We start from the raw sequence: 142839 nt of genomic DNA on the forward strand, positions 1-142839 counted from the left end.
CATGTTGGCTGATAACACGATAACAGTTCCTGTTTTGCTGATAACACGATAACATATTTTGTTTGGCCGAAAACATGATAACAGTTTATGTTTGGCTGATAACACGAAAACAGTTCCTGTTTGGCGTGATAACACGATAGCATATTTTGTTTGGCTGATAACATGATTACAATTTATGTTTGGCTGATAACACGATTACATTCTATGTTTGGCTATAACACGATTACATTCTATGTTTGGCTGATTACACGATAACATTTTTGTTTTGGCTGATTACACGATGATTCAGTCTATGTTTGGCTGATTAACGATTGCATTCTATGTTTGGCTCATAACAAGATTACGGTTTATGTTTGGCTGATAACATGATTACATGATACAGTTATCTTTGGCTGATAACTTACAGTCAATGTTTGGCTGATAACACGATTACAGTCAATGTTTGGTTGATAACACGATTACAGTCCATGTTTGGTGATAAGACGATTACAGTCCATGTTTGTCTGATACACGATTACAGTCTATGTTTGACTGATTAAAAGATATAGTCTATGTTTTGCTCATAACACGATTACAGTTTATGTTTGGCTGATAACATGATAACATGAGTTACAATTTATGTTGGCTGATAACACGATTACAGTCCATGTTTGGCTGATAAACGATTCATTCTATATTTGGTTGATAACACGATTACAGTCCTGTTTGGCTGATAACCGAACAGTCTATGTTTGACTGATTAAACAGATTACAGTCTAATGTTTGCTGCATAACACGATTACAGTCATGTTGGCGATAACAATAACAGATTACAATTATGTTTGGCTGATAACACGATTACAGGTCACATGTTGGCTGATTAAACGATTACATTCTATATTGGTTGATAACACGATTACAGTCCAGTTGGGCTGATAACACGATTACAGTCACGTTTGCTGATAACATGATTACGTCTAGTTTGCTGATAACACGATACAGTCACGTTTGGCTGATAACCCGATTACCGTCAATGTTTGCTGATAAACTGATTACAGTCTATGTTTCGCTGATAACAGAAATATACAGTCTATTGTTGATTGATTAACGATTAAATTCTATATTGCGTGATAACACGATTACAGTCCATGTTGGCTAATAAGACGATTACAGTCCAGTTTTGGCTGATAACACGATTACAGTCTATGTTTGACTGATTAAACGATTACAGTTCTTTTGGTTGATAACACGATTTACAGTCTATGTTGGCTGATAAGACGATTAAGTCCATGTTTGGCTGATAACACGATTACAGTTCACGTTTGGCTGATAACACGATTACAGTTCACGTTTGGTGATACCACGATACAGGTCACGTTTGGCTGATAACACGTTAATAGTTCATTTTGGCTGATAACACGATTACAGTTCACGTTTGGCTGATAACACTATTACAGTTTCACTTTGGGCTGATAACACGATTACAGTTCCCGTTTGTGATAACACGATTACAGTTCACGTTGGCTGATATCACGATAACAGTTCATGTTTGGCTGATAACACGATAACAGTTCCTGTTTGCTGATAAACGATTAAGTTCAGTTGGCTGATAACACGATTACAGTTCATTTTGGTGATAACACGATTACAGTTCACGTTTGCTGATAACACGATTACAGTTCCGTTTGGCTGATATCACGATTACAGTTCACGTTTGCTGATAACACTGATATAGTTCGTTTGGCTGATAACACGATTACAGTTCACGTTTGGCTGATAACACATTACAGTTCACGTTTGCGTCTGATAACACGATTACAGTTCCGTTTGGCTGATAACACGATTAAGTTCACGTTGGCTATATCACGATTACAGTTATGTTTGCTGATAACACGTTACAGTTCCGTTTGGCTGATAACACGATTACAGTTCCCGTTTGGCTGATAACACGATTACAGTTCCCGTTTGGCTGATAAAACTATTGTACAGTTCACGTTTGGCTGATACACGATTACAGTTCCCGTTTGGCTGATAACACGGGATTAAAGATTCCGTTCCCGTTTTGGCTGATACACGATTACAGTGTCACGTTGGCTGACAACACTATTACAGTTCCGTTTGGCTATAAACACGATTACAATTCCGTTGGTGAAACACATTACAGTTCACGTTTGGCGATAACACTATTACAGTTCCCGTTTGCTGATAACACGATTACAGTTCCCGTTTGGCTGATAACACTATACAGTTCCCGTTTGGCTGATAACACGATTACAGTTCCCGTTTGGCTGATACCGATACAGTTCATGTTGGCTGATAACACGATACAGTTCACGTTTGGAGATAACACGATTACAGTTCAGTTTGGCTGTAACACTATTACAGTTCATGTTTGGGATATCACGATACAGTTCCCGTTGGATGATAACACTATTACAGTTCCCGTTTGGCTGATAACACGATTACAGTACCCGTTTGGCTGATATTACGATTAAAGTTCACATTTGGCTGATATCACGATTACAGTTCATGTTTGGCTGCTAACACGATTACAGTTCATGTTTGGCTGATAACACGATTGCAGTTCATGTTTGGCTGATAACACGATTACAGTTCATGTTTGGCTGATATCACGATTACAGTTTCCGTTTGGATGATAACACTATTACAGTTCCCGTTTGGCTGATAGCACGATTACAGTACCCGTTTGGCTGATATTACGATTAAAGTTCACATTTGGTTGATATCACGATTACAGTTCCCGTTTGGCTGATAACACGATTACAGATCCCGTTTGGCTGATAACACTATTACAGTTCACGTTTGGCTGATATCACGATTACAGTTCTTGTTTGGCTGATATCACGATTACAGTTCACATTTGGCTGATAACACGATTACAGTTCATGTTTGGCTGATAACACGATTACAGTTCACGTTTGGCTGATAAAAACTATTACAGTTCCCGTTTGGCTGATAACACGATTACAATTCCCGTTTGGCTGATAACCATATACAGTTCACGTTTGGCTGATAACACTATTACAGTTCCCGTTTGGTGATAACACGATTACAGTTCCCGTTTGGCTGATAACACGATTACAGTTCCCGTTTGGCTGATATCACGATTACAGTTCACATTTGGCTGATAACACTATTACAGTTCCCGTTTGATTGATAACACGATTACAGTTCACGTTTGGCTGATAACACGATTACAGTTCCCGTTTGACTGATATCACGATTACAGTTCACGTTTGGCTGATAACACTATTACAGTTCCCGTATGGCTGATAACACGATTACAGTTCCCGTTTGGCTGATAACACGATTACAGTCATGTTGGCTGATAACACGATCACAGTTCACGTTTGGCAGATAACACGATTACAGTTCATGTTTGTCTGATAACACGATTACAGTTCACATTTGGCTGATAACACGATCATAGTTCACGTTTGGCTAATAACACTATTAAAGTTCCCGTTTGATTGATAACATGATTACAGTTCCCGTTTGGCTGATAACACGACTACAGTTCCCGTTTGGCTGATATCACGATTACAGTTCACATTTGGCTGATAACACTATTACAGTTCCCGTATGGCTGATAACACGATTATAGTTCCCGTTTGGCTGATAACACGATTACAGTTCATGTTTGGCTGATAACACGATCACAGTTCACGTTTGGCAGATAACACGATTACAGTTCATGTTTGGCTGATAACACGATTACAGTTTACATTTGGCTGATAACACGATCACAGTTCACGTTTGGCTGATAACACGGTTATAGTTCATGTTTGGCTGATAACACGATTACAGTTCACGTTTGGCTGTAAACACTATTACAGTTCATGTTTGGCTGATAACACGATCACAGTTCACGTTTGGTTATACACGATTACAGTTCACGTTGGCTGATATCACGATTACAGTTCATGTTTGGCTGGTAACACGATTACAGTTCACGTTGGCTTATAACACGATTACATTCATGTTTGGCTGATAACACGATTACAGTTCCCGTTTGGCTGATATCACGATTACAGTTCCCGTTTGGCTGATAACACGATTACAGTTCATGTTTGGCTGATATCACGATTACAGTTCACGTTTGGCTGATAACACTATTACAGTTCACGTTTGGCTGATAACACTATTACAGTTCCCGTTTGGCTGATAACACGATTATAGTTCCCGTTTGGCTGATAACACGATTACAGTTCCCGTTTGGCTGATATCACGATTACAGTTCATTTGGCTGATAACATTATTACAGTTCCCGTATGGCTGATAAGACTATTACAGTTCCCGTATGGCTGATAACACGATTACAGTTCCCGTTTGGCTGATAACACGATTACAGTTCATGTTTGGCTGATAACACGATCACAGTTCACGTTTGGCAGATAGCACGATTACAGTTCATGTTTGGCTGATAACACGATTACAGTTCATGTTTTGCTGATAACACGATTACAGTTCATGTTTGGCTGATAACACGATTACAGTTCCCGTTTGGCTGATAACACTATTACAGTTCCCGTTTGGCTGATAACACGATTACAGTTCATGTTTGGCTGATAACACGATTACAGTTCATGTTTGGCTGATAACACGATTACAGTTCACGTTTGGCTAATAACACGATTACAGTTCATGTTTGGCTGATAACACGATTACAGTTCATGTTTGGCTGATATCACGATTACAGTTCACGTTTGGCTGATAACACTATTACAGTTCCCGTTTGGCTGATATCACGATTACAGTTCATGTTTGGCAGATAACACGATTACAGTTCATGTTGGCTGATAACACGATTACAGTTCATGTTTGGCTGATAACACGATTATAGTTCCCGTTTGGCTGATAACACGATTACAGTTCCCGATTGGCTGATATCACGATTACAGTTCACATTTGGCTGATAACACTATTACAGTTCCCGTTTGATTGATAACACGATTACAGTTCCCGTTTGGCTGATAACACGATTACAGTTCCCGTTTGGCTGATAACACGATTATAGTTCCCGTTTGGCTGATAACACTATTACAGTTCCCGTTTGGCTGATAACACGATTACAGTTCAGGTTTGGCAATAACACGATCACGTTCACGTTTGGCAGAAAACACGATTACAGTTCAGTTTGGCTGATAACCACGATTACAGTTCATGTTTGGCTGATAACACGATTACAGTTCCCGTTTGGCTGATACACTATTACAGTTCCCGTTTGGCTGATAACACGATTACAGTTCCTGTTTGGCTGATAACACGATTACAGTTCATGTTTGGCTGATATCACGATTACAGTTCGCGTTTGGCTGATAACACGATTACAGTTCATGTTTGGCTGATATCACGACTACAGTTCCCGTTTGGCTGATATCACGATTACAGTTCACGTTTGGTGATAACACTATTACAGTTCCGTTGGCTGAATCCGATACATTATGTTGGCTGATAACACGATTACAGTTCACGTTTGGCTGATATCACGATTACAGTTCACGTTGGCTGATAGACTATTACGTTCCCGTTTGGCTGAAACACGATTACAATTCCCGTTTGGCGTTATAACACTATTACAGTTCACGTTTGGCTGATAACACTATTACAGGTCCCGTTTGGCTGATAACACGATTACAGTTCCGTTTGGCTGATAATACGATTACAGTTCCCGTTTGGCTGATAACACGATTACATTTCACGTTTGGTGATAACACTATTACAGTTCATGTTGGCTGATAACACGATTACAGTTCACGTTTGGCTGATAAACCATTACAGTTCACGTTTGGTGATATAACGATTACAGTTCACGTTGGCTGATAACACGATTACAGTCCCGTTTGCTGATACACGATTAAGTTCACGTTGGCTGATAACATGATTACAGTTCCCATTGGACTGATACACTATTACAATTCACGTTTGGCTGATAAACGATTACAGTCACGTTTGGCTGATAACACGATTACAGCATGTTTGGACTGATAACACGATTACAGTTCCGTTTGGTGATAACGATTACTGTTCATGTTGGCTGATAACACTATCACAGTTCCGTTTGGCTGATAACACGATTACAGTTCATGTTTGGCTGATAACACTATTACAGTTCCCGTTGGCTGAAACACGATTACATTTCACATTTGGCTGATAACACGATCATAGTTCACGTTTGGCTATAAACACCTATACAGTTCCGTTTAGCTGATAACACGATTAAGTTCCCGTTTGGTTGATAATACGATTACAGTTCCCGTTGGCTGATATCACGATTACAGTTTACGTTTGCTGATAACACGATTACGTTCATGTTGGCTGTAACACGATTACAGTTCATGTTGGCTGATAACACGATTACAGTTCATGTTTGGCATATCACGATTACAGTTCCCGTTTGGCTGATAACACGATAACAGTTCATGTTTGGATGATAACACTATTTCAGTTCCCGTTTGATTGATAACACGATTACAGTTCCCGTTTGGCTGATATCACGATTACAGTTCCCGTTTGGCTGATAACACGATTACAGTTCCCGTTGGCTGATAACACTATTACATCTCCCGTTTGGCTGATATCACGATTACAGTTAGCGTTTGGCTGATAAACCGATTACATCCTGTTTGGCTGATATCACGATTACAGTTCCGTTTGGCTGATATCACGATTACAGTTCACATTTGGCTAATAACACTATTACAGTTTCCGTTGGCTGATACACGATTACAATCATATTTGGCTGATAACACGTTACAGTTCCCGTTTGGATATCACGATTACAGTTACGTTTGCTGATAAACGATTACAGTTCCCGTTTGGCTGATAACACGATTACAAATTCCGTTTGGCTGATAACACGATTACAGTCCCGTTTGGCGATAACACTTACAGTTCCGTTTGGCTGATATCACGATTACAGTTCACGTTTGGCTTGATAACGATTACAGTTCCGTTTGGCTGATAACACGATTACAGTTCCCGTTTGGCTGATAACACGATTACAGTTCCCGTTTGCTGATATCACGATACGTCCCGTTTGGCTGATATAACCGATTACTTCCCGTTTGGCTGATAACACTATTAAGTTCACGTTTGGCTGATATCACGATTACAGTTCCCGTTTGGCTATAACACGATTACAGTTCCGTTGGCTGATAACACGATTACAGTTCCGTTTGGCTGATACACGATTACAGTTCACGTTTGGCTGATAACACGATTACAGTTCCCGTTTGGCTGATATCACGATTACAGTTCCCGTTTGGCTGATAACACGATTACAGTTCAGTTTGGCTGATAACACGATTACAGTTCCCGTTTGGATCTCACGATTACAGTTCACGTTTGGCTGATAACACGATTACAGTTCCGTTTGGCTGATAACACGATTACAGTTCACGTTTGGCTGATAACACTATTACAGTTCCCGTTTGGCTGATAACACGATTACAGTTCCCGTTTGGCTGATAACACTATTACAGTTCCCGTATGGCTGAAACACGATTACAGTTCCGTTGGCTGATAACACGATTACAGTTTGTTTGGCTGATAACACGATCACAGTTCACGTTTGGCAGATAACCGATTCGTTCAGTTTGGCTGATAACACTATTACAGTTCAGTTTTGGCTGATATCACGATTACAGTTCCCGTTGGATGATAACACGTATTACAGTTCCCGTTTGGCTGATAACACGATTACAGTTCCCGTTTGCGATATTACGATAGTTACATTTCGATATCGATTACAGTCATGTTGGCTGTAAACACGATTACAGTTCATGTTTGGCTGATAACACGATCAGTTCATGTTTGGCGATAACACGATTACAGTTCATGTTTGGCTGATATCAAGATTACAGTTTCCGTTTGGATGATAACACTATTACAGTTCCCGTTTGGCTGATACACGATTACAGTTCCCGTTTGGCTGATATACGATTTAAAGTTCACATTTGGTGATATCACGATTACAGTTCCGTTTGGCTGATAACACGATTACAGATCCCGTTTGGCTGATAACACTATTACAGTTCACGTTTGGCTGATATCACGATTACAGTTCCGTTTGGCTGATAATCACGATTAAGTTCACGTTTGGCTGATAACACGATTACAGTTCAGTTTGGCTGATAACACGATTACAGTTCACGTTGGCTGATAACACTATTACAGTTCCGTTTGGCTGATAACAAGATTACAATTCTCCGTTTGGCTGATAACACTCATACAGTTCACGTTTGGCTGATAACACTATTACAGTTCCGTTTGGCTGATAACACGATACAGTTCCGTTTGGCTGATAACACGATTACAGTTCCCGTTTGGCTGATATCACGATTACAGTTACTTGGCTGATAACACTATTACAGTTCCCGTTTGTGATAACACGATACAGTTCACGTTTGGCTGATAACACGATTACAGTTCCCGTTTGCTGATATCAACGATTACAGTTCACGTTTGGCTGATAACACTATTACAGTTCCGTTGGCTGATAACACGATTACAGTTCCCGTTGGCTGATAACACGATACACAGTTATGTTTGCTGATAACACGATACAGTTCACGTTGGCGATAACACGATAGTATTTTGTCTGATAACACGATTACAGTTCCTTTGGCTGATAACACGATACTAGTTCCCGTTTGGCTAATAACACTATTAACAGTTCCGTTTTGATTGATAACAGATTACAGTTCCGTTTGGCTGATAACACGATACAGTTCCCGTTTGGCTGATATCACGATTACAGTTCACATTTGGCGATAACATTACGTTCCGTATGGTATAACACGATTAAGTTCCCGTTTGGCTGATAACACGATTACATCCGGTCATGGTGGCTGATAACACGATACAGTTCCGTTTGGCGATAACACGATACAGTTCATGTTGGCTGATACACGATACAGTTACTTTGGCTGATAACACGATACAGTTCACGTTTGGCTGACAAAAACACGGGTATAGTTCATGTTTGCGCTGATAAACACGATTACAGTTCACGTTTTGCTGATAACACTATTACAGTTCAGTTTGGCTGATAACACAACAGTTCACGTTTGGTTATAACACGATTACAGTTCACGTTTGGCTGATATCACGATTACAGTATGTTTGGCTGGTAACACGATTACAGTTCACGTTTGGCTTATAAACACGTTACAGTTCATTGTTGGCTGATAACACGATTACAGTTCACGTTTGCTGATACACGATTACAGTTCCCGTTTGGCTGATAACACGATTACAGTTCATGTTTGGCTGATACACGATTACAGTTTACGTTGGCTGATAACACTATACAGTTCACGTTTGGCTGATAACACTATTACAGTTCCCGTTTGGCTGATAACACGATACAGTTCCCGTTTGGCTGATAACACGATACAGTTCCCGTTTGGCTGATATCACGATTACAGTTCACATTTGGCTGATAAACATATTCAGTTCCGTTGGCTGATAAACTATTACAGTTCCGTTTGGTGATAACACGATTACAGTTTCCCGTTTGGCTGATAACACGATTACAGTTCAGTTTGGCTGATATCACGATACAGTTCACGTTTGGCAGATACACGATACAGTTCATGTTGGTGATAACACGATACAGTTCATGTTTTGCTGATAACACGATTACAGTGTCATGTTTGGCTGATTACACGATACAGTTCCCGTTTGGCTGATAACACTATACAGTTCCCGTTTGGCTGATAACACGATTACAGTTCATGTTGACTATAACACGATTACAGTTCGTTTGGCTGATAACACGATTCAGTTCACCATTTGGCTATAACACGATTACAGTTCATGTTGGCTGATAACACGATACAGTTCATTTGGCTGATAACACGATTACAGTTCACGTTTGGCTGATAACACATTACAGTTCCCGTTGGCTGATACACGATTACAGTTCATGTTTGGCGAAACACGATTACAGTTCACGTTTGGCTGATAACACGATTACAGTTCATGTTTGGCTGATAACACGATTAAGTTCCGTTTGGCTGATAACACGATTACAGTTCCGTTTGGCTGATATCACGATTACAGTTCCTTGGCTGATAAACACGATTACAGTTCCGTTTGTTGATAACACGATTACATTCCCGTTTGGCTGATAACACGATTACAGTTCCGTTTGGCTGATAACACGATTATAGTTCCCGTTTGGCTGATAACACATTACAGTTCCGTTTGGCTGATAACACGATTACAGTTCAGGTTTGCTGCATAACACGATCACATTCACGTTTGGCAGAAAAACACGGATTACAGTTCATGTTTGGCTGATAACACGATTACAGTTCCCGTTTGGCTGATAACACTATTACAGTTCCCGTTTGGCTGATAACACGATTACAGTTCCTGTTTGGCTGATAACACGATTACAGTTCATGTTTGGCTGATATCACGATTACAGTTCGCGTTTGGCTGATAACACGATTACAGTTCATGTTTGGCTGATATCACGACTACAGTTCCCGTTTGGCTGATATCACGATTACAGTTCACGTTTGGCTAATAACACTATTACAGTTCCCGTTTGGCTGATATCACGATTACAATTCATGTTTGGCTGATAACACGATTACAGTTCACGTTTGGCTGATATCACGATTACAGTTCACGTTTGGCTGATAAGACTATTACAGTTCCCGTTTGGCTGAAAACACGATTACAATTCCCGTTTGGCTTATAACACTATTACAGTTCACGTTTGGCTGATAACACTATTACAGGTCCCGTTTGGCTGATAACACGATTACAGTTCCCGTTTGGCTGATAATACGATTACAGTTCCCGTTTGGCTGATAACACGATTACATTTCACGTTTGGTTGATAACACTATTACAGTTCATGTTTGGCTGATAACACGATTACAGTTCACGTTTGGCTGATAACACCATTACAGTTCACGTTTGGCTGATATCACGATTACAGTTCACGTTTGGCTGATAACACGATTACAGTTCCCGTTTGTCTGATAACACGATTACAGTTCACGTTTGGCTGATAACATGATTACAGTTCCCATTTGGCTGATAACACTATTACAATTCACGTTTGGCTGATAAAACGATTACAGTTCACGTTTGGCTGATAACACGATTACAGTTCATGTTTGACTGATAACACGATTACAGTTCCCGTTTGGCTGATAACACGATTACTGTTCATGTTCGGCTGATAACACTATCACAGTTCCCGTTTGGCTGATAACACGATTACAGTTCATGTTTGGCTGATAACACTATTACAGTTCCCGTTTGGCTGATAACACGATTACATTTCACATTTGGCTGATAACACGATCATAGTTCACGTTTGGCTAATAACACTATTACAGTTCCCGTTTAGCTGATAACACGATTACAGTTCCCGTTTGGTTGATAATACGATTACAGTTCCCGTGTGGCTGATATCACGATTACAGTTTACGTTTGCCTGATAACACGATTACAGTTCATGTTTGGCTGATAACACGATTACAGTTCATGTTTGGCTGATAACACGATTACAGTTCATGTTTGGCTGATATCACGATTACAGTTCCCGTTTGGCTGATAACACGATAACAGTTCATGTTTGGATGATAACACTATTTCAGTTCCCGTTTGATTGATAACACGATTACAGTTCCCGCTTGGCTGATAACACTATTACTGTTCACATTTGGCTGATATCACGATTACAGTTCCCGTTTGGCTGATAACACGATTACAGATCCCGTTTGGCTGATAACACTATTACATCTCCCGTTTGGCTGATATCACGATTACAGTTCGCGTTTGGCTGATAACACGATTACAGTTCCTGTTTGGCTGATATCACGATTACAGTTCCCGTTTGGCTGATATCACGATTACAGTTCACATTTGGCTAATAACACTATTACAGTTTCCGTTTGGCTGATAACACGATTACAATTCATATTTGGCTGATAACACGGTTACAGTTCCCGTTTGGCTGATATCACGATTACAGTTTACGTTTGGCTGATAACACTATTACAGTTCCCGTTTGGCTGATAACACGATTACAATTCCCGTTTGGCTGATAACACGATTACAGTTCCCGTTTGGCTGATAACACGATTACAGTTCCCGTTTGGCTGATATCACGATTACAGTTCACGTTTGGCTGATAACACGATTACAGTTCCCGTTTGGCTGATAACACGATTACAGTTCCCGTTTGGCTGATATCACGATTACAGTTCCCGTTTGGCTGATAACACGATTACAATTCCCGTTTGGCTGATAACACTATTATAGTTCACGTTTGGCTGATATCACGATTACAGTTCCCGTTTGGCTGATAACACGATTACAGTTCCCGTTTGGCTGATAACACGATTACAGTTCACGTTTGGCTGATATCACGATTACAGTTCACGTTTGGCTGATAACACGATTACAGTTCCCGTTTGGCTGATATCACGATTACAGTTCCCGTTTGGCTGATAACACGATTACAGTTCCCGTTTGGCTGATAACACGATTACAGTTCCCGTTTGGCTGATATCACGATTACAGTTCACGTTTGGCTGATAACACGATTACAGTTCCCGTTTGGCTGATAACACGATTACAGTTCCCGTTTGGCTGATATCACGATTACAGTTCCCGTTTGGCTGATAACACGATTACAATTCCCGTTTGGCTGATAACACTATTACAGTTCATGTTTGGCTGATAACACTATTACAGTTCCCGTTTGGCTGATAACACGATTACAGTTCCCGTTTGGCTGATAACACGATTACAGTTCCCGTTTGGCTGATATCACGATTACAGTTCATATTTGGCCGATAACACTATTACAGTTCCCGTTTGATTGATAACACGATTACAGTTCCCGTTTGGCTGATAACACGATTACAGTTCCCGTTTGGCTGATATCACGATTACAGTTCACATTTGGCTGATAACACTATTACAGTTCCCGTATGGCTGATAACACGATTACAGTTCCCGTTTGGCTGATAACACGATTACAGTTCCCGTTTGGCTGATAACACTATTACAGTTCACGTTTGGCTGATATCATGATTACAGTTCACGTTTGGCTGATAACACGATAACAGTTCCCGTTTGGCTGATATCACGATTACAGTTCACATTTGGCTGATAACACTATTACAGTTCCCGTTTTGCTGATAACATGATTACAGTTCCCGTTTGGCTGATAACATGATTACAGTTCATGTTTGGCTGATAACACTATTACAGTTCATGTTTGGCTGATAACACGGTGATAGTTCACGTTTGGCTGATAACACGATTACAGTTCACGTTTGGCTGATAACACGATTACAGCTCCCGTTTGGCTGATAACACGATCACAGTTCACGTTTGGCTGATAACACGATTACAGTTCACATTTGGCTGATAACACGATTACAGTTCATGTTTGGCTGATAACACGATTACAGTTCACGTTTGGCTTATAACACTATTACAGTTCCTGTTTGGCTGATATCACGATTACAGTTCCCGTTTGGCTGATAACACGATCACAGTTCACGTTTGGCTGATAACACGATCACAGTTCACGTTTGGCTGATAACACGATTACAGTTCACGTTTGGCTGATAACACGATCACAGTTCATGTTTGGCTGATAACACGATTACAGTTCACGTTTGGCTGATAACACGATTACAGTTCACGTTTGGCTGATAACACGATTACAGCTCCCGTTTGGCTGATAACACGATCACAGTTCACGTTTGGCTGATAACACGATTACAGTTCACGTTTGGCTGATAACACGATTACAGTTCATGTTTGGCTGATAACACTATTACAGTTCACGTTTGGCTGATAACACTATTACAGTTCCTGTTTGGCTGATATCACGATTACAGTTCCTGTTTGGCTGATAACACGATTACAGTTCCCGTTTGGCTGATAACACGATTACAGTTCACGTTTGGCTGATAACACGATTACAGTTCATGTTTGGCTGATTACACGATTACAGTTCACGTTTGGCTGATATAATACGATTACAGTTCCTGTTTGGCTGATAACACGATTACAGTTCATGGTTGGCTGATAACACGATTACAGTTCATGTTTATCTGCTAACACGATTGCAGTTCACGTTTGGCTTCTAAGACGATAACACTTCATGTTTGGCTAATAACACAATTACAGTTCATGTTTAGCTGATAACGCAACTACAGTTCACGTTAATCGCTAACGTGATTACAGTTCATGTTTGGATGCTTCACGATTACAAATTATGTTTGCCTGCTGACATAAGTATTCATGTTTGTAGTTTTGTGGGTTGTAGTTTTGTGGGTTGTAGTTTTCATTATATAACCAACGGACTATTGTATGTACAATAGGCTTTCGAAAGGAAAGATATGCTACATTCGTTTTGTTTTTTTCTCGATTCAGATAAAAACAAAGAAAGACGAATAAAGTCAACAATAAAGCCCAACTAATGACAGGAGAGTGTTTCAATAAACTCGGAGATCTCAACACACTATTGCCAGCTGCAAAAGACTCGACCTGTGTGGCATGTAGCACCGGTGCAATAGACTCGATCTGTGTGGCATGTAGTACCGGTGCAATAGACTCGATCTGTGTGGCATGTAGTACCGCTGCAATAGACTTGACCTGTGTGGCATGTAGTACCGGTGCAATAGACTAGACCTGAGTGTCAAGTAGCATCGGTGCAATAGACTCGATCTGAGTGTCAAGTCGTTACGGTGCAATAGATTCGATCTATGTGGCATGTAGTACCGGTGCAAAAGACTCGATCTGAGTGTCATGTAGTACCGGTGCAATAGCTCGACCTGTGTGGCATGTAGTACCGGTGCAATAGAATCGAACTGTGTGGCATGTAATACTGGTGCCATAGACTCGACCTGTGTGGCATGTAGTACCGGTGCAATAGACTCGACCTGTGTGGCATGTAGTACCGGTGCAATAGACTCGACCTGAGTGTCATGTAGTCACGGTGCAATAGCCTCGATCTGAATTTCATGTAGTACCGGTGCAAAAGACTCGATCTGAGTGTCATGTAGTAACGGTGCAATAGACTCAACCTGTATGACATGTAGTACCGATGCAATAGACTCGATCGGGGTGTCATGTAGTAATGTTGCAAAAGACTCGATCTGAGTGTCATGTAGTACCGGTGCAATAGACTCGACCTGTATGACATGTAGTACCGATGCAATAGACTCGATCGGGGTGTCATGTAGTACCGGTGCAAAAGACTCGATCTGAGTGTCATGTATTACCGGTGCATTAGACTCGACCTGTATGACATGTAGTACCGATGCAATAGACTCGATCGGGGTGTCATGTAGTAACGTTGCAAAATACTCGATCTGAGTGTCATGTAGTACCGGTGCAATAAACTCGATCTGTGTGTCATGTAGTACCGCTGCAATAGACTCGACCTGTGTGGCATGTAGTACCGGTGCAATAGACTAGACCTGAGTGTCAAGTAGCATCGGTGCAATAGACTCGATCTGAGTGTCAAGTCGTTACGGTGCAATAGATTCGATCTATGTGGCATGTAGTACCGGTGCAATAGACTCGACCTGTGTGGCATGTAGTACCGGTGCAATAGACTCGACCGGTGTGGCATGTAGTAACGGTGCAATAGACTCGACCTGTGTGGCATGTATTTCCGGTGCAATACACTCGACCTATGTGGCATGTAGTACCGGTGCAATAGACTCGACCTGAGTGTCATGTAGTACCGGTGCAATAGCCTCGATCTGTGTGGCATGTAGTACCGCTGCAATAGACTCGACCTGTGTGGCATGTAGTACCGGTGCAATAGACTAGACCTGAGTGTCAAGTAGCATCGGTGCAATAGACTCGATCTGAGTGTCAAGTCGTTCAGGTGCAATAGATTCGATCTATGTGGCATGTAGTACCGGTGCAATAGACTCGACCTGTGTGGCATGTAGTACCGGTGCAATAGACTCGACCGGTGTGGCATGTAGTAACGGTGCAATAGACTCGACCTGTGTGGCATGTATTTCCGGTGCAATACACTCGACCTATGTGGCATGTAGTACCGGTGCAATAGACTCGATCTGAGTGTCATGTAGTACCGGTGCAATAGACTCGACCTGTGTGACATGTAGTACCGGTGCAATAGAATATACCTGAGTGTCAAGTAGTGACGGTGCAATATATTCGACCGGTATGGCATGTACTACCGGTGCAGAAGACACGACCTAAGTGTCAAGCAATAACGGTGCAATAGACTCGACCTGTGTGGCATGTAGTTCTGGTGCAAAAGACTCGACCTGTGTGACATGTAGTACCGGTGCAATAGACTCGACATGAGTGTCAAGTAGTGACGGTGCAATAGACTCGACCTGTATGACATGTAGTACCGATGCAATAGACTCGACCTGAGTGTCAAGTAGTAACGGTGCAATAGACTCGACCTGTATGGCATGTACTACCGGTGCAGAAGACTCGACCTTAGTGTCAAGTAATAACGGTGCAATAGACTCGACCTGTGTGGCATGTAGTTCCGGTGCAATGGACTCGACCTGTGTGACATGGAGTACCGGTGCAATAGATTCGACATGAGTGTCAAGTAGTGACGGTGCAATAGACTCGACCTGTGTGGCTCGTAATACCGGTACAATATACTCGACCAGTTTGGCATGTAGTATCGGTGCAAAAGACTCGACCTTAGTGGCATATAGTAACGGTGCAATAGACTCGACCTGTGTGTCATGTAGTACCGGTTCAATAGACTCGATCTGAGTGTCATGTAGTAACGGTGCAATAGACTCGATCGGGGTGTCATGTAGTACAGGTGCAATAGACTCGATCTGTGGTTCATGTAGTACCGGTGCAATAGACTCGATCGGTGTGGCATGTAGTAACGGTGCAATAGATTCGACCTGTGGTTCATGCAGTACCGGTGAAATAGACTCGACCTGTGTGGCATGTAGTAACGGTGCAATAGACTCGATCTGTGTGGCATGTAGTACCGGTGCAATAGACTCGATCTGTGTGGCATGTAGTACCGCTGCAATAGACTCGACCTGTGTGGCATGTAGTACCGGTGCAATAGACTAGACCTGAGTGTCAAGTAGCATCGGTGCAATAGACTCGATCTGAGTGTCAAGTCGTTACGGTGCAATAGATTCGATCTATGTGGCATGTAGTACCGGTGTAAAAGACTCGATCTGAGTGTCATGTAGTACCGGTGCAATAGCTCGACCTGTGTGGCATGTAGTGCCGGTGCAATAGAATCGAACTGTGTGGCATGTAATACCGGTGCAATAGACTCGACCTGTGTGGCATGTAGTACCGGTGCAATAGACTCGACCTGTGTGGCATGTAGTACCGGTGCAATAGACTCGACCTGAGTGTCATGTAGTCACGGTGCAATAGCCTCAATCTGAATTTCATGTAGTACCGGTGCAAAAGACTCGATCTGAGTGTCATGTAGTAACGGTGCAATAGACTCGACCTGTATGACATGTAGTACCGATGCAATAGACTCGATCGGGGTGTCATGTAGTAATGTTGCAAAAGACTCGATCTGAGTGTCATGTAGTACCGGTGCAATAGACTCGACCTGTATGACATGTAGTACCGATGCAATAGACTCGATCGGGGTGTCATGTAGTACCGGTGCAAAAGACTCGATCTGAGTGTCATGTAGTACCGGTGCATTAGACTCGACCTGTATGACATGTAGTACCGATGCAATAGACTCGAGCGGGATGTCATGTAGTAACCTTGCAAAAGACTCGATCTGAGTGTCATGTAGTACCGCTGCAATAGACTCGACCTGTGTGGCATATAGTACCGGTGCAATAGACTAGACCTGAGTGTCAAGTAGCATCGGTGCAATAGACTCGATCTGAGTGTCAAGTCGTTACGGTGCAATAGATTCGATCTATGTGGCATGTAGTACCGGTGCAATAGACTCGACCTGTGTGGCATGTAGTACCGGTGCAATAGACTCGACCTGTGTGGCATGTATTTCCGGTGCAATACACTCGACCTATGTGGCATGTAGTACCGGTGCAATAGACTCGACCTGAGTGTCATGTAGTACCGGTGCAATAGACTCGACCTGTGTGACATGTAGTACCGGTGCAATAGAATATACCTGAGTGTCAAGTAGTGACGGTGCAATATATTCGACCTGTATGGCATGTACTACCGGTGCAGAAGACTCGACTTAAGTGTCAAGCAATAACGGTGCAATAGACTCGACCTGTGTGGCATGTAGTTCCGGTGCAAAAGACTCGACCTGTGTGACATGTAGTACCCGTGCAATAGACTCGACATGAGTGTCAAGTAGTGACGGTGCAATAGACTCGACCTGTATGACATGTATTACCGATGCAATAGACTAGACCTGAGTGTCAAGTAGTAACGGTGCAATAGACTCGACCTGTATGGCATGTACTACCGGTGCAGAAGACTCGACCTTAGTGTCAAGTAATAACGGTGCAATAGACTCGACCTGTGTGGCATGTAGTTCCGGTGCAATGGACTCGACCTGTGTGACATGGAGTACCGGTGCAATAGATTCGACTTGAGTGTCAAGTAGTGACGGTGCAATAGACTCGACCTGTGTGGCTCGTAATACCGGTGCAATATACTCGACCAGTTTGGCATGTAGTATCGGTGCAAAAGACTCGACCTTAGTGGCATATAGTAACGGTGCAATAGACTCGACCTGTGTGGCATGTAGTACCGGTGCAATAGACTCGACCTGTGTGGCATATAGTAACGTTGCAATAGACTCGACCTAGGTGGCATATAGTAACGGTGCAATAGACTCGACCTGAGTGGCATATAGTAACGGTGCAATAGACTCGACCTGTGGTTCATGCAGTACCGGTGCAATAGACTCGACCTGTGTGGCATGTAGTACCGGGGCAATAGACTCGACCTGTGTGGCATGTAGTAACGGTGCAATAGCCTCGACCTATGTGGCATGTAGTACCGGTGCAATAGACTCGATCTGTGGTTCATGTAGTACTGGTGCAATAGACTCGAAATGTGTGGCATGTAGTAACGGTGCAATAGCCTCGATCTGAGTGGCATGTAGTACAGGTGCAATACACTCGACCTGTGTGGCATGTAGTACCGATGCAATAGATTAGACCTGTGTGGCCTGGATTTCCGGTGCTATAGACTCGACCTGTGTTTCATGTAGTCCTGGTGCTATAGACTCGACCAGAGTGTCATGTAATACCGGTGCAATAGAATCGACATGTGTGGCATGTAGTACCGGTGCAATAGACTCGACCTGTGTGGCATGTAGTAATGGTGCAATAGACTCGACCTGTTTGGCATGTAGCACCGGTGCAATAGACTCGATCTGAGTGTCATGTAGTACCGGTGCAATAGACTCGACCTAAGTGGCATGTAGTACTGGTGTAATATACTCGATCTGAGTGTCATGTTATACCGGTGCAATAGAATCGACATATGTGGCATGTAGTACCGGTGCAATAGACTCGACTTGTGTGGCATGTTGTACCGGGACAATAGACTCGACCTGAGTGGCATATAGTACCGGTACAATAGACTCGACCTGATGGCATATAGTACCGGTGAAAAAAAACTCAATCTGAATGGCAAGTAGTAACGGTGCAATACACTCGACCTGTGTGGCATGTAGTACCGGTGAAAAAAAGACTTAATCTGAGTGGCAAGTAGTAACGGTGCAATACACTCGACCTGTGTGGCATGTAGAACCGGTACAATAGACTCGACCTGTGTGGCTCGTAATACCGGTGCAAAATACTCGACCAGTTTGGCTTGTAGAATCGGTGCAAAAGACTCGACTTGAGTGGCATATAGTACCGGTGCAATAGACTCGATCTGTTTGGCATGTAGTACCGTTACAATAGACTCGACCTGAGTGGCAAGTAGTAACGGTGCAATACACTCGACCTGTGTGGCTCGTAATACCGGTGCAATATACTCGACCAGTGTGGCATGTAGTATCGGTGCAATAGACTCGACCTGAGAGGCATATAGTACCGGTGCAATAGACTCGACCTGTTTGGCATGTAGTATCAGTGCAAAAGACTCGATCTGAGTGGCATATAGTAACGGTGCAATAGACTCGACCTGTGTGGCATGTAGTGCCGGTACAATAGACTCGACCTGTGTGGCTCGTAATACCGTGCAATATACTCGACCAGTGTGGCATGTAGTATCGGTGCAATAGACTCGATCTGAGCGTCAAGTAGTACCGGTGCAATAGACTCGATCTGAATGTCATGTAGTACCGGTGCAAAAGAATCGATCTAAGCGTCATGGAGTACCGGTGCAATAGACTCGACCTGAGTTGCATGTAGTGCCGGTAAAAAAGACTCGATCTGAGTGTCATGTAGTAACGGTGCAATATACTCGACCAGTGTGGCATGTAGTACCGGTGCAATAGACCCGACCTGTTTGGCATGTAGTAACGGTGCAATAGACTCGACCTGTGTGGCATGTAGTACCGGTGCAAAAGACTCGATCTGAGTGTCAAGTAGTACCGGTGCAATAGACTCGATCTGTTTGGCATGAAGTACCGTTACAATAGACTCGACCTGAGTGGCAAGTAGTAACGGTGCAATACACTCGACCTGTGTGGCTCGTAATACCGGTGCAATATACTCGACCAGTGTGGCATGTAGTATCGGTGCAATAGACTCGACCTGAGAGGCATATAGTACCGGTGCAATAGACTCGACCTGTTTGGCATGTAGTATCAGTGCAAAAGACTCGATCTGAGTGGCATATAGTAACGGTGCAATAGACTCGACCTGTGTGGCATGTAGTGCCGGTACAATAGACTCGACCTGTGTGGCTCGTAATACCGTGCAATATACTCGACCAGTGTGGCATGTAGTACCGGTGCAAAAGACTCGATCTGAGTGTCATGTAGTAACGGTGCAATAAACTCGACCTGTATGACATGTAGTACCGATGCAATAGACTCGATCGGGGTGTCATGTAGTAACGTTGCAAAAGACTCGATCTGAGTGTCATGTAGTACCGGTGCATTAGACTCTACCTGTGTGGCATGTAGTATCAGTGCAAAAGACTCGATCTGAGTGGCATATAGTAACGGTGCAATAGACTCGACCTGTGTGTCATGTAGTGCCGGTACAATAGACTCGACCTGTGTGGCTCGTAATACCGTGCAATATGCTCGACCAGTGTGGCATGTAGTATCGGTGCAATAGACTCGACCTGTTTGGCATGTAGTAACGGTGCAATAGACTCGATCTGAGTACCATGTAGTACCGGTGCAATAGACTCGATCTGAGTGGTATGTAGTAACGTTGCAAACGACTCGATCTGAGTGCCATGTAGTACCGGTGCAATAGACTCGATCTTTGTCTTATGTAGTACCGGTGCAATAGACTCGATCTGAGTGTCATGTAGTAACGGTGCAATAGACTCGATCTGAGTGTCATGTAGTAACGGTGCAATAGCCTCGATCTGAGTGTCATGTAGTAACGGTGCAATAGACTCGATCTAAGTGTCATGTAGTAACGGTGCAATAGCCTCGATCTGAGTGTCATGTAGTAACGGTGCAATAGCCTCGATCTGAGTGTCATGTATTACCAGTGCAATAGACTCGATCTGAGTGTCATGTAGTAACGGTGCAATAGCCTCGATCTGAGTGTCATGTACTACCGGTGCAATAGACTCGATCTGAGTGTCATGTAGTAACGGTGCAATAGCCTCGATCTGAGTGTCATGTAGTAACGGTACAATAGCCTCGACCTGAATGTCATGTAGTAACGGTGCAATAGCCTCGATCTGAGTGGCATGTAGTAACGTGGCAAACGACTCGATCTGAGTGCCATGTAGTACCGGTGCAATAGACTCGATCTTTGTGTCATGTAGTACCGGTGCAATAGACTCGATCTGAGTGTCATGTAGGAACGTTGCAAACGACTCGACTTGAGTTGCATGTAGTAACGGTGCAATAGACTCGACCTGTGTGGCATGTATTACCGGTGCAATAGCCTCGACCTGTATGGCATGTAGTAACGGTGCAATAGACTCGATCTGAGTGTCATGTAGTAACGGTGCAAAAGACTCTATCTGAGGGTTATGTAGTTACTGTCCCAAAGACTCTATCTCAGGGTCATGTAGTTACTGTCCCAAAGACTTTATCTGAGGGTCATGTAGTTACTGTCGCACAGAAATAAATTATTTGTTCCAATTAAAGTGAAATTACGAGCTCGGGTTTTGGCAACATATAGTAAAATGTATGAACATGAACAAACTTACAACACCTACTTTCAAGTGTGTCAATATGAATGCCCACCTCCACCCACATGCTCGTCACACAACTCAATTAGACCGTGTCACTGTCGGTGCTAGAGGTGTGTGTCGATCATGTGACCGTGTCACTACCGGTGCTAGAGGTGTGTGTCGATCATGTGACCGTGTCACTGTCGGTGCTAGAGGTGTGTGTCGTGCATGTGACCGTGTCACTACCGGTGCTAGAGGTGTGTGTCGTGCATGTGACCGTGTCACTGTCGGTGCTAGAGGTGTGTGTCGTGCATGTGACCGTGTCACTGTCGGTGCTAGAGGTGTGTGTCGAGCATGTGACCGTGTCACTACCGGTGCTAGAGGTGTGTGTCGATCATGTGACCGTGTCACTACCGGTGCTAGAGGTGTGTGTCGATCATGTGACCGTGTCACTGTCGGTGCTAGAGGTGTGTGTCGTGCATGTGACCGTGTGATCATGTGACCGTGTCACTGTCGGTGCTAGAGGTGTGTGTCGAGCATGTAACCGTGTCACTGCCGGTGCCAGATGTGTGTGTCGAGCATGTAACCGTGTCACTGCTGGTGCCAGAGGTGTGTGTCGAGCATGTAACCGCGTCACTGCCGGTGCCAGAGGTGTGTGTCGAGCATGTAACCGCGTTAATGCCGGTGCCAGAGGTGTGTGTCGAGCATGTAACCGTGTCACTGCCGGTGCCAGAGGTGTGTGTCGAGCATGTTACCGTGTCACTGCCGGTGCCAAAGGTGTGTGTCGAGCATGTGTGTGATTCATGTATAAGATTTCAAAGGACCGCACTTTCGGAAATATCTGTCAAAATGTTCCAATAAAGAACAAAGAAGCAGGTTTTGGCTGTAGCATTTCTACAGACATGTGCCTAGAAGCAAACACTGAACACGTTTGGAACAATCTTAAATGGAAATACCACATACGAATTCTATTACGCCTTCAAAGTCTTTCTCTGAAATCTCATTCAAGTAAATTCAAAGCTAAATGGGCGAAAATCTGTGTAAAAGGAGACTGAACGCCGAGTCTGAATGAAACAGATGCCCCGTTCGCACATTTATTTAACCGAATGTATGTTTACCAACAAATATATCAATATATTATCAATGCTGGCCACTGTTTGCCTACCAAAGCCTTACGGAACGTTAGCTACAACCTCAGCTAGTGGTCCAGTAAAGGTTTGTATGGGGAAACGCCAATCACTTTGTTGAAAACTGTATGTCAAGGCTAAGGTACCGCCAAAATCAAAGAGCTAAAATCAATTTCAATAAGAAGTATTTGATATAATCATACCATGGTACGTTGATTTTGCGGGTTTGTTTAAGAACATGATAATACTGCGAAGTTTAAAGAAGGTCCCGAGACCTTAAGCTTTCAATGAAGTTGGACAAACACAGTCGCGAGTCTCACACAATGGGTTGCATTGTCCAATCACGTGTCAATATTTACTGAAGACAAAGCGAACATATGCCTGAGTCGGTACCTTATTAACAACATTATCAAATCATTGGAACCGTTATATGCGCTGTTTCCTGTAAATTAGTCAGTTAAACGATAATGAATTAAATAAGCATCGTTTTGGGGAAACTGAATAAGTCAGCATAGCTAACAATGGTGCGCAAGATAATGTTAGAAGCTGTCAAATAGTCTTTGTAAACTGTGCCAATGTTTCGCACATAATTAAAACACTGTAAATGTGGTTGAACCTGTTTCTGAAAAGTTATTTCATTGAAAACATAAACAACGCGTTGTAAAGTTGTACATTGAAATATATATATATATATATATATATATATATATATATATATATATATATATATATATATATATATATATATATATATATATATATATATATATATATATATTTCAATGTACAACTTTTTATCATGCTGGGGATAAACTTCAGCCGAGTTCAGCCTCACATAAACCTCCTTAATGTGGAGATGTTCCTTCTTATGGGACCAGATTCCATTGTGCAACTCCGCGTTATCAAATTGTGTTATGCGTCTGTTTGTGACATTGAGGCAGTCTTTACACTCTTGGAGAAACTTATTCATTTTATCCAGACACCTTTTATGCACCAGTCAATTGTAACCACGGCCCCCAAAGTCCGGGGGTATACCGGGGATAGCCGGGGAAATGGGCCGTGTTTTTACCTTTCATGTGGCCTCGCAGTGCCGGGTGAATGCGGTGGTTTTGTCTTCGCGCAAAATTTAGCGGGGAATGGGCCTAACATAGGGTCCCTTGGGTGCGGGGGCATTTTGCGGGGATTTTACCAACAGTTTGTCCCCGCAGGGCAGGGATTTTACCCGGGGTTGGCTGGACCGAAAGTCAAAGTCCCCGCTATTCCTCGGACCTGGGGGGCCGTGGTTACAATTGACTGGTGCATTACATTCCAATGAAATATTAAAACCTAGAGGTGTTTACCCGAAATGGGCCTCAACTTTGCAACCTTATGTGGAAACAGATTTGTTGACTTGAAAATGTTATCTTACGTCAACTCATTTTATACGCGCAAAGCGGATATCCGTTATTTATCTACTGTTATGCTTTGCAATAACTACATTCGATGAAGTATGACCATATGATTGACTATTGATGAAGTATGACGATGGTGATAACGCAACAGTACGATGGGGAAACACGATAGTATAGTGTTATCATAGCGTTTTCAACATCGTACTGTTGCGTTTTCATCAGCGTACTTTCGAGCACCGCGTTTCAGATCAACATATTCACAGGCGATGGCCTTCACGGAATACCGTAGAGTACCGTATGAATGCGGAGTATGCAATCATATAACAAAACCAAGCTTACCTACGACATTTTCTTGCAGCTTGTCTCTTCTGTATTGGAATTGTTGTTTTTTCGCTTTATCCACTTCCGTGTATGAAAACGAGTGTCATTAATATTCGGGATTGTTCGGTCATTTCCGAAAAATGTATATGGAAATATCGACTGATGAAGGTCAGAAAACGAAAGTGAAAAGGGGTGATGATTTTGGTCATAAATCGTCCGAAGCTTTATTTGTCAATAATATGACTGGGTGGTCTTTTAATAGTCTATTCTACTGGATTTTCTACAAATAACCGTCATATGTTCAATTATGGCCAATTCTTTACAAAATATTCCGTACTGAATTCCACAAACTTCATAGTTTCACATAAAAGTGATTTTTGTTTTCTTTGTTTTGCATGGTTCATGGACATTTTTTTATGCAATAGGTAACCGAGCTGTTAAAGTTGTTGAAATGCTAGATTGAGTGAAACAAATTTAATATTCCATACGCCAGACTTCATTAATAAAACGTACAGGTTTTTGCGGAAAGGTAAAATATCATCATCACAATTTGTTGACTCCAGATGTAATAAATGAAAACGTAAATACCGTATCTGTAGTTAGTAAGAACTGATGATGGATTGATTAGGATCGAAATTTTAATTTTTCCAAAGCGGTTTTTTTTGAAAAATAAAACCCTGAGTTAAGGTCATTCAATGCTCGGTGGTTAAATTTCATTCTTGGCTTCACTATAATAAGGTATAAACATACTTACGTATAAACAATGTATATGAACGAAGTCAAACTAAATGTTCATTTACTGATTTAAAAAAATCAAAAGGTTAAATTAAAATTAAAAAAATCAATATTACTCACTAATTGAGAAAACATAATATGTCGATCGATTTATGTATCGACGTAGTAAACAGTGAAACTATACGTATGTGTATTTATTAAATGTAGTCAACGTACTGATAAATAGTATTTGATGGTAATGGCGACAACTACCAGCCAGAGCATTCGCAAATAAAAGCGGAGTATACAATTAAGCAACGCCTCTTATGGTTCAGACGCAAGGGATCAATGAATGAAAACGACTGACATCCGAATAAACAATTCAATGAATGGAATCGGCCCGGTTCTGTTCCGCCCCATTTTGACTTGATGCCTCACGATTGGCCGGGTTGCTTAGTAGGCACGCGCCGAGGTCTCGTGCGTTGAACCATCAACACGCGCTTCGGATTTGAATTATTTCAACACGTATTACGCATTTATTGTGTTATGATTTGTAGCAAGACACAACAGACTCATTTATAAATGTAATTCCGATGGAGTATTTTAGCGCATTTCAGATTGTCCGACCTTCTGCATTACGTAAGTGTTACCTTTACCTTATCTGGAAAGATAAGTTTAAACTGAAAATGACTTTTAATGAACATCTTAAAATTGAACTCTTTGGTTATTAACAGAAATGTTTACCTTTAGTTTTATCGTGCCTTGATATTTGTGTGCATTCATTAAAATGTTGAACCTTTTACGTACTTATAAAGTAATAGGTATTTTTTTCCAGAACATTTTGCAGATTTCTACGGCGCCAAGAAAGATGAGAACAGCGCGGTACAAGACACCAGTCAACATCAAAACCCAAAAATCAATCACGGGTGTTCATCCATCGATCTTATACCAGAAGCCGGTTATGTCGGTGACACAAAGCCTGCTTACACTAGCCCCTATTCAACTCTGAGTCCCGGAGACCAAACTGAATGCACGATAAGCCCTAGGACAAATTCAAGTTGCGGCGACGCGTGCATGAGCCCCAAACACCAAGAACACGTGAGCGCCGGACGCACAAGCCCACAAAGCCCGCGGAGCTCGATCCCGGAATCGGATGATGGAAGCCCGAGGGGGAGTCAAAGGGAGGGGACGGACAGCCCGGGAGATGACGACGGTTCTACATCTCCCACTTCCTCTATGGGTACCGAGTTCACCGCCTTCCGGCCATGGACCGCGGGAGGTGAAGCCGCCATTGGCAATAGTAAGTACTGTTCTTCGACTTCTGTTAAAATGTTTTAGTCATTCTAGATTTTAAGCTGGATTTCTACTGATATAGTCAGCACTCTCGGTACTAACTAAGCGCGTACCGCGACTACAGTAACATACACCCATACCTATGTGCTATTAGTGTATAATGATTCAGTTAAGTTTGGTATTTATTTGTTCAGGTAGTATAAACTTGTTTTGCTGGGTATAAATATATGTATATATTTGCCATTGTCCGGCGTTGAATGCATGACCTGTAAGACTCAAGATTCTTGTTACGCATTTTGAATATAACATGACAGTTACAGTTTTGCAATTTAAAACAAAATATATTGTATTATCGATTTCGGGTTTGTTCGCGTCTAAACGTATATATATGATGATATTTATGTTTGCCCGCCAAATACTAAGTTTAAAATTATATGTTACGTGTGATTTGATTTAAACATAGTTTATAATTGGAAGAAACATACAAAGTATGAAAGATAATAATTAATATATCAAAATATTGGATTGGACTGGAACATGGTAAACAACTTATGAAAGTTATTTCCCGTGTGATACCAAATACGTGTGAATTGGGAATAAAGTGAAGAACTACTCTTTGTTTGTAAGAGGGTGGTTATATCCGTAATTATAGTTGAACATACACGTGCAGTTCACAGGTTGCATTCATTTTGCAAAGAAGCAATACGATTTCAGATAAAAATTAAAATTCGACAAAACTGATACATCACCAGCCTTGTACTGCCACACGAAACAGAGCTGCAAACCCATATCGCATGTAATTTGAGGACAGTTGTGGTATAATTCAATAACAATATGCATAAGTATAAAGAGGAGACATTTAATGTCGGAAGCGATTCTTTGTCTCTCAAGATATCTGTAAAAGGTCTCGTATTAGCTGGAATTAATTGAATTAATTCCGAAATCACACTGGATTGATTGTTCCATTTAATTAGTAACCGTGAGTAATTCTAAGAGCCCTTGAGACGTTCAAATATTTATTCTTACAAATCATATCAAAATCAATGATAAATGCCGGATTGGCCAGTGTTGAAGGTTCTTCTTTATGACAAAAAACTGTTTTTCACATAAAACATGAAAACATAATACCATTTCGTCCACCAAGATTTGAGCACGAATCGACCTAGGTACGAATCAATTAAATGTTGCAAATTTTATTCAAGGGCTTTATGAATAGATTTGAAAAATACGATTAATAAAATCAGTGTAAAACGTCGGACGGCACTCGATAAAGAAAAACATGCTGTACAAAGTCACCTGTTCAATCACAATGATTTGTAAAACTTCAACAAAACGGTTCCTTACAACTAATTTTAGGGGCGGCTCCATAAATTTTTGAGTAAATATAATTAAACGTCGAGGTGGGGCTTTTTTCATTTATTTCAAAACAGAAAATAAAGGTTCAGTAGTATAGTAGAATTTAATATTCTTAATTTGGAGTGTTAGGCCATACGAATTTGTTTTTGTTCTACGGATTTCGGCCGAAATAATTTGAGTGAGCAGGCTATATATGCGAAAGTCTTAATAAAATAACAACAAAAAACAGGAAACTTTTTTTTCTATTTTAATTAATATGTATACTGAAAATCCTAAACATGTACAACATTATTCACCCATCCAAGTGTAAATTAAAGGGGAAAACACATTCATATACAGGTTGTGAAATTGTCACAGATATTTTAATAACATGTTTTTACGTGCAGTGTTACTGATACACGACTAGTATGCATGTCTTAGTTACATTATAAAATCAATATTCGAATGACGCATACAGATTGTTGATTTTGATCAACGCGTGTTTATCATTGAATATTTACTACGTATATAAGAAAATAAAATTCACGTGTAAATGTATATAACGTTTATGTGTATAATGAACAGATGAAATGGGTGCGCCGTCCGCAGCCGACAGGATATCGCAATATTCCCAGTTCCTGTATCCACATCTTCTCGCCCAAGCCCTCAGACCCGATAGTCGCCTGCTTCTCAACAACTTCCTGTTGTCGCAAAGCTACCTGATGGCCGCCGGCGCCGCCTACCCATCCCACAATCTGTATCCGGATATCCTTCGTTGGCGCGCTTTAGCAGCCGACATGACATTGTCCACATTGTCTAAACCGCTCGATTTGTCACTCGGTCACTACGCATGCGCGAGTTGTGACAAGGCGTTTTCGTCATCACATGGTCTCGAGGTTCACGTGCGCCGCAGTCACACCGGTTCCCGCCTTTTTACGTGTGACGTCTGCAACAAGATATTTGGTCACGCGGTCAGCCTGGAACAGCACAGACTGGTGCATGCACAGGAACGGGCTTTCTCATGTAAACAGTGTGGTAGGTTTAAACATGTTAGAGAGTTTAAAAACACACAATGTACAGGTGCAAACTCCAAAGTATATTAAACCGATGAAAGGCATGTCAAACATTTTAACTTGATAGGTAAAGAACATTTGAACGGCGTTATCAAAATTGCAATTGCTATTACAAACAAATATTGTCGAGGGGAATATGAAGATTAAATGTGCACAGCAGTCTCTGAGAAGCAAATCGATCGACAACGTCTTTGTAAATGTACGCTTCTCTGCAGTATTATGATGTGTCTCTAAAAGCGCTTAAACGCGTTCACTGGATTTATACACAACTACCATATGATATGTCGCACATACAGTACATCTCCGATCGCAACTACCATATCATATGTCGCACATACTGTTAGTCTCAGAGACAATCCCATTTCACTTTCAGGCAAGACGTTCAAACGTTCCTCCACCCTGGCCACGCACCTGCTGATCCACAGTGACACCCGTCCGTTCCCCTGTATGTACTGCGGCAAGCGCTTTCACCAGAAATCAGACATGAAGAAACACACATACATACACACAGGTGTGTTATCTTAGTTCTTTTATTAAGCTCTATTGAGATGTAAAGTCGATTGTGACGAGTATCCGGGATTAAGTTCGACACAAGCCCGATTGTGAACTTAGCTCAATTGTAACTCAAGCCCGGATTGTCTTGTTGAATCGATAATGAAGTAAGATAGATTTAGGTAAAATTTCTGATGCGACATTGTCTCTACTGTAACACTTGGCTCAATCTTTATCGTTGCGCTAATCTCCAACTCAGTTATCCCCCTTGATGAGCGTAGATTACTGTACACAGCAAAGAGAGGTAACCGCTGTGTGGTGTTTGTAACTCGATTGTAGCGTAAGCTCTGCTAGGTTGTAAACCCGACTGTGACGTAGGCTCTATCATGGCGAGACCTCGATTGTAGCGTAAGCTCTGCTAGGTTGTAAACCCGACTGTGACGTAGGCTCTATCATGGCGAGACCTCGATTGTAGCGTAAGCTCTGCTAGGTTGTAAACCCGACTGTGACGTAGGCTCTATCATGGCGATACCTCGATTGTAGCGTAAGCTCTGCTAGGTTGTAAACCCGACTGTGAAGTAGGCTCTATCATGGCGTCAGCGCGATTGTGACGTAAGCGCAATTGTGTCGTTAGACTTATTTAAGGAATGAATTGCGGGGTTGATGTCATTATCGGGGTATGAACGCATATCCCCGATAATGACATCAGCCCCGCAATTCATTCCTTATATTTACACAAATAGTTCATTATTTCATTCAAGAATTGTTAAAAAAATACTTCATTTCATTCAAGAAAACCTTTCAGTAATCCTTTCTTACCCATTCTGTTAATAGAACGACCCGACTGTAACCGGAAATGTTTTTTTTTTTCAAATGACGTCACAAGAATGCGGGAAAAGATCAACCCCTTGAAATCACTTTTAAACGTAAAAAATGAAACACTTGTGGTAACAATACATTTAAAATATAACAAATTAATACTTTCTAAAATGTTGATTTATATTTTACGGGACCTTCTGACACAATACGAACAATAACAAGATCAATAGTTTTCATGTATATTGTTATGCGATGAATTGTGATCCGAACATATCCGAAGATGTTGCGTTCATCGATTGATGAACGCAATTGCCGAAAGGCAGTTCATTTAAGGAATGGAAGTTAAGGTGTAAATATTATGATGTAAACTCCATTGTGACGTGAACTATACTGGGTGAGTACCTAAATCTGAACACTTTCGGTACTATATTTGAAATATTTTTAATTAGTCTTGGACCACAACTACAAAATTTTCCATCAGCATGTACTAGGATTCAAGCCCAATTAGTTGATATAAATGGCATTTTTCAAGATACTACCAATCTGCATGAAAAGTACTTTATTAACCGCACAGTCAATGACTGCCAATTTTGTCCTCGGAGTACCTAAATATGGAACAGTTTTAATTCGTTATTTATTTTTAAGTATTCTTTTAAAATTATTGCTCCATGTTTCGTTTAAGTAAATTGATAATTTCTGTTATTTCCAGCTTGTTTTTTTTTTTGTTGTTGACATTTTTGTCAGTAAAATTTGATGATTTCAGTAAAATACAGGCTGTACCAGTATGCTGTGTTTGTGGCAAGTATGAAGTCTTTCCCCCACACATTCGAACATGAAAAACTTTGAATGATAGCAGTATCTGAAATACTTACCGGAGAATCGTGTTCTTTGGATCTTGTATCTAAGGCAATCGTCTTTATTGATTAAAATCGTAAATAAACTGATCTGGTCGGAATAACGCTTTTATAATGCGTGTTCCATATTTAGGTACTGTTCCGATTTAGGTACTCACCCAGTACTGTGAATTAAACACTGTGTCTTTATCCACACTTTAACGTTCGCTCGCCTGTGACATTAGTTCGTATATTTTTAATAGTTCGATTTTGAGGTCAGCTTTTTTATGTAACTTTATATCATAATCGCTATTGAAGTCGCGGCGTGAACTCGTGAGCATCAGTATCATCGTCGCATTCCTACCATAGCCATTTCTATTTATCAGAACTTATAATTGTTCTTTAACATATTTTCATTTTCCTTCGTCATACTACATATATTTCAATAAGCGGTCGTCTTGGAACAGTTGATATTAGTGTGTGCATAAATATAAACTCATTATTTTAAAATTATTTGCTGTTGCTGCATCTGATTCTGACGAGTTTTGATAATGACAACCAAACTCGATCGAATGTCCGGTGCCACTTCCAAAATTCGTGAGCAACACACATCAAACACCCTAAAAGCGATCCCTGTCATTATCGTTATCATTTCGCGATTTATCTGATACCGTGATCATCAAATATGATCAAAAGGCGCTCTGGGAGTCTGACATTTCAAGGTTCTATTTAGATTTGGGCTGACCTTTACCGTTAGATATCCCAAGACAACTGTTAACATTCACCGAGAAAGATTTCCTGACTCGTACCCAGAACCCTGTGGGAATAATCACGGTGCGGATGGCTCGGCAGAATTATTTCCAATCTGGGTGAAAATCTGATGGAAATGGCATATCAGTTTTGATGAGATGTCTATAAATGATTTGTTAAAAGTTCTGACATTTCGGTGGTCCCATTTGTTTTATAAAAAATACGGTAATTATTGTGGTAACGATTCACATGCATATTAATACAAATGCACTCAGATCTTCCGTAATTAATTATGATACAACGAAATTTATAAAAATGTCTAGGTATTCTCAAAACCTTGGGGCCGTTGTCGTCGGCGTCGTGCAAAAACTTTAACCTTGGTCGTTTCTAATTAAACGTTCAAGATATTCTATTGAAACCTGGTACACGTGTTGCCAAAGACAATACGCACGTGAAGGCCTATAGCTTTTCGAACTCTTTCGAGTTTTCCCTTTTTCGAAAGAAAAAACAGATAAGCGTTGGCGTTCGCACCGCGGCGCTCTTGTTTAATTTGATTCCACCCGAACTTGGTAGCCCATTTGGTACATATTAATACATTTTAAGAATACTAAATGTTGAAATACTCGCTTTCCGGCTTAACGCAAATACATACTAGAAACAATTAAAATTCACGAGACGCCTAATTAAATTGTAACAGTTTTGCCCCTACATTTGTGTAGTTCAATCCCGAAATGATTTCGGTTCGCATGAAAAAAACACCAACACATTTGTGAAACTCGTGTGTCGTTTGTGCTTTGAGCGACTCTTACACTGTGACCATACAGGCGAAAAAGGGTCACAATTGTTAATGTGCAAGTGCGCTATGTACAATTTCAGTGTGTGTATACCACGTGATAAATTGCGTCATAAAAGCTACGTCATAAGGCAATATTTTGCTTTGAATGAAGACTTTAAACAAAGATTACTTTCCTATTTCTTCACCATTTTAAATATAACAAAGCGCAGTATATGCCGCTTACGGAGCCCCGCCTTAGGTCTTTACCAGAGTTTGATTGAGAGTTTAGTTTCTTAAAACACCTCGACAAACCTTTTCACTATACGGCCATCTGACGGAGCACTGTCAAAACATGATTATGGAAACAGGTTTGTCGAAGTGTTTGATGAAATTAATCACCCTATCAAACTCCGATAAAAAAAAACGAAGGCGGGGCTCTTTAAGCGGCATAGACAGACTGGCCTTTGTTTCATTCGAAACGGTGTTGTAAAAGAAAAGTTATCTTTGATTTCAGTCTTCATTTAAAGCAAAATGTTCCATCCTACATAGAATACAGTACTGTACTGTATATGACGTAATTTATCACGTGGTATACACACACTGAATTTGGAATCTAGCGAAGCTTTAGCTAAAGAACTTCAGCGAACACGTTATATATTACCTTTTTGGATGTGTTCGCTGAAGAGAACGCCGTATCCAAACCCTACCAGAATTTGTGACATTTTTATGTCACGCTGTTATTTCACTTGAATGCATTGTACAGACAAAATAACTGTATCCTCAGGTAAATGAAGTAAAATGTAGTTCACAAACACATTTTCAAAACCAAAAAACGCTTTAAAGATAGTTGATTTAGCATTTTAATAAATCCTATTACAAGCATTCCTTATCTAGGTCATAGTTGTGTTCAAATTTAATCACGTGACACCAAGATTTTCAGAAAATACCCATGTGACCTACATTAGACCTCACAAATGTAGTGTTTATTTTGCTGTTATTTTTTTCTATTTCGAATAATTAGTAAATAACTTATAACAAATTTGGAATAAATAAATTGTTTTTACTTATCAAAAGGTATTTACAGCCTTACTGCAATTGGATTCGACTAAATGAACAATGTGAATCTGATGCTATAAATATAATCCATCGACGTCATCATGGTCATGTGACTGCATTGCATCATCACACTCAATTGATTCTGGTTGACTTTACTATGGGGGTTACGCCATAACTTTAATGTGTTGTAAACATCAAAAAAATAAATATCAACATTAAAGTTATGGAAGCCAGAACTAGCGAAGCTTTATTTATTAGATTCAGTTTGCAACTTTATATTGTGTTTTCTTTCATGAACGATAATTAATGCATCATAAAATATAATACGATTTCAGGAGAGAAGCCCCATAAGTGTATGCAGTGTGGGAAATGCTTTAGCCAGTCATCAAATTTAATCACTCACAGGTGAGTTTTTTTATAGTTTTGTTAACAAAAACGTTTACATGTTATAGTTCATGTTCAACATGTTAGAAGATAGTACAACTTGTTTTCTGTCACAATGCACAAAAGTGTGTACAATGATAGCGCGAGCATTTGAAATAGTTCGACCGTGGTCCGTTATTTGATCTAGATTGGCAGTGTAAGTTGTATCAATGATGATCATGACCATGTCGTCATCCGCTGCTCGACCAACGTCCATCAACTAGAAATGAGACACTCTTTTTTTGTGTGATGACCTTTTATTTTCCCCGTACATTTATGGTATGCGTGGTCCGGGGCACACCACAGGAACATACCGCACAAAACATTTTCATAAATATAAGGACTAATTTTCTACATACAAACATATTAAATTTTCAATTATATCAATATTATATCATCTAAAACAAACTTTCATCTAAAAGTTGAATTACTATATTACGTCCTTTTCTTATTATTTCTATAACAGATGTTAAAACAAGTATGACTAGTATATATTTATAAACAAAGAAAGAAGTCAAAAAGTAAAGAAAATATAAACAGTATGTTCTCGTACAAAGTCCATTAGTTTTTACTGTTTTAAAATGTATGTGGTCTAGATAAACATTTTTACAACTGACCAATAAAGTTCTTTATGTCTAATATTTGATTTTTCATAAATATTACAAGCAAGTTTTAAACTACTCTTTAACCCAGTAAAGGACGGTCTTATTTATGGCCTTTTACAAAGATAAATGTATTTTTTAATTTCATAACTAAGTATATTATATTTAATTGAATTTTTGCAAGTGGTTCCCAACAAAAATGTCTGGCAATTTAATGGGAAAAATTCTTTAACACAGTTTATTAAGGCTTGAACAATCTCACAGTTCCAGAATATATGAATCAGGGTTTCCTCTTTTGAACAGACAAACAGAAAGTACATAATCTATTTTTAACAGTATTCATTTTAACCAGAAGTGAGTTTGTAGCTAAAGTCCTATGTATAATTCTTGTTTGAAACCATTGAATATATGTATCTCTTGTAATACTTAATACCAATCCATAGATCTTTTTCCATTTTACATCATGGAAAACAACTTAAGTATTCCATTTAGCCTAACAGTTTGGAGGATCCTTATTAATTATCAATTCTTTATAAACTTTTTTTTCTTCCTTTGGTTTCAAGCAAAATATTCTTAACATAACATGACATTGATGGGTTTTGAGTTTTATCATTAATACTAACGTAATTTTACATGTTTTTATGTAGTTCTTAACAACTCTTATTAAACCTTCAAACAATATGAAATTTATATTTGTCCCTGTTCAATTCTCTAAGTATCTCTTTGTTACAAATGTGCCTGTATCATCAACACTATCTTTAATAAAACGTATTCCTCTATTATAAAGACTTTTGACAAAGATACCTTTATTACCAATCTTCAAATGATGGTTGTAAAACAAAGGTATATCTAGTATATCATCAACAGTATCAGTGGATAATTATCACTGTAACTATTAAATATGCTAATTACATCAATCCAAAAATTATTTTCTAATTTCTTTATTATACTTTCAGCAAACAATTTTCCTGAATTAAGTACTTTACAAACATCAAACAATGAATTCATTAATACATAACATTTTCCTTTATAATTCACAAATTTTCTAAGCCAAGAGAGTTTTAAGCTATTTCAATATGCTACAACATCTATCATTTTTAGACCTCCATTACTGTACTCTTTTACTAAAACAGAGTCTTTTATCTTAGGAGGTCCATCCCAAATGAAATCACTGAACATGTTTATGATCTTATTGAACACATGTGTACTAGGGTTTGGCAATGACATAAAAAGATGTGTAAGCATGGGAAGTAACAATGACTTTACAACAGTGATCTTTCCAAACTTCCTTCTTTTCCAATAACTTATACTTATCTTCACCTTTTCAAGTTTGCTTGTAAAATTTAATTCTATCATTTTGCTAAGATCTACATCAAAAATCAAACCTAATAATTCAAAAGGTGTAGCTCCCAGGATGAATTTATATTTTGTTTTAATTGACCTTGTGCTATATTTTAGGGAACCAATCCATATTAAATTAGTCTTATAATATCAAAGTTAATTTTCAAGCCAGAATATAGTAACCTAGTATTTTCACCAATATGTCTTCCTTTTATAGAACCAGTTTGGTCTTTTGCAACTAAAAAATCTAATACAGTCTTTAATCTGTTTGCAATGGAACCAGAGGCAATTTTATAAACTGTATTGAGCAAGGTAATAGGTCTAAGGTTTTTAAGAAACTTCATTGGTTTATTATCTTTTGGTATACATGTAATGATACCTTGTTTTTGTGTAATAGACATTGATCCATTTTCTAAAGCAAAATTTACAGCTCTAACCACAAAATATCCAATACGAGACCAAAAAGCCAATATATACAAAATATCATTTTGCTCATATACAAAACAACCATTTTCCTTCTCAATAAAGGGAATGCATTTACTAATAGAGTAATTCTTTTCAAGCCGACAGAAAAAAAACCTGTTGGTTTTTCACCATTAGCAATATATTCTGCTCTTGATCGGATAATGTCCTCTTATTTTCTCTGCTCTCAATGTACTTAATTCATTCTGCAAAGCATCTAATCTATTTTTATCATTCAAATTCTTTTCTAAATTTCCTATTTTTGTTAAAATATCATTTTTCTGAGTATTTTTACTTTTAGCTTTATAACTTGAATAGGAAATACTTTTACTAGAAATGAGACTTAATCATAACGACTTTAACGATTATCTTCGTTTTGGCAGCCGGAAACACACTGGATTCAAACCATTTCCATGTGAGCGCTGTGGTCGCGCCTTTCAGCGAAAGGTGGACCTCCGACGCCACGTAGAAACCCAGCATGTGGTCGTCATGGACAGCCATGATGTCAGACCGGAAACTAGCCTCTGATTCGTACTGATGTCACTTCATAATTCGTATGTTTGGATAAATGCTGCAAATGTGACATTATCCTTTAGTTCCGGGAATGTCGTCAAACCGGAAATAAGCGTCGTTTATCCAGGACGTTAAAATCTTTACGTTGCCGAGTTAATTGTTGTTTGGCTTAATTAAGCGCCGGCCTATATGAGCAAATTCAATGTGTAAGTGCTGTAGTGCTTATATGAAGACACTGTACTGTCTGTCATACTGAAGTTCAACAGCTTAAAATTGGACACTGAAATTGTATCCTAATAATTAGTGATTAAATGTGAACCGGGTTAGAAGTAGACATCCAAGAATTATAGGAGTAAGTCAATATCATTTATGTTCGTCGTTTTCGTAGATACACTTAGAAATTGAATGAATACTTCGGTTATTTCATAGTCATTATTATCAATTCAGTGTTGTTGTTTTTTTTAAATGCTATTCCTTGTGCGTGTATATTCCTGCACTACTGCGCGAATAAACCATGAGTGTGCATCTAGTCAACGCAGATTTTCTCAGTGCATTTGTTTTCATTTAGTAATAGACATAAATTGCTGTGCGTTTGTTATTTATACTGTTCATGCAATACCTAACATGTAATTGCAGTGCGTTTGTTATTTGTACCGTTCATGCAATACCTTACATATAATTGCAGTGCGTTTGTTATTTGTACTGTTCATGCAATACCTAACATATTATTGCAGCGCACTTGTTAATTGCACAGATCATGCAATACCTAACATATAATTGCAGTACCTGTGTTATTTGTACAGTTCATGCAATACCTAACATATAATAATTATTGCAGTACGTGTGTTATTGTACAGTTCATGCAATACCTAACATATAATTGCAGTGCGTGTGTTATTTGTACAGTTCATGCAATATCTAACATATAATTGCAGTGCGTGTGTTATTTGTACAGTTCATGCAATACCTAACATATAATTGCAGTGCGTTTGTTATTTGTACTGTTCATGCAATACCTAACATATAATTGCAGTGCATTTGTTATTTGTACTGTTCATGCAATACCTAACATATAATTGCAGTGCGTGTGTTATTTGTACTGTTCATGCAATACCTAACATATAATTGCAGTGCGTGTGTTATTTGTACTGTTCATGCAATACCTAACATATAATTGCAGTGCGTTTGTTATTTGTACTGTTCATGCAATACCTAACATATAATTGCAGTGCGTGTGTTATTTGTACAGTTCATGCAATACCTAACATATAATTGCAGTGCGTTTGTTATTTGTACTGTTCATGCAATACCTAACATATAATTGCAGTGCATTTGTTATTTGTACTGTTCATGCAATACCTAATATATTATTGCGGTGCACTTGTTAATTGCACAGATCATGCAATACCTAACATATAATTGCAGTGCGTGTGTTATTTGTACGTGTGTTATTTCTACAGTTCATGCAATACCGAACATATAATTGCAGTGCGTGTCTTATTTGTACTGTTCATGCAATACCGAACATATAATTGCAGAGCGTTTGTTATTTGTACAGTTCATGCAATACCTAACATATAATTGCAGTGCGTGTGTTATTTGTACAGTTCATGCAATACCGAACATATAATTGCAGTGCGTGAGTTATTTGTACAGTTCATGCAATAAAAAACAGAAATCAGTACGTTTGTTGGTGTTATTTTAAGCGTGAGCTATCTATTTTATAACTTCGAAATATTTCTACGGATTTTTATTCTCGTGTTCTTACTTGTACTTTCAGCATTACAATACATTTAACTGCCTATAATATTCATTAAAGAATGATGTTAAAAGCTTAATGACTGAATACTACGTTGTACAAGACAAGTTTTTCTGGGTATTTAAACGGAATAAACAATGTGAAATGGTCGTGGCAATCGGTATGCCATTCACTAAAGGTTACCAAAATTCCCAACCCTCAGTTTAGTTGGAAAATATATATTTTAATGATTTTGTAGTTCATTCTAGCAAAGCAATCAGTGGTATATTTTGCGGCAAATCCAGTGTCTTAGACTCATTGTTTATGCTGAGGTGCGCGATGATTTTTTATAGTATTAGATGCGTATGCCTGGGACTCGCAGTGTTTTGCCCAGGATCTATGGTGTTATGAAATATGCGAGTCGAAGTGAGGATACAAATAAATTTCAAAATCACTGGCAACACTAATGAAAATATAGAGGATAATTGTATGCTTTAGAGTAAGATAGAAATATATTTCACCGAGCACCACGAGTGAAATAATTTCATTTGGCGATCACAAGGTGAAAGATATTGCAAATTTACACTGAAACAAATTTTAATTGTCTTTGTTCTTTTCTAAGTTCATGTATGTAACTCATTTAAATGGTAATCAATATTTAATAAGAAACTCGGCCCGCAAATGTTTTAAGCGAAATGACGTCATCGGAATTGAGGTCAATGCCATCGATTTTTCTTCTTAGCCCTGTGCAAGTCGACTTGTATAGTGAAAAGGGCTAAAATAAGAGAATCAGTGAAATATATTATTCACCGTTATTTTCAATAAACAAGCGAAAAGCATGAACATTAGTGAATACATACCACCTTACTCGTATGACTCTGGGGCGGATTCAGGATTTGACGTAACCTTTTGACTTCCGCCCCTCCCTCAGAACCAGAATATAATTGGTTTAGAATGGTGGCAGGGGAGCTTGGGGTTGTCCCCAAGAAAATTATAACAATTTCTTGCCCGAAATGGTGCATTTTAAGCGCATTTTATTACTTTTTTTCTCCGATATTAACATAAAAAAGTAAACTTGAACGACTTTAGTCCCCTTCCCCCCGATCCGCTAGTGCGTTTATTACTTACATATTCTTCAATTCAAAGCATGAATGAAACACATTGGTATAATATATGAGTGAGTACCGCGGAGCAAACGCCAACTATCGTCTAGTATCCTTAACGGTTAATGAGTTATGGCCTTCTTTTGCATGACGCCGACCATATCGACACCAAGGACTATCACAATACTTCCGAGTTTTTTCTTCGAAAAACAGAGGAGCTAAAATATAGCTGAGATATATTTCATATAGGCACTTAAGCGGACTATTTATATTTTGGACGCGCCTTGGGGTGATCTTTGTAATTTGAAAATATTTATGTCCAGTCACCTTAACGGCGTACTAAAAACATGAGGCCCAAAAGGGCCTATGCTCTACTGGCATGGCTCTTGTGGTCATTTTCAATCCGGAGCATGTATGTATGGGTAAAAGGCAACAGACATTTAGTTCACGCTTTGTGTTTGGGTGTCCTGAAAACGTTGCACATTCAACGTCTGACGACAGAAAGTGTTGTAAGCAGATTAGTTGAATGAACTATTTTAATATGTGCCAAGTATAGGTCATCTGACAAAAAAAAATGCTTTCAAAACTGTACTCATGGTCAAAATTTCTGTAGTTTTAAAAATAAAAAAAGTTGGTCAAAAGGTCAAAGTCAAGGGCATCCGAGGACAACATTGATGCTCATTTGCAAAACTAAATATCATTACTGCAGCTTTTAAAATAAAAAAGAAGGTCAAAAGGGGTGGGGCCAGCTTTGGCCCTAGGGGCATATTTTCAACTGTTTTGCAGTCATCATATGATGCTCCACAACAAATCAAAGGTATGAGCCTTGTTGTTTGAAACAAGAAGATTTTGAAATTTTTCTTAAATAAGTCTCTAGAAAACTGGTGACCCCCAGGGCCGTGCCAGTTTTGACCCCAGGGTCAGAATTTTAACAACCATGGTAGCAGACCACTAAATTGTGCCTTATTCAAAATAGCAAGTGTTTGCATAGCTGGTTCCTACAAAAAAAATTCAAACATTCCAAATTTAAGTATACCAAACCTGTGAACTCCGGGGGATGGCCAGTAATGACCCTAGGGGCATTATTTGATAAAACATTCACAAGCAATTGTGCTGAGATGGATGCGCGAACACACAAAAAAGATTTTCAAAGATTTCCCAATTTAAGTTTACCAAACCGATGAACCCTGGGCGTGGCCAGTAATGACCCCAGGTGCATAATTTGAACATTCACAACCAATTTTGTTCAGATGAATGCACGAACTACAGACACTTAGAGCTAAAAAATTGCCTTTGGGCTTTCAACAAGAACAAGGCAGAGTAATTCGCAAAATCAACTGCAGAACCAAAAAGCAACTTGTCTTCCTTTAATCCTAGGCTTGACTTTACATGAAAACTTGGCTAAAAATAGAATTAGCTCATGCAGACCTGGTTAAACTAGGTTAGCTAAAAATAGCATTTTTTTTATACCTTTCAAGGCCCATAATCTAGGGTTGCATGGGCGGATCTGGCTGATTTTCGAAAGGAACCGAGCTCTAATGGATTTCCAATTACTGTACAAGTTTCATTGAAATACAATCAAAACTGAAGACTGTATCGTGTTCACAAGCAATTGTTTACAGACGCACGGACGCACATACTACGTACACATTACCATCGCATAAGCTCTTCTGGCCTTTGCCCAGTAGAGCTACAAACTAAATTTCAGTGTTGTTTGTGTTTTTTTCTTTGTTTTATTTTAACAAATAGTCTACTCGGGTTCTTGGAACTGACGGGGCATGGTAAAACCCTGCACGTCCATGATGCATGGTATTGTTACGACCTCAATCAAGGCAAACTAGCCAGGGAAATGTGAAAATACAACGATGACTGTGGGTTCAACTATTAACGGTTTGTGTATGTTTCTATCGTTGAATCATGTACTACAAAACGCATGTATACAGAGTAACTAAATAACGATAGCATTCAGGTCAGTTGCGTGGAATATCGCGTTTCACTATTATACTTCATATTTCTTAAACCATTGCTACATGTCGGCGAAACAGATTTTTTAGTTAATTAAACAACGAGTAATGGAGATTTACGAACGGTCAAAATACTAGACATGTAAAACAAAAGGGTCCTCTTCGACCAAGCCGAGCTACATGTATACGACATCATGGCCCGCTGCTGAATCCGAAAGGAGAAAAACATAAAAGCAAGGAATACCGAGGTGGCTCCAAATATAAATGATTATTATAGGATAAGTATGCATTAACAATTTTTATCTAATTAAGAAGATGATGGCACAGTTATACTTAACAATTCAAATACGTTGAACACAACACATACATGTATGTGCCTAGCAACAAAATACATGGATTCTGGGACCAATATAAGTATCTATCATGTGTTTCCGGTCCGGATCGAAAAATCTGACCCGAGGGCACACGCGAAAGCCGGTAACGGTAACGTTTCCAGCGTGCCCAAGGGTCGGATTTTTCGATCCGGACCGGAAACACGATTTGATATTTTTTCTTGCATATCTAAATTTATCAATATGTGGAAAAAAATGACGTAGAAAACGGAACTTTTGTACATTTCAACAAAAAGCGCGTTTCCGGTGAATTCAGCCGTGCTGGAAAACTCATACTAATAAAATGCGCTTTTTTATGTATTTTCTTCATATTTTTTTTTGTAATTTATGTATGCTAGAAAAAATATCTATCATGCGTGTCCGTTCCGGATAGAAAAATCGGCAAGCCTCGTTACCTGGCAACGCAGGTGCCCTCGGGTCGGATTATTCTATACAGAACGGGAACACATGACAGATATTATTAATCCTACTCCCAGATGGATTGGATTGGATTCAAATATACATGACCTTCAGTGGAAACAATAACTCATATTAATTTATAAAACATGCTTGAATGAATCTCAGTACTGTAGATTAGTTTCACAGATGGGTGTCAAGCAAATGTCCAGGGGAGTATAACCATGTATAACGACAGGTTCATTACAATAGGCAATCCCAATTTTCACAAAAAGACATAAAACAAACAACATTTAGGGGGTGAGTTTATTTTTAGAGACATGACAACGTCAATATTCTAGTCATCCAGAAAGTCATCTAACCAATCCTCAAGATTGTCACCTTTCTTCACTGGAGCACCTGAAAAATGTGTCAAGCAAGTCAGATTGCACAGAGATTCATTAAAGATTTCTTAACCAGTTTTCCGAGACATTAGGAAAGCATTATAAGGTAAGAGTCATGGAATTTGGTCTGTCCCGTCACCCTATGAGGTCGTTAGTTTAAGCCCAACCTTGACACGATCATAGCTTCTAAAAAAGAATATAAGTGTCTTCCATGGCCGGGGGTGTATGATAGGTTCATCCCAACCCGAGCGTAGGGTGTTTTGCGGAAACGAGGTTTACCACTGCGCAAGGGTTTGGGATGAACATCTTACACTCTCGGCGATGATTTTTATAGTATTAGATGCGTATGCCTGGGACTCGCAGTGTTTGCCCAGGATCTATGGTGTTATGAAATATGCGAGTCGAAGTGAGGATACAAACAAATTTCAAAATCACTGGCAACACTAATGAAAATATAGAGGATAATTGTATGCTTTAGAGTAAGATAGAAATATATTTCACCGAGCACCACGAGTGAAATAATTTCATTTGGCGATCACGAGGTGAAAGATATTGCAAATTTACACTGAAACACATTTTAATTGTCTTTGTTCTTTTCTAAGTTTGAAGATGCTTTTTCTACCACTTCAGTTGAACAAAATAAGTACAAATGGATTTTATTTTCGCTGGAACTCTTGTGCGTAGTGAAAATAATGTGCGTTTATATATATATATATATATATATATATATATATATATATATATATATATATATATATATATATATATATATATATATATATCTATGTATATACCCATCATAAATCCTCACGCAATGCATACTCTCGTCACGTCATAACAAGTATCGTTGCGCGATGTTAAAATGACGTCATAAAACAAAATAGTGCGTAGTTAAAATGACATTTATTATGAAAACATGTGACTTTTCAGTGATCTAACCAGCAATGTATATAATAAAAGGGTTATTAGTATTGCGTTTTGATCCGGGAGGTTGTATTCGACTCGAGTGGATTTTTGCAGATTTTGAATTCACTCGGCTTCCGCCCCGTGAAATCCAAATCTGCAAAAATCCACTCGAGTCGAATACAACCTCCCGGATCAAAACGCAGTACTAATAATCCTATTATATATGTGTGTGTGTGTGTGTGTGTGTGTGTGTGTGGGTGTGTGTGTGATAACTCGTGGTTATCATGGATATGCGCGCAGCGATTCAGATCATGTAAATAGCCAAATCGTTGTTTAAATAGTTCTGAGGAGAGTGCAGCATTGTTTCTTGAATGCAGCATGAAAACTTATGGTGTCAATTAAAGTGAGAAATAATAATTTGGATTTTAAACAAGAGCTGTCACAGAAACAGCGCGCTCGACTATTCCGCCGCTTTTCAATGTAGGGATTGAAACGTTTTGGCAAAAAATGCATCGATCACTGTTAGATTAGATTTCAATGCAATACATGGTGTGCTGAGATATTAACATAAATGTGGTTCCATGCAAAATTTAACGAGAATTTCTAAGTCTAATAATAAAGGGCCATTATTTGCAAAATACAGTTATCTAACTTGGTTATTCAATTAAGTAGGGTGGTTGAATACCATTGTATAAAGTCTCAATGCAATACATCAAATAGTTGCTGAGATATTATCCTGTGTGTGCTAACATGCAAGACCTTAACCAGAATTTCTAAGTCGCATAATAAAGGGGTAAAAATTATATATTTTTAAAGATAGAGTTATCTTACTTGATTAAATAAGAAGGTTAAATAGATGGGAGCCTGTGTGTAAAGTTTCAATGCAATACATGATGTATTCGCGGAGGTATTGGTTACATGCAAAACCTTAACCAGAATTTCTATGTCGAATAAAAAAGGGGCCATTATTTTAATTTAATGCAAACTGGAGTTATCTTACTTGCTTATTTAAGTGGATTGGATGGTTGAGTACCATTGTATAAAGTCTCAATGCAATCCATCAAGTAATTGCTGAGATATTAACCTATGTGTGCTTACATGCAAAACCTTAACCAGAATGTCTAAGTCAAATAATAAAGGCCCATAATTTGCATTATATTCAAAAAAGTGTTATCTGGGAATACCTATCTAATGTTTCAATGCAATACATGATACATTTGCTGAGATATTGACTTAAATGTGGTTACATGCAAATTCTTAACCAGAATTTCTAAGTCCAATAATAAAGGGCAATTATGTTGCATTAAATGCAAATAAGAGTAATCTAACTTGGTTAATTAAGTAGGTTGGATGGTTGAGTACCATTGTATAAAGTCTCAATGCAATACCTCAATTAGTTGCTGAGATATTAACCTATGTGTGCTTACACGCAAAACCTTAACCAGAATTTCTAAGTCAAATAATAAAGGGCAATTATTTGCATTAAATGTAAACAAGAGTTATCTAACTTGGTTAATTTAGTAGGTTGGATGGTTGAGTACCATTGTATCGAGTATCAATGCAATCCTCAATTAGTTGCTGAGATATTAACCTATGTGTGCTTACACGCAAAACCTTAACCAGAATTTCTAAGTCAAATAATAAAGGCCTATTATTTGCGTTATATTCAAATAATTGTTATCTAACTTCATCAATTTAGTATGTAAGATAGTTGGGAATACATATCCAAAGTTTCAATGCAATAACTGATGTATTTACTGAGATAATGACTTAAAGGTGCTTACATGCAAAACCTTAACCAAGGTGTGACGCCAACGCCGACGCCAGGATGAGTAGTTTAGCTCTCCTTATTCTTCGAATAGTCAAGCTAAAAATGCCACAAGACAAGGTTTCCATGATGCTACAGACAACGGTCTTCAACGAGGGAGGTAATTGTATGATTTCAATAAAAAAAAGAGTTCCATACAGGTACTTGTTTTACTTTTGCCAGTGGGCAAAATAAGAATTTCCAGCATGGCCATTTTTTTATCTACTTATCTTAGGTGGGAGAACACTAGTTTTTACCAAGGAAACATACCTGACTTAGCTGTCTTAACAATCGAAGTAAACCTAACAAAATATTTGCGTCTTTGAAGTTTATACCACATGCTCTAATATCGACCCTTGATGATCATGTTGACACTATACAATTGTAAATCTAATAGTGATGAATACAGTCAATTGCTCAGTCAATCAAGGATCAACAAGAGGTGTTTGTCAAACATTATGCCCCCCCCCCCCCCCCCCCCCCCCCGAGCGCCATGATGTCAGGATTATGTGGACATTTGAATAAAATATGCATGGACTGAAAAGACAGCTGATTTGTCACTGACATTGGATGCCGTTGAGGCAGTTTTAAGATTATGACCATTCAAAGTGTGAGGATAGAGTGTGTTATGACCATAACCTTTGACTCTATGAGCTCAAAATCCATAGGAGTCATCAGCTGGTCACCAAAAACCTAAATGTCAAGTTAGAGGGTATGGGTGCAGGCATTGACAAGTTATCACACAGACAAGCTTTTTTCTTTCAAGGTCACTGTGACCTTAACCTTTGACTCAATTACCCCTTAAATCATAAGGGGTCATTTAAAGGTCAGAAGCAACTCCAAGTCAAGTTTGAGGGCCATGGGTGCAGGCATTGTTGTGTTATCACTCGAAACGTTTTCAAATTCAAGGTCACTGTGAACTTGAGCTTTGATCCGATGACTCCTAAAATCAATAAGGGTCATCTACTGCCCAGGCCAAGCCTCCAAGTCAAGTTTGATGGTCATATGTTCAGGCATTGTTTAGATATCACTGGGAGAAGATTTGTTATTTTTTTTGTGTTAAAGGTTACTGTGACCATGACCCCCAAAGTCAAGAGAGGTCATCTACTGGTCAGGCCAACCTTGATATCAAGTTTGATGACCATAGGTCCAGGAATTGTTGAGTTTGCTTTCAAGATCACTGTGACCTTGACCTTTGACCCCTAAAATCAATAGGGGTCATCTACTGGTCAGGCCCAACCTCCAAGTCAAGTTTGAGGGCCATGGGTGCAGGCATTGTCGAGTTATCACACGGACAACCTTTTACCATTCAAGGTCACTGTGACATTGACCTTTAGCGTGATGACCCCCAAAAACAATAGGGGTCAACTACTGGTCAGACCCAACCTCCATGTCAAGTTTGAGGGCCATGTGTGCAGGCATTGTGGACTTATCACGTGGACAACCTTTTACCATTCAAGGTAACTGTGACCTTGACCTTTGGCGCCATGACCCCCAAAAACAATAGGGGTCATCTACTGGTCTGGCCCAACCTCCAAGTCAAGTATGAGGGCCATGGGTGCAGGCATTGATGATTTATCACTCTGACAAGCTTTAAAATTATTTTACCATCAAAGGTCAATGTGACCTTGACCTTTGACCCGATGAGCCCTAAAATCAATAGGGGTCATCTACTGGTCAGGCCCAACCTTCATGACAAGTTTGAAGACCATACCAGTAGGAAACTTTGAGTTATCACTTGGACAAGCTTTGGTCTAAAGACGGACGGACAGACGGACCGACCGACCGACATGTGCAAAGCAATATACCCCTCTTCCTCGAAGGGGGGCATAATTATTATACCAGTTATGAGCCTTGCTAAACATTATTTCCTATGTGTATTGCCAAGTTCCATAAAAATAATGTTATGTGCATGAAACTAATGCTGCACACAACACAAAGGACGTGAACAAACCCTTGACATTTTTGTTCAAAAACTGTATAATCATGGTGAGTAACCACTGAAATCAAAATCACGGACCTGGTTTGTAGGTCCGCGTCAATACGTACCATTTTCACTGACAGAGACTTTCTTTTTAACAACACCAGTATCACATGGTTTATCCGGGGACATAGTTTGTGCGTTTTTAACATCTTCCCTTTTATGAGTGTTTTCATCTGCAGATTCTGTATGATGCTCTTCATGTATTGCACAGTTTGTATCACTAAGGCCTAATAAAGCATCCAAGTCATCTTCTAATTTCTTTACGTCAGGTGGTTTTGATAGAGACATATAATTCTTGGTTCCAATAACTTCATCTCTTGAAGCATTTGTCACTCTAATTTTATTGTTCGCCTCTGGTTCTATAGAATTTTGTTTTCTATGATCTTTGCTGTTCACTTTTTTGGCATTTGCTTTCAGCTGTTTACCATTTGCATGCTTACCATTGCTTGAAACTACTACGGTTGGTTGGGCAGTCTTCTGTTGTCTTTTTTGTTTATCATATTTTTCTTGATTTTTCGATGAATATGACAGAATCTCACACATCTGATCTTGCTAAAAGAAAAGCATAATTTATGAACAATTAGCATAACACTATTATCAGTAAAAAGCATACATATAGCAAACGCAGGAAAACCTGCGGATACAACCTCTTGTCTGTTATGATTATTACAGCCAGAGTTATAGGTCTAGCTACACACATGCAAATTTTAATGATAACATGTGTATTAAGTTTCATATAAATATCTTTAATTGTTTTTGAGTTATTGCCATTCCACTTTTGCACAACACCACCAACAAAGACAAGGCTATGTGAGAGTATGGTTACACCTCAATGTCTTTCTTAAAACATATGATGACAACTCACAAAAACCAGGTACCAATTATAAGTTAATAACGAGGACTCTAAAAGTATAGTATAAACAAACTATTTTTATGTGTCCTTCAAAGCCAGTAATGATGTTTAACAAACAATTTTCATGTGTTCTACAATACAAGTAATATTAAACAATTAAACAAACTATATGGATGTGTTTTTATTACCAGTAACGTTTAATAATTAAACAAACCATTTTCATGTGTTCTTCATTAACAGTAATGTTTTAGGTTTTATTTGTTTTATTGATAAGTTTCCTCAAATTAATGCATACTTTGATAAGATTTACCTTTTGCGTTTCCACTTTATTAAGGATTGTTGGGATAAGAGTGAGGTTTGTGCACATAAACTGGTTTAAACCCCCAGTAAATTTACATTTTACTGACCGTTCCAAAGCGGTACCTAACAATTCTTGATAAACATACCTATTTTTTATATATATAGTATGTATGCACTGTGCTGTTTGTGGAGTTTTGTGCTGTTCTTCTATGTTTCTTGTTTGTGATTTTGTGTTCTATGTCTTTGGCGTTTGCCCAGTGCCACTAAACCGGGTTTGTGTTTAAACTTTTTGCTACTGAGCTTGTTTCTGTAGCTTTTTGCATAAATATTAAACAAACTATCTGCATGTGTTCTTTGAAACAAGTAATGTTTTACGTCTATACAATATTCTGACATTATACTATCTAACAAAGAAAAAACAATGAAATCATCATCAACAAGGGCTTACTGAAAATAGTCCCTCGTCAATGCCAAGTCTCTGATGCATTGGAATACAGTCAAGGGACTTAATTAGGCCGTGAAGATCGAGGTTAAGAGTTCCCACATTTGCACTTCCTTGATCATGATCCCAATCTTTCTCGTCTTTAAATCGAAACTGTGCAGCTGACCCTCCTTAAATAGATATCTGATTGTATGCTATTACCTTAAAAATGAAAAATGTTAATACCTATTTATAATGATAAATAAATCAGAAAACATATGACTGTAAACAAGAAGCAGCCATTATTCCATCCTAACAGCTTATCCCAAACAGTTGATGATCAGATGAGCAAACAAGAGCACCTCCAGCACATGACTTAAAGGCCTAGTTTAAGCCTTCTTTAAGTGCCCTCCACCCATCTGTGTATAGTATAGGTTCTGTATATTAATCTTATTCTTTATTGCATTTTCCATCTATCAGATCTCAGATCTGAGAGTCCTGCTGTGCAGTACTGGAGGTTTATTACAGAAATGAACAAAACATCTTCTCATACTACTATGATTTTGTTCACTTTTTCAAATAATATTAAAATTATTATTACAATGCTTTAGAATAAGAATTAAAGTAATGCTATATGTCATATATAATAGCCCATAAATATGATCAACATTAAACGATGTAAATGGAATGAAATTATAGTGCATCATATATCACTAACATACATGTTACAATTAAGAAAATAACAAGAGATGTATGTCAAACATTATGCCCCCCCCCCCCCCCTGAGCGCCATGTTGTCAGGATTATTGGGACAATTGAATGAAATATGCATGGACCTCAAACAAGTCAAGTTTTAGGGCCATGGGTGCAGGCAGTGTCAAATTATCACACAGACAAGCTTTTTGCTTTCAAGGTCACTGTGACCTTGACCTTTGACCAGATGACCCCATAAATTAAAAGGGGTCATCTAAAGGTCAGGCCTAACCCCCTCTTCAAGTTTGATGATCATAGGTCAAGGCTTTGTTGAGATATCATTGGGAGAAGCTTTGTTAACTTTTTAATGTTAAAGGTCACTGTGACCATGACCTTTGACCCGATGAAACCCAAAATCAAGAGTGGTCATCTACTGGTCAGGCCCAACCTTCATGTCAAGTTTGATGACCATAGATCCAGGAATTGTCAAGTTTGCCTTCAAGGTCACTGTGACCTTGCCCTTTGACCTGATGACCCCCAAAATGAATAGGGATAATCAACTGGTCAGGCCCAACCTACAAGTCAAGTTGAGGGCCATGGGTGAAGGCATTGTGGAGTTATCACTCGGACAACCTTTTATCATTCAAGGTCAATGTGACCTGGACCTTTGGACAGATGACCCCCTAAATCAAAAGGAGTCATCTACTGGTCAGGCCGAACCTCCAAGTCAAGTTTGAGGGCCATGGGTGAAGGCATTGTAGAGTTGTCACTTGGAAAACTTTTTCTCATTCAAGGACAATGTGACCTTGACCTTTGGCCCGATGGACCCCAAAATCAATAGGGGTCATCTTCTGGTCAGACCCAACCTACAAGTCAAGATTGAGGGCCATGGGCACAGGCATTGTCAAATTACCAATCAGACAACCTTTTATCATTAAAGGTCACTGTGACCATGACCTTTGACCCGATGACCCCTAAAATCAATAGGGGTCATCAACTGGTCAGGCCAAGCCTGTATGTCAAGTTTGTTGACCATAGGTCTAGGCATTGTTGATTAATCACTCTGACAAGCTTTCAAATCCTTTTACCATTTAAGGTCACTGTGACCTTGACCTTTGACCTCTAAAATCAATCAATAGGGGTCATCTACTGGTCAGGCCCTATCTTCATGTCAAGTTTAATAACCATACATGAAGGAATTGTTGAGTTATCACTCGGACAAGCTTTGATCAACCGACTGACTGACAGACCGACCGACCGACATGTACAAAGCAATATACCCCTCTTCTTCGAAGGGGGGCATAAAAAGGGTCATCTTCTGGTCAGGCCCAACTTCCATGTCAAGTTTGATGGTCATAGATTTGGGCATTGTTGAGATATCACTAGGAGAAGATTTGTTAACTTTTTTGCGTTACTGGCTACTTTTAAAGGCTACTGTGACCTTGACCTTTGGCCCAATAACCCCCAAAGTCAATAGGGGTCATCTATTGGTCAGGCCCAACCTTCATATCAAGATTGAGGACCATAGGTGCAGGCATTGTCAAGTTTCAAGGTCGCTGTGACCTTGACCTTTGGCCCAATGACCCCTTAAATAAATAAGGTCATCTCCTGGTCAGACCCAACCTCCAAGTTAAGTTTGAGTGCCATGGGTGCAGGCATTGTTGAGTTATCACCTGTAAACCTTCTACCATTCAAGGTCACTGTGACCTTGACCTTTCGCCCGATGAACCCCAAAAACAACAGGGGTCATCTAATGGTCAGGCCCAACTTCCATATCAAGTTTGATGACCATTGGTCTAGGCATTGTTGAGTTATCACTCGGACAAGCTTTAAAATTCTTTTACCATTAAAGGTCACTTTGACCTTGACCTTTGATCCGATGAGCCCTAAAATCAATAGGGGTCATCTACTATTCAGGCCAAACCTTCATATTAAGTTTGATGACCATACGTCTAGGAACTGTTGAGCTATCACTTGGAAAAGCTTTGGTCTACCGACGGACGGACTGACGGACGGACGGACTGACGGACGGACGGACCGACCGACATGTGTAGAGCAATTAAATAATTAAAATATGTTATGAAAATTAATATTAGCATCACATTTGATAAAAAGGTTTCAAAACAGAACTAGAGAACAGACTGCCTATATACCATGTTTTTAAAACGGATTGAAATATATCCATTATATAACTATTAAAGCATTTTTACTCGAATTTGTTTGTTATTTATTTCCCATCGGTCACATTAATAAATACATTTGGTATTCATATTGAATTGGTTGTTCACAGCCGTGTATTAATGAGACAATGACATTATCTACTCTGAAAGTGTCAACTCTAAATAACCCTCATAAATAACTAGATATTGCTTTTTTGAAAAAAGCGCTTGTCTCCCCTATTGTGTGGTTGTAGCTAAGAAAAAATAAATGATGGACATGAAATTTGTAATTTTGGACTGGACATGAACCAACAGTGAAGTTTGGTTTATTCATCCATATTAAATAGTGAAGAAAAGGAAGTGTTGTTGATTGATCTTGGAAAATGTAAACAAAGTTTGCATTGTATGAAGTTCCTGGGTGCAAGCGTTATTCATTTATTGATCGGAAGCCATTTTTCAGCTCAAGGTCATTGTGACATTGACCTTTGACCTACTGATCACAAAATCAATAGGGATCATCTACATGACCAACTTGCATACCAAGTATTAAACACACTTGGTTGCAAGTGTTCTTTAGTTCCTGAGCGGTAGCTATTCTTCACCTCAAGGTCACGGCAACCTTGACCTTTGACCTACTGATCTCAAAATCAATAGGGGTCATCTACTAGTCATGACCGACTAGCATACCAAGTATGAAGTTCCTGGGTGCAAGCGTTCTCTATTTATTGAGCGGAAACAAAGTGTGACAAACAGACTGACGGACTGACTGACTGACTAACAGACTGATTACAAAATCAATAGGGGTCATCTACTAGTCATGACCAACTTGCATACCAAGTATGAAATTCCTGGGTGCAAGCGTTGTTTAGTTACTGAGCCGGACCGTTTCCTCACCTCAAGGTCACGGTGACCTTGGACCTTTTGATCTCAAAATCAATAGGAGTCGTCTTCTAGACATGACCAACTAGCATACCAAGTATTAAGTTCCTGGGTACAAGCATTCTTTAGTTATTGAGCAGAAACCATTTTTAAGCTTAAGGTAACCACCAACATATCGTTTTTTACCTGAAGGTAACCTTGACCTTTGACCTTTTGATCTCAAAATCAATAGGGGTCATCTTCTTGTCATGAACAACTAGCATACCAAGTATGAAGTTCTGGACCCAAAGGATCTTTAGTTATTGAGCGGAGAACGTTTCTTCACCTCAAGGTCAAGGTGACCTTGACCTTTGAACTAGTTATCTTAAAATCAATAAGGGTCACCAACTAGTCATGACCTATTAGCATACCAAGTATGAAGTTCCTGGGTGCAAGCGTTCTGTAGTTATTGAGTGAAACCCGTTTCTTCACCTCAAGGACATGGTAACCTGGACCTTTGACCTACTGATCTCAAAATCAATAGGAGTGATGTTCTAGTCATTACCACCTAGTGTACCAAGTATTAAACGTTCTTTAGTTATTGAGCAGAAACCAAGATTAAGGTCACCGTCCTCTTCTAGTCATGAACAACTAGCATACCAAGTATAAAGTTCCTGGACCCAAAGGATCTTTAGTTATTGAGCGGAAACCGTTTCTTCACTTAAAGGGTACGGCGACCTTGACCTTTGACCTAGGGACCCCAAAATCAATAGGGGTCCTCTACAAGTCATGACCAACTAGCATACCAAGTATTAAGTTCCTGTGTCTAAGCGTTCTATAGTTATTGAGGGGAAACGAAGTGTGACGGACTGACGGACTGACTGACTGATCACTAGGTCAAAGGACTGACGGACAGGGCAAAAACAATGTCTCCCCATGAATGGGGGAGACATAAATACGCAGGAAATTGACCCCTACTGTGACATAAGTGTAATAAACAAGGGATGCACAGCAGAGAATTAAAGCTGCACTCTCACAGATTGAGCGTTTTGGCAACTTTTTTAATTTTTTGAATGAGTCAATTTTTGCGTAAATGTCTGGAAATCAGTGATATAAGACTGCTGACGAAAGACCAGACCAGTTTTTCATATTTACGTTAAATAATTGATGTTTAATGGCAAAAAGCATTATTAAGGCTTTAAGAAAAATTAAATTTTTTCTGCAGTTTTCCAAACAATAGAGATAGTTTCTATTGTGAGTTATCTTATATGACTGAATTAAAGGCATTGATGCCCAAATCAGCTGATTATGAGACTAAAACTTAAAATATGTCAAAACTGTGAGAGTGCAGCTTTTACATGACAAACATTCCTTAAACTAAAGATGCCTGACTTGACAAGCCAGAGTCATGGGCCTTGCTTGCTTCACCTGTGCTGGCAACAAATGTACGTAGTGTCAAGTAAGTATATGAGACCGTTTTTAGAGTTATGACAAAGTGTTTGCACCATGACACTGATGACAACACCAAGGCTACAACAAAACATCAGCTTTGTTCTGCGACAAACTAGAAATGAAATTTATATTTGAACTGTATAATGTACATACCTGCTTGAGCAAACAACTTGTTGAAGTCTTCCCCCCTCTTTGTTGGCAAGTCGTCATCATCAGATGAAGAAATTTCAGTATATCGACTCCAGTTACTCTCCAGTTGTTTACGTCTGTATTGCTTTACCACTTCTTCACTACCAGAGGGTTCATAAGTCTTAAGTAGAAAACAAACAACAATTATTGTAGTAAATAATAGAATTACAATGCACTTGGTACCAAAGAAGTTCCTGCAACTGTCAGAAATAAGGGCCATTTGGGCCCTGTTACCATTCCTGTCTGTTCTTTTTTTAAATTTCAAAAACAGAGAAATAAGAAAAGCGATACAAGGTTCAAGTGAAGATTTAGCTTACGTCGCAATGAATGAAAGAATGATGAAGAAGTCACATTTATAAGCTCTGAAGAGCTATTATAGTGATGAACGTGTAAAATAGATATGTATATGCGATTACAAACCACTCCAGGGTAAAACTTTATAATTGTCAACAAAGAAATTGTGGAGATCAAACCCTAGACCCTCCAATCCAGAGTCTGATTATCTTACCACTCTGCCTTGCCATTGCCACTGATAATTTTGATGGCTCATAGCCTCAATCCAGATTGTTGGACCATATGGCGCAGACTGAGAAATGATACATGTACGGCCAAGATAAAAAGATTGAAATTCTATACTGGTTAAGAAGCAGTTTCCGACAAATTGCTTTTTCGCGTACTTTCTTCAGATCTTCTTAAAGAAGGTAATGCAATTAAATTCTAAGTTAAAACAAGGCAATCAAAATCTGGAGTTCATATCTAGACACATAAGACATTATCATTTTATATTCCATGTATCTTTTTCCTTTTTTACACAAACTCACACATGGGGTAACGTCACGCGCACCGAAATGTGTGTGAACCTTATTTGCATATCTAACTAGAGATTGCTTTTTTGAAAAAGCGCTTGTCTCCCCTATTGTGTGGTCGTAGCTGAGAAAAAATAAATGATGGACATGAAATTTGTAACTTTGGACTGGAGACAAACCAACAGTGAAGTTTGGTTTATTCGATTATATTAAATAGTGAAGAGAAGAAAGTGTTGTTGATTAACCATGGAAAATGTAAACGAAGTTTGCATTGTATGAAGTTCCTGGGCGCAAGCGTTATTCAATTATTGATTGGAAACCATTTTTCAGCTCACAGTCATCGTGACCATGACCTTTTACCTACTGATCACAACATCAATAGGGATCATCTACATAACCAACTTGCATACCAAGTATTAAGTTCTTGGGTGCAAGTGTTCTTTAGTTACTGAGCGGTAACCATTTCTTCAACTCAAGGTCATGGCAACCTTGACCTTTGACCTACTGATCTCAAAATCAATAGGGGTCATCTACTAGTCATGACCGACTAGCGTACCAAGAATGAAGTTCCTGGGTACAAGCGTTCTTAAGTTATTGAGCAGAAACCATTTTTAAGCTTAAGGTCACCGCCAACGTATCATTTTTTACCTGAAGGTAACCTTGACCTTTGACCTTTGATCTGAAAATCAATAGGGGTCATCTTCTAGTCATGAACAACTAGCTTACCAAGTATGAAGTTCCTGAAACCAAAAGATCTTTAGTTATTGAGCGGAAACTTTTTCTTCACTTCAAGGTCATGGCAACCTTGACCTTTGACCTAGTGATCTCAAAATCAATATGGGTCATCTTCTAGTCATGACCAACTAGCATACCAAGTATGAAATTCCTGGTTGCAAGCGTTCTCTAGTTATTGAGCGGAAACAGTTTCTTCACCTCAAGGTCACGGTGACCTTGACCATTGACCTACTGATCTCAAAATCAATAGGAGTCATCTACTAGTCATGAACAACTATGAAGTTCCTGGGTACAAGCTTTCTTTAGTTATTGAGCAGAAACCATTTTTAAGCTTAAGGTCACTGCCAACATAACATTTTTTACCTGAAGGTAACCTTGACCTTTGACCTTTTGATCTCAAAATCAATAGGAGTCATCTAATAGTCATGAACAACTAGCATACCAAGTATGAAGTTCCTGGACCCAAAGGATCTTTAGTTATTGAGTGGAAACCGTTTCTTCACCTCAAGGTCACGTTGACCCTGATCTTTGACCTAGTGACCCCAAATTCAATAGGGGTCATCTACTAGTCATGACCAACTAGCATACCAAGTATGAAGTTCCTGGGTCTAAGAGTTCTATAGTTATTGGGCGGAAACGAAGTGTGACGTACTGACTGACTGACTGACAGACTGATGGACTGACTGACGGACAGGGCAAAAACAATATGTCTCCCCATGAATGGGGGAGACATAAAGATATTACACGCAAGTGATTTTTACATGGAAGGTCACCACGACCTTGACTATTGACCTTGTTACCCCCAAAACAATTGGGATCATCTAGACATCATGACCAACCTCACTTCAAAGTTTGGTGAACCTAGATCAAAGCATTCTCCTGATATTGCACGGAAATATTTTTTTACATTAGAGGTCACAGCGACGTTGACCTTTGACCTTGTGACCCCCCAAAATATAGGAGTTTTCTAAACCTCATGATCAACCTCCCTACCAAGTTTGGTGAACCTAGGTCAAACCATTCTCAAGATATTGAGCGGAAATGTTTTTTACATTGGGGGTCGCCGCGACCTTGACCTTTGATCTAGTGACCCCAAAAACAATAGGGATCTTCTACACCTCATGACCAACCTCCCTACCAAGTTTGGTGAACCTAGGTCAAACCGTTCTCAAGATTTTGAGCAGAAATGTTTTTTATATTGGGGGTCGCCGCGACCTTGACCTTTGACCTAGTGACCCCAAAAACAATAGGGATCCTCTACACCTCACGACCAACCTCCCTACCAAGTTTGGTGATCCTAGGTCATGCGGTTTTCCAGTTATCAATCGGAAACGAAGTGTGACGTACGGACGGACTGACGGACTACCGGACTGACGGACAGGGCAAAAACAATATGTCTCCCCCAGAGAGGGGGAGACATAATAATAGCTACAAGGTTTTCCTAAAATGACTAATACAAATGATGATTATTGTGTTCATATTTGCGAACAGTATTGTCATGCTAGTTTCACACCCACATACAAAATGTTTACAAACACAAGTTTCTATCAGAAATGAATTCAATTATCATAAATCAATAATTTGACTTTTAAAGAAATATTGAATCGAAATTATAGGGTTTAATTTTTTAGAATGCTTAAAATTAAATTATATTTTCTTATGTTTTAGTTAATTAGTACACAGATAAAAAAAACCCCACTTGATAAGCACCTAAAACACACTGCAAAATCAAGTTGTCAGAAACTGCTTCTCATCACCAGCAAATCAGAACGGTGTCTGCAGTTATCTTACATGTGAACCCTTTTTAGCATGGATTTAAACATGTATCAATAATTCAATAAAACCCTGTAAAAACTGTTGGAAACTGCTCCTCAACCAGTACTGGCTAAGGTCACAAATTCTAACACTTTTGGAGGTTTTTTACAATTATCTTGGAGATTTTTTGTTGTAGTAAGTTTAAATTTTGTATGAAACGTCTTTGGTTAATGTGACAAAATCTGTCAAAGCACAGATTTGCGATCTTATCAATTTTGCGTCAATAATCATTCATTTTATGGACAGTAAATCACCCTTCAATTTATGCTATGAAGGGCACAAATACCGAACACTTGAAAAGCGAAAAAATATGGTCATACAATTATAATTAGTTCTAGTATGCTATATTAAATAAACACTTAGCTGCAAAGTTATTTATTTCGCTGTTTTTTTTTCAAAACATGCAATTTAAATGTAAAGCGTGATTTCTGTTTATAAATATCTTGAATGTAGGTCAACATAACTGCAAGGCCTCAAAGATGCGCATGTGCCCTCTGACGTCATTACCCCGTGTGCTTAATTTTAATCTTTAAGCGTATTAGAACATTGAATGGCATTTTTAGAAAAATACTCATCACAACAAAATGAAACTTCACAAGTGTGAATGTTAACTGCCTGTGCCTTGCAAATTGGGAAAAAACGTTGACATTGGGAAAATAACAAAATCAGGCCAAAACAGCTAATATATCCCGGAACAACCTGTTTTCGACCGCCTAAGGATTATTTACATTTCAATCATAGATAAGGGATAATTAAAGATAAATGTTTGTGTGTACCATTTAAAGCAATCATTCATCTTTGAAAAAACAAAAAAATAAAATCTGTTTCAATCGTCTGTTGTTTACATTTTGCATCCAAAATGGCGGCTGTCACATGTTGTATTTGACCTAGATACAACCTGTTTTCGACCATGAAATTTAAGTATACTTAACAACAAAAGTTGGTGCACAATATTTTTCATTTTAATTTGTTTAACTTGTTTCAACTGTTTAGAGTATTTTATTTTTTTAAAAAGTAATTAAATGTTTACACATCTGCCATACAGTCACTTTATAGTTACTTATCACCACAAGAGGGGCAAAGGAATGCATCATCCCTTCTAATGGCTCTCACATGGGTACAAAATGATAAATTCACCCATCATGAACCCTGGTATCACTGGCCTTACTCTGAATGAGCCTCATATGACCTACCTAGGCTGCAATATGTATGATTTTATAATAACTGAGAGCCAATTTATAATGCAATACAGTTACCTGTAGATAAATTTCATTAATTTTAGAATAAGAAACATACCAAATTTTGATGCGCTATTAATGTTGTGCACTATACTTAGAAAACAATAGGGCATAGGTTTTAGGCTCCGAGAGATATATTAAATCTGGCAAACAAACAAAAACATGATTTTAAAGAAGTATTTTACACATGAAATCATTCTAAATGAAGGATTTTTAACACTAGCATTCCCATCCTTTTTCAAATGAAGTTTTCCGACAGTTATAATGTTAAGGTTAACAATTGGAGCTTATTTTTACAGGAAGTGACGCAAAATAAAAGTGTTTTACCCATTTTCAGGGGGCGGTCGAAAATAGGTTGTTCCGGGATAATGTAAAATATACATGTTATAACTTTTTATGCATACATTATGCTGTGAAAGAGTCTTGTCAATACTTTGTTTATATTTCAAGAAGTTCATTGCTTTTTTATTCATTAAAGTAATCTGCATTTATCAAATTGGGAAATTCTTTTTAAATTTTGGGAAAATGGACATTTTTTCGCAAGGGGAAACAGCCAATTTGGTCTGTATCTGCGATCTGGGAGTAGGATTTTTGGTCTCAGCTACAATTGGCCAAATCATCCACTTGTGATGTCACGGAACGTAAAAGTTGTTGTTTATATTCAAACAAGAGCTGTCACAGTATGTGACGAATGCCCCCGAATGTGACATTGACCTACGAACAAGGTCAGTACATGAAAAGTTGATCTTGCCTTTACGTGTCAAATACATATGGCAAGTTATTTTAAATTGCCTCTGAACATAAAAAATACCACCCATACTTGACAACCTACACTGTTATGTCCTTATATTCAGAATTCCCTTGTGAATAAACACTAAGTGTGTCTTTCACCTTAGAGGTAGGGACATGGGTCTTGCACACGACACGTCGTCTTCGTATGTGGAACACATGTAGCAAGTGATTTTAAAATCTGTCCATACAAGGGAAAGTAACAGCCCGGACACGACAACCTAAACTCTATGTCCTTATATGCAGCACTCCATTGTGAATAAACAATATGTGTGACCTTGACCTTTGAGGCAGGGACACGTGTCTTGCACGCGACACGTCGTCTTGGTATGTGGAACACATGTGGCAAGTTATTTTAAAATCTGTCCATACAAGAGAAAGTTACAGCCCGGACACCACAACCTATACTCTATGTCCTTATATGCAGCACTCCATTGTGAATAAACACTAAGTGTGACCTTGACCTTTGAGGTAGGGACACGGGTCTTGCACGCGACACGTCGTCTTGGTATGTGGAACACATGTGACAAGTTATTTTAAAATCTGTCCATACAAGGGAAAGTTACAGCCTGGACACGACAACCTATACTCTATGTCCTTATATGCAGCACTCCATTGTAAATAAACACTAAGTGTGACCTTGACCTTTGAGGTAGGGACACCGGTCTTGCACGCGACACGTCGTCTTGGTATGTGGAACACATGTGGCAAGTTATTTTAAAATCTGTCCATACAAGAGAAAGTTACAGCCCGGACACGACAACCTATACTCTATATCCTTATATGCAGCACTCCATTGTGAATAAACACTAAGTGTGACCTTGACCTTTGAGGTAGGGACATGGGTCTTGCACGCGACACGTCGTCTTGGTATGTGGAACACATGTGGCAAGTTATTTTAAAATCTGTCCATACAAGAGAAAGTTACAGCCCGGACACGACAACCTATACTCTATGTCCTTATATGCAGCACTCCATTGTGAATAAACACTAAGTGTGACCTTTACCTTTGAGGTAGGGACACGGGTCTTGCACGCGACACGTCGTCTTGGTATGTGGAACACATGTGACAACTTATTTTAAAATCTGTCCATACAAGGGAAAGTTACAGCCCGGACACGACAACCTATACTCTATGTCCTTATATGCAGCACTCCATTGTAAATAAACACTAAGTGTGACCTTGACCTTTGAGGTAGGGACACGGGTCTTGCACGCGACACGTCGTCTTGGTATGTGGAACACATGTGGCAAGTTATTTTAAAATCTGTCCATACAAGGGAAAGTTACAGCCCGGACACGACAACCTATACTCTATGTCCTTATATGCAGCACTCCATTGTGAATAAACACTAAGTGTGACCTTGACCTTTGAGGTAGGGACACGGGTCTTGCACGCGACACGTCATCTTGGTATGTGGAACACATGTGACAAGTTATTTTAAAATCTGTCCATACAAGGGAAAGTTACAGCCTGGACACGACAACCTATACTCTATGTCCTTATATGCAGCACTCCATTGTAAATAAACACTAAGTGTGACCTTGACCTTTGAGGTAGGGACACGGGTCTTGCACGCGACACGTCGTCTTGGTATGTGGAACACATGTGGCAAGTTATTTTAAAATCTGTCCATACAAGAGAAAGTTACAGCCCGGACACGACAACCTATACTCTATATCCTTATATGCAGCACTCCATTGTGAATACACACTAAGTGTGACCTTGACCTTTGAGGTAGGGACACGGGTCTTGCACGCGACACGTCGTCTTGGTATGTGGAACACATGTGGCAAGTTATTTTAAAATCTGTCCATACAAGAGAAAGTTACAGCCCAGACACGACAACCTAAACTCTATGTCCTTATATGCAGCACTCAATTGTGAATAAACACTAAGTGTGACCTTGACCTTTGAGGTAGGGACACGGGTCTTGCACGCGACACGTCGTCTTGGTATGTGGAACACATGTGGCAACTTATTTTAAAATCTGTCCATACAAGGGAAAGTAACAGCCCGGACACGACAACCTATACTCTATGTCCTTATATGCAGCACTCCATTGTAAATAAACACTAAGTGTGACCTTGACCTTTGAGGTAGGGACACGGGTCTTGCACGCGACACGTCGTCTTGGTATGTGGAACACATGTGGCAAGTTATTTTAAAATCTGTCCATACAAGGGAAAGTTACAGCCCGGACACCACAACCTATACTCTATGTCCTTATATGCAGCACTCCATTGTGAATAAACACTAAGTGTGACCTTGACCTTTGAGGTAGGGACACGGGTCTTGCACGCGACACGTCGTCTTGGTATGTGGTACACATGTGGCAAGTTATTTTAAAATCTGTTTATACAAGAGAAAGTTACAGACCGGACACGACAACCTATACTCTATGTCCTTATATGCAGCACTCCATTGTAAATAAACACTAAGTGTGACCTTGACCTTTGAGGTAGGGACACGAGTCTTGCACGCCACACGTCGTCTTGGTATGTGGAACACATGTGGCAAGTTATTTTAAAATCTGCCCATACAAGGGAGAGCTACAGAGCCGGACGGACGGACGGTGCGATTTTAATATGCCCACCTTCGGGGGCATAAAAATTGGAAATAATTGAAATTAGCATGATTAAAGTGATTGTTGAATGAAACTTTAACCAAAACACACAAGAAGAGTAAAAGAAAGGTTTTAAGACGTGTACAAGTGTTTAATTCAAAAGATTTCATTGAAAAAGTGTAAATTTTCTGTGCATCATTCTGACAGTTAACAGCTGATCTTAACTTCCGGTGCGGGTCAAGGACATAAACATGTAAACATAGACGAGGTTTGAACAGGGTTTTTAACATCTTTTCACCGATCAATTTGAGGAAGGAATAAGGTAATGCTTACGCTTTATTTTATTATATTTCTATGGCACAGAATGACAATTATTACCAGTTATAAATATGCGACGGAGTAAAAGGATTTCAACTAAAACAAAGGAACTGTTCCTGAATCAAGACCTAATACAAACTGAAACCAGTGAAAGTGTTAAACATAGTCATAATCAAAATGTTGAAAATAATAAACCTACATGTAGAAAAATTGAAATCAAATCAAAATCTGTTGTTAATGAAGAGAAAGCAGAGTCCCCACAGAGCTACTTAAAGTGGTCAAAAACAAAGTTGAAATCTGAAAACATTGTGTGTGCAGGTTGCCAGTTGGAAGAACCACCCCATCATTCAACAACAGAAACCAGCTGGATAAAGTGTGACTTTTTTTTGCAAGTGGTGGCACCTTCATTGTGCTGCACTTGATGCCTAGAGTGCGAGAGTGATTGAATTCATAAAGTATCCATGCGTTTACTGTGTAATTAATAGGTCACCCTGGCTGAGAAAAAACATATCTGACTGCAAGCCTGATGAGAATAATAACACAACCATTATTGATTTCTTTTTTCTTTTTGGAACTGCTAAAGTATAACAGTCCGTTTATTAGATAATAAAGGCAACAATGTCACAGGTAATAAAGTAATACATAGACAAAGATTTAAAAAAAGTATATACACTCAAAGTATCTATTGAATGTACTTAAGGTTTTTTATAAAGTCATTTAGGAATCGGTAATTGACATTTTGTATTCGTAGGTATGTTTCTAAAGCAATCAGATCGTAATATAAATAAGACAATATGTTTATGGGCTTCATTCTCCGGTCGCATATGAAGTATGTTTTATAAATACAGTAACATATTTGACTTAAAACAATATTCACACAGTTGTATTCTTTTTGGTGTATCTTATATCCTATTACAATATATTTGATATCATTAAACATTTTCTTTATACCACATTTTTTAAATAAGGCATTTATCGTCGACCAAACATTTGATAATGAAGAACAATGGATAAAAAAATGTTGATAATCTTCAACTTCCTTGCAACACATACACAGAGGACTGTCTCTCAATTTCCATGTAAATAAATTTAAGTTAGTCGCCACTAAATTATTTAATAATTTAATTTTGAATTGTTTAACTTTGTTGTCAACGATAGATTCATGAACTATATAATACCATGATTTCCACTCGATACTTTCTTGTACACGTTTATTCCAGTATCTATGGATATACGGTGTTTCGAAAATTTGCCGGACAAAGAGCTGATACATTTCCTTGTTTGTCATTTCGTTAATTAGTTTGTTCCCAAACCTTATTAAAAGTTTTGAATTGACATTAGTATTTATTGATTCATTTGATTTCACAGATATTTTCCATTGGATCGGAATGGCTTTTTTAACTATATTTAGTTCCGCTATCCAATTAGTTTTGTTTTTAAGTTTATCTAGAATCAGATTGGTGTCTATAGTGCCAGTATTTGAAAGTATGTCGTTTACGAATATTAAATCCGATTCAATCCAATTCTTAAACAGTAAGCTTTTATTATTATGTTTTATAAATTTATTGCCCCAGATAATTTCTTTTCTAATATCATAAAAGGTAGTGGGTATTTTAGTTTGGTTGGCATTCAGTTGTTTAAAATGAATCCACGTTGAAAGTAGTTGATTATAAAATTTGGTTAGTTTATATGTGATAGGTTGTAAAGATTTGATAGATTCTATGTTCATGTAAAAGATGAGGAAATTCTTTCCGAACTGGTCAAGCAGTACAGATGGTATAATTTTCCAGTTAGCATCAGTTTTGCTTATAAGATGTGTTGCCCATTTTAATTTCATAGTTTTAGAGAAAAGTCCAAAGTCTGGCATATCTAAACCACCCTCAAGTTTATTTCCAATAATTGTTGTGCGCTTTATTTTGTCTCTTTTTCCGTTCCATAAAAATTCGAAGATCATCGAGTTAATTGTCTTAATAATGAAATCGGGTGTAACTATATTTTGGGCTAAGTATACTAGTTTTGGAAAAAGTAATGACTTTATAACAGTTATCTTCCCAAAAAAGGTGAGTTTTCGTTTACTCCATGAATTAATAAGTTGTTTACATTTTTCGATTTTTTCAGTCCAACTTAAATTTACACATTTATCTTTATCATTGCCAAAGAAAACCCCCAGAGATTTTATGTACTCAGTTGTAAAATTAATACCATGAATCAATTTGATACTTTTGTATTTTGATCTACCTATCCAAAGACCATGCGTTTTTGTCCGATTAAGTTTAAGACCTGAATGTTTTCCAAAGGTATCTATTATTTCAAGAACAATAGGTATTTCATTTTGGTTTTTAAGAAATAATGTTGTGTCATCAGCAAGCTGTGTGACTTTTATATGTTTTTCCTGTATCTTTATACCTTCGTACATTTCACAACTTTTTAATTTCATTGATAGAACTTCAACAACTATTATAAAAAGCAAAGCAGATAGAGGACATCCTTGACGGACTCCACGATGTAGATAGAATGAGTCAGATATCCATCCATTATTTGAAATTTTTGATGTTATATTGCAGTAAAGGGTTTTAACCCATTTGATAAAAGATTCTTTAAAGCCAAATTTAGTCAAAATATTAAGCATGAACGGCCATTCAACTGTGTCAAAGGCTTTTTTAAAATCTAAAAATAGTATTGCTCCTTCTTGATTGAGAATATCAGTATAGTCTATTACGTCTTCTATTAATCTAATATTAAAACATATATTTCTATGTTTTATGTACCCTTGCTGATCAAGGCTTATAATACTCGGAAGAACCAATTGAAGACGATTTGCTAGAATTTTTGCTGCGAGTTTATAATCTATGTTTAAAAGAGATATCGGACGCCAATTCTCAAGATTTTCTGGATCGTCTTTTTTATACAGTAATGAAAACAAACCTTGTTTCTGAGTATAAGACAGTTCGCCTTTATTGTAACTTTCATTTAGTGCCAAAACTACTAAATTACCAATAATATCCCAAAAGGCTCTATAAAATTCGACAGTTAGACCATCTAGGCCAGGGCTTTTGTTTAGCTTCATGTCATTAAGAGCTGCTGTTGCTTCTTGGAGTTTTATTTTACCTTCGCATTTGTCGGCTAAATCAGATTTTAAAGTAGACTGAATGTTGATACTATTTAAATAATGCTCATATTCTACATTATCATTTAAAACACTTGTATATAAATCATTGTAAAATTTTACTTCTGCGTTTAATATTTCCTCAGTTTGAATGATTCTGTCTCCGTTTATTTTTAAGGAATTTATAACTTTTCTGCTTTGGCGAGATTTTTCTAGATTCAGAAATAATTTAGAATTAGTTTCGCCCTTTTCAATGAAGTCAACTTTAGAACGTAGTTGTGCACCTGCGGCTTTGTGTTTATATATATCATTTATTTCTGATTCAACTGAGTTAATTTGGCGTTTAGTGTCTTCATTTTGATTTTGAGTATCATACAGAAGTTTGAGTTCTTTTTCTAAAATGTTCAAATGGTTATGCTGTCTTCTTGAAAATTGTTTAGAGAATTCTATTGTTTTTTCCTTAATTTCAATTTTACAAAATTCCCATTTAACTTGCGGATTAATATTCATTTTGATTAATTGGGTAAGGAGAGTTTTAATTTTGCTTTGGTATTTTTTATTGTCGAGAAGGGAATTGTTGAATTTCCAATAACCCGGACCACGCGTATTTGGTATTTTTATTTTAAGTGAAATTGCCATATGGTCTGTTGTTTGTATAATTGCAGGTCGGATGTCAGCTGAGAATATTTGTGGCGTAAAATTATCGTCGATGAGCCAAAAATCTATTCTACTTTTCTCTATATCATGTTTTCGTCTCCATGTAAACTGGCTTTTATTTGCGTTAAATATTTTCCAAATATCACACAAATTGTACGTTTTTATCAGATTTGTTAAACTTTTAACTGTATCAACTTTGAAAGTTTGTAATTTTCTTATTCTATCATTTATGTTTAATGTATCGTTATGATCCCCGCCGATTATTTTTATACCGGAACTTTTCTCTGAAATTATATTTAATAAGTTGGAATAGAAAGTATTTCTTTTTTTTCTATTATTAGGCGAATATAAATTTAGTAGTGTGTATGTTAATCCTTGTATTTCAGTATTAAGTAAAATATATCGGCCGTTTTCGTCACATAATTGGTCTAATATGCTGTATTGAATATCTTTTTTTAATAATATAGAGCAGCCTTTACTATTTGATTCACCATGACTGTGTACTAGTACCCAATCATGAAACTCATCTTTAATAACATGTTCAATATCTAGTGTAAAGTGAGTTTCTTGTAGAAAAGCAATGTCAGCCTTTTGATTTTTGAGCCATTGAATTAAGCGCATACGTTTACCTCTATCTCTTAGACCTTGAACGTTAAGGGATATAAGATGAATTATGTGCTGTTGCATAGCAGAGATTTAGTTATCATGAAAATATAAATATTATATAAAAAAAGTTCGATGGTTAACTCCTTAATAAAACATTCTTATCATTTAAGAAAACGAAAGATAAGAAAGTTAAAGGAACCATACCTTTATCAATTCTAATACACCAAAGTAGGCTAAACTTCTATTGAAGTAAATAACGTGTGTATATAAATTGAACATCAGTATAATATTACAAACATATGATGCATTCGACAAAATATTAACGTAATAAATATATTGTACATCGATAGTTAGCAATAACAACCAACATCGTGGAAGTACCACAATAACTACAGAGTAAATGATCAAAGTAATGCTTGGCTGAGTAAACGGTACAATTGTTGGAAATTAAGGCAAAACAAAATAAGCGTGTGTTTCCCAAAACCGTCGGTGTTTAATATTACAAACTAATAAGTTATTTATGTCGATAGAAAACATTCGCCAGTGGTATAGCATTGTCATTTATTTAAGTTACAGGCATTTACACCAGTTTATTATTGAACTGTGTTTTTATATAAAATAGCGAAACCAGGGTTGTGCAATATATGTTTAAAACGACATGTAAGTTGTTTTAACGGCAATATTAGGGTGTGCAATATGAACTTTAAGATGAAAAAAACACCAGTTTCTTATTAAACTGTGTGTGGGTTTTTAATAAATTATATCTATTTAGGGTTGTGCAATATGTACAAACCATAACGACAACTCCGGATTGACTGGGCGTAAGTTCCGTATGTAAGCGTATTAACATTGCGAAACAAACAAAAGTAACGACGTATATCAAACAAAAGATAAACGTAGCTATGTTATACAACAACAATTTGATGCAACATAGATTGTTATGATAGAATACGCCTAACGCGTATGGATAAATCATATAAAATCGCAAATCAAAATCATAATCCATAAACAGGATAGTGTCAGTCATCGTAATATAGTGTGGTCCAAGAAAGAAAACAGTTATTTTTTCTTCTTTGACTTTTTGCCATTGTTTGTTTGTGATCGGTCGTGCATGATTTCTACAGGTGTGGGAGGCGACCTCTCCGGTGCATGGCCTACTTTTCCTTTGTTTGGAGTTGCGGTATTGTTTTCTGCACTCGACATGTTTATAAAGCGATCAATTGAGAGTTGACCGCTACAGCTACTGGACCTCGCATTTCTCGAGGATGCCGGTTTGTTTAGACTGGTATCCGATATGCGCCCTCTGTTAACCTGATCGGTGTCTTGTGGCTTTTGGGGGCTGCTGCCCTGACTTTGTGGCTTTGAGACTGATTCGGAATCCGATTCTTTTTCAGTTTCAGAGCCAGAATCAGAGTCATTTAAATCTGGACAGTCTGTTTGCTTGTGGCCAATATTTTTACAGTTCCTACACACCCAGTCGTTGGGACAGTCACTGAATTTGTGACCAATTTGCGTACATTTGGAGCAAATAATGTCGCTTTTGGTGCCAGTCAATTTGTTTTGACCGCTATGTAAGACACGGCCTTTAAATTGAGCGAATTCCATGAAACTAGGAAGAGGCTCATGAAGGGTCGACGCTTTAACAATCAAAAGTCTGTCGCCGGTGTCACAATTAGTGAGTTTGCCATCAATCCTTAGTTTCTCGCGAATGACACGAATTATTTCGATACCATGGAGCGTTAATTTTCTGGTTATTATCCCATCATCGGCTGACAGCGGGATATTTTTAACACGAACTCTGATTGTGTTTTCACCATCGAGTCTACCAGGATTTGTAGACAGTACACTGACAGTTTTACCCCTTATGGGCACCCCGTCGGACATCAATATTACTTTGTCCTCTAGACTATCGAGATATATTCTCCACATGGCACCAACTCTTTGTAGCCCACATATATGAGAAGCATTTACCTTTCGGCCTATTGCTTTATACAACTCTTCATGCTTTAACCATTCAGTTTGGGTCGGCTTTCTATTCCCAAATAGATCTCTCTCTCTGAGAAATACCAGAGGTACATCATGTCCGCCATTTAAACTCATGACTGTCTTATCAACCTCACTATAATTCGTGTTTTCGGCCATAACAAGATTGTTTCACATAAAACAAACAGTACCTTGAATTTTCCAAGTTGAAATAGTATCCTTTTAATCCAGTACACATAACATTTGATGCTAGATAGTTATTGTTTTATCAATATTTATACGGACCGAAATAAACACTGTCTTGACTGACATTATTGATTTCACTACGAAACATGAGCCTTCAAAACCTCCACTGAAAACACAAAATAAATCAAACTGTGGAAAATCACTAGAAGAAAAGAACAAAGGAAAAGAAACTCTTGGCAATATTGTTGCAGACCCTTCAAATATTCTGATTGTTGACAATATCCATGATCCTACATTATTCAGGTCATTCTCTGAAATTGAAAAACAGCTGTCCGAAAACAACATTGAAGGTGTGGACTTTGCCTATAGTTTGCCGAAAGGTGGTGTACTGCTGCAATTTGAAAACACTGAACAGAAAGAGAAGTGTATTAACTCTTGGCCGCTCAACGTGTTTGGCGAAGAAGAAGCTATTCATCCACCTGGTAACAGTGAAGACAGAACCCGGTACCTAAAAAAACATTGACCCAAGATTTTCAGAAAAACAAGTCCTTGCTGCATTACAAAAGAGAAATTGTGAAGTTGAAACTGCAAAAAGGTGTTTTCACAGACATAGTAACTATGGCAGGCCTATGCCTGTTATGAAACTCACATTTAAAACTTCAAAACATTTGAAACTTAATACTCAGACCAAATCAATATCAAGTTCAACAACAAAGAAGCCTACATAGAAGGAAAAAGACCAAAGAAAATAATCCGGTGCTTTAATTGCATGAGATTTGGACACATCAGTGCCAACTGTAGTTTTGACACTCGCTGTGAGAACTGTGGTGAAAACCACCCAATACAACAGTCCCAGAACAAAACACGCTGCGCCAACTGCCAAGAAAACCACAAAGCATATTCAAATTGTTGCAAAATTTACCAAGATAAATTGAAGAGTTGAAAATTACACATCTTATGTAACTAATCAACATGAAATTGATATCTCTGAATTGCCAATCATTTTCAACAGCTAAAAAAGACATAAACAATCTTAGAGAAAACTATAATTTAGATATTCTCTGCTTAACTGAAACCTGGGAAAGTCCAAATGACAACATAAAATTTAGAAATTGAAATGTGCTTCCAAAACCTAGAAAGGAAAGCAACCATGGGGGAGTGGCTATTCTTGCAAGACAAGCAGAAAACTTCATCATTGAGAGAAAACCAGAGCTTGAAAATGATAATGTTGAAGCTGTATGTGCAAAAATTACACTTAAAACAAACAAGAAGTATTACTTGTAGTTTCATACATTCCACCATCTAAAATAGAACAATTGACAATACTGATTGAAATGATGGACAAAATAAGTAGCTCCTTCCCAAATGTTATTATCACTGGAGACTTCAACGCAAAAAGCATGTTATGGGGAAACAAATTTGAAAATATGGCAGGCAGCATTCCAGAATAGTTCCTAGTATCAAGCCGATACATGTGTGTCAACGATGAACTACCAACTCGCAGAAACTGTGACAGTGTAATTGACTTGGTCAAACACTTCATCATGAAAATGTACGATCAGATCATGTGACACTGTATATGGAACTTGACACCGATGATGTTGCAGAGAATCAAAATGAAAGGATTAAGAAGATGAGGGTTAAGAAAACAAATTGGGAAAAATGGGATGAAATAACAAGCATTAAATTCAATGAATGGAATAAAGTGCAACATACAGATGAAACAACAGAATCAGTATATGAGTCATTCATAGAAACTTTCAATGCCTGTGTTAAAGCCTGTGTTCCTGAGGAAAATATTGTGAGAAGAACAAGAATGAGAAAACCACCATGGACAAATGAAGTTGTCAAAAAAGCAAAAAATGAGTTAAATGCTGCAAAAAAACACTTCAAGCGACGAAAAACAATGTCTATCTTGAAAGCCCTCCAAAACAAAGAAAAAGAGTATGAAAACATATGCGAACGGCAAAACAAGAGTGGGTCAACAAGACTTGTGATAGTATTGACAAATGCCAAAACCCAAAACAGAAATGGACTGCTTTTCACAAACTATAAATCTTATCAACAAAATGATGGAAGTACAATTTTACCCTTGTACAACAAAGCCAATGTTCCTGTGTTTGACAACAAAGCAAAGAGCACAATCCTCGCAGAAACTTTCTTTGGTGGTGAACACATAAAAAATGAAGAATTTGATGACACATTTAAGAGAAAAATTGACACAGAACTTCACAACTTAGAAACTACCAACAAATCCATTTCAGAGCCTGACAACTTTTTGAATAAACCAATATCACTGGATGAAGTAGAAGCCTCACTTCAAAACCTAGAAGATGGAAAAGCCACTGGGATTGACAATATTCATTCAGATCTGCTGACGAGATATAATACCCCCTTGCTGATTGCAATCCACACATTGTTTCAAAATTCATTCATGACAGGGAGACTACCTCAAGCATGGAAAATAGCCAAAGTCAAGTTTTTACAAAAGCAAGGTAAAACATCATATCACCAGGCAGAAGCATATCGACCAATAAGCCTTACAAGTATCCTGGGAAAATGCCTAGAAAGAATAATAAACAAACGGCTGTACAGCTTTGTAGAGCATACATTTATCCTTGATGAAGAACAAGAAGGATTCAGGGAAAGAAGAGGTACAACCCATGCACTCCTCAGACTTGTTGAAGATGCAACTGGTGGAATGAACCAAGGGGAGCTGACAGTTGCTGTGTCTCTTGATATGGAAAAGGCTTTCGACACAGTGTAGAGAGAGGGGCTTCTGGTCAAAATGGGCAGATTAGGTATACAGGGAAAGATATGGACTTGGATAGGAGACTTTCTACGAGACAGGGAGGCTTGTTGCTGTGTAGGGAATACTAATGGAAAGATGATGGAGACATCAATAGGACTACCACAAGGATCTGTCTTATCTCCCTTACTTTTTAATATTTACCTTAGTGATATGTTTAAAGAGGTGACAAGCTCAAAGGTGAAGTTTGCTGATGATGGAGCAATTTGGAAGACAGGTAAAAACCAAAGTGAAATAAAAGCATCACTTCAACATGACCTTGATCAAGTGACACAATGGACAAAAAAATGGAGAATGAAATTGAACACTGATAGACAGAATACATAATTTTCACACAGGAACCAGAAGAAAAGAACCTTGGATTACACCTCAACAAAATGGAATTGAAACAAGTCAGTAAGACCAAGCTGCTTGGAGTGCTACTGGACAAACAACTAACATTTGAAAATCACTTGAGCCAAGTAGAAATCAAATCAACAAGAGCAGTTAACTCCTTAATGAACGTTGCAAAGTCCGAGAAAATCAGCCCAGATAACATGACAAGACTATACAAGAGCCTGGTAGTGCCTTACATGGAATATGCATCTCCTGTATGGCAATCAGGCAAAACAGTTAAAACACTAGACAAGGTCCAGAGAAAGGGTCTCAGCATTTGTCTTGGTGCTGTACACTCAGCCAGCTTAGGTCTTGAGATTCAAGCAAATATACCTCCAATAGATCTGAGACTTGAAGAAATTGCCATCAGAGAATGTTCAAAGATAATGGCCAAACCAGACACATCCCTGATAAAACAGACTTTAAGCATGGGTGAAAAGAAGACAAATCAAATAAAACAGCCAACACCAATTACAAAAATGCTACAACAAGTTACAGACATGAAATTACTGACTGACATAAACATAAATTCAATCGAACCAGAAGCATTCTACTTAGAAGGGTACAACCAAGTAGAAGACGGCCAGAATACTGGAACAACCTAGGTTCCTCAAAAACAAGAAATCTAGCACAACAAGAAGCTGTCAAAAAGATTATTTCACAAATTATTGCAGAAGATGAAGTGAACACTGTAATTGCATTCACAGATGGGTCGTGCTTAGGAAATCCAGGGCCATGTGGAGCAGGAGCCTGCATATACTTCAATAATCAGGAAAGAGTAGACTTGAGCCAGCCAGTTGCTAAGAGTGCTTTAATACTGGTTGGAGAATTGGTGGCAATAAAAAAGACTCTACAGTGCATTATTGATGAAGCAAAGAAGAAGCAAATACAAAATGTAAGGATACTAACAGACAGTCAAACCTCAGCTGGAATTCTAACTTTAGTGTGGTCCGTCTCTTCTCACAAAAGCTTGATCTCTGAAATTCAAAACCTTCTGCAATCTTGTAAACAATCAAACATGCATGTAGAAATTTCTTGGACACCAGGCCATGCTGACATTCAAGGAAATGAGGTAGCTGATATGCTGGCCAAAAAAGCTGCAAAAGAGGCTGAGCTGCTGGATGAGGATCTGATGACAGCAGTTTCCCAAGGCGACATCAAATCTGCAGCAAGAAATGCGCTATACATTAAATGGGCAAGACCATGGGACATTTCATAGAAAGCAAGAACACTATATTCCAACCGCCGCTCTGTTAAACAGAAGACAATCTCATTCAACTCCCTTCAAAACCAACGCATTCTCCTACAGCTTCAGAGTGGGCACTGCAAATTGAATGAGCACCTCCACACAATTGAGTCAAAAAATCACCCTGGTGTTTATGTGGAGAACCTGAACCCGGTTCCCGTTCGCGCGTAAAGTTGAAAAGCGCATGCCCGGTACGGCCGGTGTGCATGGTCAAAATTACTGGCGAAAATCTGTGAGTCGGTAAATAAACAGTATTCTTGGGAGAGTTATCAAAGAAATTTGCGAAAACGCTATTAGTTTGTGCTAGTTGAGCGATTGCACCTTGGAGATAACTTCCTTCTGAACATGCATGCGATGTATACATTTGTTTTATTGAAAAAATCTTGTAGATCTGAGCTCGTTTCCATACGTCTCAATCCGAAATCCGCTAACCTTCATAACTTGTGAATGATAAAGATATTGTATGAAATTTTAAAATCTTTAATATGTAAAAATAAACGACAAAAAGTGGATTATTTGTTTATTATGTGTATCATCGAGTACTAAAACTCATTTTTTATGATTCTCAGTCCAAGAGATCACCCTAGGGACCAAATTGCTCGAATCAGGTTGCTCGACTGGCAAAAATGCAGTCCAAATACCAAGTAACTGTGGTTAAAAGTAATTAAGTTTAACACCCGTGTAAAGTCAAAGATATAAGAAAATGTAGGCGGAAAATGTATCATCCCAAATTTTAATCCGAATTGCTCAACACTTACAACTTTTGTTTCCCGTTTCAGTTCCTCCTTACAGTCTAAGTTGGCTGACTTGACGTCTTTCTTTGACGAATTATTACTCTTAAACTTAGATTCATCTGAAATGTTATGTTTTTGTTTGTACTGTGCATTTTTTCGCTTTTTGTGTTCGTCAGGTCGCATTTTACACGCCAAAAATATTGGTCGGAACCGGTATGACAACGCTGCAGGGGGGTATGACGGCGCAGTATGAAATGCATACAACAAAGAAATAGAGTAATGCATACAACATAGGCAAAGAAGGGTTTTCACATTTGCATACAACATTCACAAAGAAGGATGTTGAGAAACGCATACAATATAGAATATGAGCAAAAATATTGACATTGAAATATAATTGTTTAAATCAATAAATTAGTATGTTTATGAGATTAGTCAAGTGAAAAATAGCTTATTCACTTTATTTTTGAATTTTGCTTTTAAAACTAAAACATAATTGATTTGTTTTTCAAACTTCTTGTTTTGTTTGAATAGGGAAAAGAACCTTATATGAAATCATTAAAATTGGTTTAATAGCTTGAAGGAAACAAAAAGTTTATGAAAACTTTGCAATTGGATGAAATAAAGATTGTATTCATTGTGTATACTATATAAGCACATTTATGAAACAGAAACATATCATGTCACACTGCATGATTACAATACATCAGATATAAAATAAATAGATATAAATAATTTCTCATAAGTATAGTAAAGCACTTGGTACTTGATAAAATACATACATGTATTTTCAAGAATTATTGTAAATTATATGTAACAATTATAAATTGTATCCAAAATGAACAACACATTTGCATAAATATATTATATAAAAAATGATAAATACAACAGAGAAGCATGTGGGATGTAAAGAGTTTACACATGATAAATGTACATTTATTTGTTTACTATACTGAGTAATTTTTTACTTAAATATTGCATGAAAAACATAGAAATTCTTTAGTGGTTGTTGAATTATCTGAAGGTGTGTTAACACAATATTTGTTGGTCTTGACGGGTGTGGTGAATTTGACATGCAGGCGAAATTGTTGGGTCCATTTTAAAATTATATTTCCACCGTTCTTCATCCTCATCGAAAAGTGGGAGACATTATATAGTATTACGTACTAAGTAAATGTTTTCTATATAAAATATGTGCTGCTTCCATATGTTTTAAAGAAAGCTTTTTGTAAAGTTTTTGTCATTAACAGTCAAATTAAGGTTGACCAGTAAGAAACATTTCTGAAACTGGTTCATTATAATTTCTTATGTTTTCAAGATATACAAAGCTGTCACATTTTTCTTTTTCTGGTAATGGTTCTATTTAAGGGATTTTATGAATTCAATTTGCCTCAAACTTTAAATAAAAAAAATCTTTTTTTCCTGCTTTGGAGTCCTTGATGTTTAATGAGTAATTTTGGCGTTAATGCAGAGTAAAAACAGGCTTTTTTGCTTTCCCGGAATTTTGTGTTTTAGTTTGGCGTTAAACTTAATGAGTTGTCTAGATTTACAAAATCATCGAATTCAATAAAGATTGAGATCACTTATCCAATAAAATTAAGGGTCACTTGTCCAGTAAAATACCAGTTATTGGAGATTACTTATGTGTATTGTCTGCCATAAGGTGTCCAAATGACATAATCATGATTAATTAATGACATAATCATGATTCATTATATATTTTTTCATTTGTCACCTAACACCTATCTTTATGGCATCCCTTAAATGAACGATGTGTGAATAAAGAACAAACAAACGATTGCATAGCACCTGCTATCATGGATAATAGGAGTATTGTCTCAGAATTCTGGGGAGTTTATAATAAGGAAGTCAATAAATGAAATCAAAGGATTGTCACAAGACAGCATATAGGTCAATAAAGATTAAGATCAATACACAGAAGCTGAGTAAGATACACAGATCAGAAGAAGATAAAGTCAATAAACGAAATAAAATTTTCTACAGATTCTACACATATGGGAAACACACAACTTTACGATTTTGAATCATTCATTTTAAATTGCTCCAGAAAATCGTATATTTGTTATTTCTCAACTCATTTTATTTGAAAGAAAACACTATAACACGATTTATCCAAGGACTTTGTCTTTACTTTCCCCGATTTCAAAGTCTTCATAAAAGAAATAATAAATTGTTTCTTTATAAATCTAGATTTAAACCATTAAACCAATTTTAATGATTTGAAATAAGTTTCTTTTCCCTATTCAAACAAAACAAGAAGTTTAAAAAACAATCAATTAGGTTTTTTTTCTAAAAGCAAAATTAAGAAATAAAGTGAATTAACTATTTTTCACTTGACTAAACTCATAAACATAATAATCTGATTTAAACAATAAAATTTCAATGTCAATATTTTTGTTCTTATTCTATGTTGTATGCGTTTCTCAACATCCTTCTTTGTGTATGTTGTATGCAAATGTGAAAACCCTTCTTTGCCTATGTTGTATGCGTTACACTATTTCTTTGTTGTATGCATTTCATACCAACCCGGGTATGACTAAAATACGAAAATAGGTTATTTTCGCGAAAATAGCTTTTTTGACTAAAATACGAAAATAAGGTATTTTTTTGATGAAAATAAAAGTTATTTTCGCGAAAGTAAGGATTTGATAAAAAATCTGAAAATAAGATGAGTTTGCGCGAAAATAACACTTTTTAACAATTATGTACATAGTTTGAGCTAAAATAAAGTTATTTTCGAGAAAGTAAGAATATTAGTTTTTGGATAAAATAAAGGGTGTTTTTGCGGAAATAAGTTTTGGTAAAAATCTGAAAATATGGTTAGTTTTGGCGAAAATAACATTTTGGACAAACATTTAGTTAGTTTTGGATAAAATAAAGTTATTTTCGTGGAAATGAATTTTGGTAAAAATCTGAAAATAGGGTTAGTATTGGCGAAAATAACATTTTTGACAAACATGTAGTTAGTTTTTGGCTAAAATAAAGTTAATTTCGCGGAAATAAATTTTGGTAAATATCTGAAAATAGGGTTAGTATTGGCGAAAATAACATTTTTGACAAACATATAGTAAGCTTTGGGCTAAAAAAAGGGTCATTTTCGCGGAAATAAGATTTTGATAAAACTCTGAAAGTAGGGTTAGTTTTCACCAAAACTAACCCTACTTTCAGAGTTTTATCAAAATCTGATTTTCGCGAAAATAACTTTATTTTAATCAAAACTCAATACATTATTGTCAAAAAAAAATATTTTCGCCAAAACTAACCCTACTTTCAGATTTTTATCAAAATCTTATTTCCGCGAAAATGCCCTTTTTTTAGCCCAAAACTAACTACATTTTTTTCAAAAATGTTATTTTTCGCCAAAACTAACCCTATTTTCAGATTTTTACCAAAACTTATTTTAGTCATACCGGTGCAGGGTGATACAGGAAGCAGTGGATTTCACATCATGAAAAGTGAACCACTCATAACGGAACCTGGTCAAATAGCCCCCATTTTGGTCAAATAGCCCCCACTTGGAAAAAAATGGTCAAAACGCCCCCATTTTGGTCAAATAGCCCCCACTTTTTTTATTTGAAATTATATTTGAAGGTAAGTTGTAATATTTTTAAGATATTTGAATCATAATGAATGTATATTTAAAGGTAAGTTATAAAATTATTTTTAAGATATTTGTATTTATATTTGAAGGTAAGTTGTAATATTTTTAAGATATATTGCATTTACATAATTGCTAATCAAACACTAGCATTTGTTGATAATTAAAATGTTAAAATATAAAAAAATAATTTGCACATATTAAAGATTTATTAATTAGAGAAGATAGGGCATCTAAATTATCACATTGTGCAATAATCCTTTGAAGAAAGATTAAAGTGGGTTCACACTTAGTTTTATAACTGACTTCAAATAATTTAGTTTGCACAATATTAAAGTCGGTTCACACTTAGCTTAATAACCGACTTCAAATGATTTAGTTTGCACACCTTCTCTTTGATATTTTTAATAACAATTTAGATTTAGTTTAAAATGATTGATTGTTAGCAAAGCTTTCATTGTGGAAATGAGTTCATGAATGTGGTGCTTGATGGGTATTTTTTAAGTGTATATTGGATTATTCATGTTTGTTAAGTCGTATTGACAGTCTTTTAAGTGTATATTGGATTTTTCATTTTTATTAAGTCATATTTATTAATTGTGAGTGTTTGGTTGCAAAATGGACTATCCTTGTGTAGATTGTGAGAAGGAGGTGGGGCCTAGGCAGCATGGAGTGGAATGCAATTAGTGCGGGAGATGGCACCAAAGTTACAATATATACTGTGTTTCATGGCGATCAGTATGCAATTGTTAGTAGTTGTACACCTCTCTTAGCCTGTAGCATAATACAATGTAAATAGTCACATATTGATACATTATTATTGTTTGTCTTTTTACGAGCCAATTTTTGCGAAAATCCAATTAAACCAGTCATTTGATATCTCATAACTATATCGATTATATTGTATCCTAATTCAAATAAATGAATTTGTTTTGTCATAAAAAAATAATACTATTTAAACTAACTTAAAAATTAAAAAAAAAAGTTAAATTATATAATTTCTTGTTGTTACTTAATTTCAATGCGTAATCAATATTAAAATAAAGAAAAACACAAAAAACTTATGGCATTTAAAAATGTAGATTTGATGTACTAATATATTATTTTTAAGTAATATTTTAAAACGTTTGATATTCTTACTTGGTAAAATTGTCAGATTTATAAATATACAAATAACGTTAATTGCACTTCATTTTGAAAAAAATAAAGGTTTAAAAATGTTTTGGAATAAAATAAGGATACATGTATACATAAAAAAAAGTGGGGGCGTTTTTTGGGGGCTATTTGACCAATTTTAAAATGTGAGTGCGCGGCTATTTGACCAAAATGGGGCTATTTGACTTGGGGGCTATTGGATTAGGAAGCCTCATATCTCATTTATTTTTTACAAATATTCTTTTTATTGTACACAAATTGAAAAATAATTCATAAAGGGTTAATATTTCAAATATTTTTGAAATTGATAAAAGATGAAGATGTTATATAAACACTATTCGAAAAATGAAGATTTTTGGACAAAAAAGGTATTCGCGATAATTAATAATATTAGAAAAGTTTGTTATTAAATGCATTTTTTTGTAACAAAGAAGGAAATATATACCGATTTCGAATTTCGGTGGTATTAAGATAATAGATAGCTTTTTTTAAAGTTTGTGGCGAAAGTAATACTATTTTGAGCAAAAATAAGCAAAAAAGATGCCATTTACGTATTATTATTTCAATTAAATTTAGATTTTTTTATATTAAAGGAGAGTTAAATAAGTTGAAGATGGATAAATAAATATAAAAAAAAAAATGAGTGGGGGAAAAGACTTACTATTAAACAAGGAGTTTTAACAGTTTTTTCCCTACGAAGTTTGCCCTGTAGCGTCGGCGAGAAATAAGATTTATGGTGAAAAAAAGACATTTTTCGTCTATAAAAATAAGATAGCATATGTTTAAATTTCCATTACATATAACAAGATTTATTTACATATTTTTTGGTATAAATTCGACAATTCAATACAAATGAACTCAAAACCAACCATGGCACGATCTTCAAGTCAATGTATTATTTTTAATATTCTGAATGAGACTTAACATGATATTCTGTAGTAAATTTACATATTTTTTACTTCTGTTACTCTTCTTAATTTTACTTTTCATTTCATTTTATTTGTGCTGTATATACAAATATATAATTTATATATATAGCACAAATAAAATGAAAAGTAAAATTAAGATTTAGTATATATATATATGTCGTGTACATTTTTTTATTATACGAGAGTAATAGAAACAATATAACATTAACTTTAACATCTATAAAAGGTTATGTTATTTAAGACTGATTGAATAAAAATACCACAAAAGGAAGATATTATTAGAGAATTATAATGATTAACAATTAAAATGGAATATTAAGATACTGACATAATATTACCTTATGAATTGTTTGATAAAACTATTTCTATAATCAATCAGTTATTTTACTACATGTATGTGACTGACATGTTTTTATTTTTTATGAAATCAATTGAATTTATCAATTTGATACCTGATATTTAAACGTTGGATACTTCCACATGCTCTACGTAGGCAGATGATGCATCCAACTTGTCCTGTTCCTGAACGGCGTCATTTATCTTCTTTCAAAGTAGTTCGCACGTTTGGCATACATCGCCCGAGGACCAATTATCCTGATGCACGGTACACATTGCCTCCGGTTGGATATAAAAGACTGGCCGGACCGGACCAATCCCGGACCAACGGAAATATCCTTAGCGGTCCGGAAATCGCTCGGAAGTCTTCAGAATTTCGATTGGGTATAAAAGACTGGCCGGACCGGACCAGTTCCATGTACAGAAGCTGACAGTTCCTTGCAGTAGTGAAGGCACCTAGTACTGGTTCACCGCCCAGGATAGGTGTGCGGTGGTTGAACTGTCACTCTGGGACCCTTCAATGTGCTCACGCCGGGACCCGGAGTATAAACTTCTAACACCACCACCAATTCCATATCATAATAATAACAACAAGAAAACAACAATTAACAGCTTATTACATATTAGTATTAAATATATAATACATAAGTTGCATATAATTCTTGATAATGTTTGGATAGACACCATGTGGACAATATACACTCATTAAAAAGAATCCCATAAAGAGAAAGGTGCATCAAAATTAACTCAAATTAATCCGGAACCAAGAACAAACCTTCTCACAGACTCATCATGTACAAGTCAAACAATAAGCAATTACACGTTTGACGCAAATTACTTTACTTTATTTCACGGAACTACTCCGTAAAAATAGTCATAATCGTTTGAATTTGTCTCTTTATGAGGTTATTATTAAATATAAATAATTATATATTATCTGAAACCAATGTTTGATCATTTGTAATTAGTAAACATGAAACGGACGACATTAAATTGTTGCACGACGTTAAAACGCATTGTTTACCAATTCTATTGAAATTATAAATGCAATTCACAAAACAATACATATTTTCATATTTTATACACCTTCCAGACCGGCCAGATCTATCATACCCGACTTTCTTTTCCGGATCGGAACGGAGATTTCCGTTGGTCCGGTCCGGCCAGTCCTTAATACCCAACCTTGCCTCCATATATGTCATTGAAACTGGTGATGACCAACTTTCTTGTAGCGGCTTTATCAGCTTCTTTCTAATATGTTTTATGAAGGCCAACTTGTGTGGTGTCCGACGGTAATTATATAGGCGCTTCCCCATCGCTGCTCCTCAGAGTCGCAGATTGAGTGAGATCGTCTGTTTCTGCAGTCTTTAGAAGGAAGTTAAAAATTAAACCACAACTTTAACATCGTCGTATCTAATTGAATTGTGAGGCTTTCTCCCGGAATTACCATGCACTCTCGGAACGCTCTTAATGTAGTTTAAGATCAAAAAGGTCAGCATAAACCGACTTGCACATGTTTCGCCCATCGTTCACATATTTGTATCTTACTCTCCACCCTTTGCTTTTTTCATGTGAAAAGTTATGCAAAGGTCCCATCACGTATAGCTATTTTTTCAGATTTTCCATTTTTGGACGGTACTGCGAAGCAATGCCGTTCATAGGTATCATGCTACTTTTCGACAGGCATGCATCATTTGGTCCCCGGCTTCATACCTCAAACAGAAGCGTCCAGGAACCAGTTTTAAACGGAAGTGCACGGCCAAATGAAATAAACCTTTTGTCCGCTATTCATAAGTACGCGAGTCAAGTAGCGCCCAAAGGCGGCTGATTCATATTGTAAAATATATTCTTCGACTGTAACTCCACAATATTCACAGTGCATTGTTAAATAAAAACACAATGGTTACACATGAATTGTTTGTAGGTTATACCTTTCTCTTATGACACTAGTGTTTTATGATAAACGTATTCAGATCGGATTCTTTCAACAAAACATCGCCATTTGGAACTATCTTAGCAGGTGCGCGTTGTCTTGTGCTAAAAGGCTGACCCGAGAGCTGACCATATAAATGAAGAGGGAAAACGCTGGCCAGAAAATTGAAAATTGAATTATTTCTGTTGAATTAATTTTTATGGGTTATTTTGATTTCCTTGTACTATTGAATGTATTATACCTGATTTATTATAAATATTTGTATAATTTATAAGAACGTTTAGTTAAAGATGGATGACTTTTTAATCATTTGTAGATATAGAAGTATCAATCTAGATCTAGGCCACACCACGTACATTAAATAAATTTCAAAACTCGGCGACTCATAAAACTCAAAATATTTTCATTCATTTTTTGGTCAGCCTTTTCCTCCATATCCATTGTTCAGCACTTTTAGTATTCAAGGAATTTGATTGATATGTTTCAAATGATGTATGAATACACATCGTTCCAAGCATCTTCCAATCATCGGCTGGCAAGTTTCGGTGAGTGACTACTTACAATAGAGTTTTCGAACGAATTTAGTTTGTTCTTTATTTTGGTATATTGTTCTGATATTTTGAAAATGATATGTAGGAGCACATACAGTTGAAAAATTAGTTCGGTCAGTTATTAAGCTATAGATATCTTACTTTGTAGAAAATTAGAAGTTTTGTTGCTGTAATTATTTTCGTTCACGGTTCAGTTAAAATTCTTCCTATTGACAGGAGTCCTACAAACGCTGTCACAGAACAAAACAAGGACTATGAATGCGACTGACTCTAACGTCTATGTGTATAGTGAGTATTATTTTTGCCATCTAAAACGTGAAATTATTGTGCATCAGCTTTGTATAGCCTGTCGGTCTGTATTTAACTGCATTTAAACAAAACTGTGCAATATAGTCGTTGTTTACATCCAAGTCTAAAAATAGACGTAGAAAGTAGGTTAAAGTAGGGTTACTCAATAGACTGCGTAACTATTACAGTTAATTGAGGTTTGATTTGTGTATTAACTGTTTTTATTGCAAATGCTAAAAATTCATGGTGTTGCAAGTATCGAGTGTGCAATTACACAACTCAGAAACAATTTATTAATTTGTTTTGTTTAGGCCTGAAAAAAATACATTTGGCTCGGGTTACCCGACCCTACGTACGGTATAGGCGCCGACCCTACCGTTTTTATAGTCAGTTTGAAAAAAAAAGAGAAGAAAACTGATGTGCGTTCATAGTGTAACGGTCCGCAGTAGGGGGCGGATGTGCGTTCATAATAATATTCCGTATAAAACGGAAGTACGTTCGGTATACGTATGTAAACTTGGTTGGTAATATGCAAATTAGCAAAACCCAGTATCTGTTAGAATAGAGAAGTTAGTGTATATAAAGGGAGATTTCAATTATGATCAAAATGAAAGGGCTTCTATTGCACACTTATAGCATACCAATTTCAATCTACGCCAGTTAATAGATTCAGTTACAACTGATTATGGCTCATATTAATACCATATATACACAAACTTGGATTCAACTTGTTTAAGATCTTACGGCACTCTAGAATCATACTTCTCTGATTACATACCATTGTACCTGTACTGAAAGTAGACTAAATTTTAGTTAAATGCTATAATATGATTGACAGTAAATTACGAACTATGCTTCTTTGACTGAAAAAGTGCTCACAAAGGTAACAATGCACCTGCCTGACTAATATAATAACTAGGTGTTTACACAATAACACATTAAGAAGTCAGGGATGCGATTTGTCCGCGGATTCGCGGAATTCCGCGGATCTTATGGCCCCAGAGACCCCTCCCCCCCCCCAAAAAAAAAAAAAAAAAAAGTTACCCGGAAAAAAATAATATTTGGTAGCTTTCAGTTGTTTAAGTTAATATTCATGTTTGCTTCAAATTTAAAGTCAGAAGAGCCCTCAAAAGAGCTTCTTAAAAGCCATTTTTTTCTTCTACAGCAGTGCGCTTTTGACCCAAAGACCACCCCATAAACCCATGGCCAAAATGTTTCAGCCCTCCGGCTGCCAGGTCAATCACATCCCTGAGAAGTCTGTATGAATATTTAACACCCCTGCCATTGAAAGTTCCTCCTTTAAACATGACTAATAAATAGAGTAATATTTTCTTCTTATCAAAACTGATATTGTGCAAAACAATGTTATATGTTTTTGTGTATCAATGACTAGGTAAAGCCCTCACTTGGGGCTGTATTTATTAAGCAACTTTGATTGAAGCCAGTGGTCGAAATTAGCACCAGCCCACAAGCCCTGCACTGGTAAAATGACTTCCGGGCTTGCTCAAATTTTGAATTTTATATAGCATGGTTTGCTCAAAAATATGATTCCATGCAATAGCATAAGAATTCGGGCTTGTTCATCCAAAAGTCTAATTTCGATGACAAGGATAAGGCTAAGATCAATACTGAATACTGGCCCTGGTCTCAACATTTATCACTGTATAGCAACACTATTAATTCAACCGTTATTTTATCATTTTGAATTATCATTTTGAATTATTGATTGGAGTTGTTTTAATTTTTTTCCAGCATCTGTAGCACAGTATTGACGCACTACAAATGAACCTTATTCTTCAATTTCCATATAAAAATCATTAAGCTGATCAATTGATAAAATAGACATCGCCATTTTAAAATGAAACATATGTATTTGCAGATGAATTCCGTCAATGAAGCCTTTGAAAAAAGAGGGCCATACCCCAGTCTTTGCCTGTGGGAATGTGGTGTACCACAGAAGGTCAGATGGCATTCCATGATGAAATAACATTTCTTACCAAATTCAGCAGGTCAAACGTGCTCTTTACCATCCACAGACAGTATTTGGCAGACTAGGAACAAGAAATTCCACTACATTTAATAGCGGTTTGGTTGTGCATGAACAGCAAATGCATCTAGTGCTGGTTTGTTAACATGCAGGGGCTGCCACTGTCTTCCTTAAGGATAACAAGGATGTCAGTTTCCAGCAAAATAATCCAGGTATGGAATCTTTCATATATCATACATTTTTTTCAATCCATTTTACCTTCAAATATAAATTTAACTACTGAAAAATATCTAACTATCAACTTGCTGATATATCAGTTTCTAAGTTTGCCCTAAACTCTTTCACACAGCCACCACTTACATGTATATAACTTTGCTTTTGTATAGTGCTAGTACATATTTTTTTGTGTTTCTCTGTTAATGTAAATCACTGAGTTTATTAAGCATTTTCTTCTTGTCTTCTAATGCAGGAAGTACCCCAGGTCTTACTGTTCAAGACGCAATGAGGTTGTGACCATCAGGCTCAAAGCTGTGGAGAAAGATGTCTGGCCGGGAGACATACTGATGTTATGCTTTAATGATGTTGTTGCCAACACCTACAAACCATTCACTACAACTACCACAACGAACAATGTACTGATAATGCAGGTGAATATAATTTTAGAATAACCATCAGATATCTAGAAAATTTAAGCTGAGTGTCATTTATTTGGTCCAAAAGCCTATGATCTTTTGTCAGATCAATAATCATACTTAAAACAACAAGCATCAATGCTGTTTGAAAACTTTTTTCCACATCATACATTTTAAAGAAAAAAAAAACAACACTCGTTGCCAAATACAATACATTCTTTATTTTGTCTCTAATTTCAGCTGTATTTCTTATTGATTGTTTAAAATATGTTAGTTGATAGGTATTTTGAAGTATTCAAGGTTTGAATTTATAATTAGCATATGTGAACATTTGCAGAAAATCTGAGCTACCTTTGTGAAAGAGGCCAAGAGAGGATTGGATGGTGGAGTTTCAGATGACTCAATGCTGATTCCACCCAGCTGATTGTGCTTCCTACAGGCAACAGAAGGAAGTCTTCACTTTTATTTTAAACAATTCAGTTTTAATGCCACCAATTTGTCAAGATAACATGTAACTGAACATATTGAAATTACACTAACTTCCTTCATTAACACAAACTATCTGTGTACCTGGACCATCAGCTTGAACAGTATACTACTTCAACTACCATTTCTTCATATTCAAACATTACTAGAAAGGTCTGAAAGGCAATCATACTAAATGAAGAATGATAAACTCCTGTGTTATAAATTCTGTTGCAACTTGAGATGACCAGTATGTACAGACAAATTTATTGCATTTATTACTTGTGTCTTATCTGACAGTGCTCTATGAATAGATATTGTACTTGAAGTTAACTATGATTTTATTAAGATGCGATTTTTCACTCTGTATTGGTGTTCACATACTTCAATTTCTGTTGCCATACCAGTGTCACTAACAGATAATCTAGATGAATTTGTTTTTTATTTATTTCTACCACTGTTGTCTATGAACATTTTCATATCATATAGTTAGTACACTTCATTATATACAGGGCAGTCAATGTCTTATTTCCGATAACAACTCAGCAATAAGCCTCTTGACATTTCTGCTTTGAATTGTCTTTATATTTTTCATTTCTTTCTAAGTTTGAAGTCTAATCACTGTTAAAATCAGGCTCTACTTATGGCTGCCTAGAAATGTCTTCCAAATTGATAATTAATTAAAATAACAATAACCTAATGCCCTTATGGAAACATATTCCAAACATTCCTTAACAGCTATGAAATTATTTTTGGACAAACCTTTTTGCAGTTTACAGCCTTAAACAAATCAAGATTTTCATAAATAAATGATTTTTAGCTCGACTATTCGAAGAATAGGTGGGCTATACTACTCGCTCCAGCATCGGCGTCCGGTTAAAGTTTTAGTTCAAGTTGGGATTTTCACTTATAAGTCAAATACCCTACATTCAATTGACTTAATACTTCATGAAGTTGTTCAGGGCCATCACATGATGAGGTTAGTTAACTCCATAGTATTCTTTAAACAGATTATGACCCCTGATTGACTATGGAACTTAGGTTAAAGTTTTAGGGCAAGTTGGAATATTTATTAATAACTTCTATATCCTTTGTTTAAATGATTTAATACTTCACACAGTTGTTCAGGACCATCACACAATGAGGTTACATAACTCCATATATCCTAAATACAAGTTATGGCCCCTGATTGACTTAGGTAAAAGTTTTAGGGCAGGTTGGGATTTTCACTGAAAACTCCAATACCATTCATTCAATTGACTTAATACTTCACACAGTTGTTCAGAGCCATCACATAATGAGGTTAGATAACTCCATATTATTCTTTACACAGATTATGGCCCCTGATTGACTATGGAACTTAGGTTAAAGTTTTAGGGCAGGTTGGGATATTGTTTAATAACTTCTATACCCTTCATTCAATTGACTTAATACTTTACACAATTGTTCAGGACCATCACCCAATGAGGCTACATAACTCCATATCCTAAATACAAGTTATGGCCCCTGATTGACTAAGGTAAAAGTTTTAGGCAAGATAAAAGTAAAGGGCAAGTTGGGATTTTAATAAAAAAAAACTTCTATACCGTTTATTAAATGCACTTAATAAAATTCTTTAAGACCATCTTACAACAAGAAACATAACTCCATTTTAAGCCTTAATACAAATTATGGCCCTTGATTTTTTTGATTTTTTTTAGTATTTTTGTCTAATTTCCTTCTTAACCACATTTTCATAATGGGAAATCAAGTTATTTAAATGACTTTCGTCATTGTTTGGACGGGCTGGTGGGAGGGCAGCATCAAAGTCAACTTATGTATCGAATAATTTCAGTTAGGTTTGACATAAAGAGACCAAACTTGGTATTATTACATCGTTATTGTATTCTAAGTCAAAGCGGCGTAGTCGAGCGCGCTGTCTTACGACGGCTCTTGTTGACATATTGTAATCATTTTCACTCATTCCATATTTTTTCTGCTACAATGTTATAGCTTTTTCATGTGTATCATTTAGATTCATTGTTTTCACATTATTACTTCACTCATGATTCAGTGCTTATCTCATTTTATGTAAATTTCTTTTTGTTCAATTGTAAATAATGACAAATGCTGCTCAAAAGAGTGTGATAATGGATATACTCTTCCTGTCATTCATGTTATTTGATAATTGTCAGCTGCGTCATCTTCCATGAATTGCATTACTTTCACTTTGCCTCAGATTTAATAGTATGTGTGGTGGTTTTATGTTGTTGCTATTAGAACAGGGGTTATTTTGATAAGCCAAATATCCTGTACATTATCAGTAGTTAATTATAGATTCATATAACACTACAGACTGGTTAATTGTAATGGTAAACAATTTTTCAATTCTTTTAAAAGAAATCCATCCTTTGATATAGCCTTCATATTACACCATTGTTTCCTAGAGCTTTACCTTGCATTTTTGTCATTCAGGCATGGTTGAAATACATTTCAAGGGACTAGACACCAGATGATACCATTGCAAGATGAAAAATAACTGTCCAAACCTTATGTAATTCATATCTTAGTGTACATTTGAATTGAGTTTTTGGACCGAGTAAATTCCATTTCTTTAAACAAAAAGCTTCTGAGTGTGTCTTGAAAAAATCACAGGACCCCTACATGCTATTCCCAAGTGTATACACATAGCTGAGACAGGGATAGAAATATTTATTTTTTCATTTACAATATTGCATTTTTTTTACCTCATACTAGCCCTTATTCATAAGTTCAGTCTGTTTTAAGGAAAAATTGAACTTGCTGATTTTGGTACTTTTGGTTCACCCCCAATTGATCTAATAAACCCTGGTATAATATTGATAATTATGGAGAAATAAAGACATACTTTATAAGTAATATTAATTGGACTCAACTACAGACCTATTCAGATTATGAAATAAAATACTGCATAATAACTTTTATTAAATCATAGACCAACTATAAAAACGCACAAAAGAGAATGTTTCCTTTTCATATACCTTGTTCTTTTTTTCTGAAATTGAACTGCTGGTGTTAAGGCATTGGTCTAAGACAGGTGTTGTTGACTGTTGATATGTAAATTTAACCAGCTACATCATATGCATACACCACTGTCAGCATTTTAACTGCTACAGCTAATGAAGAACCTCCAATAGCTATACTCTTATATTAGCTGCCATTTATAAATCATATTCAACATTTTATTGTTTTAATCTATTTTGGATTACATTTTTCCTTTGAAATTCATTAAAACATTTACAACCTATCAATAAAATTTATATCTGTATGCACTTCAGTGTTCATGTTTTGTGGTTTCCTTCTTATCAAAGCCAAAATAGTTGTTGTCATAGCCTATTAGTTGTTACCCAATTTTTTAACATTGCCGTGCTTAAGCTAGGCCTAAAAAGCAGAAGGCAGTGACCTGCTTCCCTTTCCCGACTCGTTGCTGTATTACTATTCCCCACTGTGTCCTTTTGTTAGACAGAGCTTCCATCAATAATTATGAATTATATTTGATATTCAAAATGTCAATTCAAAAAATGTTTAAAAATAATACAGACACATAATTGTGATACTAATTTGAGATAAAAGCAACCCTTACCATTTGTATTGGTATTGAGAGTAGTTACAACACATGCACAATATCTTTTGAACATTGACCCTTGCAAATGCCCCATTAGCGCTCTTTCAATGCACATCAGAAGATCACAGTCTGACCTTGCACCCTGCCCTTTTTTCCTGAATTCCCACTTAAGAAACTTTCTTCTACAAAACAATACCAGACTAGGGGTGATTACTGTCTGATTCAATCTCCTCTTTCCACACATGTGACATTCATACAACCAGTTGTAACTCTCCTGCTGCCAGCTTTAAGCAGTACCGTCCCTCAGCACTTTCAGTGCTTTGATTCGTACTGCAGTCGTCGGTACCTGTATTTTCATCGGGTTTTTGTATGATTTCGCCATTGTCGTTACACGTGCATCCCGACAGAAAATCTTTCATCCTGGTATCCAGGTGAAGCAGCTCATCATCCTCCCACGTCCCCTCTCCAGCATCCCAATCACTGTCTTCTCCTTTCGTTGCGCTCGGGCGCAGATATGGACTTATTGAAACTCTTTCAATATCATAAGTTCCCAGAAGTGAATCCAATTCCTAGTTATGAAATAAAATATGTCAACTATGATTAAATAGTTTAATAATAAAACACTTATATTAATTATGCAGCTTACAAAGTGAATACATATTCTGTGAAAAAGACATGCACACATTATGTCAATAAAAATATACAGCCCTAAAATAAATTTTCGAAAAGGTTTGAGCTGCTTAAAAAAAAAGACAAAACGTATGCTCTGCCACCAGATATCGATCCGCAGACCTTCTGCACATGTCTCCTAAAACGCGCCCCCTACTGAGCTATATCCCCGATAAACTGTAAAATAGGAATTAAACAATACATCTATGTATAGATTTTCAGTATATAGCAACTCCGTGTAAACAAAACTCTGGGTATTCATTCAACGTATCTTATGAAAATATACTAAATATACTAAACTAAAGTTTTAAAAACTGATAAAAAATTTCTACATACACGGCACATTTAAGGACTCTCATGATTTGCATAAACTTTCTTCAAATAAGGAAGTTAAAGACGCACTTATGCAGACGCCTGAGACGGATTTTTCACGGATATATTTTAAAGTGTTTTTTTTTTTTAATTTACTACCACTTAGATTTCAAAATAAATTTAAAGATAGTACTTACCTCGAATGGGTCACTTTCCTTTGTTCAATGTACAGAGCTCTTTCTTTAAACAATTAAAGATACTCCCAATTATGATTACCATAATTAATACAAGTGTTTTAATATACAATGTACCAAAAAAGGATGAACACGTATACAAAAATAATGGTTCTTATGAGGGATACCGAGTTTAATTTGAAAGAAAGGTGCAGAAACACGGTATATCTACCATATGAAATGATAGTAAATCAGAGTAAATCTTTTAGCATTCACCAATCATTTAATATTTTTGCGTTTTCAATAAGAAAATACACGGTCATAATCTTGTTATTGATAATATATATTTTCCAAAAGTGCATTGTTTAGTAAGTAGTTTAAGGTTTATCACTCAAACTTTATGTTTGTAATATATGAGCTAGTATTGATTTTGAATAAGAGTGTCACAATTCACATACTTTCTGACGGTGTCAAACAATTGTCCGAAGGCCCAAAATCGCTTGACGCGGTCCATATATACTTTCACATAATAACCCATAAAGTTTTACAACTTATTTCCAATGGGGTCTTTTTAAATACAAATTGTCAAAGATCAAACTATTGGTTCCATTTAAATATAACAGTTATCACAGATAAACAGAATATGGGTAGCTGATATTTACTTGAATCTGAGCATTAATTGTTTTCCTGATGTACAGTTTGAGGTAATCTGTAACTCCATTCTTAAATGCATATCTGTTTCTGGAATGTTTTATATAGCGTGGTAGGTTGTTCAGGTCAAGAATAGCTTGATAATAAAAGTAGAATTAGTAAAACTATTTCCCGAGGCACATAGACGTTACAATCTGAGCCACTAGATTATGTAAATGCATGTCAGACATCTTCGTGAAATTGCTATGAATTTACAATGGCCCAGTGGCATGATCCCTTTTACTATGGCCCAGTGGGTTGCTCCCCTTTACTATGGCCCAGTGGTATGCTTCCCTCTTCGATGGCCCAGTGGCATGCTCCCTATCTACGATGGCCCAGTGGCATGCTTCCCTCTACGATGTCCCAGTGGCATGTTCCCCATCTACGATGGCCCAGTGGCTTGCTCCCCTCTACGATGGCCCAGTGGCATGTTCCCCTCTACTATGGCCCAGTGGCATGCTCCCTTCTACTATGGCCCAGTGTCATGCTCCCCTCTACTATGGCCCAGTGGCATGCTCCCCTCTACTATGGCCCAGTGGTATGCTCCCCTCTGTGATAGCCCAGTGGCACTCTCCATTTTTTGATGGTCCAGTGGGATGCTCCCCTCTACGATAGCCCAGTGGCATTCTCCACTTTTTGATAGTCCAGTGGCATTCTCCACTTTTTGATGGTCCAGTGGCATGCTCCCCTCTACGATAGCCCAGTGGCATTCTCCACTTTTTGATAGCCAAGTGGCATTTTCCACTTTTTGATGGTCCAGTGGCATGCTCCCCTCTGCGATCGTATAGTGACATGCTTTCCTCCACGATGACCCACTTGAATGCTCCTCTCTACAATGTCCCAGTGACATGCTCCCCTCTACGATGACCCACTTGAATGCCCCCGTCTACAATGGCCCAGTGGCATGCTCCCCATCTACGTTGTCCAAGTGATAATTATGCTCCCCTCCATGACGGCCCAGATGCATGCTCCACTCTGCGATGATATAGTGGGATGTTCCCCTCTACAATGATCCAGTGGCATGCTCCCAATCTACGATGGCCCAGTGTGATGCACCCCTCTACGACGGCCCAGATGCATTTTCCACTCTAAGGTGGCCCAGTGGTATGTCGAGTGCCCTCTGATTTTGTTTATTCTAGAATGCGAGTAGAAGCCATTTCTGGCATATACGTTCCTTTGTGCCAATGCAACCCAAAATATTCAAAATACATTTATATCTATCTTAAACAGTACGTATTTTGAGCAAACGAATTAAACGAGCGATAACAACTATAAATCGTTATAACTGGGTTCGTGCATGTTCTTAAGAGCCAGAAATCGAAAATAGTCTTTTCATGTAAAATGTGAACACAACAGTTTAAAAACGAGCTTTTTTGTTAACAAATATTTAAAAATATGAAAGAAACTGCTTTACTTTACCATGCTTGCTATCACGGACGTATGGGTCCATGTTGCTGTGAAGCAATCGTTACGACTCGGCCATCTCCGGCAAGCTTCGTGATATACCTTGTTAATAGGCTTTAAGAAAATGTGATGATGACACTGGCGATTAGCTCAATTATCATTACGCTAAGCAGACCCATTCGATAACGTGAACATGGTCTGAAATGAATGATGTTGATTCGTGTCTTAATACGCAATGGAGAAACTTGATGTTGTGGCTGATTTTGTGAATGGTGTGATACCTCTACTATAATTAGATTAGCCACATTCATCAAAATTATTTTGTTCAAATATAAGAGATACATGTAATTATATTTGAGTCCCAGCTACATCTTCCCTTTTTGACCTATCTTAAGCGAAATGTGTATGTCATTTGTATATGTATATCTTGATATTTAAAGTCTTGTAGAGAGTAATTTCCATGTCGTTTATTTGTTAGTTAATATGTGTATCAGTTGTTCGTCATTGTATTTTATTATTGTATTGTGTTTGTTAACTCTGTATGCCTGTAACAGGCCATGAATATTAAGTAAAAGTTCAAAGTTCAAGTTGAATTAGACCCATAAAGGACCGATATAATGTCACTTCTTTTCAATATGGGCGCCGTCATGTTGTAAAGAGCGATAATATTTCCGGGGTCATATTTGTTGGATCACGGCATTCATAACTTCGCGATATTCACGATATTCTTAACATTTACGTCATTTGCAAGATAAGGGACTTTTGATCACAACATTCACGAAACTCGCGACATTCACAACTTTCGCAATATTCGTTACATTCATGATATTCGGAACTGTAACTTCTGGCATTCGGACCACCTCGGTCATTTATATCGAAAACAACCTCGGATGTATTTGGACGGTTTACATACTCAAAAAGTGGTACATTTAAGTCCGCTGCAAGTAGATCGCGTAGTAATTTTATTTAGCAGTTAAACTTTATGACTTAACTCTTGGGAATCTTAATTATGTTTGCAATAAAACACTTCACTGGCAATCAATTTAAACTTAGATCAATGAATACAACTCTAAAACACTACATTTAATTAATGAGATAATTCAAAAATTTAAGAACTACTTCAACCGCTGTACCGGCATACATCCGAGGTTGTTTTCGAAAAAAAATGGCCAAGGAGTTCCGAATGTAACTTCTGGTTGGGTATAAAAGACTGGCCGGACCGGACCAAATCCGGACCAACTGAAGTCTCAGAACTGTTACGGAAATCGTTCGGAAGTTTACCTAATTTCCGGACCAAATTAAAATACGCATTGCCATGTAACTTGTTTCATAGATATTTTAGTTATTAATTAATATATTTTATTATGTCAGGTTAAACCATCTATAAAACATAGCAATGCGTGTTTTGATTTTGTCTGGTCCGGCCAGTTTTTTATACCAACGCAAAATTAGGAAAATTCCGAACGAATTCCGTAACAGTTCGGAGATTTCCATTGGTCCGGATTTGGTCCGGTCCGGCCAGTCATTTATACCCAACCTAACTTCCTTCGCAAAACTCAGGTTTTTACAACATTCACAACATTTATGACATTCAACGACATTCACACAATCGCATCATTTACAACATTCGCGTCATTCACAACATTCGTAACATTAAGGGATTAAGGTAAATTGCAAATCATGTTGTCCTAATCTCACCCGTGGTCCTTGCACATCATGCGTAGTGTCAAAAAGTGTCCCACAATCATCACAATGTTGCCCATTTCATGCCATCGTGTCTTCGTTATACGATGTTTGTGCGATGTGATCTGTCTGAACGACGATTGAAGAATGATATTGAATAGCACCGGCCACTCTTGGTCACTTTTCAACTAGGGTCAACTTAACACGCGAGGAAGGATCATAAATAATCGGTCAGGTCAGTTTTGAACTTTAAAAATTGATCCGTGATTCGTTGAAAATAGACCCCCGATGTCAATATTTAATGGGGTCAAAATTGAATGCTAAAGGTACTACATAATCAACAAGAATTGAAGTGTACGAAAAGGCGTACGGGACGGCGTACGGCTTTTAGAACAGTACATACTATTGAATACCATTGAATAGGGGTCGGCGTTTTATTCTATACACGCTCACGCAATCGGAACTCCTCGGCTAGTATCAAGATATGGCCTCGGATATAATACGGGTCGTAAGAAAATAGTCCATCATGGCCGACCAAGAAGATGTTCAAACAACCAAGAGATATATTAGTCCAAAGACAGAATGAGTAGCGAACTTTTACCACTTATTTGTGTGTAAGTGTTATTTTTATACTTATTGTATTTTAATAAAATATAAAAATAGTTTTAAAAGAGCCCTAATGAGAAGCTAATTGGAAATGTCATTAATTCTTAGTGGATGGGGTAAAGTCTTCTTTCATTTGACAGATTCTAATATAGTAAATAACAATTTTGAAGCTCCAGTGATCAGTGGCAAAAAATAAGAAAAAAAATACTCTATTTTATTTTTTTTAAATAACAAATAAGTCTGAATCTGACTTTACTTAGACCGATTATAGGTTAGACTTTCTTTCTCAGTGTATTTATCTCATACATTTCATATCATTAACTTTTTATAATTAAAATTTACATTTTTTTAACCAAGGATGTATTTTTTATGGGAGCAGGACTTTTCAACCCCAAAACTTTTCAACCCCTTCTCAAAACGAAGACTTTTCAACCCTTAGACTCTTCAACCCCTATTTTAAAGACTTTTCAACCCCTACCAGTTTGGATTTTTCAGCCCCTAAATCAAAGACTTTTCAACCCCTAGTTGGACTATTTTAATAGCCATATTGAAGACTTTTCAACCCCTATATCAAAGACTTTTCAACCCCTTTTATTTTCATCAGTCAGGTTTGTCTTTTTCATTGTTTTTTGCAAAGAAACTTGACAAATTGTTATTGAAATACAATTAAAGATTTGTTTGTCTTATTTGTTACACTTTTCTCCAAAGTATTGGATGAAATTTACAAAGGCTTTGCCTTGATTTACTAAGCACTTGATGGTTAGTGTTTTTCAATATGCTAAAATATTCCGAACATTAACAATGGTACAGTAAAGTAAGATTTTGATGCCTTGTTACCCCAAACAATTGTTGTTTTATTCTAAAAGGATATTATATATTTCAGCGAATTCACATATATTATGTACAAAGTTCAACAGTCGAAACATTTTTTGTAGTACCATATTGCTATTTCAGTACAGTTTGATTTTAGTTCTTGATAATGTATTATCTAAAAATTCTGATATTTGGGGTATAAATAAATAAAATATCTTTTTTGTTTGGTTTTATATCCAGAAAATCATACACAAAATTTATCAAGCTGCTCATAGTTTGGAATGATGGCCATCAGGGAATTACAGCCTTAATTAACTGTCACTTTCAAGTTACTATAACCTCAATTAAAGGTGTTATGAAGCCCCTTAATCCCTTAGGAATTTATGACCATGTCACACATGTTGCCCATTAATGAATGTGCGACCTTCATTCCATTCTTTAATTGCATTTATGAAAAGACAATACAATGCTTATAGCATTTTTTTACATATATATATTACTTTATAATAGAATTTCGTTCATGCTTTACGATGAAATATGGGGTTTTAACAGTGAAATAACAACAGTGAAAATATCAATTTGATATTTTCACTGCAATTAAGGAGTGAAAATATCAACTTTGAGAACTACTTTTAAATTCCTTTGCTGTTACATGTACTTGCCTTGATCAAAACAGAACACTGGACTTCAGTAAATTATGTCAAAAAATGTTAAAAAAGATAAAGAAATGTTATCCCGTTTATCAAACATTTTACTGATCTTTGAAGCTGAATGTTCGAACATTTGCTTTCATACCTAATAAATTAAAGTCAAAAACAACTGTTCGAACATAAATAAAAATTTATATCATCGTTCAAATGTATTTTGAAATGTTAACCGTTGTAGTACGTAAATGAGCTTCCTGGAGAACTCACACAACAATTTACAGATAGATCCGATATTTTTTACCCCACCCACACCTCAAAATGTGTCAACAAACTAGCGTGGCATTTACTCTTTATCTGAAAAACAAACATTTTAAAGCGAAACAGACTGGTGTCTGACAGTAAGATGACTGAATATTAACTTACTATAAAAACACGCGTACAAGCTGTCTTAAACTAAGAAGAATGGTTAAAATCCAATGAGTATCCACATTTGTTTTGCTAACACATTTGACCTTCCAAATTTTCATTCTTTAAATAGCGGCGTAGTAAGTTGGTTATGTATTCATGCCCATCTTAAAATAAAAAGTGTTTTCATTATTTTTTGGAACATATGTGCTCTAATAATACTTCATTGTTTGCTGTTCATAAAGCTTTGCAATAAAAAACGAGCGAATATTAAGCTATAAGAATGAATAGCAGATAACTATTTCTCAGCAAACCAAAATGAGAAAAGTTGACAGCTATAATTATGCATGAGGGGCGCCCCACGGGTAGCGGCGTAAAGCCCACCCTTTTCAAAAAAGGGGGTTATTCAGAAATAAATAAAAAAACAAATAAAACTCTGAAAATAAGCATAAAAGAAACAGAAAATTTGTTTATTTCAGTGTAAGATCGTATTTAATTTTACTCGTGATCATAAAAAAAATACATTTTCACGACTGGTTTCGCCACTCGTGAAAATATGTTTTTCTATGACACTCGTGAAATAAAATACGATCTTACACTGAAATAAACAAATATCTTCTTTGTCTTGATTTTTTTAATCTGAGAAATAAAACACATTAATAAAATCTTATGTTACACTTATGTAACATTTTATCAACACATTTTAAAAGCATTTAGCACTTAGTGATGAAAAAACGTTTATTCTCTTCCCGAGATTTGTGATATTTGGCATAATGTTTATTCTCTGTGTTAAAATGTTTCATCTTGGCTTGACATATTAAATTATAATTTTATGTTATTCTATTCGTAATTTGAAAGCATTTGAAACTCAATCTATAATACATTTCTTAAAACTTTGAACTCAATGTATACTTTTGTACTTCGTCTGCTAAATCTAGATATTTTGAAATATTATGAAGAATTTTATTTGAAGATCAAATCATTTTATTGTCCATTTTATTGATGACAAAATGTTTAAAAAAAGTGTTTCAAAAAACTAAAACAAAAACAAATGATGTTTCAAATAATTTAGGAAGCAGTACCATGCATATGATATATATATATATATATTGTGTGAGGATTTCCTCAGGGAGATAGGGAAGATTTATGGCTAAGCGACTAAATAGCTAAATGGACAGTCGAGCATTTTTTAAAATTTATTTGAATGTAAATATTTAATGAATTATTGTATTATCATGTGTTTCAAGTATGTATATTTTGTATGTATTACATATTTTCTGTCTGTTATATTTTTAGTCTTAATATTTACTTGATTTTTAAAAGAAAATTCAAAATAAATTGTTTACTGCTGTAGTTATTTTATTAAAAAGGTGAGATATTAAGAGGTTGAAGAGTCTTCGTTTATTAGGGGTTGAAAAGTCTTTGTTTTAGGTGGGGTTGAAAAGTCTTAGTACTTTTAGGGGTTGAAATGACAAAGGAGTTGAAAAGTCTTTGATTTCACAATTGACAAAGGGGTTGAAAAGTCTTGGGGTTGAAAAGTCTGACAGCCGTTTATATGTCCGTGAGTGTTGATATCGAACAACTTAATGTAATGGCACAATTGAATGCCTCGGCCTGCTCACTAATACAGTTCTCTAAATAAATTAGATCTTCATTCTATTGGTTTAACAAAATGAGTTTGAACGCATAAACCAGTACACATTTCTTTCAAGACTAAATTCTATGATATCCACCAGTGGTGGTGATGCAGAAACATTGATCTTATTGTCATTATCAGAGAAGAGTATGGTACCAGGGGTACAGCTGACTCTGATTCCCGGCTTCTTCTAATGAAAAAAGGCAGATGAGGTAATGGTTGTGCTATTTTCGAAATTCGGACAATAATTTAACAGTCAAGTATCCTATTGGTTTAAGCCCAAAAGTACAATTAACAATTTACAATTAACCAACAAGGATTGACCGTATTAAAATATCAACATTGTAGATGAATTTAAACATGATAACAATTTTATTTCATATTTTTTAATTTACCAGTGGTCCAGAGCTAAAAGCTGCTCTCTCAGATTGACAGTTCTTCTTGGTCATTCTTCAAAAGCCCAACGGAGTAATTAAATTAAATTTACACATATAATTAATTTTATGGCTTAAGCAATAGCAAAAAAATATTTTCCAAACAATTGAAATCTGTTCTATTATGTGTGACCTTATATGACTAGTTGGAGGATTTTTTACCAAATTTTCAAACTTGTATAGAAAGACTGTGATCTGATATTATGTCAGCAGTCTAATATCACTGGTTTCCATACATTTGCACAATAATTGCCAATTGGCTCGTTTAAAGATAAAAATAAAAAAGGTGTCAGAACAGGAAAACTGTGAGGATGCAGCTTTAAATTGGTGTTGCACTTAATGTTTTGTGAATACTTTTCTGTTTGTTGTTGTACAGGCTTTTAAAATAATTGATCTGAAAATATAATTCCTATTATTGTTGTATTTTCTGTTTTCTATTTCAGGCACTGGAATCCGAATGTAATCAAAAATGCCATTGTATGAGGATTGACCTGCAATGCATGGAAATCATCTAACACAACTGCAACGCCTACCTTGGAAAAATGAGTGCAAGATGGAAACAAAGCGTTCAGTGGATCATCTTGTCATCTCAAATATTTGATGACTTACATACTGATGTGAAGTTGAAGATAAAAGTCATCTGTCGGTCCGTGATTATTAAATAAATCCGAACATATATTTTAAAAGGGTAATATGGTAAAGGATATATCTACGCTTTTCCTATATTATGGAGGGAAGATAACTACAAAAACAGAAACAGATGGCATCGGCAGACCAAATAAAGGAGAACTTTTTTGTTCAGTTCATTTTATTAGAAAATCCGTTAAAAGGGCACATCCTTGCAAATGCCATATTGTAAACTGGGCCTTTTAAAATGTGAAAATGTGAAAGTAGTCTAGAGGATAAGCCTCAAATTCAATGTTGTGAGTTCAAGACCTCCAAGATACCTTCTCTTGACCTCAGGAAAAGGATGTCCATACTTGTTTCTACTTAGGCAACAGACTTAAAGAGTGATTTTGTAAGCTTCCAGCTTGCATAGCAATCTGATAAGGCATAAAATAAGATACTAGCGGACTTGCAAACAGTTTTTCCATTTGTGTTGATTTATTTTTCAGTCTGTTGGAATGTTTATTAGAAGTGATGCGCATTGCTTACTGCAACCACAATTTATTTTCTTTATTAGGTTATTAAGTTAAATTTAACGAACACATAACATGACTTGTGATTTTTCAGATGCATGTTTATTTCGTTGATTGTATGAGTTTATTTTCTCAAATGATGTAATAAAAGTTATTCTGAATGACTGTCCTTTTTGTTTGAAGAAAATGTGTTGAGGTTTTGGCATAGCATAGTGTCATCATCATCATCATCATTGTTGTGTACAAATAAAACATTCAAAACAATGTAATTAAAACCAAACTGTCAAGCCAAGTACTCAAAGAGGCACAAGGATATTGCTAAAGAGACCGGAAATACATTTAGACAAATAAAATGCAAAGAAAGATCTATAATTCTGACACATGGTAATGCTTTAAATAGTCCTCACATTGTGTGTTTATGGTTAAAGTGGAGACACACAGTATATTTTATAATGAAGACTTAAATTTGTATGACAACTAAAGCCATATATGGGGATTAAACGCCAGAAATATTGTGAAGTCTCCCAAAAGACTCAATGCACTTAAAAGGGCTTGGCACAGAAATGAAAGTAAAAATGGGAGCGAAACCTAATTTATCATTAATTTTACATTGGATTGCATACAGATGGCTCTGTTATTACTTGACTAATATTAAAAATAAAATTAAGAGACATGTTGATCTAAACTGTATTTATTCTTGTTTGCATTTTATGGAGTTGGACATAAAAGAGTCATTTGGTGAAGAGTGATCTAAAGGCCAATTATTCAAAATAGATTAAGTATTATTGAAAAAAGTCTGGTATACATTGCTGAAATGCTTAGTAACCTGGCTAAATATTTGTTTAAGGCTTTTATTTACAAAAAAAATAAATCAGTTAAGTATCTTATCAGTTACTCTTTTGGTGTTGTTGTTTTTAATAAAAAAATGACAATTTACTCAAAGATATTGAGACTAATAATTATAGATTAAGACAAATATAATGTGTAAGAAAACTTCTAATGAGTGGGTTTATCCACAGCTTAGGAGGTAAAGTGAAGCATGATCTGCCTTGAACAAATACAATTTTAAGACAAGTTCTGTCAACTTAATGCACCAGTCAATTGCAACCCCCACCCCCACCCCAGGTCCGGGGGAATACTGGGGTTAACCCGGGGAAATGGGCCGTGTTTTTACCTATCAGGTGGCCCTGCAGTGCTGGGTGAATGCGGTGGTTTTATCTTCGCTTAAAATATAGAGGGGAATGGACCTTACCTAGAGTCCCTGGGGTGTGGGGGCATTTGGCAGGGATTTTGTCATTGGATCGTCCGCGCAGGGTGGGGATTTTAGCCGGGGTTGGCTGTACTGAAAGTCAAAGTCCCCACTATTCCCCAGACCTGGGGGGGGCGTGGTACTGTTTACACAAAAAAAATCTGAAGCCCAAATCCAACAATGCTGAAGTAAAGGCATGCATAGATTTCAGCTGGTAAAGCTGACTGGGTGCCAAGCTCACACCCATCCTACCACAACCCACAAAACTCTGCACAAGGCAATCAATGATTTTACAGAATAGTAATGTTGTTTTAATGGCAAGGCATGGTGTGAAAAATAACACGGCAAAGTATGACTTAAAACTTACAGTTCATAGGGTATTCCGATAACTGTTGAGAAAATGTTGACATTTAGTCCATGCATGCATTTAATCCGATGTAATGATTCATGCATGCCATGAACCGTATGATCATTTCAATGACTGTCAAGTACATGTTCTGTGTGCTCACGATTTTTCTAGAGGAAATAGAGTGCTTCAACTATAAGGAAACACCTAAATATTCATAAAACGAACATTCTTTGAGGTTACAATAAATATTTTCTCTTAAACAAGCACATTTAATTTAACACAATCCATTTCCTTGTTGTTACAATGGGCCTTCTTTACGCGGATTGAAAACGGTGTTAATCGCCGGCAGCCGCATCGCACTTTCGTATATATCCTTACTACTATTTACGCATTCGGAGCTCCGAATGCTATTTACGAGGTCTATCTCGAAGCTTGCCGGAGATGGCCGAGTTGTTAAGTAATCCATAAAACTGTTTACTGCGACCATTTCAACTATTTCTGTTTCCGGACAACACTACAAGCAGCCACTTTTACGTATTATAACTATTTTAAGGGATTATAAACTTGGACGTCCAATATGACGACATGGGTGAACAGCCTCCAGTCAACTTTGAAAGTGCTCCGTCACCTCAAACAGTTTACATTATGATGTGTCGCTGTGCCATGTACACAAGGATTGGGATCAAGTATGCTACATTGTAACAGTAAAAGATACATTATTTTACTTTGACACTGTTTGACGTTTGACTTAAGGGTCATATCCAGAGACAAATATTTGAATGATACTTTTATCTATGTTTGGTTCATAAAGGCACTTTGTCAAGTGTAAGACCCACAAACCTCAAAGTTAAACAGTCAATTGTTACCACAGCCAAGGTCTGGGGAATAGAGGGGACTTTGACTTTCGATCCAGCCAAGCCTGGGTAAAATCCCCGCCTTGCGGCGAAGAACTGATTGTAAAACCCCACCAAATGCTCACGCACCCCGGGTACCATAGGTAAGGCCCATTCCTGCTAAATTTTGCGCAAAGACAAAACCACCCCATTCACCCGGCACAGGGTGGCCATCTTGAAGGTAAAAACACGGCCCATTCCCTGGCTATCCCAGGACTGGGGGGGGGGGGGGGGGGGGGAGAGAGAATTGCTCCCATTTGTCCAAATTTTATTTTTATCAATTGCGGCAATGATAGCAGATCAGATATCATTCACATTAAAGAGTTTCCTTTTCTTTATGTAGTATATATATTAAAGACTATCAAAGAGGAAATCGAAAGGTTTTATACCAAGACTTGCAGTCTTCATTGACAAAGGTATCAAGTATTGCAAAATTCAAATATAATTTCAGGTTATACAGGTTGTTGAGAGCAATATCATGAGGGAAGGCTGGAAAGAGTAAGGGTAACGATCTTATAGTCTGGTAATGTTAACAAGAAATATGTTAAATGTTTTAATCATGATTTTCCAATATGATGTTATGTGATCCTAAAATTGGGTACAAATAGGACTTTTTAATTTATTGAATTTTTAGGAATATTTAACTGCTTCGGCCTTAAAAATAATATCATCACAGTAAAGCAAACCATAAAGTATGTTTTAATATATTTTGCCTAATACTATCGTACAGGCCATCCATTAAGCATATCTTTGTTGTAAAAAAAACATTTTTATATTTGCACAATAGGTTTGATTTTTAGAGGTGATCAATAAAAGAATGATTTTTCGTAGAATTTTCTTTTTTATGTGATATTCACAACCTTACAGAAATATTATGATTTAATTGCAGTATGTTCTCGTGGCCAAATGGTGTTCGAGAGATGGCAAATAAGGATTTGCCAGCAGCATTGAAGAACGATATAAATATGTATGTTGTATTTGTTTTCTTGTAAAATGAATACTGTGTTACTATTCATCAATGGAGATGGAAATATTGACATTCACTTGAACTCTTAATATTAGCTTAACAATACAAATGAAGTGCAATAGATTTTATCATTTTCAATTTCTCAACAGATATTTTCTTTCACTAAAACTATTTACTCTTTGATGTAATAGAAAAAAGTAAGTCTATTGACAAATGGTCCCAATTTCTTTAAAAATCGTGTAAAATTAAGCTATAGTATTTTATTCCACTCAAAAAATAAATATATATTTTTTTTTCATATGTATCTTAAAATAATTTCCTTCACACCCTCAGATTCTAATAATCAGCATGAGAATATTAAACAAATTATACCTAACAATGGAACATGATTACGGCTTTGCATTTAGAATTGTTGAATGCCTCTTCAGTATACTATTATAAAGTGCCATGTTAAAATGTGACTGATTGTTGAATAGAATTAACTAACACTCAGTGTACAGTAGACATTTTTGCCTGAAATGTTTTTATACACTGTGCAGCTTATTTGTTCATTTTATATGGAAATAATAAATAGGAACTATGATCTGAAATCAGTTTTAAAAATTCACATGCTGTTAATTAGTACCATTTTTTATTTCAGGCTGCTGCATATATATGAAAAGAGAGTTCTATACACTGAAGCACTTCTAGTCAAAGGTAACAGCATCTATCATTTTCTATGCACAACATTTCAAGTATTGACAATGTGTTAATCAAACTTTGCCAACTTTACAACACAGATACTGTGCTCAATGTTTATATAACAGGTTTTAAACCTCACTGAATAAATCTTTAAGATTCTCAAAGTGCCTTAGATAGCACTAAGGTTTTGTTTTAGCATGTGTTAGACAGTCCTTAGGGAACCCTTACTTATAATTTCATGCTACCAACACTCCATATGAAGTGGCTGAGAAAATGCCATTTGGTTCCATACAGAGGAAGTTCATTTCATCACAAACAGCTCGAACAGAGTAGGTGTTAACATTTGTTTATTCTATCGAACTAAATTCCTAGCCTTTTTGCAATTTAAAACTTATTACTTAACATTAAAAAAATAATCGAGCTAACCAAATTATTTAAAATAAAAGTAAAAATTAAACTTTAAATCTTGCCATGAAATGAGTATCACGCATTCCAATTCCATATTGCCAGTATTACGCTATCATTATCCTAAAAGATCCTATATAACAAAATGTCGTGCAAAAATGTATTCTAAAAATGTGAATTTTTTGTCATTTACTGTTCACAACATTTATTCCTGTATTGCAAATAAACTGATTAATTTATTATAGCTACCTTCCAAGTATACACTTCATAAATCTATACTAATAGTAATGCTATCTATATTAATAGTAATGATATTCCATTAAACGTGGATATGGATAAATATTCTTTGACAGTGAAAGATAACTCCAGACATAGCAGACTTGGGTCTTTACAAATTTAAATTGTTCTCAGCTAAAGAGTGAATGTATTTCTTCCCATTACTTATGTGGGCAAATTTGTTCATTTTTCATAGTCAATCACAAACACTTTATGATAGAAATAGTTGCTTTATTTAATGGTATCCACATATTTATATTTCTTAGGAAAATAAGGTCTACTATTGCCTTATATGTCAGAGTCTTCAGTTAACTTGGATGTGTCCTGTTTGTTTCAACCACATACCTGTACTTGAAAAAAACATTTTTGGAGGTTAAGTGTCGTGTAAGCAACCTTTTTCCCTACATTTTCTTTTTTTTTCTTCATTTTGCTTTACGAATTAAGATCAAATGTTTCATTTTAGTTTAACTGTTTAAACTATTTTTATTATACTGGTACTCTTAATTTTATATGTATATCATCATTTTTATGCCCCCACAAAGTGGCGGCATATAGGGTTGCCCTTGTCCGTACGTACGTACGTACGTCCCGAAGATTGTTTCCGATCTAATTCTTGAAAACCGTTTGTCCAATCCTCACCAAACTTTAAACACATGTTTGTGACCATAATATCTTGATCAAGTTCGATAGTCATGGAAATCGCTTTAGTCATTTAGGAGTTACGGCCCTTTTTTGCCAAAAATTCCCGAAGATTGTTTCCGATCTAATTCTTGAAAACCGTTTTGTCCAATCCTCACCAAACTTTAAACACATGTTTGTGACCATAATATCTTGATCAAGTTCGATAGTCATGGAAATCGCTTTAGTCATTTAGGAGTTACGGCCCTTTTTTGCCAAAAATACTTCAAAAATATATGTTTCCAATCTAATTCTTGAAAAGTATGTGTCCAATCCTCACCAAACTTTACATACATGATTGTGACCATAATATCTTGATCAAGTTCGATAGCCATGGAAATCGCTTTTGTCATTTAGGAGTTACGGCCCTTTATTTGCAAAAAAAGACTTGAAAAATACGTCCCGAAGATTGTTTCCGATCTAATTCTTGAAAACTGTTTGTCCAATCCTCACCAACTTTTAACACATGTTTGTGACCATAATATCTTGATCAAGTTCGATAGCCATGGAAATCGCTTTAATCATTTAGGAGTTAGGGCCCTCAGATTATCCTGAATAATCATTATGGCTTATTTTCTGTGACAAAAAATCGAAGTGGGGGCATCCGTGTCCTATGGACACATTTCTAGTTTTTACCAAATTTAAATGTGTTGTTATTTTTTTATTATATATTGTATCGGTTTCATAGGGTACATGTCCATTCCCAGCCTTCAAGATCAAAGCACTGAAAGTGCTGAGGGACGGTACTGCTTAAAGCTGGCAGCAGGAGAGTTACAACTGGTTGTATGAATGTCACATGTGTGGAAAGAGGAGATTGAATCAGACAGTACATCACTCCTAGTCTGGTATTGTTTTGTAGAAGAAAGTTTCTTAAGTGGGAATTCAGGAAAAAAATGGCAGGGTGCAAGGTCAGACTGTGATCTTTTGATGCGCATTGAAAGAGCGCTAATGGGGCATTTGCAAGGGTCAATGTTCAAAAGATATTGTGCATGTGTTGTAACTAATCTCAATACCAATACAAATGGTAAGGGTTGCTTTTATCTCAAATAAGTATCACAATTATGTGTCTGTATTATTTTTAAACTTTTTTTGAATTGACATTTTGAATATCAAATATAATTCATAATTATTGATGGAAGCTCTGTCTAACAAACGGGCACAGTGGGGAACAGTAATACAGTAAGGAGTCGGGAAAGGGAAGCAGGTCACTGCCTTCTGCTTTTTAGGATAGCTTAAGCACGGCAATGTTAAAAAATTGGGTAACAACTAATAGGCTATGACAACAACTATTTTGGCTTTGGTAAGAAGAAAACCACAAAACATGAACACTGAAGTGCATACGGATATAAATTTTATTGATAGGTTGTAAATGTTTTAATGAATTTCAAAGGAAAAATGTAATCCAAAATAGATTAAAACAATAAAATGTTGAATATGATTTATAAATGGCAGCTAATATAAGAGTATAGCTATTGGAGGTTCTTCATAAGCTGTAGCAGTTAAAATGCTGACAGTGGTGTATGCATATGATATTGTTATAGAAGCTGGTTAAATTTACATATCAACAGTCAACAACACCTGTTTTAGACCAATGCCTTAACACCAGCAGTTCAATTTCAGAAAAAAAGAACAAGGTATATGAAAAGGAAACATTCTCTTTTGTGCGTTTTTATAGTTGGTCTATGATTTAATAAAAGTTATTATGCAGTATTTTATTTCATAATTTGAATAGGTCTGAAGTTGAGTCCAATTAATATTACTTATAAAGTATGTCTTTATTTCTCCATAATTATCAATATTATACCAGGGTTTATTAGATCAATTGGGGGTGAACCAAAAGTACCAAAATCAGCAAGTTCAATTTTTCCTTAAAACAGACTGAACTTATGAATAAGGGCTAGTATGAGGTAAAAAAATGCAATATTTTAAATGAAAAAATAATATTTCTATCCCTGTCTCAGCTATGTATATACACTAAAGAATAGCATGTAGGGGTCCTGTGAGTTTTACAAGACACACTCAGAAGCTTTTTTTTAAAGAAATGGAATTTACTCGGTCCAAAAACTCAATTAAAATGTACACTAAGATATGAATTACATTAAAGTTTTGGACAGTTATTTTTCATCTTGCAATGGTATCATCTGGTGTCTAGTCCTTGAAATGTATTTCAACCATGCCTGAATGACAAAAATGCAAGGTAAAGCTCTAGGAAACAATGGTGTAATATGAAGGCTATATCAAAGGATGGATTTCTTTCAAAAGAATTGAAAAATTGTTTACCATTACAATTAACCAGTCTGTAGTGTTATATGAATCTATGATGAACTACTTTGGCGAAATGATAATGTACAGGATATTTGGCTTATTCAAATAACTCCTGTTCTAATAGCAACAACATAAAACCACCACACATACTATTAAATCTGAGGCAAAGAGAAAGTAATGCAATTCATGGAAGATGACGCAGCTGACAATTATCAAATAACATAAATGACAGGAAGAGTATATCCATTATCACACTCTTTTGAGCAGCATTTGTCATTATTTACAATTGAACAAGAAGAAATTTACATAAAATGAGATAAGCACTGAATCATGAGTGAAGTAATAATGTGAAAACAATGAATCTAAATGATACACATGAAAACGCTATAACATTGTAGCAGAAAATATGCAATGAGTGAAAATGATTACAATATGTCAACAAGAGCTGTCGTAAGACAGCGCGCTCGACTACGCCGCTTTGACTTAGAATACAATAACGATGTAATAATATCAAGTTTGGTCTCTTTATGTCAAACCTTACTCAAATTATTCGATACATAAGGTGACTTTTATGCTGCCCTCCCACCAGCCCGCCCAAACAATGACGCAAGTCATTTAAATAACTTGATTTCCAATTTTGAAAATGTGGTTAAAAAGGAAATCAAGGGACATAATTTGTATTAAGGCTTAAAATGGAGTTATGTTTCTTGTTGTAAGATGGACGTAAATAATTTTGAATTTTATTAAGTGCATTTAATGAACGGTATAGAAGTTTTTTTTATTAAAATCCCAACTTGCCCTTAACTTTTACTTGCCTAAAACTTTAACCTAAGCCAATCAGGGGCCCATAACTTGTATTAAGGATATGGAGTTATGAAACCTCATTGTGTGATGGTCCTGAACAATTTTGTGAAGTATTAAGTCAATTGAATGAAGGGTATAGAAGTTATTAAACAATATCCCAACCTGCCCTAAAACTTTAACCTAAGTTCCATAGTCAATCAGGGGCCATAATCTGTGTAAAGAATAATATGGAGTTATCTAACCTCATTATGTGATGGCTCTGAACAACTGTGTGAAGTATTAAGTCAATTGAATGAATGGTATTGGAGTTTTCAGTGAAAATCCCAACTTGCCCTAAAACTTTAACTTGCCCTAAAACTTTTACCTAAGTCAATCAGGGGCCATAACTTGTATTTAGGATAATATGGAGTTATGTAACCTCATTGTGTGATGGTCCTGAACAACTGTGTGAAGTATTAAGTCAATTGAACAAAGGATATAGAAGTTATTAATAAATATTCCAACTTGCCCTAAAACTTTTACCTAAGTTCCATAGTCAATCAGGGGCCATAATCTGTTTAAAGAATAATATGGAGTTAACTAACCTCATCATGTGATGGCCCTGAACAACTTAATAACTTTAACCGGACGCCGACGCTGGGACGAGTAGTATAGCCCACCTATTCTTCGAATAGTCGAGCTAAAAATCATTTATTTATAGGTTAAGCAGTGCATTTGGTTGGGGGAAAATCTTGATTTGTTTAAGGCTGTAAACTGCAAAAAGGTTTGTCCAAAAATAATTTCATAGCTGTTAAGGAATGTTTGGAATATGTTTCCATAAGGGCATTAGGTTATTGTTATTTTAATTAATTATCAATTTGTAAGGCATTTCTAGGCAGCCATAAGTAGAGGCTGTTTTTTTAACAGTGATTAGATTTCAAACTTAGAAAGAAATGAAAAATATATAGACAATTCAAAGCAGAAATGTCAAGAGGCTTATTGCTGAGTTGTTATCAGAAATAAGACATTGCTGCCCTGTATATAATGAAGTGTACTAACTATATGATATGAAAATGTTCATAGACAACAGTGGTAGAAATAAATAAAAACAAATTCATCTAGATTATCTGTTAGTGACACTGGTATGGCAACAGAAATTGAAGTATGTGAACATCAATACAGAGTGAAAAATCGCATCTTAATAAAATCATAGTTAACTTCAAGTACAATATCTATGCATAGAGCACTGTCAGATAAGACACAAGTAATAAATGCAATAAATTTGGCACTGTCTGTACATACTGGTCATCTCAAGTTGCAACAGAATTTATAACACAGGAGTTTATCATTCTTCATTTAGTATGATTGCCTTTCAGACCTTTCTAGTAATGTTTGAATATGAAGAAATGGTAGTTGAAGTAGTATACTGTTCAAGCTGATGGTCCAGGTACACAGATAGTTTGTGTTAATGAAGGATGTTGGTGTAATTTCAATCTGTTCAGTTACATGTTATCTTGACAAATTGGTGGCATTAAAACTGAATTGTTTAAAATAAAAGTGAAGACTTCCTTCTGTTGCCTGTAGAAAGCAAAATCAGCTGGGTGGAAACAGTCAGCATTGTGTCATCTGAAACTCCACCATCCAATCCTCTCTTGGCCTCTTTCACAAAGGTAGCTCAGATTTTCTGCAAATGTTCACATATGCTAATTATAAATTCAAACCTTGAATACTTCAAAATACCTATCAACTAACATATTTTAAACAATCAATAAGAAATACAGCTGAAATTAGAGACAAAATAAAGAATGTATTGTATTTGGCAACGAGTGTTGTTGTTTTTCTTTAAAATGTATGATGTATCATCTAGACAAACACAAATCTTAAGCTGAATGAAACAAAAAATGAAAAAAAGTTTTCAAACAGCATTGATGCTTGTTGTTTTAAGTATGATTATTGATCTGACAAAAGATCATAGGCTTTTGGACCAAATAAATGACATTCAGCTTAAATTTTCTAGATATCTGATGGTTATTCTAAAATTATATTCACCTGCATTATCAGTACATTGTTCGTTGTGGTAGTTGTAGTGAATGGTTTGTAGGTGTTGGCAACAACATCAGTAAAGCATAACATCAGTATGTCTCCCGGCCAGACATCTTTCTCCACAGCTTTGAGCCTGATGGTCACAACCTCATTGCGTCTTGAACAGTAAGACCTGGGGTTCTTCCTGCATTAGAAGACAAGAAGAAAATGCTTAATAAACTCAGTGATTTACATTAACAGAGAAACACAAAAAAAATATGTACTAGCACTATACAAAAGCAAAGTGATATACATGTAAGTGGTGGCTGTGTGAAAGAGATTAGGGCAAACTTAGAAGTTAAATTTGTATTTTGAAGGTAAAAATGGATTGAAAAAAATGTATGATATATGAAAAGATTCCATACCTGGATTATTTTGCTGGAAACTGACATCCTTGTTATCCTAAAGGAAGACAGTGGCAGCCCCTGCATGTTAACAAACCAGCACCGGATGCATTTGCTGTTCATGCACAACCAAACCGCTATTACATGTAATGGCATTTCTTGTTCCTAGTCTGCCATATACTGTCTGTGGATGGAGAGCACTTTTGACCTGCTGAATTTGGTAAGCCTTGTTATTCCATCATGGAATGCCATCTGACCTCCTGTGATACACCACATTCCCACAGGCAAAGACTGGGGTATGGCCCTCTTTTTTTCAAAGGCTTCATTGACGGAATTCATCTGCAAATACGTATGTTTCATTTTAAAATGGCGACGTCTATTTTATCAATTGATCAGCTTAATGATTTTTATATGGAAATTGAAAAATAAGGTTCATTTGTAGTGCGTCAATACTGTGCTACAGATGCTGGAAAAAAATTAAAACAACTCCAATCAATAATTCCAAATGATGAAGTAACGGTTGAATTAATAGTGTTGCTATACAGTGATAAATGTTGAGACCAGGGCCAGTATTCAGTATTGATCTTAGCCTTATCCTTGTCATCGAAATTAGACTTTTGGATGAACAAGCCCGAATTCTTATGCTATTGCATGGAATCATATTTTTGAACAAGCCGTGCTATATAAAATTCAGAATTTGAGCAAGCCCGGAAGTCATTTTACCAGTGCAGGGCTTGTGGGCTGGTGCTTATTTCGACCACTGGCTTCAATCAAAGTTGCTTAATAAATACAGCCCCCAGTGAGGGCTTTACCTAGTTATTGATACACAAAAACATCTAACATTGTTTTGCACAATATCAGTTTTGATAAGAAAAAATATTACTCTATTTATTAGCCATGTTTAAAGGAGGAACTTTCAATGTCAGGGGTGTTAAATATTCATACAGACTTCTCAGGGATGTGATTGACCTGGCAGCCGGAGGGCTGAAACATTTTGGCCATGGGTTTATGGGGCGCTCTTTGGGTCAAAAGCGCACTGCTGTAGAAGAAAAAATGGCTTTTAAGAAGCTCTTTTGAGGGCTCTCCTGACTTTAAATTTGAAGCAAACTTGAATATTAACTTAAACAACAGAAAGCTACCAAATATTTTTTTTTTCTGGGTAACCTTTTTTTTATTTTTTATTTATTTTATTTTTTTGGGGGGGAGGGGTCTCTGGGGCCATAAGATCCGCGGAATTCCGCGAATCCGCGGACAAATCGCATTCCTGACTTCTTAATGTGGTATTGTGTAAACACCTAGTTATTATATTAGTCAGGCAGGTGCATTGTTACCTTTGTGAGCACTTTTTCAGTCAAAGAAGCATAGTTCGTAACTTACTGTCAATCATATTATAGCATATAACTAAAATTTAGTCTACTTTCAGTACAGGTACAATGGTATGCAATCAGAGAAGTATGATTCTAGAGTGCCGTAAGATCTTAAACAAGTTGAATCCAAGTCTGTGTATATATGTTATTAATATGAGCCATAGTCAGTTGCAACTGAATCTATTAACTGGCGTAGATTGAAATTGGTATGATATAAGTGTGCATTAGAAGCCCTTTCATTTTGATCACAATTGAAATCTCCCAATAAAGCGATCTTGACCTGTAATAGCTTTTTTGAGTTCTTGGAAAAGAACTGAATTATTTGAAAGTGTTGCTTCCTTTGGTGGGCAATAAGGCCTAAAAAAATAATTGTTTGGTTAGGGTTACATCCTTTTAATAAATAGGTAGGGTATATATATATATATATCTTTTTTTTATTCATTTATTTATTTTATTAGGCTTTATATAGGATTGTCATTTTCATCATTGGAGAATGGTGTTAAAGTTATCTTCTGTATAAGCATTTAAGGTTTTAAACTACTGTAACGTGCGACGCCAATGAAACACCAACAGATCCCTTCAGAGAAAAGCATGATCGACCCTGAAGGGGTCCACTGGTCTTTATATACACTAATTTCTCTATTCTAACAGATACTGGGTTTTGCTAATTTGCATATTACCAACCAAGTTTACATGATACGTATACCGAACGTACTTCTGTTTTATACGGAATATTATTTTGAACGCACATCCGCCCCCTACTGCGGACCTTTACACTATGAACGCACATCAGTTTTCTTCTTTTTTTCAAACTGACTATAAAAACGGTAGGGTCGGCGCCTATACCGTACGTAGGGTCGGGTAACCCGAGCCAAATGTATTTTTTTCAGGCCTAAACAAGACAAATGAATAAATTGTTTCTGAGCTGTGTAATTGCACACTCGATACTTGCAACACCATGAATTTTTAGCATTTGTAATAAAAACAGTTAATACACAAATCAAACCTAAATTAACTGTAATAAAATTACGCAGTCTATTGAGTAACCCTACTTTAACCTACTTTCTACGTCTATTTTTAGACTTGGATGTAAACAACGACTATATTGCACAGTTTTGTTTAAATGCAGTTAAAAACAGACCGACAGGCTATACAAAGCTGATGCACAATAATTTCACGTTTTAGATGGCAAAAATAATACTCACTATACACATAGACGTTAGAGTCAGTCGCATTCATAGTCCTTGTTTTGTTCTGTGACAGCGTGTGTAGGACTCCTGTCAATAGGAAGAATATTAACGGAACCGTGAACGAAAATAATTACAGCAACAAAACTTCTAATTTTCTACAAAGTAAGATATCTATAGCTTAATAACTGACCGAACTAATTTTTCAACTGTATGTGCTCCTACATATCATTTTCAAAATATCAGAACAATATACCAAAATAAAGAACAAACTAAATTCGTTTGAAAACTCTATTGTAAGTAGTCACTGTAACGATATCAATGGTAGTGAGCCTTCATCTTTTATTACGTCACAGATGCTTACAACGTTGATAATACAAAAATACAGTGTGTGCCGTTTAGCACATTAACAAGTTATAAATAGCCAATAACGTTACATCCCTCTTTCTTTACAAAATAAGAAATGTAGAAACTGGCTATAAACATTATTAAGTATGACTAGATGGTATGACATATATAATTGAATTTGACTAAGTTAACTGACTAGATGCAATTTTATATTTAGGTTTCTTTAACTAAAGCTAGTAAGTGTCTCAAGTTTCCTAAATGATACACACATGTGAATGTTCAACTTTTGCTTTGCAAGCATTGTCGATTTGATTTCACTGTAGATGTATGATGATATGCTAGTCTAAGGGAAGCAACTCTTTTTACCAAATGTCTCAAATGATCTGTAATAAGTTTTTGTCTTAAAGTAATTAAACATATGTAAATCTAACTTTGTGTCACACTGGGGATTATTCTGCCCCTTAACACTATGACACTTGTGTGATCTAACAGGATGTAATTATTATACCTGACTGGCACATTAATGACACAATGCTGTTGAAATGTCAATGTCATTGCCTATAAATCAAGCTTTTGAGGTTTGTTCACTGATCTGCCAGAGCGGGTACGGTATTCACTAGTACACGTTGGTTTGTCTGGCACTTTGGGATTTGGCGCTGGGCTGTTCGGAGCAGAAGATGGCGTTTCCGCAGTTGTCTGCGTTGGTGTGTCGTCTGGTCTGGACCACTGTGCCGTGTTGTTTGCACCTTCAGTAGCTAGTCGTAGGTGTTTTCGGTTATGTCGGTACAGGCGGTTTCCACTCTGCACTACGAAAGATCTGGGCTTGTCGTGTTTTTCTACGACAATACCTGGTGTCCACTTTCCTGGGTTTTGTGAGTTTGGATTTGGACTTATTCTCACATTTTGTCCATTTTGGAGAGGCACGAGTTCTTTTGCCCCTCTGCGCTGGTCGTAATACAGCTTTTGGCGTTGTTTTGGTGATCTAAATGCGTTTTAACTGTATTAGGATCAACTGAGCTTGGCTTAAGCACTGCTTTGGAGGCAGGTAACAAGTTTCTGGGCCTCCTTCCCATAAGAAGCTGTGCTGGTGATAGATTCACTCCATCCAGAGGGGTTGTCCTGTAGTCCAGCAGAGCCAAGTTTTTGTTCAGAGACTTGCTCCACATGCGTTTCACAGTCTGTACAGCTCTTTCGGCTTCCCCGTTCGAGCTTTGAAAGTGTGGGCTGGAAGTTTGATGAATGATTCCATGCTCCGCACAGAAAGTCTTGAACTCTGACGAACTAAATTGCGGTCCGTTGTCAGATCTGAGAGTGTTCGGAATACCGTGTGAGCTGAACACTTTCATGAGTGCACTGGTTATATCTGAAGTTGTCTCCGATTCTAGCTTTTCAGTGTCAATGTACTTAGAATAATAATCAACAATTACCAAGTATTTCTCTGACCGAAACTGAAAAACGTCACAACCGACCATGTCGTATGGCAGATCTGGCGTCAGTGTCGGCTTCAGTGGCTCTGCTGGTTGCTGATTCTGTTGTTCTGCACACACTGAGCAGTTGCTTACCATAGTGTCAATGTCACTGTTCATCCCTGGCCAGTACATAACTTCACGAGCTCTCTGCCGGCTTTTACCGAGCCCGAGGTGAGTTTTGTGTACGAGCCTCAACATGTTGTCGCGTAGACTTGGCGGGATGACGATTCTTAGTCCCTTGTAAACGATACTGTCCAGCACGGATAGCTGATCCCTCGAGTCCCAGTACGGTCTCGTTTCAAACGGCGTTTCAGATCGCGTATCGGGCCAGCCTTTCACTATAATGTCATGAAGGATTCCGAGTTCCTCCTTCGTGGCCCGTTTGATTTCTGAGTATTTCGCAGGGCTAACCGATATCAACTGAATCATTTCAGCAATGTCACTGTCTTTCGCGTTCGCCTTTGGAAATGCTCTCGATAGCGCGTCCAACACATGCATTTCCTTTCCTTTGCGGTATTTCACATCAATGTCGTACCACTGTAGGCGTAGCATCATTTTCTGGATACGCATGGGTGCCGCGAGTAGTGGTTTGGCAAATAATTGTTCCAGTGGTTTGTGATCATTGTACACTGTCACCGATTTGCCAAAGATGTAACTGTGAAACTTTTGACAACCATAAACGATCGACAACATCTCTTTTTCGATTTGCGCATACCGTTGTTCTGTCTCTGTTAGAGCTCGCGAAGCGTACGCGATTACTTTGTCACTCTGCATTATGACGGCTCCGAGCCCATTTTTGCTGGCATCGCACTCGATTTGAACTTCTTTGCTGACGTCCTAGTACGCAAGTACCGGTGGTGAGCTGCAAAGCTTTTTGAGCTTTTCGAAGCTGTTTTCTTGTGTATGCCCCCACTCAAACTCAATGTCACTTTTGAGTAGCGTTCTGATTGGGGCGTCAACTTTACTCATGTTCGGTATGAATTTCGCGAGATACTGCACTAGACCGAGAAGTCTTCGGAATCCTTCTTTGTCTGTTGGCGCGGGCATATTGACAATCGCGAACACTTTGTCTTGATCCGTCATCAGCCCATGCTCCGTCACAAGATGACCCATGTACCGAACGGACGGTTGACGGACCAAACATTTATTGAAATTGAGTTTAAGGTTGTAGCTCGTCGCTCTAGACACTACTTCCTTAAGTATTCTGTCATGCTCTGTTACATCTTTTCCCGCTATAAGTATGTCATCTATAATCGCGAAAGCTCCATCGATTCCCGTAATCATCTGATCCATGATTTTCTGATATATTTCTGGAGCACACTTGATACCGAATGGTAGACGTAACCATCGGAATCTGCCTAAAGGTGTGTTGAAAGTCGTTAGGTAAGAGGACTTCTGGTCGAGCTTAATTTGCAGGAAGCCAGATTTCGCGTCGAGCACTGAAAACACTTTTGCGCCTGGAATGTTTTGTACCACTTCCTCAACTGTTTTCATAGGGTGATGGGCGCGTTTTACCGCTTTGTTAAGATCTTTAGGATCCAAGCAAATCCTGACTTTGTCCTTCCTGAGCGAAACTACCATTGAGCTTACCCATTCTGTAGGCTCGTCCACTCGCGTGATATACTCGTTTTGCTCCATTTCGCGTAGTGCCTCTATGGCTTTTGGCTTAATCGCAGCCGGAAGTTTGCGCACCGGATGTACAACTCCTGAGATTGATTCGTCAATCTCAATACTATACTCCCCTGGTAAAGTACCTGTTGTTTTGACAAGTTCGGAAAACTCGCGAAATAGTTCATGATCAGGTTGCGGAACCTGAGTTTCTTGAATTCCTAGAGTACGTTGTATTAAGCCTATTTGTTCAGCCGTGTTTCCACTTAGAATATTTTCATTGTTAATGTCAACGACTTCAAATTGAATCTGGTGCCTGGCTCCTTTGTGACACACTTGCATGTCTACTGTTCCAACTGGTTTGATAATGTGGTTAGTAAACGACTTTAATGTTCTTGCTGATCTGCCCAGCATAGGTTTGACTGGCAGGTCATTGAGTGCATTTTTGGTTATAATGTTGCATTTTGCACCAGTGTCTATTTTAAATTGTATGTTTTTACCCTGGATCACTAGCTCTGTGTCCCATTTGTCGCTGATTACTGCGGTGCATACGTCAGTACATACGTCTATGTGCAGTGCGTCTTCCGTGTCGTGATCAGAATCTGTGTCGTGATCGGAATCTGTACCTTGTACCACATACACTTTTTTCTGCCCAAGTCTTTTTCTACATACTTTTGCCCAATGGTATTGCAGGTGACAGTAACTACACGTAGTACCCTTAGCAGGACAACTGCCCGTCTCATGCAGCTTGCCACACCTAGTGCAGTTGAATTTATTTGGTTGGTTGGCTGATGGTTTCCCTTTGGTCCAAGGCTTGGCTTTGGATTTAAATTTTAGTTTGGGACTGTGGGTCTTGGATTTGACCTGGAGAACCTCTTCCCCACGCATGAGTTTGAGTTGTGTCTGTGCGAGTTCAAATTGCTGTCCAATGTCAATGGCATCATTGAGAGTCAAGTCTTTGCCTTTGTTTAACATTCGTTCTTGCACTTTGGGTTGCCTGACACCGTTTATTATGAGATCGATTAGAATGTCACTCGAATCTGTATATTCACAATCCATCACAAGTAATTTCAGGTCTTTTATGTAAGAGTCAAACGGCTCACTTTCCTTTTGTTTCCTTTGTTGAGCCTTGAAACGTGCGATCCTTTTGTTTTTCTTCGGGCTCACGTATTCCTCAAACTTATTAAGGATCTTAGTATTGTCATCCTTTTCTCCCTCTTTCCAGTCGAGTGTCTTGTAGATCTCCCTACCTTCCTGGCCGATCCACATGCCTACCCAGCCGGCGAGGACTTTCTTTTCCGTCCCGGCGAGAGGGCCCTGACACGTCAATTCTACGTGTTGTTTAAACCGCTGAAATTCGCTATACAGGTCACGCGCACCCCAATCCAGCCTGGGATGGTCAAATGGAATGTTCATTGCCATGTTTCACCTGTTTTTAACGATTATTTATGGTTGTGGACGCGGATATTTCCTAATTTCTGACACCATGTAACGATATCAATGGTAGTGAGCCTTCATCTTTTATTACGTCACAGATGCTTACAACGTTGATAATACAAAAATACAGTGTGTGCCGTTTAGCACATTAACAAGTTATAAATAGCCAATAACGTTACAGTCACTCACCGAAACTTGCCGGCCGATGATTGGAAGATGCTTGGAACGATGTGTATTCATACATCATTTGAAACACATCAATCAAATTCCTTGAATACTAAAAGGCAGACCTAAGGGCTGAACAATGGATATATGGAGGAAAAGGCTGACCAAAAAATGAATGAAAATATTTTGAGTTTTATGAGTCGCCGAGTTTTGAAATTTATTTAATGTACGTGGTGTGGCCTAGATCTAGATTGATACTTCTATATCTACAAATGATTAAAAAGTCATCCATCTTTAACTAAACGCTCTTATAAATTATACAAATATTTATAATAAATCAGGTATAATACATTCAATAGTACAAGGAAATCAAAATAACACATAAAAATTAATTCAACAGAAATAATTCAATTTTCAATTTTCTGGCCAGCGTTTTCCCTCTTCATTTATATGGTCAGCTCTCGGGTCAGCCTTTTAGCACAAGACAACGCGCACCTGCTAAGATAGTTCGAAATGGCGATGTTTTGTTGAAAGAAGCCGATCTGAATACGTTTATCATAAAACACTAGTGTCATAAGAGAAAGGTATAACCTACAAACAATTCATGTGTAACAATTGTGTTTTTATTTAACAATGCACTGTGAATATTGTGGAGTTACAGTCGAAGAATATATTTTACAATATGAATCAGCCGCCTTTGGGCGCTACTTGACTCGCGTACTTATGAATAGCGGACAAAAGGTTTATTTCATTTGGCCGTGCACTTCCGTTTAAAACTGGTCCTGGACGCTTCTGTTTGATGTATGAAGCCGGGGACCAAATGATGCATGCCTGTCGAAAAGTAGCATGATACCTATGAACGGCACTGCTTCGTCCAATAAAACCAGATATATTCTTTGCTGTTAAATGTGTTCTTTTTGTTCAGTCACCTCTTAGAAACTTTTCTGTTTAGATATTCTTAGAAACATCAGATGACCGTTCACTTCATCATGATAGTAAATATTCCGGAAGTCCCGTTATCATATTACATTAATATACATAAAGAGAACTGAACACTTAGCATTTTTCTTACAAGGGTCTCCCGCATGTGATTGCTACATTTACTGTACCCAATGTTATATTATACATTATATGTAAGAAATAAAACAGATTCAAAACCAAAGCTGTTGTTAAATATTTTTTAAAAGCTGTACAATAACATGTACAAGACAATACATGCTTACTGTGTGTTATAACAGATTCAAAACAAATTAATTCAGTAATATTTCTTTTCTGGAGTAGAAATCTCACTATATGATTAAAGTCCAATGCATGCCTTAATCATATGGGCTGTTGATATAGTCGCTGTCTGTCATATGGACCTTTAATCCAAGGTCTAATTCCGGTTTACTGTAAATGATCTTTAAAGTGTCTAATTTATAACTGTTTATAGAGTCCAATATCTGTCCATTTTATGACTGTAAAGAGTCTATTTTTTGTCTAATTGGTTTTGTAGCCAATACAATGAAAGACCAATGTATGTCCCAATTTGTAGCTGTATAGACCAACGTACGTCCAAAGTTTTAACAGTATAGAGTCCAATGATTGTCCAATTTTGAAACGGTATAGGTTTCAATAATTTTAATACATTGTAGTTGTATAGATTCCAATGTTTGTCCGAAATTTAAGCTGTATAGATTCCAATGTTTGTCTTAAGTCGAGGCTGTATAGATTCTGTTTTCCCCAACTTGAGGCTGTATAGATTCTAATTTATGTCCCAACTTGAAGCTGTATAGATTCCAGTGTTTGTCTAAAGTTGAGACTGTATAGAGTCCAATGATTGTCTGAAGTTGAGGCTGTATAGATTCTAATGTTTTCCCAACTTGAGGCTGTATATATTCTAATGTTTGCCCCAACTTGAGACTGTATAGATTCTAATGTATGTCCAAACTTGAAGCTGTATAGATTCCAATGTTTGTCCCAACGTGAGGCTGTATATATTATAATGTATGCCCCAACTTAAAGCTGTATAGATTCGAAAGTTTGTCTTCAGTTGAGGCTGTATAGATTCCAATGTTTTTCCTACTTGAAGCTGTATAGATTCCAATGTTTGTCCCTATTTGAGGCTGTATATATTCCAATGTTAGTCTAATGTTGAGGCTGTATAGAGTCCAATGTTTTTCTAAAGTTGAGGCTGTATAGATTCTAATGTTTTCCCCAACTAGAGGCTGTATAGATCTTAATGTTTGTCCCTACTTGAAGCTGTATCGATTCCAATGTTTGTCTTAAGTTGAGGCTGTATAGATTCTAATGTCTGTCCCAAGTTGGGGCTGTATAGACTCCAATGTTTGCCCCCAACCTGAAGCTGTATAGATTCTAATGGTTGTCCCCAGTTGAAGCTGTATAGAGTCCAATGTTTGTCTAAAGTTGAGGCTGTATATAGTCCATTGTATGTCTAAAGTTGAGGCTGTACAGAGTCCAATGTTTTTTTCTAAAGTTGAGGCTGTATAGATTCCAATGTCTGTCTTAATATGAAGCTGTATACTAAGAGTCCAATGTTTGTTCTACTTTGGAGTTGAAAAGAGTCCACTGTCTATCCTGTGGTGTAGCTGTATAGATTCCAATGTCGATCAAACTTGGGAACAGTGAGAAATGATTGTTTAATTCTGTGCAAAGTAACAATTTTATTTAAAGTCGTCATCTTTTGTCTTAATTATTATCTGAAATCTAAAAAAAATGTGGATAAAGGAATGTTTATATATTTTACGACATTTCAATGGGAGTGTATAGATTCCAGTGGTCAGTGCTTGAGCGTGTATAGAATAAAACGTCGAATGATTTATACTACAATTCATGTTGTTGTTTTCTAACTTACCAAACATGATGAATACATATCTCATAATGGGCACCGTGTTCAATTTGAAAGAAAAGTGAAAAAACACGATATTCCTACCTTATGTTATGATAGTTGACCACTTTAAATCTTTAAGCATTCACCAGTCTTTAATAGTTTTGCGTACTCAGCTACACGGTTACAATCTTGTTATCAGTTATTTATATTTTGCATAAATGCATTATTAAGTAAAAAGTTAAAGGTTTATTACTCAAAATTTATGTTTGTTATGAATGTGTTTGTATCGGTTACAAATACGAGTGTCACTTCAACAAAAAATGTTAGAATTTCTGAAGTACTGAGTTGACTTGGAAAATTGATTTACATGTATTCATGCATTGTTTACATTTGTATTACTTTTATCATTAGTATACTTATAACTGAATTTAATATAGAAAAATAAAAAACAACAACAACAACAAAAAACAATGTGTTTGTTATTGATGACATTAATTTTAGTACATGTATATATTTTATGGGTTTTATTATCTTTGCCTTAATTTATTATTTGTTTTATTGATATAAAAAATGAAATAATTATCATCAAATATCTAATGTTTGTTTTCTTAACAACGTTAATCAGCTGTAATCTTTTGCAATCCTTTTACCCCCCGCGTTCATTCACACCTTCACGATCACGCCCGATACCTACTGTAAAATTTTGAAAACAGAGACCGGATGAGACCGGATGAGACCGGGACCGGGAAATAGTATCGCCCGACCTTGAGGGCCTTTTAAATAGTTGGTTGTAACCGCCGAGATCACGTGACCAGGAAATGTTTATCTCGAAAAGAAAAATAAATGTTTAATTTTGAAGCATACTCGGCAGGCGTATCTGGACATTTCAAAAATGAAACTGTCTTCCATTCGCAAAACACAAGGCGATGTTTGCAATGTCGTGGTTAGTTAAATTCTTAGATCATTTTAGTTCTCAATTGGCACATTTCCAGCCTCACTCAATCACTCACTCATTCACTCACTATATACTTATATCACTCACTCACTCACTCACTCACTCACTCACTCACTCACTCACTCACTCACTCACTCACTCACTCACTCACTCACTCACTCACTACTCACTCACTCATTCACTCATTCACTAAGCATTTGATTTGGCTGTACAACTTCCAGTAGTGATGAAAACTGGTGGCCTGTATAACAAAAGCCTAGATGCTAGAGACCCTCATTTCATGAAAGACCACTTTTTACAATAAATGTTTTTATGAGTGATAATATTTTTCAATTGTGGACCAGACATCGCGTTAAGTTAAGAAAAAGTGTCAGTCATTTGGACTGACAGCCTCTGATATTTTGTTGGTCTGAAAGATAATTTGCTGGTGTGACAGGTTTTTGTTTAAAAACTTGCTTTTTAAAGCCTTTATTGCTTAGGAAAAAATAGGTGATACTGGTTGACGTCACATTTCTGAACAGGGCACAAATCCCGAACACCAGCTAAAACATGTGTTTGTATATCGTGATTGATTAATCGATGATCTATATCGATACAAAGGCTTGCCTTGGTCACTCTTGCGAAGTTTCATCTTGTCTTGTTGAGTATTTTTCCAAAAATTCCCATTCAATGTTAATACGCTTAAAGATCAAAATGTAGCACACGGGGGGGGGGGGGGGGGGGGGGGGGGGGAATGACGTCAGAGGGCGCACGCGCATCTTTAGGTTTTGCAGTTATGTTGACCTACATTCAAGATACTTATAAATAGAAATCACGCTTTACATGTGAATTTCATGTTTTAAAAAACATCGGAAACAATAAATAACTTTGCAGCTAAGTGTTTATTTAATATAGCATACTAATTAAGTATAATTGTTTGACCATGTATTTTTGCTTTTCAAGTGTTCGGTATTTGTGCCCTCCATAGCATAAATTTAAGGGTGAATTACTGTCTATAAAATGAACGATTTACGACATAAAATTGATGAGATCATGAATCTGCACTTTGACAGATGTTGTCACATTAACCAAAGATGTTTCATACGCAATATTAACTTACTACAACAAAAACTCTCCAAAATAATTGTGAAAAACCTCAAAAAGTGTTCGGATTTGTGACCTTAGCCAGTAAGATATTAACCAGTTATTTTTGGCAGGTTTTCCTCTGAAATAAAATTTTAATGATGCCTTTTTCTGACACTTGTACTAGTCCAAATATTTGTACATTGACGGATTTTTTTACGATTTTTGATATGGCAAATCCTTCGCGTACAAATTGTTTTGTACGAAAAGTGGGTAGTTATTCCGATCGGAATTCCTGGTTAAAGCATATTTCGTCTATAAGTTATCATAAAAACAAGAAATATTACCAGATAATGTTATTTTATATTAGTTCCGTACACAAAAAATAAATATCCAACGAATAATTATGAGCTTTACTGGTTTTGTTCATTTCCTTCTGTCAAAACATAACGATATTTAGTTTATACATGAACGGCACCTGCAAGGCTTCAGGGCACAATTTTAAAACAATCGGAACATTTTGGCCATGGCCGAGTTGTTATGATTGTATTTACGAGGTCTATCTCGAAGCTTGTTGGAGGTGGCCGAGTTATTACGATTGGGTCGAGTTATTCCGCTTGGCATAATCGTTGTCTGTGTCAGTCAACTTTCGTTTTATTGGAAAGGTAAATAATGTGTTTTAAATGCTTGTTTTGTGCAAAATAACTTTTCACTTACATGGTTAAAAATGAATATAAACCTTTATGATCAATTTCAACCATAAAATACTTCACTTAATACAATTTCAATATTTTTCAAAACACCCCCGATTTTTGCACAAACCCGTTTAGACGTTAGGGATTGGAAGAATCCCGTATAACACGTCTATAATTTTAGACTAACACTTGTACTAAATGGTAATGAAAATTTTGATTGGTTGATTTGTTGGAAATTTGTATTTTTCTGACCGTACCGATACCAATTTTGGGATCGAATATTCCGTAGGATAAGATTTTTGTTTGGAATGTTTCAAACTATCCTTTAAATCATTCCAATGTTCATGACAAAAATTTTAGTGTTTCAAAACATTGTGCGATAATACACTGTAATATACACTATTTGGTAATGTAATGCAAAGGCAGGCAAATGCTGCATGGTGTTTGAATTAGTGCAGTAGGCATTCGGACATCTTCACTACCGAATACAACATCGGATTCGGAAACAAATGTTTTTTTTCATTGATACAACATGATTTTCTTTTAAACAAACTAAAAAATTGACGCATCATAAATTTGTAAGTATGTGTCAGTTTTGAACCGGTGAATTTTAGTGAAAGAGTCTGAAAGGAGCTGCAAGGCATGATCTGAATGTTTGTTCAATCAAGTGATCATCGATCTGAAATCTGACTGGTAACCATGTTGTTTAGCAGCAGTCAAACTCAATAACGTGATAACTCTGCCCATTATGTTAATTAACGGATATGTTTGGCTTTTCGCTTAATACGATAGATTTAGAAAACAGCAATGCTAAAAAAATGTTGAAAATGTTTTTAGCTCACCTAAGCACAAAGTGCTGAAGGTGAGCTATTGTGATCGGTCTATGTCCGGCATCTGTCGTCCGGTGTCCAGCGTCAACAATACATGTAGCTGATAAAATATCATCTTCTCCTAAACCGCTTGGACAATTTTATTGAAATTTCATTCAAAATTGTTCAAAGAAATGAATTCCATACAGAACTCTGGTTGCCATTGAAACCTAAAAGAAAAGCTTCATAACTTTTCTTGACAAAAACCATGTGGCCTTGAGCTTAGATATTTGGTTTGTAACATTGTCTAGTAGTTGTCTACCGAGTTTGAACAAATTATGACCTGGACTAAGACTTTTCCATTGAACTACATGTTGACCATTGTAAGGTACAGTCTTCTCTTTTACGGGGTTTGTGAATACACCTTATATAAACAAGAATTTAATTGCTGAATGAAGAAGGAAAGCTGTGTTGTGTTGGATTAAAGAAGGGACATTGTCACTTGAAGCTAGTGAATGTATAGTTTTATCTAGGGATGCAAACGAATGGCAAAAATGATATTCGAATATTCGGTAATTGATTCGAACGAATATTCGAATATCGATTACCAAAATACATCTTTAAAAGGTAGAATAAACTATTATCGTATTCGCTAAAGTAATAGATGGGTCATTTTAGCCCTACTTTGTCGTAACCACTATGTGCAGCAGACCCTGAATTTCACCAAATGAGCCTCTGAAATTCCTCATTTCAGAAAGACAAAAAGTAATACATTATGAACAAACACAGTAAAAAACAAAATCCTTTCATGTATATTCATGTAACTTCATATTTGTAAACAACGTGAACTTACATGTAAATGGAATTCTGGTCAAAAGACGTTATACGCCAATGGGTCTTTCCGTAGGACGAGCAGGCTTGTTTAGGGATTGACCTCACCTAAATAAAACTATGGAAAAAACAAACCAACTCGTGAACTAGTTTATTCTTTAATTGGCAAAGGCATTAATTTACCGAAAATAATTGTTTTTTGTGTCACTTGTCTTATAGTCAGTTAGTGTAAAATTATGGGGACTTTTTATAGTACCCGACAATATGTCCCTAAATGACGCGGGTTTAGTGTATTGTTATCACATTCACACCTCTGGCAGTATAGGCCAATCGTTGTAAAAAAACAAGACAAACAAACTTTAAACACAACAACAGGGTTGCAGGCAAAAGGTTTATAGTTATATTTATCCAACAACAATGCATCGAATATTCGAATATCGATTTTGACATTCGAATACCAAACGTTTGATCAAATATTTGTTTGCATCCCTACTTTTATCAAATCCTCAAAGTTTAAGGCAGTTTATTGATTTTATTGGATGGTGCGCTGTCTGTCCTTCGTGTGTCTGTACTTAACACAATTGCTTGTTAACATCAACTTATTCCTCTGTGGTCAAAACTTTTGAAAATGCATTGAAGAAATTTTGACCATGTTCACAATTCTGTAATTCTGTAAACAAATAACAATGTTGTGCTTGGATGACCTTGACTGTGACCTGTTGACCTACTTTCTTATTTTTGAAGCTACAGCAATGAAATTTGGACCATGTGCAGTGTTTTGAAAACAAATATCAATGTTGTACTCGGATGACCTTGACTGTGACTTTTTGGCCTACTTTCTTGTTTTTGAAGCTGAAGCAATAACATTTTGACCATGTGTACAGTTTTGCAAACAAATATCAATGCTGTGCTTGGATGACCTTAATTGAAACTTTTTGACCTTTCTTATTTTTGAAGTCTCTGTTATGAGTTTTCGAGCATGACAAATGTTTAGAATGGTACACATATTAATCTTCATATACAGTACAGCCAACTATTAAAAAATAAAAGAAATCAGTTTATTTTTACCTTGTAATGAACATAACATAATAATCTTTTTCTTGTTATTTGATTTATAATTTCATAAGATATTATTACAATAAGAATTTGTTTATATGAAAAGTAAAACACTTCTGTATAAAGCGCATTAGCTTCTCAATTATTTCTATGCATTATTGCAATATTGACACAAACTTTAGTGAACACTAATGATGTGATAGAAGATATTTGTTTATTTCGGTGTAAGATCGTATTTTATTTCACGAGTGTCATAGAAAAACATATTTTCACGAGTGGCGAAGCCACGAGTGAAAATGTAGTTTTTTTATGATCACGAGTGAAATAAAATACGATCTTACAATGAAATAAACAAATTTTCTGTTTCTTTTATGCTTATTTTCGCAGTTTTATTTGTTTTTTTTATTTATTTCTGAATTACCCCCTTTTTTGAAAAGGGTGGGCTTTAGGCCGCTACCCGTGGGGCGCCCCTCATGCATAGTTATAGCTGTCAACTTTTCTCATTTTGGTTTGCTGAGAAATAATTCTCTGCTATTCATTCTTATAGCTTAATATTCGCTCGTTTTTTATGTTCCAAAAAATAATGAAAACACTTTTTATTTTAAGATGGGCATGAATACAAAACCAAATTACTACGCCGCTATTTAAAGAATGAAAATTTGGAAGGTCAAATGTGTTAGCAAAACAAATGTGGATACTCATTGGATTTTAACCATTCTTCTTAGTTTAAGACTGCATGTACGCGTGTTTTTATAGTAAGTTAATATTCAGTCATCTTACTGTCAGAGACCAGTCTGTTTCGATTTAAAATGTTTGTTTTCCAGATAAAGAGTAAATGCCACGCTAGTTTGTTGACACATTTTGAGGTGTGGGTGGGGTAAAAAAATATCGGATCTATCTGTAAATTGTGTGAATTCTCCAGGAAGCTCATTTTACGTACTACAACGGTTAACAGTTCAAAATACATTTGAACGAGGATATAAAATTTTATTTATGTTCGAACAGTTGTTTTTGTCTGTAATTTGTTTGGTATGAAAGCAAATGTTCGAACATTCAGCTTCAAAGATCAGTAAAATGTTTGATAAACAGGATAACCGGTAATTAACGGTAAGGTGTTAATTTCCAATTATATATTTATTTAAATTTATAAAATATTTCTTTCTTTTTTTAACATTTTTTGACATAATTTACTGAAGTCTTATGTTCTGTTTTGATCAAGGCAAGTATATGTAACAACAAAGGAATTTAAAAGTAGTTCTGAAAGTTGATATTTTCACTCCTTATTTTGCAGTGAAAATATCAAATTGATATTTTCACTGTTGTTATTTCACTGTTAAACCCCCATATTTCATCATAAAGCATGAAAGAAATATGATTCTTTCCCTTTATCTTGGGTTAATAAACTATCATCATGTTACTTTAAATAGTAACATTTCACTATAGAAATTCGTTCCCGTAATAATGATTATCGTCCCCGCCCGTGAGATAATTACGATTATGGCATAATTGCCCGATGAGAACGAGAACGAAAAGACTGACGTCATTTTCACGTTAATAAGAATGGCTGCGGTATACCTGGTAGGCAGACATTTAAACATTAAAAGCTTTAAAGGGATTATTAATGGAAGTATCGGGGCAAGAAAAAGTGAAATTAGTTTTACCAAAAAATGACACGTTCCGTGTTTCAGTAACGAGTACTACCCGAAACTGTACCAGATGTTTACATCTGTTAAAGGTCATAAAGCAGTGAGACAAGGAAATGTTTTGTTGAATGTTTTGTTTTACTTTATTCCCTGAGAATTTTTAATTATTCCAGTGGAATGGCTAGGGTCATTTAAGTCGAGATGCTTATGAAATTGCTTGACCGACCCTGGCTGTGCCCACCTATTGAAATGAACAACAAAATCAGCCAATGTAAAACAGGAAATATTTGAAGAATGAGAATATTGCACGCTTATTCTGAAAACACGTACGAAAAGGTTTGCCTATGTGATTTTCAGTCACTCATTATTTTTCACTGCTATTGCCATTCAAAACCATTTTGTTATTTCTCATTTTTTAAACGTTCAGACTAGTCACTACATGCTAATCATAATGCATATCCTTTATTGTTCCACAAAATCATGTTTTTTAAATCCATTTGAAATCATTGACAAATGACAAAACATATGTATTATACAGTACAGGATAATAATGGTTGACCATGGCTTTTGGTTGATAATTGCCCCATAATTATCAACCAAAAGCCATGCCATGGTCAGCCATGTATAATTATATAAATAAACTTCATACTGTTATTGATTTCTTACATACTTGAAGTTGTAAAGTTGTAACCTACTTACTATATTTAACTTCTTTTCCAAGGAAACTGATGATGTAATCAAACATTATGACATCATACTGGTATAGTAATAACATCATACTGATACTGTATAGTAAAACAGAGTTACAATAATGTTGCACTGTGACATTTTTCCAGTGTTATATGCAACACTATTGTAACTGGAGTTACAATAGTGTTGCAATTTGGAATTTAACACATCAGAGATACAATTAGGTAGCAAAATTTTTTAAAGATACACTTATTTTAGGAATACATCTAAAATATTTTATGAGTTAATGCATCTTAACAAAATACACTCAAAAATGCCAAAAAGTTAAATTCTGTAAAAATTGCAGTTACAATAGTGTTGCGTTGAGCCCTCGATGTGTACAGTTTGAAAACATATTTTTTTATATCAATATTAACATTGTCAGGTGACCTTTTGACCTACTTTCTTATATTTGAAGCTACAGTTTTGAGATTTGTACCATATGTACAGCTTTGAGAACAAATATCAAGCTATATTGATTACAAATGTTAAACACTTTTACTCAGGTAAGCGATTTAGGGCCATCATGGCCCTTTTGTTTATATCTAGGCTTAAATTTAAAAATTAATCTTTAAAAAGTTTTTAATGTGTTATGTAGCACATGATCTTAAAGCACAGGAAACAGGTGCATGCTTACCTCCTGTCAATTTTAATGAAAGTGAAAGGAGAACATTAATCATTGTCATCAGTGTTCATTTAAGCTCTATTACATAACAGTTATGTTGCTATGCCATTTTTGGAAATCAAAACAATGTTGCAGTATTGGCAATAGGAATGTTGAATGTTTTTGTTTACTTCCTGAAAAAATCTAATGTGAAAGTGAAACTGAAAGTAAAACCAGGGCTTCCAATAAAGGAAGTTTCAAATTAGAAGTATATTACAACCTTAAAAAGGGCCAAATCGTCTATAACTGAGTCCTTGGAAGTACAAAAAAATACATATTTTTCGAGAAAACTTTCGAAGGTGAAGGCTTGGAAGATCAAATATCAAAACCTAGTGTCAATGTTACTTTTATGATCACATTTTCAATAAGCCTTGAAGTAGAATGAATTAGTTAAATATAAATTTTTGGAGTTGCTAATTACTTTATTTTTAACAAAATGGTTGAAAAACAGTGGAACAAATTGTAATTTTGGAGAGACTTCCACTTTCAGAGAAAAACTTCCAAAACTGATAGCAAGGAAGTTCATACTTTCAATTTCAAATTCTTAAAGTGACACTCGTATTCAAAATCAATGCATACACATGTAAAACAAACATCAATTTTGACTGATATACGTTTAATTAACTACTTACTAAATAATGCATTTATGGAAAATATTAATTACTGATAACAAGATTGTAACCGTGTATTTAATAGCAGAAAGCGCAAAAAATATTAAATGATTGGTGAATGCTAAAAGATTTACTGTGGTCTACTATAGTCTCATAAGGTAGAAATACCGTGTTTTATGCTCATTTCTTTCAAATTAAACTCTGTATCCTTCATAAGAACCATTGATTTTGACATTTATTCTTCCTTTTTGATTAATTAAAACAACTTTATTAATTTTGGTGACCTTATTTGGGAATAACAGTGCATCTGGAAGCCCTGAAAAGCAAGAAAAATGTGGTTGCAACTTGCACAATTGCTGGTGCATATTGGATCTTGACAAGGATGCATTGGATTACATAACAAATAGTACATGCAGAATTCCGGTTTCACTGTACATGCATTAAATAAATAATACATCTATCAGAGTCATTAAACATATTTTTCCAAGCTTTGACTCTTGGAATTTTTTAACCACCTAAGAGAAGGAAATAAGGCAACAAAGTATTCTATTCAAGTTATATTGATCATTTTTCGCCTTGCTTGATGTTTTTTTCAAAATGAAAAGTGAATCTTATGCAGCAAATCTTTATAAAACAGTGAAATTATAATTTTTATGCCCCCCCTTCAAAGAAGAGGGGTTAATTGCTTTGCACATGTCGGTCGGCTGGTAGGACGGTCGGTCTGTCGGTAGACCAAAGCTTGTCCGAGTGATAACTCAACAATTTTTGGACGTATGGTCATCAAACATGACACAAAGGTTGGGCCTGACCAGTATAAGACCCCTATTGATTTTAGGGATCATCGGGTCAAAGGTCAAGGTTACAGTGACCTTTAATGGTAAAAGGATTTTGAAGCTTTTCCAGGTGATAACTCGATAATGCCTGCACCCATGGCCCTCAAACTTGACTTGGAGGTTGGGCCTGACCAGTAGATGACCCCTATTGATTTTGGGGTTCATCAGGCCAAATGTCAAGGTCACAGTGACCTTGAATGAGTAAAGGTTGTCCGAGATAACTCAACAATGCCTGCACCCATAGCCCTCAAACTGGTTTGGCCTGACCAGTAGATGATCCCTATTGATTTTGGGGTTCTTGGGCCAAAGGTCAAGGTCACAGCGACCTTGAATGAGAAAAGGTTGTCAGAGTGATAACTCAACAATGCCTGCACCCATGGCCCTCAAACTTGACTTGAAGGTTGGGCCTGACCAGTAGATGACCCTTATTGATTTTGAGGGTCATTGGGTTAAAGGTCAAGGTCAAAGAGACATTTAATGGTTAAAGGATTTTAAAGCTTTTCCAAGTGACCTCGGTGACCAACATGAAGGTTGGGCCTGACCTGTATATGACCCCTATTGATTTTAGGAGTCATTAGGTCAAAGGTCAAGGTCACAGTGACTTTGAATGTGAAACTATTGTTTGAGTGATTACTTGACAATGTCTGCAACCATGGGCCTTTGTCAGTAGGTCAAAGGTCAAGGTCCCAGTGACCTTGAACGCAAAAAGCTTGTCTGTCTGATTTCTTGACAATGCCTGCACCCATTGCCCTCAAACTTGACATTTAGGTTTTGGGTGACCAGTTGATGACTCCTATGGATTTTGGAGTCAAAGGTCATGGTCATAATTCATATTCATCATTAAAATTTGTCTTATTTACTTATTCCCGGCTGCGGAGAGGATACATTTTTAACTGCAAAAATAAGTCAACATCTGAACATGATTAAAAACTGTACCTACATATACTATCCTCACACGTTGAATGGTCATTGTCTTAAAACTGCCTGAAAGTCATCCAATGTCAAAGACAAATCAGTTGTCATTTCGGTCCATGCATATTTCATTTAATTGTCCAAATAATCCTGACAACATGGCGCTCAGGGGGGGGGGGGGGGGGGGAGGGGGGCAAATTGTTTGACAAACATCTCTTGTTTATTTAAGTTTTGGAAACTTTTTAAAGAAGTATAGATATTAAGTATGTACCTTGCACTGCCATCTTATGACAGATGAGAAAGACCACAAAATTAGAAAAACGGACCATGACTCTTGAAAATCTGATTTTGACTCTTGAAAATCAGATCTCAAAAGTCATTGACTCTTGAGTTTCAGACCATGTTGAAAGTCCTGAAAATAGACCTGCTCTGAATGGGGATAAAGCAACAATACTATGTTACTTCACAAATAATTTGTTATTAAATGTGCAGTCGGAAAAGAAGTCTAGGGGGATGGCGCCCACCCTAAATCCTCTAGTGGTAGCAATGCAACAGTTTTCAGACCTCGTTGAACTGTGATAAACGTCCATCAGCCTGGAAAGAATTTTATTTTACCCCTTTGTTTAAGAAAGGTGACAAGAATACAGCATCAAATTATAGACCGGTTTCTCTTACATCTATCTGTTGCAAACTGCTTGAACATATTATACATAGTACAGTTATTAGCCATCTAGAACAGCATGGAATTATCATTAATTAATGCGCTACATGGATTTTGTTAATCAAGATCATTCAAATCCAAACTTATTATCACCTTACAGGATCTAGCAAAAAGTCTCATCGCAGGTGACCAAGTAGATGCCATATTGCTGGAGTTTAGCAAGGCATTCGATAAAGTGCAACATCAACGACTATTTACAAAGTTGCTATGGTACGGGGACATCTACGTGATTGGATCTGATTGGATGTCAGACTTTTTAACATATAACATCCATGGAAAAGCTCTATCTACTGTCAACACAGCAAAGTACCTTGGTGCTAATATATCATGAGATCTTTCCTGGAACAGACACATAAGCATTACCTGTCGTAAAGCATATAATATACTTAGTTTACTAAGAAGGAATACATTTAACGCTTAACCATGGTTAAAGAGCTGTGCTAAAAGTCACTAGATAAGACTGGGAACCTTTCACCCAAAGTAATATAAACAAACTAGAACAAGTACAAAAATGAGCTGCTAGATATGTGTTTGGTTATTATCTACAACAAGTAGAGTAACAACCATGCTCAATTGGAATCAGTACAACAACGTCGACACAAGACCAAGGTTGTTACGATGTATCAAATGGTACATCAGTTAAAGATCATTTAGATGCACCCTTACTACCAAATAAGCAGTATCACAATAAATACAGTTGTTTTAATTTACTGAAAAGGATCAATAAATATGAAAACAATGGTCTTAATGAAGGATATATAGTCTTTAATTTAAAAGGAAGGTGCAGAAAATAAGGTGTTTCTACCTTATGAGATGATAGTTGATCACTGTAAATCACCTGTCATTTAATATTTGTGCATTTCAGCTATTAAATACACAGTTACAATTGTATAATCAGTTATTAATATTTTCCATAAAGGCATTATTTATTAGTTAAAGGTTTTTTTCAAAATTTATATTTGTTATACATGTAATCATGCATTGATTTTAAATATGAGTATCACTTTAATAGCTTATCCAGTTGAATTGTACTTGGTCAGACCTAACATTTGTCTACTATCAGAGCATAAAATTCCTGTTCCCACATTCAAGGATCCTGATACATCAAGCCTCCTTCTTTCATAGCACCATAGGCATATAACTGTGGAACTCACTCCCAGATACAGTTGGCCTCCTTCTTTCCTAGCACCATATGACTGTGGAACTCACTCCCAGATACAGTTGGCCTCCTTCTTTCCTAGCACCGTATGACTGTGGAACTCACTCTCAAATACAGTTGGCCTCCTTCTTTCCTAGCACCATATGCATACAACTGTGGAACTCACTCCCAGATACAGTTGGCCTCCTTCTTTCCTAGCACCATATGACTGTGGAACTCACTCCCAGATACAGTTGGCCTCCTTCTTTCCTAACACCGTATGACTGTGGAACTCACTCCCAAATACAGTTGGCCTCCTTCTTTCCTAGCACCATATGACTGTGGAACTCACTCCCAGATACAGTAAACCTCCTTCTTTTCTAGCACCATATGCATACAACTGTGGAACTCACTCCCAGATACAGTTGGCCTCCTTCTTTCCTAGCACCATATGACTGTGGAACTCACTCCCAGATACAGTTGGCCTCCTTCTTTCCTAGCACCATATGACTGTGGAACTCACTCCCAGATACAGTTGGCCTCCTTCTTTCCTAGCACCATATGACTGTGGAACTCACTCCCAGATACAGTTGGCCTCCTTCTTTCCTAGCACCATACAACTATGGAACTCACTCCCAGATACAGTTAGCCTCCTTCTTTCCTAGCACCATACAACTGTGGAACTCACTCCCACATACAGTTGGCCTCCTTCTTTACTAGCACCATACAACTATGGAACTCACTCCCAGGTACAGTTAGCCTCCTTCTTTCCTAGCACCATACAACTGTGGAACTCACTCCCAGATACAGTTAGCCTCCTTCTTTCCTAGCACCATATGACTGGAACTCACTCCCAGATACAGTTGGCCTCCTTCTTTCCTAGCACCATATAACTGTGGAACTCACTCCCAGATACAGTTAGCCTCCTTCTTTCCTAGCACCATATGCATACAACTGTGGAACTCACTCCCAGATACAGTTGGCCTCCTTCTTTCCTAGCACCATATGCATACAACTGTGGAACTCACTCCCAGATACAGTTGGCCTCCTTCTTTCCTAGCACCATATGACTGTGGAACTCACTTCCAGATACAGTTGGCCTCCTTCTTTCCTAGCACCATAGGCATACAACTGTGGAACTCAGTCCCAGATACAGTTGGCCTCCTTCTTTCCTAGCACCATATGACTGTGGAACTCACTCCCAGATACAGTTTGCCTCCTTCTTTCCTAGCACTTTATGACTGTGGAACTCACTCTCAAATACAGTTGGCCTCCTTCTTTCCTAGCACCATATGCACACAACTGTGTAACTCACTCCCAGATACAGTTGGCCTCCTTCTTTCCTAGCACCATACGACTGTGGAACTCACTCCCAGATACAGTTGGCCTCCTTCTTTCCTAGCACCATATGCATACAACTGTGGAACTCACTCCCAGATACAGTTGGCCTCCTTCTTTCCTAGCACCATATGACTGTGGAACTCACTCCCACATACAGTTGGCCTCCTTCTTTCCTAACACCGTATGACTGTGGAACTCACTCCCAGATACAGTTGGCCTCCTTCTTTCCTAGCACCATATGACTGTGGAACTCACTCCCAGATACAGTAAACCTCCTTCTTTTCTAGCACCATATGCATACAATTGTGGAACTCACTCCCAGATACAGTTGGCCTCCTTCATTCCTAGCACCATATGACTGTGGAACTCACTCTCAAATACAGTTGGCCTCCTTCTTTCCTAGCAACATATGACTGTGGAACTCACTCCCTGCAGATACAGTTAGCCTCCTTCTTTCCTAACACCGTATGACTGTGGAACTCACTCCCAAATACAGTTGGCCTCCTTCTTTCCTAGCACCATATGACTGTGGAACTCACTCCCAGATACAGTAAACCTCCTTCTTTTCTAGCACCATATGCATACAACTGTGGAACTCACTCCCAGATACAGTTGGCCTCCTTCTTTCCTAGCACCATATGACTGTGGAACTCACTCCCAGATACAGTTGGCCTCCTTCTTTCCTAGCACCATATGACTGTGGAACTCACTCCCAGATACAGTTGGCCTCCTTCTTTCCTAGCACCATATGACTGTGGAACTCACTCCCAGATACAGTTGGCCTCCTTCTTTCCTAGCACCATACAACTATGGAACTCACTCCCAGATACAGTTAGCCTCCTTCTTTCCTAGCACCATACAACTGTGGAACTCACTCCCACATACAGTTGGCCTCCTTCTTTACTAGCACCATACAACTATGGAACTCACTCCCAGGTACAGTTAGCTGCCTTCTTTCCTAGCACCATACAACTGTGGAACTCACTCCCAGATACAGTTAGCCTCCTTCTTTCCTAGCACCATATGACTGGAACTCACTCCCAGATACAGTTGGCCTCCTTCTTTCCTAGCACCATATAACTGTGGAACTCACTCCCAAATACAGTTAGCCTCCTTTTTTCCTAGCACCATATGCATACAACTGTGGAACTCACTCCCAGATACAGTTGGCCTCCTTCTTTCCTAGCACCATATGCATACAACTGTGGAACTCACTCCGAGATACAGTTGGCCTCCTTCTTTCCTAGCACCATATGACTGTGGAACTCACTTCCAGATACAGTTGGCCTCCTTCTTTCCTAGCACCATAGGCATACAACTGTGAAACTCACTCCCAGATACAGTTGGCCTCCTTCTTTCCTAGCACCATACGACTGTGGAACTCACTCCCAGATACAGTTTGCCTCCTTCTTTCCTAGCACTTTATGACTGTGGAACTCACTCTCAAATACAGTTGGCCTCCTTCTTTCCTAGCACCATATGCACACAACTGTGTAACTCACTCCCAGATACAGTTGGCCTCCTTCTTTCCTAGCACCATACAACTGTGGAACTCACTCCCAGATACAGTTGGCCTCCTTCTTTCCTAGCACCATATGCATACAACTGTGGAACTCACTCCCAGATACAGTTGGCCTCCTTCTTTCCTAGCACCATATGACTGTGGAACTCACTCCCACATACAGTTGGCCTCCTTCTTTCCTAGCACCGTATGACTGTGGAACTCACTCCCAAATACAGTTGGCCTCCTTCTTTCCTAGCACCATATGACTGTGGAACTCACTCCCAGATACAGTAAACCTCCTTCTTTTCTAGCACCATATGCATACAACTGTGGAACTCACTCCCAGATACAGTTGGCCTCCTTCATTCCTAGCACCATATGACTGTGGAACTCACTCTCAAATACAGTTGGCCTCCTTCTTTCCTAGCAACATATGACTGTGGAACTCACTCCCTGCAGATACAGTTAGCCTCCTTCTTTTCTAGCACCATATGACTGTGGAACTCACTCCCAGATACAGTTGGCCTCCTTCTTTCCTAGCACCATACAACTATGGAACTCACTCCCAGATACAGTTAGCCTCCTTCTTTCCTAGCACCATACAACTGTGGAACTCACTCCCAGATACAGTTGGCCTCCTTCTTTCCTAGCACCATACAGCTATGGAACTCACTCCCAGATACAGTTAGCCTCCTTCTTTCCTAGCACCATACAACTGTGGAACTCACTCCCAGATACAGTTGGCCTCCTTCTTTCCTAGCACCATATGACTGTGGAACTCACTCCCAGATACAGTTGGCCTCCTTCTTTCCTAGCACCATATGACTGTGGAACTCACTCCCAGATACAGTTGGCCTCCTTCTTTCCTAGCACCATATGACTGTGGAACTCACTCCCAGATACAGTTGGCCTCCTTCTTTCCTAGCACCATACAACTATGGAACTCACTCCCAGATACAGTTAGCCTCCTTCTTTCCTAGCACCATACAACTGTGGAACTCACTCCCACATACAGTTGGCCTCCTTCTTTACTAGCACCATACAACTATGGAACTCACTCCCAGGTACAGTTAGCTGCCTTCTTTCCTAGCACCATACAACTGTGGAACTCACTCCCAGATACAGTTAGCCTCCTTCTTTCCTAGCACCATATGACTGGAACTCACTCCCAGATACAGTTGGCCTCCTTCTTTCCTAGCACCATATAACTGTGGAACTCACTCCCAGATACAGTTAGCCTCCTTCTTTCCTAGCACCATATGCATACAACTGTGGAACTCACTCCCAGATACAGTTGGCCTCCTTCTTTCCTAGCACCATATGCATACAACTGTGGAACTCACTCCGAGATACAGTTGGCCTCCTTCTTTCCTAGCACCATATGACTGTGGAACTCACTTCCAGATACAGTTGGCCTCCTTCTTTCCTAGCACCATAGGCATACAACTGTGGAACTCAGTCCCAGATACAGTTGGCCTCCTTCTTTCCTAGCACCATATGACTGTGGAACTCACTCCCAGATACAGTTTGCCTCCTTCTTTCCTAGCACTTTATGACTGTGGAACTCACTCTCAAATACAGTTGGCCTCCTTCTTTCCTAGCACCATATGCACACAACTGTGTAACTCACTCCCAGATACAGTTGGCCTCCTTCTTTCCTAGCACCATACGACTGTGGAACTCACTCCCAGATACAGTTGGCCTCCTTCTTTCCTAGCACCATATGCATACAACTGTGGAACTCACTCCCAGATACAGTTGGCCTCCTTCTTTCCTAGCACCATATGACTGTGGAACTCACTCCCACATACAGTTGGCCTCCTTCTTTCCTAACACCGTATGACTGTGGAACTCACTCCCAAATACAGTTGGCCTCCTTCTTTCCTAGCACCATATGACTGTGGAACTCACTCCCAGATACAGTAAACCTCCTTCTTTTCTAGCACCATATGCATACAACTGTGGAACTCACTCCCAGATACAGTTGGCCTCCTTCATTCCTAGCACCATATGACTGTGGAACTCACTCTCAAATACAGTTGGCCTCCTTCTTTCCTAGCAACATATGACTGTGGAACTCACTCCCTGCAGATACAGTTAGCCTCCTTCTTTTCTAGCACCATATGACTGTGGAACTCACTCCCAGATACAGTTGGCCTCCTTCTTTCCTAGCACCATACAACTATGGAACTCACTCCCAGATACAGTTAGCCTCCTTCTTTCCTAGCACCATACAACTGTGGAACTCACTCCCAGATACAGTTGGCCTCCTTCTTTCCTAGCACCATACAGCTATGGAACTCACTCCCAGATACAGTTAGCCTCCTTCTTTCCTAGCACCATACAACTGTGGAACTCACACCCAGATACAGTTAGCCTCCTTCTTTCCTAGCACCATATGACTGGAACTCACTCCCAGATACAGTTGGCCTCCTTCTTTCCTAGCACCATATAACTGTGGAACTCACTCCCAGATACAGTTGGCCTCCTTCTTTTCTAGCACCATATGACTGTGGAACTCACTCCCAGATACAGTTGGCCTCCTTTCCTAGCACCATATGCATACAACTGTGGAACTCACTCCCAGATACAGTTGGCCTCCTTCTTTCCTAGCACCATATGACTGTGGAACTCACTCCCAGATACAGTTGGCCTCCTTCTTTCCTAGCACCATACAACTATGGAACTCACTCCCAGATAAAGTTAGCCTCCTTCTTTCCTTGCACCATACAACTGTGGAACTCACTCCCAGATACAGTTGGCCTCCTTCTTTCCTAGCACCATACAACTATGGAACTCACTCCCAGATACAGTTAGCCTCCTTCTTTCCTAGCACCATACAACTGTGGAACTCACTCCCAGATACAGTTGGCCTCCTTCTTTCCTAGCACCATACAGCTATGGAACTCACTCCCAGATACAGTTAGCCTCCTTCTTTCCTAGCACCATACAACTGTGGAACTCACTCCCAGATACAGTTAGCCTCCTTCTTTCCTAGCACCATATGACTGGAACTCACTCCCAGATACAGTTGACCTCCTTCTTTCCTAGCAACATATAACTGTGGAACTCACTCCCAGATACAGTTGGCCTCCTTCTTTCCTAGCACCATATGCATACAACTGTGGAACTCACTCCCAGATACAGTTGGCCTCCTTCTTTCCTAGCACCATATGACTGTGGAACTCACTCCCAGATATAGTTGGCCTCCTTCTTTCCTAGCACCATATGACTGTGGAACTCACTCCCAGATACAGTTGGCCTCCTTCTTTACTAGCACCATACAACTATGGAACTCACTCCCAGATACAGTTAGCCTCCTTCTTTCCTAGCACCATACAACTGTGGAACTCACTCCCAGATACAGTTAGCCTCCTTCTTTCCTAGCACCATATGACTGGAACTCACTCCCAGATACAGTAAACCTCCTTCTTTCCTAGCACCATATAACTGTGGAACTCACTCCCAGATACAGTTAGTCTCCTTCTTTCCTAGCACCATATGACTGTTGAACTCACTCCCAGATACAGTTGGCCTCCTTCTTTCCTAGCACCATATGCATACAACTGTGGAACTCACTCCCAGATACAGTTGGCCTCCTTCTTTCCTAGCACCATACAACTGTGGAACTCACTCCCACATACAGTTGGCCTCCTTCTTTACTAGCACCATACAACTATGGAACTCACTCCCAGGTACAGTTAGCTGCCTTCTTTCCTAGCACCATACAACTGTGTAACTCAGTCCCAGATACAGTTAGCCTCCTTCTTTCCTAGCACCATATGACTGGAACTCACTCCCAGATACACTTGGCCTCCTTCTTTCCTAGCACCATATAACTGTGGAACTCACTCCCAGATACAGTTAGCCTCCTTTTTTCCTAGCACCATATGCATACAACTGTGGAACTCACTCCCAGATAAAGTTGGCCTCCTTCTTTCCTAGCACCATATGCATACAACTGTGGAACTCACTCCGAGATACAGTTGGCCTCCTTCTTTCCTAGCACCATATGACTGTGGAACTCACTTCCAGATACAGTTGGCCTCCTTCTTTCCTAGCACCATAGGCATACAACTGTGGAACTCAGTCCCAGATACAGTTGGCCTCCTTCTTTCCTAGCACCATATGACTGTGGAACTCACTCCCAGATACAGTTGGCCTCCTTCTTTCCTAGCACTTTATGACTGTGGAACTCACTCTCAAATACAGTTGGCCTCCTTCTTTCCTAGCACCATATGCACACAACTGGTAACTCACTCCCAGATACAGTTGGCCTCCTTCTTTCCTAGCACATACGACTGTGGAACTCACTCCCAGATACAGTTGGCCTCCTTCTTTCCTAGCACCATATGCATACAACTGTGGAAACTCACTCCCAGATACAGTTGGCCTCCTTCTTTCCTAGCACCATATGACTGTGGAACTCACTCCCACATACAGTTGGCCTCCTTCTTTCCTAACACCGTATGACTGTGGAACTCACTCCCAAATACAGTTGGCCCCTTCTTCTAGCACCATATGACTGTGGAACTCACTCCCAGATACAGTAAAACCTCCTTCTTTCTAGCACCATATGATACAACTGTGGAACTCACTCCCAGATACAGTAGTGGCCTCCTTCATTCCTAGCACCATATGACTGTGGAACTCACTCTCAAATACAGTTGGCCTCCTTCTTTCCTAGCAACATATGACTGTGGAACTCACTCCCTGCAGATACA

The 142839-nt window shown here is 37.3% G+C and overlaps 2 protein-coding genes and 2 long non-coding RNA genes across 4 annotated transcripts; 2 read left to right on the forward strand and 2 right to left on the reverse strand.

Moving 5' to 3' along the window:
* The first annotated feature begins 22312 nt into the window (after positions 1-22312).
* On the forward strand, positions 22313-38573 carry LOC128208748 (zinc finger protein 629-like). The gene is made up of 6 exons (XM_052912295.1): positions 22313-22718; positions 26640-27104; positions 29018-29467; positions 29879-30016; positions 34566-34635; positions 37442-38573. Exons 1-6 carry the CDS (start codon positions 22313-22315, stop codon positions 37584-37586), a joined length of 1674 nt encoding a protein of 557 aa, XP_052768255.1. The 3' UTR covers positions 37587-38573.
* Positions 38574-43452: 4879 nt separating this feature from the next.
* On the reverse strand, positions 43453-75368 carry LOC128209422 (cell death regulator Aven-like). The gene is made up of 5 exons (XM_052913447.1): positions 75164-75368; positions 55134-55290; positions 49846-50009; positions 48310-48796; positions 43453-43563 (listed from the first exon to the last, which is right to left on the reverse strand). Exons 1-5 carry the CDS (start codon positions 75320-75322, stop codon positions 43502-43504), a joined length of 1029 nt encoding a protein of 342 aa, XP_052769407.1. The 5' UTR covers positions 75323-75368; the 3' UTR covers positions 43453-43501.
* Positions 75369-96137: 20769 nt separating this feature from the next.
* On the forward strand, positions 96138-100658 carry LOC128207769 (uncharacterized). The gene is made up of 3 exons (XR_008256762.1): positions 96138-96162; positions 99797-99867; positions 100533-100658. It is a non-coding gene; the product is annotated as an uncharacterized LOC128207769 (long non-coding RNA).
* A 7427-nt stretch (positions 100659-108085) lies between these two features.
* LOC128210000 (uncharacterized) lies at positions 108086-116025 on the reverse strand. Its single transcript, XR_008257095.1, has 5 exons — positions 115011-116025; positions 114773-114844; positions 112222-112539; positions 111824-112001; positions 108086-111458 (listed from the first exon to the last, which is right to left on the reverse strand). It is a non-coding gene; the product is annotated as an uncharacterized LOC128210000 (long non-coding RNA).
* Between the last annotated feature and the right edge of the window lie 26814 nt (positions 116026-142839).

Source organism: Mya arenaria, chromosome 11 (assembly GCF_026914265.1).
Source record: "Mya arenaria isolate MELC-2E11 chromosome 11, ASM2691426v1".
In the NCBI taxonomy this organism is placed as follows: Eukaryota; Metazoa; Mollusca; class Bivalvia; order Myida; family Myidae; genus Mya; species Mya arenaria.

What these genes read in the sequence shown, in the direction of transcription:
- LOC128208748 (XM_052912295.1), top strand. Translation starts at nt 22,313, where the DNA reads ATGAATGCCCACCTCCACCCACATGCTCGTCACACAACTCAATTAGAC. An exon ending in TGTCACTGTCGGTGCTAGAG is followed by an intron (nt 22,719 to 26,639) that starts GTGTGTGTCGTG and finishes ATTTTTTTCCAG; the next exon opens with AACATTTTGCAGATTTCTAC. An exon ending in TGAAGCCGCCATTGGCAATA is followed by an intron (nt 27,105 to 29,017) that starts GTAAGTACTGTT and finishes TATAATGAACAG; the next exon opens with ATGAAATGGGTGCGCCGTCC.
- LOC128209422 (XM_052913447.1), bottom strand. Translation starts at nt 75,322, where the DNA reads ATGCGACCTGACGAACACAAAAAGCGAAAAAATGCACAGTACAAACAA. An exon ending in CAAGTTGTTTGCTCAAGCAG is followed by an intron (nt 50,010 to 55,133) that starts GTATGTACATTA and finishes TATCTATTTAAG; the next exon opens with GAGGGTCAGCTGCACAGTTT. An exon ending in AGTCTCTGTCAGTGAAAATG is followed by an intron (nt 43,564 to 48,309) that starts GTACGTATTGAC and finishes CACATTTTTCAG; the next exon opens with GTGCTCCAGTGAAGAAAGGT.